A 144,179-nucleotide genomic window follows, 5' to 3' on the forward strand; every position below is an offset into this window, starting at 1 on the left:
TTAAGGATATGATACTTGTGCTGATGCATCCTGAGATTTGGCAGCCGAAGTCATGCTGACTCATATTGAGCTTTCAATCAATTAAAATACTTAGAGTTTTTTTCAAGTCTCCATATTGTGGGGATGAGAGAATCCAGGGGCAACCCCAAATAGACAGTTGTCATCCCAAAGAACCAAGCCCTTCGGTAAAGAGCCAGAACACACATGACCTAAACTCCCAAAGATCAGGAGGACTCCTAGGTTTGTCTCCGTTACTTTTAAATTCATATTAAGATTATGTTCTACTTGAACTAAACTAGTTGATAAGTTGATATTCAGATGGCTTTAAGATGGCCCATGTTAAAATCAGTAGCCTAAGGAGACTGATAATTTTTGAAGTGTTGTACTATTAAATAAGACATTCTGCTCTTACATGAAACTGCTATGGGGTAGTGAGTTCCCCTTCCCTGAATGTCTTTGAACAAAGGCTGGATAACTACTTGCCAATTATATTATGGAGAGAATTCTTGTTTGGGTGTAAGATGCACAAGTTGAACTAGATGGCCTCTGAGATCCCTTCTAATCCTAAAATTCTGTGTTTTAAATAATAATTTGAATATAATCTCTTCCAAAATAATATTATGTAAATGGTATTCTTAAAAATGTTTTAATATGACATTTTACATACTGAGTTTTAAATATGAAATGAAAATAGCTGTCAAGGACTTATAATCTCTTCCTCTGATATCATAACAGTTATGAACCTGAACTATTTCCTGGCCTTATTTATAGAATGGTTAAGCCAAGGATTGTATTGCTTATCTTTGTATCCGGAAAAGTGGTATTAACAGGTAAGTTCTGGAAATATCTACTGTCTTCTACCCAAATGCAAATATTTATTTGTCCTTCCAGCTATTTGTAAAAAAAAAAAAAAAAAAAAAAAAAAAGCCAAAAACATTGGGATGGGGTAGCTCTCCATAGATGGAGAGGAAGGTCTAAAGTTGGAAGGGCCTGTGTTCAAATCTTACCTCAGACAAGTCCTAGTCATGTGACCCTGGGCAAGTCACTTAACCCCAATTGCCTAGCCTTCACCACTCTTCTGCCTTGGAACCAATACTTAGTTTCAATTCCAAGACAGAAGGTAAGGGTTAAAAAATATATATATTTGGTGATTTCAGTACTTTTATAGTAAAACTTCATATTAACCTTATGATTTTAGAATTTGTGACTAAGGTATAACCTGAAGTTGACTTTTGATTATCTTTTAATCCTAGTATTAATTGCTGAATTTATATATCATATATGTTACATATGTAATATATATACATATATATATAATATACAGACACACACATAGAGTATTACTATCCATTTTAAAAATGAATAAACAATTGCTCAGAGAACTGACTTACTACTGGTGGACATCTACCCAGTAAATACCAAAAGGGAGATTATAACCTTGATATCTCTTGGACAGCTAGGTGGCACAGTGGATAGAGTGCCAGAGCCTGAAGACAGGAAGACTCATCTTCCTAAGTTCAAATCTGGCCCCCAAAACATACTAGCTCTGTGACCCTGGGCAAGTCACTTGACTCTGTTTGCCTTCATTTCCTTATCTGTATGAGGAATGAACTAGAGAAGGAAAAGGCAAACAGCTCTAATATTTCTGCCAAGAAAACCCAACTGGGGTCACAAAGAATTAGACTTGACTAAAAAACAAAACATACCCACTATCTCCCCAAATAGCCAATTCTATTTTGGGGTAGTTCTTAATCATTAGAAAGTTTTTTTTTCCATAGTCCAAGCCTAAATCTGCCCCTCTCATTCTGATATTTGAGTCCAGTCAGAGTAAATCTATTAAATGTGATCAAATTCCAAATAATTGAATTCTCCCCCTGCCTCACAACTCATCTTTTTTCCAGACTAACCACCCCCAATTCCTTCCACCAAAAAGTTCTTAACTTTTTTTGTGTCCTGAGACCTCTTTGGCATATTGGTGAAATTTATAGATCCCTTCTTGGTATAATATTTATATATATGAACCTTAAACAAATTTTTTGATAACTGCATTTTGATATAATTATTTTCCTTTATAATCTAATTATGTAATTAGATAATATATAAATATATAATCTATATTATATTAATTCTGTAATTTGTATAATTTATTTGTTTTTATATAATTTATTTTTATATAATTTATATTATTGATAATTCGATTATAAAGGAAAACAATTATATCAAAATGCAGTTATCAAAAAAATTTGTTTAAGGTTCATGGAGCATAGTTTAAAAATCTCTGCTTATAGGGATCACCATATGGCATAATCAAGAAGCCTCCTTGTCAGTGTCCTTCCTAAAATTGAAATGAACACAGTATTCAAGATCTGACCAAGACAGGGTATAGTCGAACTCTCACCTGAATGCTATCCTTTTTTTAAAAGACCTTCTAACATAGAATTTGTGTTTTTGGTCACCTTATCATACTGATAAGCCATGTTGAGCTTATAGTTCCCTAAAATCTTTGGATTTTTTTTTTCCAGAAAACCTTTCCAGTGACAGTTCTCTCATCTTGAACTTACCCCAAGTTAAATGTAATATGTTTCAGGTACAGAATTCCTGCCACTAGATTATAGCTCTGCTTCTTCATTGGAGAAAGCCTTTACTAAGACTATTTCCACAGCCCTGTCTTTGAAAACTGCAGATACAGTTAAGTCATCTGACCCAGGGATAACAGTTTTCTCCCTTTTTCATTGTTATGACCATCTACTGTTGTTTCTCAATACTACTGAGTTGTTTCTCTACTACTACTAAACAGAGAAGATCTGGCTTGTGGAAACTCCATCTTTCCCAAGACCACCACATAACTCACTATAGAAAGCAGTGACTTGGTCAGCTATTTCAGTTGTATCTGACTCTTCATGACCCCATTTGGGGCTTTCCTGGCAGAGATGTTTGAATGGTTTGCCATTTCCTTCTCTAGCTCATTTTATAAATGAGGAAACTGAGGCAAACAGGGTTAAGTGACTTGTTCAGGGTCACACAGCTAATGTCTGAAACCAGATTTGGATTCATGAAGATGAGTCTTTCTGACTTCATACTCAGCTCTGCATCCACTGTACCTCCTGGTCGTCACTAAGACAACACAAATAAGATGCATGGGATTTTTTTTTTATTTAATGTTTTTCAGTTAGCAAAAATCTATTTTCTTTCTTTCCCACCTCCTCACTTCCCTTTGAAAAAAGAAATCAAACTCTTATAAGAAATATGCATAGTGAAAGAAAACAGATTCTATCATTGGTTCTTGTATCCTAAACTGCAATACAACGAATAACATTCCAGAGTTCTTTTGCATTAATGCCTAATAAAAATAACAGTAATAATAATAGCTAATATGTAGCACTAACTATGTGCCTCAGCACTTTATAATTACTATTTCCTTTGATCTTCATAACAACCTTAAGAGGTTGGTGTTTTGTTATCAGATTTAACAAGTGAGGAAACTGAGGCAAATGGGAGTTAAATGACTTACCCAGAGTCACACTACTAGTGTCTGAGGCCAAATTTGAATTCAAGTCTTCCTGACTCCAATCTTAGTGCTTTAGCCACTGAGTTGCCCTACACTTAACATATCCTGTAAAGGATGTAGACTACCAATTATGTCTACAAAAGGTTAACATATGGGACTGTCCATATGGGATTTGTGCCATGCTTTGACATCTTTTACCTAGAGGAAGCATGGCAGCTCCATAATTTCATGTAAATTTAATTTAGAAAAATGAGTTGAGATGATCTCCCAAAAGTCCTTCTTGGCAATTTTCTTTAATCACAAGTCTGTTTTTGTTCTCTAAAAAGAAGCAGTAATTATACTGTGAAGCTTCATTCTGCTATTAGAATTGTCCATTGGAAGAGGTTATAGTAAAATATTTCACATTTAGCCTTATTTCTCTCCAAAATTATATAGGAAACTCTAGGGTATGGTGAGTTATTTTGGGGAAAGATAGGCCCCCTGAGAGCAGTTCTTGTGAAAAATTATCACAGAATAGTGCCCACAAATTTAGGTGTGCTGGTAAATGACTGTCCAGGAAAAAAAAAGTTTAATCTGCATTAACATTTTCTCCATGCTTTCTTAAGTTTAAATAATCAACAAAATAATAAAATCAAGTCAGAATGTGGCAGTTGCCAGTTTCCAAGGTGTATATGTTCATACTGAAATTAACAGCCAGAGTGGGGGGCAGCTAGGTGACTCAATGGATGGAGAGTCAGAACTAGAGACAGGGAGTCCTGAGTTCAAATCTGACCTCTGACACTTCCTAGCTATATGACACTGGGCAAGTCACTTAACCCCAATTGCCTAGCTCTTATTAATCTTCTACCTTAGAAACAATTGTTTCTAAGACAGAGGGCAAGGCTTTTTTACAAAAAGAAAGAAATTACAACCAGGTCCCAAAGCTAGCTCCATCATACCCTTGGGGGTAAAAAAAGTTAGGAATTGAAAATTAGTACTTGAAATATAAGCTTTATTCAGTGATATGAGCTCTCTAACACATTAACACACCAATAGGATTAGGTCAACCTCAATCTCTAATTCATAATAACAATTTGATATGTGAAGTAAATATGTCATTTTAGAAAGAAGGGTTTTTTTAGTCTACTATTTTTATTGGTTACTCTTTGGCCTTTCAATTTTTGTCTGTAGTAAAATTAATAGAAAAATTGAGACTTAGAAAAGTATAATAGATGCTGAATAAATATTGCTGGAATATGTTACCCAAAATTCTACCCTTACTTAGGAATTACATTTGTGTCATAAATCCCAGGGGGCCTTAAAAAGGGATGCCAGTTTTTTACAGACTGAAGTTCAATCCTGGAAGATAATGTGAACCCAAAATGGGGTGAAAGGTAGGGAGTCAGGTTTTCTCTTGCCCTACCTTAAAATATGTCTAAGAAAATCTCAAAAATAAAGCTTAGGTATGACTCCTTTTGATAGTCTTCTCAAAATATGGGTAACAGATCCTTTCTAGAAAAGGCACTCAGTGTACAAAACAAGGTAAGTATCAGATATCAGATATAGGACAACTTTTCATATTCCCTACCATAGAAACTCTATAAGGTACAAAAGAATCATAGATATTTACATTAACAAATGTGTAAAATAATTCAAATGTCCCTATTATGGTCATTATTCTCTTACTGGATGATAAAGACAACTTTCTGGGGCTACTGAACAGAATGCTGAACACATTCACTTTAAACACTCTCTAACACTAACTCTAATACTAAACTCTCTAAAAAAATCACAAGAGCCAAATCTCCTGGCCCAGCAAGGATATAGCCTCCTTTAATCCTTCAACCAAAGGACAGCCCTACCATTGGTAATCTCTTCCAAGAAGCTTAAACATAAATCTGCTAGGCAGCCAGCACCTGAGTCATGTAAGGATTAAATTTTAATGGTTTGTCTAAAATATATGAAGATTATAAATAATAGTGGTAGTTGCCGATTCAAATTATTATTGATCAAAGTCAAAATGACTTTAATAGCTTTTATTTACAAAGAGGTGGAAGGAATGAAAGCAGAGAAATACAAAAGGGTAGGGAAGACATTAGCCTATCTAACTAAATATTGCTCTGGTGCTCGACTTAGCCAGGACTTGTTGACCTTCAATAGGAATTAAACTCTCTCCAGAAGACAGGAAGGGAAAGCCAGCTATCCACTCACCCAAGTTCTCTCCAAGAGGCAGAACAAGACAATGACTCAAGCTGAAGTTGATTCTTGAGGCCAACTTTCTTCCTTGAGCCAACCTTCTTCTTGAAGCTGACTTCCTTCTTGGAATCAACTTCCTTCTCTAGCCCCAGAAATTCAGGATCTTTTATAGTGGGTTCCTGTCTCTTCCCCTTTTCACAGGGGCCAAATCACAGCTTCCAAATTGTCTAGCACTGCCCAAGGGGCAGTGTATGTGGGAACCAGTTCTCACCTTCTGGAGGGGCAAGTGCTCATCAAAAGGGTTCACAGATTCCTGACTGATTGAGTTTCCAGAGTGTGAATTCTCTAGGTGGTTTTCAGCTCCTCCACCTAGTTCAAGCTTTTGTTGATTTAATCAAAAGGTATACAAAGGAGGGTTAATCCTGTCTTCACAATCTAGTGAAGTACTAAGTAGAGGTACTTAAGTTATTGTTAACCAAAGTGTTAGCTCCAACTAGGCAAAGAGAATAAAGAATTCCCTTTCACAAATGTAAATTAAAAGAGAATAAAGAATTCCCTTTTACAATGAGGTTCTCTTGAACTCCTGGAGATGAACAAACACCAAGACTGGAAGCATCCATTTCTTAGAATCATTTGTTGCTAACTTGGGCTCATAAAAGTAAATAGAAACCAGAAGAAGAAAGCCAAGGGCTCAAGATCCAGTCTCTGACCTACCTGGACCAATACATGTGACTGTGCTGTAAGCTCCCATTGCTGCTGGGAGAAGAGGGAAGAAAGATCCCCTTTCTGGAAGCACCAAAGATACACAGTTCTATGAAAAAAGGGAGGTCCAAAGGAGAGGAAGAGAGTGGTTTCCATAGCTCTCATAGTCCACAGGAGGAAGTTCTCAAGAATCTATCCCATTGACAGTCATCAGTCATCTTCGTGATACATTCCAAACAGAAGAGTTTCTCAAGCAAAGGGACGGACTTATCTAGAATATCAATTTGGCATCTTTGTGAAAAGGGAAGATCCTGGAGGCAGAGAAAACAATTGGGAGAATATTGTAATAGACCAGGCAAGGGAGTGGTGATAAGGGACTGAACTAGGGCATTGGCTGTGTGAGTGGTCAGAAGGAGATGGAGGCAAAAGATTTTATGGACATAAATTTGACAAAACTTGTCAACTGACTGACTATGAAAGGTTGATGACAGTGAGGAATCACAGAGGACTCCAAAGATATAAACATGCGTACTAAAAAAAAAAAGTTGTTGCCTTTGATAAAATTTTGGAAGCAGTATATGACTTGAGGTAATAATTATGAATTCTATTTGGACACGTTAAATTTAAGATAGCTCTGGGATTCTCTGGTAGTTAAAATTCAAACTGGAGTTCTCTGACCACAATATCTAGTCCCCGCTCTTCCAGTCTTAATTTCTTCTCCATGACACGTTTTTTCTCATCTGTGAAATACTGTCTGAACTAGACTATATCAATGTTCCCTCCTAGCTCTAAAATTCTATATTAATGATATCAACTTGTGATTTTCTTCTTCTAGTGGTTGGTAATTGTGGCCCTCTAGGAGGCGCCAAAACATAGGATTATCTGGTATCCTTATTTGTGACTATAAGTGAATATCCTTATTTAAATCTGCTTTAGTTTTAATATAAAGAAACTTTTTAAATAGAAGGTAGGGTGGAAGAGAGGTTTTTATTTCTAATGAGAAGCAAAAACAAATATAAATTGATGTGTTACCAAACTCCCAGAAGAGAGTACCAAAATAGAATCCCTCTGAAAAATTAAAAAGATATGAAATCTTTTTATTTACCATATATCTTACTATTCGTATAGGGTATCCCTGAGGTGAATGCATGCCCTTGTGTCCAGAAGCCTGAATAGGGTAGAAGAAATCTATGTCAAGTTTTTCTTTATTTCTCTGATGTAAGAGAAGTAAAAAATATGTGTAATGGGCAGCTAAAGGGCTCAATGAATAGAGAGCCAGACATGGAGATGGAAGGTTCTGTGTTCAAATCTGGCCTCAGACACTTCATAACTATGTGACCCTGGGCTAGTCAAACCCAATTGCCTAGCCCTTACTACTCTTCTGCCTTGGAACTAATACTTAGTATTGATTCCAAGATTGAAGGTAAAGGAGATATGTGTGTGTGTATGTGAGATGAAATGATATGAGAGAAGTTATTCTTTGTAACCCCTAAACTTGGAACCCACTTTTAGGCTATAATGTCCTTAGAGATGTAATTGCAGCCCTCCAATCCTCCCCTGCCTACCTAACGTGTAGATTCTCTCCTTACTGCCTCCCAGAACATGTATACTAAAGCCTACTTTACAAAATTCTTTTTCCCCCTACACTTCAATAGACCTGTAAGTTCATAGTTGTGCTGAACAAAACCCATTAACAACCTGTGATGACTTTTCAGTCTGTTGATAAATGAAGCATTTATTAAGTGCTTAGTATGTATAAAGCACTATGCTAAACCCTGAGAATACAAATAAAAAAGCAAAATTCCCTGCTCTCAAATTGTTTATATTCTAATGAGGGAGACAATACACATAGAAAGTTTCAGCTGTAAATCAGATGGAAAAAAATCCCTTGATCCTTAGGGTAAAGCAGCAAAGCAAATGGTAATGCTTCTTCTTTAATATAATTTCTACTGATAAAATTGTATCAGTTTCTGATGTTGAACCATTTGACAATGCTCTGAGGGCTGAGGTAGAAACAGGGATGGTAGTTTGGGGGGTATTGCTACTGCAAAGGCTTCTGTGTATTCCTGTTGGTCAAAACTGGTCAGCATTTGTTGCTAAGGGTGATGAGGAAGGTGGGTCATCTTCATGATGATTTCTTCCCTCAATAATAGCTGTAGAGGATAGCCTGGAAGCAGGTTTGCTGGTCTGTGCAGGACACTGTTATACCCAAGGCTCGGGTTCAGAGATGTTTCCATCAGGGTTGGAAGGGAAATGGTGGTCAAGGTGGTGGTAGAAGTTTGACTTGTACAGCACATGTTGCCGCCTCTCTCACTTTCAAGATGCCCTGCTCCTTCAGCGAGGCTGGCTTCCCTTCCCTAGTGTGGCAGCTGGTTGGCAGAGATGTCTGGCTAGAGATCTAAGCACCATACTTACAGTTCTTCCTCTGGTTCTAGTATTGCTTTATGAATATCAGTGCAATGCTTTGGCTATTCCTATCATATTTCTAGTTCTCTCTGCAAGTTCCACAATCTTTTCCTGTCATACATATGTTGGCTGATGCCTTTTATGCTACTTCTTGTGCCCAAGTCATGATTGGTAAAGCTAAAGTCTACTTATATCCAACATACATCTTAACATTGTCCTTCAGGTCACCACAATTTTTATTTCCTCGAAGACCATGGCTTTGCATGATCTACATGCCATATGGAATGATCAAGAAAATGTTGTTAAAAATGATGAGAGCCATTTGGTATCATTGAAAGTGCTGTCCAAGATGGCTGCATGAATGGAAAAGGAACACCCAGCTCCCACCTACCTCCTTAAGCAAAGTCTTAAAATTTGTACCAGACCAAATAATCAAGAAGTCCATTGAGAAACTACAGAAAGTGACTTCTTGTACTCCAGAACTGCAGCCAAATACCCATAAGTGATAGGAAAAAAGAGCCAGGCAAGTTCCCCAGCATGATTATAAATAAGCTAGCAATACTTGTAGCCTTTAGATATTCAGAGATACCAAGAGGAATGGACTTTCCTAAGAAAGTCCTAGGAAGATTAGAGACCAGGGGACCCTGGTGTTTTTTGTTTTTTTTCCCCATGTTTACATGATTCATTTTCTTTCCCTTCTCTTTTCCCTCCCCACTCCTGGAGCCAGAAAGCATTTCCATGTTCATTTTTGCAATAGAGCATTCTTTTAAAACCAAAACCCCAAATCATATAAACAAATGATGTCATGTGTTTTTCTTCTGCATTTCTACTCCCACAGTTCTTTCTCTCAATGTGGATAGCATTCTTTTTCATAAGTCCCTTAGGATTGTCTCCTAGAAGCAAAATCCACTACATTGGATTGTTCCATGATGTTTCACTTTCTGTGTACAATGTTCTCTTGGTTCTGCTCATTTCACTCTGCATCAATTCCTGTGGACCTTGATGTTCTTAAGGTGTTCTTAGCTCTCTAACCTGAAATACTATAAAAATGACCTAAAGATACAGCACTCTAAACCTCAAAGAAAAAAAACAGGGGGACCCAACTCTGGGGAAGAAATCAATTAAATATTCCAGAGACCCAAGATAAGATCAAGCAGCATGGACCTCCCCATCCAAAACCCAGGTGGGGCAGTTTGGCTCTGGCACAAAGCCCTTAATGCAAGAAGTAAACCTCCTTAGAGATTAGTAAACCAAAGAAATTACTGATTGGTATAATAGAAGTTTGACTGACTCATTCCATGTACAGATTCCATTAGTTTGCTCAGCTGATGCAACCTCTCCGCATGGAGGATGCTATAGGGACCTTGTTTCCAAGAGAACTATGATGATGTCTAAGAGAAATGCCTTGGAGAAACTGTGGAGCATATATAACCATTCCATAACTGCTTCTTGTCAGCTAACCAATTGGTGAAGGGAACATGCTTTGGTACTGGAAGCATTCACAGAAAGGTCTGTTAGCATCAACTATCTTTCCTTTTACCTCAATGGCCCTTTAGTATATCTTGGTGACAATTTCACAGTATCTTGTAAAAGACCATGCTGTAAGTAAAGAAGTCTTTTAGCCTTCACTTTTCAAAAGCCAGTGCTCCTGAAGAAGAGACCTTGTTTGTGTGGCCTTTTTGTTCTTTTCTGTTCTAGGTAAAGAAAGTGGAATTTTTGGCCTTGAGTGTTTCAAAAGTTCAGGAGAGCTTGCAAGCCACAAGAATCTAGGAGCTGGAATCCAGAATGGATTATGAAACCAGGAAAACATCAGTGCCCAAAGGAGCAAGGGATGATCTTTGAAAATGGTGTTAAAGACCCAAGTCCAAAACTTGATGGGACAAGAACTTATCTGGCTGAAATACAGTGTTTGTAGGAAAGTTGGTGAGATCAATATTGGATAAGAACTGAGCTGTTTTGAGTCCATGACCCTGAAGATCAGGGTGGTATAGTGGAGTATATGCTTTGAATATATTTAGTGAAATATCTGTACTTTCATTCTTGGTATATCTTCAGAGTAAATATCCCTGTGTAAAATTGATGCTAAGTGGTTAAATGGAGGTGGAGTGCTAATCAAATTGATGCTAAGTGGTTAAATGGAGGTGGGGTGCTAGTCAAAGGCCCCTAATAATAGGAGGGAACATTGATGGGGACTCAAAATGATGGTATTAGAAAGAAGAGATACCTTAATCCATTAGGGTAGCTTTAAAAATTGTAGAGAGAAAGATCATCAGCCTGGCCTTGGGATAGGAACTAGAATATACATGTTATACCTATATTTTTAAAAAAGAGTATATGCTCAAACCCAGACTAGAAGAAGAAAGGAACTGTGTAACAATTACAAGCAACGACTCAAATTAAAAATGGACTTTCCACAAGAATGTCTAGAAGAAATGAAGCAAGAGATTAAAAAGGTTTTTTTTAAATCTCTGTAAGAAGAACTGGAAGGTGAACAAACAGTTTGGAAGAGAAAGTAGTAAATATTACTAAAATAACTCTCTGAAAACTTGAATAGCCTAACAGAAATTATTGACTCCATGAGACAGCAAAAAATATTAGAATAAATTCTAATAACAATAATAATAAATTCTAATAATAATAATTCTAATAATAAAAATATTAGGAAAATATCAATAAAATTGATAGAGAAATGAAGAAAATATGATATCTAATATAAAAAACAACCACATGGACAATAGATTGAGAGATATTTTAAGAATTGTTGGTCTCCCTGAAAATCATTGTTTAAAAAAAAAAAGGCCTGGAATCTATATTTTGACAAAACAAAAATGAAAACTGACTATTAAAATCAGAGAGCAAATAAATTATGAGCCTTTACAATAAGACCAAGGGAAAAGCAAAGTTGTCCATTATCACCATTACTGAGTGAGAAAATGTTTAAAATGCTAGCTACATCAAAAAGACAAGAAAAGGAAATTGAGTATAAGCCTAGGTAAAGTGGAAACAAAATCTTCACATTTTGCAGATGACATGTTTTCTTAGAGAAGAATCCTGGAGAAACAAATATATATTAATTGAAATAACTTTGGCAAAGTTATGAGATATAAAGCAAATTCACAAAAATCATTAGCATTTGTGTATATTACCAATAAAATTCATATAAAGAGAAATTGTATTTAAAATAACTATGGAACATATAAAATAAGTGAGAGTCTACATCTGCCAAAGCATATTGAAAAATATATGAATACAACAACAAAACACTTTGTAGAGATAGGCCTAAATAAGCAGGGATACTAATTGTTTATGCAGTAAAAATGGCATTAACTGCAATAACTTATTCAGTACCATACCATACTAACAAAGAATTACTTCAGAGAAATAAAATAATAATAAAATTCATCTTAAAGGAAAAAAGTCAAGAATTTAAAAGGAAATAATTCACCAATAAACATCTATTAAGCACCTACTATGTGCTGTACACTGTACCCTGGGTATCCAAAGAGAAACAAAAGATAGTGCCTGCCTTCAAAAAACTTACAATCTAATAGAGAAATAGAAAGGAATGGGGCCTAGCAGTAACAGATCTCAAACCCTGTTACAATAAAGTGATTATCAAAACAGTTTGATACTGGTTTAAAAAATAGATCAGTGAATAGATTAGATATACAACATACAAAAACAAACGAACCTCATAGTCTAATATTAAACCCTAAAACCCCAACTACTAGGGTAAGGATTCATTCAGCAGAAAATGTGAGGAAACTGGCTGGTAATCTGATAGAAATTAGATATTGTACAACATGTCACAAAATGTACCAAGAAAACTCTGAATGGAACCATGACCTAAATATGAAAGTTCCAATCATGAACAAAATGAAGGAACAAAGAAGAAATTACTTTGAAGATCTACATATAGGAAATGTGTTCATGACCAAATAAAGAATAGAGAAGATTGTAGAAGATAAAATGGACATTTTTTTTATTATGTATCATTTTAAACGTTTTTATACAAACAAAATCAATACAGCTAAAATTAGGAGAGAAATAGTTCATTGGTGGTGGGGAAATCTTTAAAGCAGACACCTTTGATAAAGGTTTCATTTCTAAGATATAAAATGAAATAATTAAAATTTCTAAGAATGAGAAATTGTTATTCAATATATGGTCTAACGACATGAGCAGGCAGTTTTCGAAGGAAGAAATCCAAAATAATGCTCCACATCTCTAATATTAAAGTAGGAAGTCTTAGCATTTTTTGCATTACGAGCTGTTCTGGCTGTATGGTAAACTCTATGAACTCTAAACAGAATTATGAGGTGTTTTTTGCAATTAATAATTAAGGAAATTCTAAACAGATATTAATGAAAATAAAAATGTAATTTTTTTCACATCTAAATTCATAGACTTAAGGTCAAGAATATCAAGGGAATCAATGAAAAAAATGTGGAGGAAGGTGGCCTAGTAGTACCAGGTCTCAAATTGTATTACAAAATGGCAACCATCAAAATACTCTACTACTGGCTAAGAAATATAGGGGCAGATAAATGGAATAGATTAGGTACATAGTGCATGGCAGTAAATGACCATAGTAATCTAGTGTTTGATAAATCCAAAGATCCAAGTTTTGGGTACAAGAACTTGCCATTCGACAAAAATTGCTGGAGAAACACAGAATTAGTTTGGAAGAAACTAGGTATAGACCAACATCTAATACTATGTGCCAAGATAAGGTCAAAATGGATACATGATTTAAATATAAAGGGTAATATAAACAAATTAGAGGAGCATAGAAGAGTTTATTAGATCTATGGACAAGGGAAGAATTTGGGATCAAACATGAGAGCATGTAAAATGTATAATTTTAAATACAAAATGGATCATTTTGATTATTTTAAATTTAAAAGGTTTTGCTCAAAGAAAACCAGGGCAACCCAAAATAGGAAACTGGGGGGGGGGGGGGAGGGAATTTAACAGCAAGTTTCTCTGACAAAAGCTCATTTCTTAAACATATAGAGAACTGAGACAAACTTATAAAACTACTAGTCAATTCCCCAATTGATAAATAGTCAAAGTATAAGAACAGTTTTCAGAAAAAGAAATCAAATTGATCTATAGTTACATGAAAAAAAAATGTTATAAATTACTATCAATTAGAGAAAATGCAAACTAAAACATTGAGGTACCACTTCACATCTAGCAGATTGGTTAACATAACAGAAAAGGAAAATGACAAATATTGGAAGGGATGTGAGAAAATTGGAACACTAATGTACTGGTGGTAGAATTATGAACAGATCCAAACATTCTGGAGAGCAATTTGGAACAGTCCCAAAGGGTTATAAAACTGCCTATCTTTAACCAAGCAATACCACTATTAGATATATATCCCAAAAAAGACTAAAGGAAAAGAAAAAGAACCTATATGTACAAAAATATTTATAGCAACTCTTTATGTGGTGGGAAAGAATTGGAATCGAGGGGGTGCCCATCAGTTGAGGAATGGCTGAACATGTTTTAGTATATGATTGTATTGGAATACTATTGTGGTAATAAGCATGGATAATTGAAAAGTGATGAGCAAGATGTTTCTAGAAAACTAGAAAGTATATAAACTGATACAAAATGAAGTGAGCAAAACCTGGAGAACAGTATACAAAGAAACAGCAATCTTATAAGATGATCAACAATAAATAACTTAGTTATTCTGGGCAGTGCAATGATCCAAGATAATTCTGAAGAACTTATGATGAAAAATGCTGTCTACCTCCAAAGAAATGATAGAGTGCTAGAGTATGAATGCTGAGCAAAGCAAGTTTTTTTTTTACTTTATTTTTCTTAGGGTCTTTTTTTTGTTGTTTACAACATGTCTAATATGGAAATATGCTTTTGCATGACTGCACATGTATAATCTATATCAAATGACTTCTCAAATAGGGAGGAGGGGAGAGAGAATGAAAATTTGGAACTCAATTTTTTTTCTTATTGAAAAGTAAAAAAAATTTTAAATGTAATTGAGAAAAAATATAAGATAAAAAAAAACTTTATTGGCCTTCTGATATCTACCCATAGATAGATACCTAAGAAGCCTATGGTCCTTGGCTTCATAGCTACTTAATTAGAGGAACACAAATTAAATGAGGACTAGGACACTCATCAGATTGGCAAACTTAGCAAAAAAAAAATGACAGTTTGAGAAAGAGGTATGAAAAGACAGACACACTGATGGAGTTCTGATCTAATCTTTCTGGAAAGCAATTTGGAACTATGTCCCTAAAGTTATTAAACTGTGTATAGTCTTTGACCAATTGATACTACTATTAGCCTATACACTAAAGATATCAAAGAAAAGATAAAACTCCCTACATATAAAAATATTTCAGATGTTTTTGTAGCAGAAAAAAAATAGAAAGTAAGGAAGTCGTAGAATGACTGAACAAATTAGTATATAAATATACTGTTATTGTATATTCATATATAAATATGAATATTATGTTCCATAAGAAATGGCCAAAGTTCAAAGGATATGAACAAGCAATTTTCAGATGAAAAAACCAAAGCTATTGATAATCATATGAAAAAGTGTTCCAAATCACTCTTAATTAAAGAAGTGCAAAAGGAGAAAGGAACTACTTGTGCAAAAATATTTATATCAGTTTTTTTGTGGTGGCAAGAAATTGGAAATTGAGAGGTTGCCCATCAGTTGGGGGATGGTTGAGCAAATTGTGGTAATGTAATGGTGGTGTAATACTATTGTGCAATAAGAAATGATAAGCAAGAAGGTTTCAGAAAAAGCTGGAAAGATCAACATAAATTGATGCAGAGCAAAATAAGCAGAACCAGGAGAACATTGTACCCAGTAACAACAATATTGTACAATGATCAACTGTGAAAACTAGGCTATTCTCAGCAAAGCAATGATCTGGGCCAATTCTGAAGGACTAATGAGTGGGAATGCTGTCCTCCTCCAGAGAAAGAACTGTTGTAATCAGAAGGATGTATATCATATCGACATATTTATGGTTTTATTTTGGGGTTTGTATGAGTGTGCTCTTACAAGAGTGAACAATATGGAAATATGTTTTGCCTGATAATATATGTATAGTTCAAGAAAAATAATCCTTTATTTCAGATTTTTTTTAAATGACCAAAGGAATGGGTTCAGAGAAACCTAAAAAAACTTGAATGAACTAATACAATGTGAAGAGGACCAGAAAAACAACTTATACAATAATAACATTGTAAAAACAAACAATTTCAAAAGACTTGGGAACTCTAACCAATGAAATGGCCAAATTTGCTTTCAGGGAACACATTGATTCCAAAGGCCCAATGATAGAGAATGTTTACCCTATCCTAACAGAGAAGTGATGGACTCAAGATGCAGAATGAAATATATTTTCATATATGGAAAATATGGGAATTTAGTTTGCTTGGCTATGTATATTTTTTATAAAGGTTTTGTTTTTCTTTTTTTTCCAGCTAGGGGAAGGTAGGAAGGAGAGAAAATGTGAATACTTTTTAATTGGGTCATCATTAAAAGGAAAAAGAACCAGAAGGCAAAGATGCAAAGGACCTACCTCCCAACAGGATTCCCAAAAGGAACAGTATTCAGCAATGTTACAGTCCAGATCCAGAGCTTTTACATTAAATTTTAAAATACCATAGGCATCCACAAAGAAATAGTTCAAATTCCAAACAAGCTCTGTCAGGATCATGTAAGATCTTATAGCTTCTACTATAAATTTGAGGTGCTTGAATACAGTATTCCAAAAGGTTAAATATATGAGTTTAAAAACAAGAATGAATGAAAGTGTTGTACACAGTAACAGCAATATTGTAGAATGATCAACTGTGGTAGACTTAGCTAATTATTGGCAATATAATGATCCAGGACAATTCTGAGGGATGTATGACTGAGAATCCTATCCACCTCTAGAGAAAGAACTGTTGGAGTCAGAATGCAGATAAAAGCATATACTTTTGCAATTGTTAATTTGTGTTTATGTTTTGGGGTTTGGGTTTTATAAGATTACTCACAGAAATGAACAATATGGAAATATGTTTTACGTGCTAATGCCTGTATAACCCAGATTGAATTGCCTGCCAGTACCAGGAGGGGGAAGAGAAGGAAGGAATGGAGATAAGTTTAATCATATAACTTAGGAAAACTTGTGTGGAAATTTGTTATAATATATAATTGGTAATAAATATTTATAACCAAGAACAATATACCCGGCAAAACTGAGCATAGTACTATGGGGGGAGGGTGTGGTATCTTAATGGAATAGAGGATTTCCCTAGTATTTCTGATGAAAATACTAAAGCTGAGTAGGGACTTTGAGATGCAAATACAAGAATGGAGAGACACCTAGAAAGGTAAATTTAAGGTAGTAACTGGAAGGAGTTGTAAGATGATATAGTGCTAATATTTTAATAGGGAAGAAGAAACCTTAATTTCTCAAAGACTTGAAAAAAATCATTCAGAAAAACAGAAAACCTGGGGACTGATTGGTTCTGTTCTTAGAGTTTAAAGAAGGGAGAGGAATATATTGATGTATATAAGGAAGGAAGAAGGGGATAGAACTTACCCTTTCTTTTAATCAAGTTGCATGAGAAGAGTACCAAAGGAAGGCATGGACAATAGATGAATCTCACTCATCTGGAATGAGTAAAGGAAGATTGAATTTACACTCATACACAGAGAGAGAGTTTGGTGTCATTTTGGTGTCAAAATACATCAAACTTGTTAGGGAATCATGAAGTGAAACGAGGGAAGTGGTGAAGAGGGAGGATAATACTTGATAGAAAATACTCACAAGCAAAATAAGCTTTCTTGTCCTGAAGCAAAATTAAAAGGAGGGAAGAAGGAGAAGAAAAACAAAGAACCAGAATGGAAGTGTCCATGAGTTGGGAAGTGACTGAACAAACTAGTATATGAATATAATATAATTGCACTACAAGAAATGATGAAAAAGATTATTTCAGGAAACCCTGGATACTGTGAGCTGACAGAGGGAAGTTAGTAAAACCAAGAGAATAATTTACACAAGGACAACATTGTAAACAAAAATAACCCTGATGGACTTTAAAAACTCTGATAAATGTAGCGAACATTTTTTCAGAGAACCTATATTGAAATATGCAATCCATCTCCTGACAGATGATGGACACAAAGAGCGGAAATATACATTTTATGGACCTTGTTATTGTATCTATTTTTCCTGCAGTACACTTTCTTTAAAAAGTTTTTTTCTCTTTGTTTTTACCTGGGTGGGGGGTTGGAGAAAGTGGGGTTGGCAGTATATATCACATTTTATTGCACTTTGCTTTATTGTACTTCACAGATATTTTGTTTTTTACACATCAAATGTTTGTGGCAACCCTGCATCAAGCAAGCAAGTCTATTGGCACCAAGAGCAGGTGCTCACATTGTGTCTCTGTGTGACATGTTGGTAAATCCTACAGTATTTCAAATTTTTTTCATTATTATCATATCAATATGGCGATCAGCGATTAATGACCTTTGTTGTCACTTTTGCAGGGATTGCAAACTATGCCCATGTAAGACCATGAACTTAATAAATGTTGTGTTGACTACTCGAGCAACCAACAGTTCTCATCTCTCTCTAACTTGAGCCTCCTTATTCCCTGAGATACAACAATAATGAAATTAGGTCAAATAATAACCCTACAACAGGCTCTCAATATTCAAGAGAAAGGAAAACTCAATTGCTGTGGCAAACTTCATTGCTATGTTATTTTAAGAAATTGCCACAGCCAACCCTACCTTCAGCAATCACAGCCCTGATCAATCAGCAGCCATCAACATCAAGGCAAGGCCCTTCAACCAGGAAAGAATTACAACTTGCTGAAGGCTCAGATAATGATTCGCATTTTTTAGCAATAAAGCATTTTTAATTAAAGCAGACATAATTTTCATATGCACTAGGAAACCAAAAAATTCATGTGATTCACTTTATTGTGATATTTGCTTTATATTCCTGGTCTAGAATAGGAATCTGCGATATCTCCAAGGTATGACTGTACTAATTTCGATCAAAATCATCAAAACAGGGGGCAGCTGGGTAGCTCAGTGGATTGAGAGTCAGGCCTGGAGATGGGAGGTCCTAAGTTCATATCTGGCCTCAGACACTTCCCAGCTGTGTGACCCTGGGCAAGTCACTTGACCCCCATTGCCTACCCTTACCACTCTTCTGCCTTGGAGCCAATACACAGTATTGACTCCAAGACAGAAGGTAAGGGTTTAAAAAAAAAATCATCAAAACATTTTTAGCTATATAGAAGAGGACAATTTATGGACAACCAGGAAAGTAACATGGGATTTATTATATATACATCTTAAAGCAATCATTATGAAATAATTATCGTAGTTTCTTGTACAATTTTCTTTATCTTTTGCTGTGTATATGGAGATGCTTTTTTATGTTTAAGTTCAGAATTTTTAAAAAGTGTGAACAATTTTCTTTCTTTCTTTTTTTTACTGTGTATTGGCTCCAAGGCAGAAGAGTGGTAAGGGTAGGCAATAGGGGTCAAGTGACTTTGCTCAATGTCATACGGCTGGGAAGTATCTGAGGTCAGATTTGAACCTAGGACCTCCCATCTCTAGGCCTGGCTTTCAATCCACTGAGCTACCCAGCTGCCCCCAAAAACACCTTTATCTTTCAGCTAAACTTCTCTTTCTACCGGTTCTTCCATCCTTTAGGCACCAGAAAGTCACCAAATCAAATTTTTTTCTGAATTTATTCTTGAGTTGAAGAAATCAGTGCTTTGAGTACATTCTCTGCCACCCTCTGTATTTATCTTTGCATAGACCTTGGCACACGCTGCATGGTTAAAATGTTCATCTACTGAGTCCCAGCTTACTGCTTATAGTCTGCTATTAGCATCTCAAATATCCTGGGGTTGGTATCAGTGCTGTACAAAAGGTATCTAGTTTAGAGTCATCATGAACAACTTCTTTATCATATACCAGGCTCTCTTGTGTAACCCCAGTATGGACAGTCCTTGTCAATCAATATATGAAGCCCTAGCCCTTTTGTAGGCTGCAATTAGAATTGTCCTCAAATGGTTTTCATAGAGGAATTGGGACACTGTGGTCACCTTCATCCTTTCTTCTGTGAAGTAGGATATTTCATATTCTCACTCTTCATCACCACTTCTGAGGGATTCTGTGGGTCCAGATGAGATGGAATCATAAGTAAGTAAGAATGCGGTCGTGTTTATGATTTTTTAGGGTTTAGACTGGTCTCATTATCCAAATATAACGTTACCTCATCATTTTCATTGTTTTACTGCTTTTTTGGATCAGAGGATGCTTTGACTTCTGTTCCTGAGCCCTTTGCTCCTTCCAGGAAGAGTGGCTCTGCCCACTAGGTCATCTCCAAGGTGAACCACAGACTGTAGCAGTCTGACTGATTCATGGGCCTCAGTGTCCCATACCCAAGGATATTTTGGAATATCACAATATAGCTTTTTTATGTCCTCTGCATATTCCCAGATATCTCTTTCTGAAAGATAAATTTTTACTTATACAGAATGCTGGGAATGGGGTTGGCAATATTTCTTTAAAGTTCTTGCATTTGACAGTGCAGTGAATAGAGTGAGCCTGGAAACAGGAAAATTTGAGTTCAAATCTGGTCTCAAATACTTCCTAGCTGTGTGGCACTGGGTAAACTACTTTACCTTTGCCTCAGTTTCCTCACTTATAAAAAGGAGGTAATAATAGCACTTACCTTTCAATATTGTCATGAAGATCAAATGAGATAATATTTGTAAAAAACACTTAGCACGGTGCATGGCACATAGTAAGTACTATAAAAATGCTTATTCCCTTTCCTGGTTTCTTGCAATTAGGCAACTGTAGTTATATCAACAGCAAGACATCCTATACAGTCCCTTCGAGAATTCAAGCCAGTTTTTCATGGTCTATGGACTCCAAAGGAACCATACCTTTGATCATAGCCCTCAATAGTAGCTTCTTTTGTCTTAAAATTAGATACCTCCTGCTGAAAGGAACCTCACACAGATATCATTAGCACTTTCTCTGTCCCCAGACTGGGCTAACATTTGCAAATTATAGTCTCAGAGTATTATATTTTGAGTGTGCCACATCATAAGTTGGTTCCCTGAGGTTTTCTAGCAATTGCCCACTCTTCCCCATTTCATACCTTTGCCACCCTTATATCTCATCAGAAGCAACACCATGTTCCACCCAGGACTCAAAGGGTTCCTTCTTCAGAGATCAGGGTTTCTCTCTGGAAACAGACCAGAGTTTTGTATTTTGAGTCCTTTATATTTCTAGAACTAGTCAATTCTGCTGTGGAAATATCAAACACTAGGAAGTATGGAAGCCCATCAGCCTACTTTGGCAGTGAAGTGACGTGGTTAGATTTTTACTTTCAGAAGGCCACTTTGGCCTTGTATGTATGGAAGTATGGAAGATGAACTGGGATGGAGAGAGACTTGAAACAGGGAGAACAACCAAAAGCTGATTGCAGTAGTTCAGACATAAGCTGAAGAGACTCCCAATTAGGGTAGTGTCTGTCTGAGAAGAAGCAAGGGAATACATTAGAGAAATATTATAAAGGTAGAAACTACAAGACATAGCAAGAGACTGGATATGTGGAATGAGACTGAGTGAAGAGTCAAGAATAACACCTACTGTAAGGCTAAATGATGGGAGGTTGGAGTGCCGTCAACAGTAATAGGAAAGTACCAAAGAGAGTAGTCTGGGGTAAGAAATGAAAGAAAATGAGTCTTGTTTTGGTTATACTGAATTTTAGATATCTAATAAGTAGTGATACAGACCTGGAGGTCAGAAGAGAGATTAGGGTTAGATAAATAGGTCTGAGAATCATCTGCATAGAGATGATAATTGAACTAACAAGAGCTGATGAAATTGGCATGGAGACTATATAAAAGGAAAAGTACAGAAAATCAAAGACAGACCTCTTGGTTAATAGGCATGACCTAGAAGAAGATACACCAAGAGTTTGAGAGAAACATCTGGGGACAGGAGGATAACTGGGAGAGAATAGTGTCAGGAAGGCCAAAAAAGAGTGAGTAGACAGGGTAGGGGAATGGGGAAGATGACTGACATTGTCAAAGGCTATAGAGACCTCAAGGAAAATGGGGATTGAGAAAAGGCTATTATATGGGTAATAATGCGTATTATTTTGGTAAAATTGAAGTGAACAGCTTCAGTGGAATTTTGAGGACAGAATTTTGAATTATGAAGGTTTAGAAGAAAATGAGAGGAAAGTATCAATTGTAGACAACCTTCTTAAGGAATTTAGTTACAAAAGAGAGGAGAGATGTAGGATGATAACTAGCAGGGATGGAAGGATCAAGTAAGATCTTTTAAGGATGAGGGGAAAATGGCCATGTTTATAAGCAGCAAGGAAGTAACCAATAGATTTTGAGAACTGGAAGATTGGTGAGAGAAAGGAAATGACAGAAGTAGCAATGTGCTGGAGAAGATGGGATGGGATAAGATCAAGGGTGCATATTGATGGATTTGCCTTGGCAAGGAGAAAGATCTCTTCTTCATATGAGTCAAGAGAAGAAAAGAGAGTGGGAGAAGACATCCACTCTGCTATCTTCTGCCAAGAAAACCCCATAATGGGATTACAGTCAGACCCAACTGAACAACAAATTATTATTGTTGTTTTTAGATCTTTTCATATGCAGAGTTGCTTCAAATTTTTATATCCTTTGCCAGTTGGGAATTTATTCAATCCAAAGAAGCTTTACCCCACAATGCTACATAGAGGGAAAATCAACAGGCCTTGGAAGTTAATTGGATTGGGATGGGGGAGGATAAAAAGAAGTAGAGTAGAATGTGATTTGGTACCAGAAGTTTTGCAGGGCCAATCATAGTTGTTTGCATGTTTTCCCCCCCATTAAACTGTGAGACTTGAGAGTAGGGACTGTGTTTTCTTTTCTTCAAATTCTCAGTATTTAGCACAATAAGCACTTAAAAGAGAATCTATTGATTGTCTACCTGATTGTCAATGGAGAAAAGAAAGTTAAGAATCAAAAGCAAGTGTTAGAGGAAAGATGATTTCTGTTTTTTGCTGAATTTGAGGAATCTGTGATATTTTTTCCTTTATCAGAAATTTTTCTCTATCAGAAAAATCTGTGATTTTTTTTTCATCTTTAACCCTCCTCCCAGAGATATTCATCTCCCCAATACCTTGCAAAAAAAAAAAAAAAAGTCATTACCAATGCTCATTTCTTGATTTTACTGACTTTTCTGTACTAACATTAGCAATTCTACTTCAGCCCCAAGATGCTTATAATAGCCTGGCTACAGAACTTTAGCTCCACCCCATTTTTTGGTAAGGCTCCAAATAGTTTTATAGGCGGGGAGAATTCTAATTAGGACTTCCTGATCCTAAGGAGTGGGGAAACAAATAACCTCTATTGTGTTCTTCCCATACACACCCTTTCCTACAAAAGAAACTAGAGAACTTCTTGTGATGTGTACTGGTGCTGGTCTTTCCCTCCCTCTAACAACCTCTTGTAGATTAGAGTTTAAGATGAAAATCAATCTGCTTTGTGATCATCAGTTCAGCCCATTAATAAATAGGAGAAATGATAGATGAGGTGAAGTAATGATAAAGAATGAAATAAGAGAAAGGCATGTTAGCTGGTAAATAGGTACTAGAAAGTGCTGAGGAAATAAAAGGAATATATATCCATATGGTACCACATAAAGAAATAAATCCTATTATCTTCAGTTCAGCAATTTGCCACAAAGAGTCATGAGTTGGAAGTTGGTGGTCACTATACTAAAGAGTTTAGCTCTAGAGTTACATTTGGGCTTTGTAGGACAGAAACTCTCCCTATGGAATCATACATTGTATAAAATATTCTGTGACTGGCTCAATATTTCTGTACTGTTCTCTGGAATATGGAGAAAGCTTTGTTATATGAAACCTTCCTTTTTAATGAGATTTGTTGTAATTGAATTTCATCTGAATGTGTTCCCCAAGGTAGAATGGAGGAGGCTGGGTCAATCAGTAAACATTTATTAAATGTCTACTATGTGTCAAGCAATATATTAAGCACTGGGCATGTGAAAAAAGGCAAAAGCCAGGGTGAAAAAGACAGACTTTGGGATTTCCTTTATATTTTCTTCATAGAAAAGGAAATTAGGAAGAATGGTAGTCTAAAATATCCTCCATTAACTTCAGAGGCACTGTTCTTGTGCTAAGTTGGTTAAGTCTTAATACACTGAAAAGTTCCTATATCTCTAATCATCCTATAGGCATTTAATTTGGTAGTGGAACAGACAATGACTCTAAAATAAATTGTGTTTCATAGAATTCCAGAGTCCTTTAAATATGGCTATTAATTTAATCATGCATAGCATTTGTTAACCAGAAATATTATAGATTGGGTAGAACCTGCTGTTTTATATTCAGCAAAGATTTCAAGCCTATGTCATGCCAGACTAACCTTGACCTCTCTCTCTCTTCCCCACCTTCCTTCCCTCTTTCCCTCTTCCTCTTTCTATTTCCCCCCTCTCCCTTTTGTAATGAATAAAGTAGGACAACAAGGGGCCTTAAGCTGGTAACAAGGCTAGCAGGAGGATAGTGCTGGTTGTTAGGGTGGAGTAAGCAACCTCAGTTGAGCTTGAAGCTTGTTTATGGAAGTACAAGGATCCAAACCCTGAGAACTGAGTGCCCAGTGAAACCTCACTGCTACCCACCAGGCTCCTTTAAGATATGTCAGGCAGCTGGCCCCTCCCTACTGAGGAAACAGCCTACTATTGGGTAATAGCAGACTGGCAGAAAGTGGATGTAGAGCTTCCTGCCCCTCAGCAATGGGGCTTGTTCCAGCCCCAACTGCTCAGAATCCCTACCTGTTGCCTACCCTCCTAGCCTTTGATGGTAAGGAAATAATCACAGGATTCACTGGTTAAGGCTATGAGGTTTATTGGTAATTGGGGAACAAACTAAGGAGGGCTTGGTAATACTAAAAATCTGTTGTTATGGATTATCTGGCTAAGCTGGTAGAAGGTCCTTGGAAGGTCTAAGCTGATCAAGGACAGGCAGCCCTCAGCCAGAGTGAAGCGATCTCTGGGTAGGAAATTGTGTTGATCTAATAGCTAATTTGTAGATGATGATAAATAATAATATTGAGGAGCTCTTGAAGATTTGGTCCTAAAATCCTAGCTACCCATATTCTCACTCCCAAACACCACTCTTTCCTCCCACCTCCCGGGCCCAGGAGAAGGGGTAGATGAGTGGTCAGGAGGAAGTCAGGTCAGGGAAGAACCCAGCTATGGGTTTCCAGGCCTTTTTATACTCCCAGCTCAACTGCCAGTTGGTATCTGCCCAGTGGCTCATGCCCTCCTCGACATTCCATCCAGTGCAACTGACAGGTTTGCCCTAAGCCAACATGGTAATATTAAAATCCTATATTACACTTTCCCCTTCTCCCTATCTCTTTCTCCCTCAACTTAAGATGTCTTTACCAGATATGAATTGGGATTTAGGCTTTAAAAGATTGCTCTATAGCAAAAATGAATAATATGGAAATAGGTATCAAGTGATAACATTTGTACAACCCAGTGGAATTATTTGTCGCTCTGGGAGGGGGCTGGGAAGAGAGGAGGGAAAGAAAATGAATCATATTAACATGGAAAAAACATTTTAAAAATAAATAAAAATTATTTTTAAAAGATTTCTTTACCAGTACATCAGAGAGGCATATAGACATAGATAGCCTAACAAAACATTTGGCAAGATATAAGCCTACTCTTTCTGTTTTTTGTTTGTTTGTTTGTTTAAGATATTTTATTTTTATTTTAGAATATTTTTCCATGGTTTTTCCAAGATTCATGTTCTTTCCCTCTCCCCCAAACTCTTCCCATAGCCGATGCACAATTCCACTGGGTTTTACATGTATCATTGATCAAGACCTATTTCCATATTATTGATATTTGCACTAGGGTGATCATTTAGCATCTACATTTCCAATAATATCTCCATCAACCCATGTGTTCAAGCAGTTGTTTTTCTTCTGTGTTTCTACTCCCACAGTTCTTCCTCTGAATGTGGATAGCATTCCTTCTCATAAGTCCCTCAGGATTGTTCTGGATCATTGCATTGCTACTAGTAGAGAAATCCATTATGTTCAATTGTACTATAGTGTATCAGTCTCTGTGTATAATGTTCTTCTGGTTCTGCTTCTTTCATTCTGTATCAATTCCTGGAGGTCATTCCAGTTCACATGGAATCCCTCCAGTTCATTATTTCTTTGAGCACAATAGTATTCCATCACCAGCAGATACCACAATTTGTTCAGCCATTCCCCAATTGAAGGACGTTCCCTCATTTTCCAATTTTTTGCCACCACATGGCTATAAATATTTTTGTACAAGTTTTTTTCCCTATGATCTCTTTGGGGTATACACCCAACAGTGGTATGGCTGGATCAAAAAGTAGACAGTCTTTTATAGCCCTTTGGGCATAGTTCCAAGTTGCCATCCAGAATGGTTAGATCAATTCACAACTCCACCAGCAATACATCAATGTCCCTATTTTGCCATATCCCCTCCAACATTTATTACTTTCCTTTGCTGTCATTTTAGCTAATATGCTAGGTGTGAGGTGGTGCCTCAGAGTCGTTTTGATTTACATTTCTCTAATTATAAGAGACTTAGAACACTTTTTCATGTGTTTGTTGATAGTTTTTATTTCTTTATCTGAAAATTGCCTATTCATGTCCCATGCCCATTTATCAATTGGGGAATGGCTTCATTTTTTGTACAATTGATTTAGCTCCTTATATATTTGAGTAATTAGACCTTTGTCAGAGTTTTTTGTTATAAAGATTTTTTCCACCAGTTTGTTGCTTCCCTTATAATTTTGGTTGCATTAGTTTTGTTTGTATAAAACATTTTAAATTTAATGTAATCAAAATTATTTATTTTACATTTTGTAATTTCTTCTAACTCTTGCTTGGTTTTAAAATCTTTCCTTTCCCAAAGATCTGACAAGTATACTATTCTGGGCTCACCTAATTTACTTATAGTTTCCTTCTTTATATTCAAGTCATTTACCCATTCTGAGTTAATCTTAAGCCTACTCTTCTTGTGAACAAAATAGAGATATGTAGGCAAGGATGCTGGTAAATGCTTAACAACCAGACTTCTACCTGACACGCTTAAGTTTAAGCTCATTATTAATACTTTTCTCCGTCACTTTCTTATGTCTAGATAGTCAACAGTTACAAATCAAACTCCAAGTTGTAGTGTTTGCCAATGTCTAAAGTAAATGCTCACAATGAAAATTTTAAGAATCAACTCTCTTGAGTCAAAGGGAGCTAACTCCAACTCACCCCCAAATGTAAGGGCTAAATGACACTTTAGTAAGATGGATTTGAAACTTATTAGTCTGAAACCTTAGATAAGTTTGAAATGGATTAGACTGAAATCTTGATAGTCATTAATGGGAGAGATGAAGCTTTTTAGTAGATCTCTTGGGCATATGAGTCCTTTGTCATTCAGCTTTTTAATGAATTCTTTGAATCAGCATAGATGACATGTTTGTCAAATTTGCAGATGACTCAAAACTGCAAGTGATAACTAACACCTTGGTTTGAAAAGGATCCAAAAAGATCTCAGTGGACTAGAATGAAATGAATCAAATATGATGGAATTTAATAGAGCTAAGTGTTGTTTTTAATTAGCTCCTCAAGTACAAGACAGAAAAAAGTACTGTCTAAAGTAAATTTCTCCTTTTTCCTTGTGTTGTTAACATGAAGTCATCTGGAGGCCAAATAACAGCTAGTGGATTGAGATAAACAAGCTACCAGTAAAAGGGAAATTAAGAACCAATGAGACAGGAAGCAAGGAGAGTCAAAAAATACCTCGACAGGTACTACCCCCCTGGGCAGCCCAGGCAAATTAAGAAACTATGGTTGGTTTCTCAGATGTGACATGGGAGAGTTAGTGGGTGGAGAAAAAAGTTTATATGCCAACCCAAGGAGGAAGTGGAGGGTCTTTGGAGTGCTTGTGGAGGAGTAGATTGAGCATGTGGCTGAGTGTAGTAAGGAAACCCATTATGGCGACCACTGATTAGAAAGCTAATTACCTCTCTAACTCTCTCCTATTTTTCCCTCTCTTTCCTACTACCACTACTTTGATTTAATAAAGTTATTAAACTACAACCAGCCTAACAATTTTTAATTATTACAGTATAGCTTGAAGAAAGTTTTCTGAAGAATAACTTAGAGGTTTTGGCAGCATGTAAGCTCACTACAAACCAAAAGTGTAACTTGGCAATCAAAAAAGCTAGAGGTAATGCAATAATGAAGAATAAGATTAGTTCTGCTTAGCCTTAATTAGTAGAAGTTGTAGAAAGGCAAATTTAGATATAATGGGAAGCTGGAGGGAATGGGTTAGGGGACAACTGAATGAATTCCCTCCCACTTCACAAAAGTATAGAATATAAGGGGCAGTAACAGAGACAACAAGTTGTTAATACGGTGGTATTTGCATAGTGTAAAAGATGTTAGACCTTGGCTTATTTCCTAAGTGATCTATTCTAAGGAATACAAAATTGAGTGATCCATTCAGGGTAGTTATACTATATATATATATATATATATATATATATATGTATATATATATATATATATATATATATATATATATGAAGTATAAAGAAATGCTTGCATGTTGCTTCAGGAGACATGAAATGACTCCAAAAATTTGATAGAATTAGAGGGTGCCTAGCTGTTGGTTTGCTGAAGGATCAACCATGCTCTTGGTAGCCTTTAAAAAACCTAATGATCTCCGCAGAGACTTTATAAAGAGTCAATAAAGATTTCTAGCAGAGATAGCCAGGTGACAGGGAATTCCTTTCATCATCCTTGCCCCCATGGCAGCTTCCTATGGAGCAAAGTCCATTTGTGAGAGCTGTGAGTTGAGTGAATCAGTAGAAGCAATCAAACCATGGAGAAAGCACCCAGCTATTGAGTAAAATTCAATCTTTGCCTTTTCCCTTGAAATTTTTCCAGAATGCAGTGAGGTAGGGTAAAGTATTACTCTCCCCACCTCCATTCCCATCAGCAATGGTATTTTGTAGCAGGGCAACTAGCCCAGTATGAAACACTCTATACCTAACAGTGAGGATGTCTAAAGAATCCAGTGGTGGTGTTGATTGGAACTATAAAGATAACCAGGCTCAAGGAATATAGCTGAATGATTTGCCCTTCAGAAACATTGTGCTTAGGGGAGGGAAGCATGAGAATGTCAAAAGAAGGAAAAAGATATCAAGAGTCCTACAGTGCTGGACATGTAAGTTGCCTTGGCTATTTGTGTTTCTTACATACAAGGTTATGCTAGTAAATGTTTTAACCACTGACTCTCTGGGGTGGTGGGAAATGTAAACAAGATACATTTTAAGTTTCATCTACATTATTAACATTTTCTGGGGAATGCACACAAGATACACTTTTTTTGTTGTTGTTGTTTTTTTAAACCCTTGTACTTTGGTGTATTGTCTCATAGGTGGAAGAGTGGTAAGGGTGGGCAATGGGGGTCAAGTGACTTGCCCAGGGTCACACAGCTGGGAAGAGTCTGAGGCCGGATTTGAACCTAGGATCTCCCGTCTCTAGGCCTGGCTCTCAATCCACTGAGCTACCCAGCTGCCCCCACAAGATACACTTTTCAGTTAAATCTGCATTATTAATATTTTCTTCATCTTCTTAATTTTTAACATTTTCTTCATCTTCTTAATTGCAGACAATGAACAATATAATAAATCAGGCTCTGATTTATCAGCATTTGCTGATTCCTGAGGTGTAAATGCTCACACTGAAATTTTAACAATTGCTTCTTTTGATTCAATATGGACCGACTTCAATACACCACTATGTGTGTGTCTCCCTCTAATAGTGTTTTCTATGTATATATTAGCTCTTCCCATTGTTGCTGAATTTATGGGAGAATACAACCATGGTTTGTGGAGGGACTATTTTCTTAATGATTTAAACAATGTGTTATTTTAGTAACTGCCTTTGCTTTGAGCAAATTGTGTCAAAGAATTATAAGTGAATGTACTGGAGGGAATTTGTGAACTACAGTTTGGGGAATGTAGAGGGGCCTCGGACCCCAAATGGTCATCTCCTATAGGACCTAATCTACGTGTGCATGTTGTGGGAATAACACAGGGAAGGCAACATATAGCTTTGATTTTAGGAAGTTTTCTTACAAATAAAGATGCCCCAAAGAAGAATGATTTGCCTAAAGAAGTAGTAGGTTCATCACTAGAAATTCTTAAGCAAAAACTGTGTAACCAATTGCTGGCATGTTTTAAATGCACTTCCTTTGCAGTATAGGTTGGACTCCATGATCATTGATGTCTCTTCAAACCCTGATATTCTGTAACCTAAAGTTCATATCCTCTTGACTTTCAGTGCACATATACCCACATTATCTTCCTAGAAATGGACAGCTAAAGAGATGATAGTCATAGCATTTGTTCTATTTAATTGGCATTAACTTCATTAAATTTGAGTTAAACATAAGAACTATGACTTTTTTAAAAAAAACCTTACCTTCCATCTTGGAATTGTATCAGTTCTAAGGCAGAAGAGAAGTAAGCCTAAGCAACTTGGGTTAAGTGACTTGTCTCACACATATAGAAAGTGTCTGAGGACAGATATGACCTCAGGACCTCCCATCTCCAGGCCTGACTCTCTCTATTGAGCCACCTAACTGCTCCATGACTTTGGTTTTTAAAATAGAATCCATTCTGCCTTAAAGACCCCACATGAGTAAACTGAATAAACATTGTATTTTTTTTTATAGGTGCCAAAGAACGTTCTGAAATCTATGAAGCATTTGAAAACATCTATCCCATTTTAAAGGGTTTAAAAAAAGCCTAAATATCATTTTTAAAGCCCTTAGAATGAGTTTGTATGTGCATAAAAGTAATCCACTACAGTCAGAATTTTCTATTGTTAAAACCAGTATTACACTGAACCAGTCTACAAATGTATGATTATTCAATATGTACTTTCATGGTTACATTAAAATATGCTGCTATCTCAATAACTACTTTTCTGAAACTCAAACTTTTCTATCTTTTTCTAAGTTTGCTTAAAGTGCCTAAATAATGAAAAAATAACTTTTTGATAGCATCAAAATATTGTTTTTGTATCTTATTTTTTGAACTTAGAAATACAAATTTACTTTTAAAATAAAATTTGTTAGGGATAGCAGATTTTTGAGAAGTTCAGGAATAATGTTTTCTAATATGAAAAACAATTTCAATGTGCTTGTCCTTTTGTTGAATATGTAATAAATATACTATAAAAATAAACATGCTACAAAGATGAGATTTGTAGTGATGTGTATAAAGTGCGTAAGGGTGCTTTATTTTGTTTTGCCCATGTAGGTCACATGTATCCACATAAGTCTGTCTAGATGTGACTCACAGGAAGGCAAAATGATATATCTCCCATCTCCAAAAGAGACTTTGATTCCTGCCAGGAGGAGAAGCAAGAAGAGTCAAAGACTGGACACACTGCTCTCCTCAGAGAGAGGAAGTACTGAGCTAAAATTGTATCTACCTACTCCCTTAAATATTACTAGTCTAGAAAAAATAATTTTTAGGTTCAAGGTACACTGTTGTCTGGAAAGGTGTGCCCCAAAGCTATATATCCAAGTCTTGATTCCCTTTCCACCAGATGTCCCACAATAAACACACATAGCAAATAACAAGTAAACTCATTCATCCAATTTAGCAGCAAAACAAATCAAAGTATACACAGGAGAATTTGTACCAGACGATACAAGGAGTAAATGAGCTCACCTGTTGGGAGCAAAAGAAACTCAATTCAAGAGAGAGTCTCAGGTCTCAAGGGAAAATTGCTCAAAGTCTCAAATATAGTAAGTTGGGCAGAGTGACATGATTGAAGTACCAGGTCCACTACAAGTCAACTTTTCAAGAGTCTTTCTCCCTCCCAGGACCTGAAGAGAGTCTGAAATAGTACGTCTTCTCTGTAGAAGCTTGAAGCCAGAATAAATTCCCCTCTCCAGCTCTCAGCTACTCTGCCCTGCCCCTTATGTAGGCATGAAACATTGATTAATCAATCTCTACCAGCGAGGAGAGAATCCCATCCAACTGGCCCTTTGAGGCTCAGGTTACATGTATAAACTTCAAATCAATGTCTGTACAAAACTAAAATCTATTCACATAATATATTTCGATAGACATTCAAAGGACTTGTATTTTTAGTCTGTGGTAATATCTAATTAAGGCCTAAATTTTTTAGGAACTAGAGCCAGAATCCTGTTGAGCAATTATGAATCACAAAGATCTAAACTAGAAAACTGAATGTCTGTCTTGCCTTATAAAAATTCTAATAAACAAAAGTTGTATAAGTGTGAAAAAAAACTTTTGATAAAAGATATATTAATATTGGTATTGCTAAACCATATACAGTTACCATCATCTTAAATTAATTTGATAAAAAAAAAAAGTTTCCTTCACAATTCAGTAAGAAACTTTAGAACAGTCTTGAGTTTTAAATACCTAAGTAGAGGAAACACACATTACAATGATTTGTCAAAGACAGTGATATGGAAACCAACAAAATAAGCCAAGTCAGCTGAGTTGCAGTACACTTACAATGCATTTTTGAGAAGTAAATTGGCAATCAAACATGGCATGAATCTAGATGCCAAGATAAATTAAGTTGATTTGGTAATTCACAATCAACTAAAATCCAACAATATTTATAGCATGATTTTGGGTTTCCATGTAGAAATAGCATAGTTCAGTTTTTAGTCCCTAGAATTTTTATTCATTAAGGTCTACCCAGATTAGCCAGTGCTTTGATATTCCTTAACAAATGGTCATATAGGTGTAACAAAATTACACAAAACCAATTACTCTGTCTTGTAAATCACCCTACATTGCTACTTGATTCCTTAGCATGTTCATTCTCATCATCATGAGTTCTAGTAATACAGAGAAACATTTGTCTATTTCTTATTTACTAAATTCATTAGCTACTAAATTAAAATATTTATCAATCAAACTCTGGACCCCTCTGTCCCAGCTTATTAAATATTATCATTGATAAAATGAAGGAAGTTTCCTTTTTCACAAACACATCTCTCTGTATATCAAAACCTTTACTCTTCCAAGATTAAATAAATATTAATTTTTGGATGTACCATTTATTAACATTCTAATTATTAATAATATAGACAGATGAGTATTTTTATGTTATTTTAGTTGTGACAAAGACTATAGCCAAAAGTTACCTCAAGCTCTCCCTTTAACTGCAGATAACTTATGAAAATATATTCAATTCACTCAGGATAGCAATTAATTTCTCGAAAATTCTCTTCATCCTCTTCATAAAATAAAGGTTAAAACAGTTCCTTTAGGAAAGAAGTTCTCATAATTTTCTTTTTTTCTTGATAGTTTCCTTTTAGACTCCCTCCTCATAAAATTACAGTTAAGTTTTCCAGTCTCCTCAAGAAATTCTCTTTATAATGTTTTTTCTACCATCTGAGTTAGTTCTCTTTTAAAAAAGGCATTTTTTTCCAATCCTCAATCTGTCTTCTCCTAGGTCTCTAAAAATCACCATCAAACTCCCTTATCAGTCTTAAAACTGCCAATCCAATCTTCCCTTTCTTCAACATTCCATTTGGCTCTTAGAGTTAAAATAACAATAACTATACTTTCTGTAGAAGTTACTAATGCTGGTGTTTCAGGTGCAATTCAAGTGTCAACTAATCCAAGTGTCCACTTGTCTTTAAACTTGAAGACATCAATATGTTGCTCTCTTGCTTAAACTGCTTCAGTAGCTCTCTTTTCTAGAATAAAATACTAACTCCTCAGGCACTTTAAAATTTCCAACAATCTGGCTCTCACCTACCTTTCCAGGATTATTTCATATTCACCTTTATGTCCCTTCTACAAAATGATCTATTAGTTGCTTTTCAAATTAACATGCCATCTCTGGCCTCTGTGCTTTAGATTTCTACCTTTTCCTTCCTTTTTATCTTTCCCTTCAAACCTCAGTTTAAATGTTACCCCTTATTCAGGTACTCTTAATCTTATTTTGTGTCATGAGCACCTTTGGCAGGCTAGTGAAGCCTGTGGACTTTTTCTGAGAGCAACATTTTAAAATGTATAATATAAAATGCATTGAATTATAATGGAAGCCAAACATAATGAAATATAATTATTAAAATGTGTTTATATTTTTAATTTTAATGTTAATTTTGTAAAATTTTGAATTCTTAATTTACTCCTTTCCTCACTCCTCTCATTGAGAAGGGAAACAACTTAATATAGGTTATACATGTCCAGTCATGCAAAAAATATTTCCATTTTGTAAAAGAAAACAGATTTTTTAAATGAAAAAAAAATTAAGTTAAAGAAGTATGCTTTGCATTCAGACTCCATAGGTTCTTTCTCTGGAAGTAGATAACATTTTTTCATCATATGTCCTTTGGAATTATCTCGGATCATTGTATTACTGAAAATAGCTAAATTGTTCACAATTATTGTACAATATTGTTATTGTGTACACTGTTCTCCAGGTTCTGTTCATTTCACTTTGCATCAGTTCATATAAATCTTTCCAGGTTTTTCTGAAAACATCCTGTTCATCATTTCTTATAGCACAGTAGTATTCCATCATAATCATATACCACAACTTGTTCAGTCATTTCTGAATTGATGAACATCCCCTCCATTTCCAGTTCCTTGCCACCACAAAAAGAGCTGCTATAAATATTTTTGTACAAATAAGTCACTTTTCTTTAAAAAAATATTTGTGATACATTCCTAGAAATGGAATTGCTGGGTCAAAGATTTTGCATGGTTTTATAGCCCTTTAGACATAGTTCCAAATTGCTCTCTACAATGGTTGGATTGGTTCACAACTCCACCATCAATGCATTAGTTTCTCAATTTTCCCACATCCTCTCCAACATTATAATTTTCCTTTTCTGTCATATTAGTCAATCTGATCTGTGTGAGGTAGTATCTCAGATTTGTTTTATTTTGAAGTTCTCTAATCAATAGTGATTTAGAGCATTTTTTTTCATTTAACTATAGACAGCTTTGATTTCATTTAAAAACTGCCTTCTCATATCCTTCTACCATTTATCAGTTGGAGAATGACTTGTATTCATATAATTTTGATTCAGTTCTCTATACTTTTGAGAAACGAGACCTTTATCAGAGAAACTTGCTATAAAAATATTTTCACGGTTATGATTACTGTGTATTTCCCTCCATCCATTTTTCCCTCTCTCCTTTCATTGTGTCCCTCCTCAAAAGTGTTTTATTTCTAACCACCAACTTCCCCTTATCTGCATTTCATTCCATCAACCACCTCCTACACACACACACACACACACACACACACACACACACACACACACTTCTCTTGTCCCGTTCCCCTCCTACTTCCATGTAGGGCAAGATAGATTTCTATACCCAACTGAATGTGTGTATTATTCCTTGTTGAACCAATGCTAATGGCAGTAAGTTTCAAGCATCCATCACATACCCTTATCTTCCCCTCCACTGTAAAAGCTTATCCTTTAATGACTCTTTTATGTGAGATAATTTATCTCATTCTACCTTTCCCTTCCCCCTTGTCCTAGTGTATTCCTCTTTTTAACCCCTCAATTTTTTTTAGATATCATCTAATCATAGTCAACTCACATCTGTGCCATTTGTCTATATATATGCCTTCTAAGTGCTCTAATAACAATTAAGTTCTTGGGAGTTACAAGTATTATCTTTCCATGTAGGAATGTAAATAGCTTAACCTTATTGAATCCCTTATGACTTTTCTTTCTGTTTACCTTTTTATGCTTGAGTCTTGCATTTGAAAATCATATTTTCTCTTCAGGTATGATCTTTTCATCAAGGTTTGAAAATCCTCTGTTTCAATAAATACTTATTTTTTGCCCATGAAGGATTATGCTCAGTTTCATTGAGTAGGTGATTCATAGTTGCATTCCTAGCTCCTCTGCTTTCCAGAATATCATATTCTAAGCCCTCTGATCTTTAATGTAGAAGCTGCTAAATATTGTGTTATCCTGACTGTAACTCCACAATATCTGAATTATTTCCTTCTTGATCCTTGTAATATTTTATCCTTTACCTGGGTGCTCTGGGATTTGGCTATAATATTCCTGGAAGCTTTTGTTTTAAGATCTCTTTCAGGAGTTTATTAGTGGATTCTTTCAATTTCTATTTTACCCTCTGTTTGCAAGATAGGGTAAATTTCCTTGGTATTTTCTTGAAATACGATGTCTAGACTTTTTTTTTTTGATGATGGCTTTCAAGGTAGTCCAATATTTCTTAAATTATTCCCCTTTTATCTATTTCCCAGATTAATTGTTTTTCCAATGAGTTAACGTTTTCTTCTATTTTTCATTCTTTTGATTTTGATTTATTGTTTCTTAATGTCTTGTAAAGTCATTAGCTTCCATTTGCCCAATTCTAATTTTTAAGGAATTATATTCTTCAATGAACTTTTGTATGTCTTTTTCCTTTTGACCTGTTCTACTTTTTAAGAGATTCTCTTCAGTGGATTTTTATGCCTCTTTTGCCATTTGATCAATTATGTTTTTCAAGGTATTATTTTCTTTAGTGTTTTGTTTGTATGTGGGTGTATGTGTACAAGTATGTGTGTGCCTGTGTGTGCATGTGCTTCCTTTACCAAGCTGTTGACTCTTTGGTCATTATTTTCTTGCATCACTCTCATTTCTTTTCCCAATTTTTCCTCTACTCCTCTTATTTGATTTTTTAAAATCTATTTTAAGTACTTCCAATAATTCTTTGAGGCCCTGAGACTAATGCACTTTTTTTCTTCAAGGCTTTGAATGTAGCACATTTGACTTTATCTTCTTCTGAGCTTGTGTTTTGATTTTCCCTGTCACTGCAGTAACTTTCTATAATCAGGTTCTTTTTTTGTTGTTTGCTCATTTTTGTAAGACTTTTTCTTGTCTTTTAACTTTATATTAAAGCTGGGATTTGCTCCCAAAGTAAAGGGGACACTGTCCTAAGTTCTGGGAGATCTGTAAGTTTTTAGTTCTTCCAAAGTGGTATGATCTAAGGAGAGGTATGTTTACTACTCTCCTAGCCTGTGTTCTGATCTGTGAGTGACTTACAAGCACTCTTTTCCACCCTGGAAATGTAACTAGAGTCCCTGCTCCTCTATGTCTGCTATTTCTAGTGTGCTAATAATATTCTTCCTGACCCTAAGACTATAATCCAGAACCCATGTATTGGGAATGCAGCAGATTCCTGCACCCAATGTCATCAAAAGGTCCCTTGTAATCTCCTTCTGCCCATTTGTCTGACCCCCTTACCATCTGAGGTCTCAGAAAGTCACCTCTGCTGATTCAGCCACCCCCCAAGGTCTATGGCTAGTTTGCAGCTATAGGAGTGGCCTGTGATGGACTGTGCTCCACTCACACTTCAGTGAGAGACCATTTCTGCCAACCTTCTAAATTGTCTTGACCTGGAAAATTGTTTTACCCTGAATTTTTGTTGGTTCTGCCACTCCAGAATTCATCTTGAGACATTAATTTAAAGTTCTTTAAAGATGAATTTGGGAAAGCTTAAGTAAGTCCCTGCCTTTACTCTACCATTTTGGTTCTTCCCACCCTCGAAACATTTTTTAAAATAGGGGCAGCTGGGTGACTCAGTGGATTGAGAGCCAGGTTAGAGACAGGAGGTCCTAGGTTCAAATCTGGCCTGAGACACTTCCTAACTGTGTGAACCTGGACAAGTCACTTAACCCCTATTGCCTAGCCCTTACCACTCTTCTGCCTTGGAACCAATACACAGTATGGATTCTAAGACAGAAGGTGAGGGTTTAAAAATACATACATATATATGTATGTATATATATATATATATTTTTTTTTTTTAAAACAAGGCCATGAACTCCAAATTAAACTTTTCTGCTATTTATATAAAGCATTCCCTATTTCCTCCTTCTACCTCAGACTATCCATCTACCACTAACATTCAAAAACCAAGATGTGTTATAAAGCAGCAGTTGCTATTATTTTTTCTATGAACCCCTTTTACCCAAAAATTGCATTGTGAACCCCCAGTGCTTCATATACTAATAATATTATTTTATATTTTTCACTAAATGCTTACAATATAATAATTTTTGTGCAAAAAAACTTTGAAATTGCTGCAGAAACAAAATTTTAATACTTCAAACATAAATGTGCTTGTTATGCAGGAAAAATATGTTTATAACATAATTGGTCAATTAAAGACCTCAATTAACTCTATCAGAGATAGGTTATAAGGGACAGAATTTTCTAGAGAAATGATAATCTGATGAGATAAAGCCATGCTTTTAGACTAAAGAGAGCTGCCACTCACAAAAGAATCAGACTAAATAAACAGAGAAAACCAAATCAGAGTCAGAAAAAAACATGACCATCACCCCTAAGTGCCTTTTTATATTGGTTGCCACACATAATAGCTAGGGATAAATTAAAGCACCAACAAAGAATTTTTAACATGAATCCCTTGGACTATCATAAACTCCCAAAGGGTTCTCAAATCCTTAAATGGGAACCAATGCTATAGAGCAGTGAGGAGCAAACTTTTTAAAGAGGGGGCCAAAGCAACTCTTTCAAAGTTTCTGTATTGTATCCTACTCATTATATTTGTCAGATTAGGAATAATGTAGCACCCCGAAAGAACATTTCAGGCCCCCTCCCCAATCTTCCCCACAGGCTGTAGTTTGCCCATCACTGCTATAGAGCAATGCCTAGAACTATTCAATCATTAGCCTAACAATAAAAAAAAATTTGTCCCTAGCTGTTATGTGTATCAACCAACATAAAACAGTACTTTAGAAGTGATAGTCATGTTTCTTCTTACTCTGATTTGGTTTTCTCTCTCCTTTATTTAGTCTGCCTCTTTTGTGAGTGGCAAGTCTCCATAGTCTAAAAGCATGGCTTTATGTTATCAGATTATTATTGCTCTAGGAAATTCTGCCCTTCATAACTTATCCCAAATAGTTTATTGAGGTCATTAATCAAGGCAAGTTTAGTTATGTGGTTCTTTTTCCAAAATATTAGAAAAGAATATAATCAAATACACCAAAGCAACCAATATAAGCATCTTTTCTGAGTCTTTGAATCATTCCCAAATGAGAAAGCCTGTCAGCTGCCAAGCTAAAACTTGAGATCTTATTTTTTCCTTCTGGCCCAGAAAGTCACATACTTTGCTTCTGACAAGCAAGCCAAAACACAGAATCTCAGAGTAATATGATTCAGGTGCTCAAATTCAAAATTTCCTTCTCTGTTGTGCCTTGGAGAGGAAGGAGTCAATCATTCACAAAATCACATGGTTAGGATGGATTCTGGACATCAAGCCCCCTTCCCCCTGCTATTGCCCTTTCTTATTCACCTCTGTTCAGATCCTTGATGGAGAGTATGCCACTGCATACTCTTCTCCAAGGATGTCTCTCAGTTCTTGAGAAGCATTCACTATGTTCCTTTATTCACCACATCCTCCTGAATGTTGCTTATGCCCAAAGGTATGCAGTCTTGCTCTTCAAGTCTCATCACAGGAAAAGAGCTAAAGGACAATGAGTAGCAGGCTCACATCATTTACCCCAGCCACTTCTCTGCCTAAATGAGTATCCCATGAGATTGCTCTCTCCTCTTCCCCAGCTTCCTCTCACATATATGGCCACAGCCGAATGCTAGATTATATCCATCCTACTGAGGCACAGCAAAGAGGAGGAAGACAGAGTGAGGAGTGTTATATTCAAGTCTTTATCTTATATGTATTTGTCTCTTTCCAGAGAAAGTATATGGGATGGAAAGCTATGGGAAACTAGATAAACTCTCTTAGCTAGTCCTAACTGAAGAAATAGGATCCTAATTAAAGGACTAATGTGGATAGATGATGTTATCCATACTAGGGAACTGTCTAGATACCCAGTTGTTGTCTGTGGGTATCTCAGCTCCCCTTTGTGAAAGGAAGCCAAAGTGCACTTTCTCTGAATGGGCCAGTACGCACAAAAAGTCTTTGAGACAGTTTTATAGGGAAAACAGTATCTCTATTTATTATAGATCAAGGTTAGGATATGAGGATTAAACAAAAGGTTTCCCTAACTCTAATTTCTTAACTCAAACCCAACCACATACATTCATCTCACAATGAATTCTTCTGTTCTTCCAAGCTACACTACCAGTTCCCTGTTTCTAGCTAGATGTCCCCCAAAAGCTGACTAAACCACCTGCTACAATCCTGGGACTTTGGTTCGGTTATTTCTCCTAGAAGTTGTCCCCAAAATCTGCTAATAGTGTATCCAAGATGCCTGAATCTACCCCAGCTGGGTCTGACCTTGAGGAAAACCCTCAGAGCCAACCAACAGGATAGATCTCAAGGTAAAACCTTCAGGCAAGTTGTTGTACACAGCAGGGATAATCCAATCTTCTTCAAATTGTTCTCCATTTGAACAGGAAACCCAAAGATGGTTTGAAGGTTTCCCTTCTTCCACAAAACAGATTGAGATAGTTAAGCCTCTAGAAGGAGCTCCTTCCTTCCTAGCTCAGGACAGGAAGAGGCAGTTGTTCCTTCAAACTCCTTTCTCCTCAGCTCACTGCATTCCAGAACATACTCCAGGGTTCCTTAAGCCAAAGCTTAAGCTCAGCACTTTGGGAGACAATTTCCAATTTTCTTAAATTTACTCCTACTAAAATTTAACTCTATAATCTCATTCCTACATAACCCTTATGTGAGTTGTACCTTTTTTCCTCAGATCTTGCTTTAGGCTATGACATTCTTTTTAGTGAAAGCCTTCAATCTTTCTCTTCCTTTCTTAAGAATAGTATATTAAACTTGTGAAGGATAGGTCAGTGGAAAAGGGAAAAATTGTCTGAGTTGCCACTTCATACACAGCTCTACCAAGTTTCTAAGCTTATTCTATGTCCACAAGAGTCCAGATTAAATTGTTCTCTATGTTGGGGAAGTTATAAAAATATGTGTCAATAACATTTCTTTTCTTATTCTAAGCATCAGATGGAGAAACTCCTAACAATTAGAAAAAGAATCTGTCACAGAGGAATAGAGAGTCAAAGAGACAAAGACAGGTTAGGACTGGACAAATAGATGGGAGAGTGATCTGCATGGAGATTAGAAGTGAAGTCATTAGGAACTGATGAGCTTACCGAGTTAAAAGGTATAGAAAGAGAAGAGGACCCAGGGCAGAGCCTTGAGGCCTCCTTGTTGTTAACAGATAAGATGATGAAGATCCACTAAAAAAGAAGAAATGGTCAGATGGATAGGAGGAAAACCAAGAGGTAATGAAAGAAAATGGTGATTGTCAGTGTGAAAGGCTACAGAGGGCAAGAAGGATAAGTATTGAGAAAAAACTATTCGATTTAGAAACTGTCAGTAACTTTGGAGAGGGTAGTTTCAGTTCAATGATGAATTCAGAAGCTAGCTAGCAAAGAGTTAAGAAAATAGGAGGAGAGGAAAGGGAAGCACTTACTATATCTGGCTTTTGCCAGGAGTTTCAATAAAGGAAGGAGAGACTGTCAGGATGGTAGGAAAAAGTGACTGTTTTCAGAGGATGAGGGAGATACAGGCATATTTTTAGACAATAGTAAAGCTGCAAGTAGATAGGGAGCATCTGAATATTAATGAGAGAGTATGGATGATAGAAGATATGATGTTCTGGAGGAGATGGGATGGAATGGGATCACTTAGGCATATAGAAGGGTTTTTCTTGGCAAGGAGAAAGATTTACCTCTTCATGTGAAATAGGGATAAAGGAAGAGATAGGTGCAGAAGGTATCTGAATGATATGAGATCAAATCAGAAAAAGAAAGAACTCTCAGAAAATGGGCTCATTTTTTTCAGCGAAATAAGGCAAGATTTTCAGCTGAGAGCATAGTGAGGAGGAGTTATAGGAAGCGGGATAAGAAATTAAAAGATGTAGAAAAGCTGCTGTGCTAAATAGCATATTCAATTAGGGAGGCATAAAAGGACTGTGTTGCCTTAGTAAGGGCCTAGTTGAGATTATGTAACAAATTTATAATGATTTTATAGTCAACGTGGTTCTTTGATTTTCTCCAGTTTCTTTCTGTAAGAGTGATAATAGTAATAGTAGGAATAATCCAAGACTGGGGCTTAGAAAGGGAAGATCTTCTATAGAATAAAAGGAGAAAGGATTAGAAAGAAGATAATGTTGAACTGGTTTGCTAAAGGATCAAGATGGGAGGAGAAAAGAGAGTGTAGCCAGTGTAGGAGTGATAGTCTGGGAAAGAACTGAAGGGTCAAGGGGTTAGAAGTCATAGTAAAAGATAAAAAACGAGGTTTGAAATTTTAAGGCAGAAACAGAAGTAGAATAAAAATAGATTATGATTTTAAAAAAAGGAATTTCAACCCAATGAAATTGTGTGTTGGCTATGGGAAGGGGGTGGGGGGAATGGGAGGGAAAGAACATGAATCTTGTAACCATGGAAAAATATCCTAAATTTATTAATTAAATAAAATTTTCAAATATTAAAAAAAGGAATTTCAGAGTTTATTAATGTGATATGGAACATTTATGGATGATGCCATATGTATCAGTATGTATGAGTACAGTTGGAGGAGTAGGTCATAGAAAATGAATAAACTGAGAAATTGAGAGTATTTGAGGGCATATCAATATGGAGTTGGAGAGGAAAGAAAGATTGCAAAGTATTGAATTCATTGAGGAAAGAAGGAGGAGAGTCTTAGAAGTCAGTACACAAAAGCTCCCAGAATCTTGTTTGGAAGATAAATACATATTGAATGAAATTCAAAAAAGGAGAGTTTACTGAGTAATGGTTGAAGGAGAACCCGAAAGTGGCAATGGGGAGCAAGGAATAATCTAACTACTCCACTATGACCAGTGATTCTGGGTGAATGAGTGAAAGTATAGTCAGTGCTAGAAAAGGTAGCTGGTCATGTGTGATCAAAAGTGAGCCATGTCCCAGTGGATATAAGAAGATGGACTGCACAAGAAAGTAAAAGGTTTAAGATGAAATCTAGTGTTATTTATGGAGCAGGCATTCCAGAGCACCTAATAGAAGGATTGGGTGGCATATAGTGGGATATTTGAAGGAATTGAGTTAAGGGGATGGGAATAAAGGGGCAGTCAGTGGAGGATAGAGAATTGTCAGAGAGCTATGCTTGGCTAGAAAGGAGGGAAGGTTTGAGGAGGGTGCCCAGATTAGGCCAAAGCACTCCCTGAGGAAGTGTTAGGTACCTGCCTTGAGTTTAATGGAAGTTTAAGGTAAGCCCAAAGATTGCATGAACAGAAATGTGAAATAAACTTTTAAATGAATCATGCTTTTCTAGGGAGTGAGATATTAGAAACAGAGTGGAATAGATCTTAGATCTGCCTTTCTGGCAAGTTCAGCAAAACTAGGATCTACCCAGACACTCATCTTAGTCTCAAAGTCCAGCACTGGCTATATCTGTGAAGCTTTGTTCCTGCTTCCATGGCAACTATTTTCCTTATGTGGTGAGGCTGTCATTGTGTGACTCAAAAGAAGGCAAAATAGGCATCTCAAACCACTTCTTCACAATATCTTGACCTTCTCCAAGGGAGACTTTTATTCCTGCCAGGAGGAACAAGAAATTGAAGCTAGAGGCCACAATGCTCACTTAAGAAGGGTACAATTTGAACTATCTGTTCATTTAAATGTTGCTATTTTAGGGGATATGATCAGATTCAATCTAACTTCTAATCCCTGTTTCAGATTATGGGGGGCAGGAGAGATGAATATCATGCCTTAGATCCAAGGCTTTAATCTTTTCCCACCTAATAGCAGTTCCACAATCAACACACATAGAGAGTTGCAAAGAAATACATTTATCCAAATCATTGCAAAACAAATCAGAGAATGTATGTGAAGAAGAATATATTCCAGTTAATACAGAATGATGGAGTGAACTGCTCCAAAGTCTCTGCGGACAAGGATATGAGAAATACCACCAGTTCCTTTCATGTCTTCCCAGAATCTTTTTCTTCAAAAAGAAGATAATTTTCTCTCTCAAAGCTAGAGACCAATAGGTCCTGAAATAATTTGAAACTCTACAGAGTCCAAAAGTAAACTCGAAAAGTCTAAAGCTCTTTCATTCTCACCAACTCCACCCTGCTCACAACAAAGGGCAGGGCAGTCATCTCCACCAATAAGGAAAGAGGTCTATACTAATGGACTTTGAAACAATGGTTATACTTGGATTTTGCTAGTCTCTGTCTCTTATTTTCTTGCTCAGTCTCCAATTCCAGTGTTTCCAGGGTCTTAGGATGCACTTTTGGAGCAGGTACCTTTTGTGTCTCCACTTTCACTCCTGATGATGGTGGCCCAAGATGTAGCAAACAGTGGCATCGACATGCAGATAAACTTGGCCTCTCTTGCCTCTTTTAGAACCTACATCATCAATTCTCATGACATTTTTCCTCCTTTTGATCCTTTCTTAGGAAAGGAAAGAACTAAGTCCTAGGACTGGTCACCAATCTCCAGTGAACTGTGCGTGTGTATCTCTGTCTCTACATATATAGATATAGATACAAATATATCTATGTATGTGTATATATATTTGTATATGTATGTATACATATGTAATGTAAAAATAGCTCACCAGAGATTACATATTATATCCTCCTATAGAATTTGTGCTGGGACTTTAATGCATTGCTGGTGGAGTTGTGAATTGATCCAACCATTTTGGATGGCAATTTGGAACTATGCTCAAAGGGCTTTAAAAGACTGTCTACCTTTTGATCCAGCCATACCATTGCTGGGTTTGTACCCCAAAGAGATAATAAGGGAAAAAAACTTGTACAAAAATATTTATAGCCATGCTCTTTGTGTGGCAAAAAATTGGAAAATGAAGGGATGCCCTTCAATTGGGGAATGGCAGAAGAAATTGTGGTATCTGTTGGTGATGGAATACTACTGTGCTCAAAGGAATAATGAACTGGAGGAATTCCATGTGAACTGGAATGACCTCCAGGAATTGATGCAGAGTGAAAGGAGCAGAACCAGGAGAACATTGTACAGAGACTGATACACTGTGGTACAATCCAATGCAATGGACTTCTCTACTAGCAGCAATGCAATGATCCAGAACAATTCTGAGGAACTTATGAAAAAGAACACTATCCACATTCAGAGAAACAACTGTGGGAGTAGAAACACAGAAGAAAAACAATTGCTTAATCACATGGGTTGATGGGGAAATGATTGGAGATATTGACTTTAAATGATTACCCTAGAGTAAATATCAATAGTAGGGAAATAGGTCTTGATCAATGACACATGTAAAACCCAGTGGAATTGTGCATAGGCTACAGGAGGGAGATGGGGAGAGGGGAGGGAAAGAACATGAATCTTGTAACCACAAAAAAAATATCCTAAATTAATTAAATAAATAAAATTTCAAAGATGAAAAAAGAAATAAAAATAAAAAATAAGGAAAATGAAAAAATGGAAAAATGGAAAATAAAAAAAAGAATTGGAGCTGCTTGATGTTGGTCTCTTAGACTTTACCCTACATTTTGTGTGTGTGTGTGTGTGTGTGTGTGTGTGTGTGTGTAAGAAATGATGAACAGGATGATCTCAGAAAGAGCTGGAAAGACCTACATGAATTGATAACAGAGTGAAATAAGCAGAACCAGGAGAACATTGTGTACTCTTTAAAATTATTTGAATTAAAGGATTTCTTGCCACAATTCAGAAAGAGGGAGTATTATACCTAGAAGTTAACACATCTTTAGGGAAGACCAATTATCAAAATAGAGAAACAAACTACAAAAGGCAATCAGGGATAGGAAGAAATGAAATTCACATACTCACACACACACACACACACACACACACACACACACACAGTAACAGCAATATCGTGAAATGATCAACTGTAAAAGACTTAGCTTCTCTCAACAATATAATGATCCAGGACAATTTTGAAGGACTAATGACAAAGAATGCCATCCACCTCCAGAGAAAGAAATGTTAGAGCAGAAATGCAGAACAAGGCATATGATTTCTCACTTTACTTTATTTAGGGGTTTTGGTTTTATATAATTATTCTCTTACAAAAATGGATAATATAGAAATGTTTTGCATGACAATACATGTATAACCCAGATCAAATTGCTTACCATCTCCAGGAAGAGGGAGGGAAAGGAGGGAGACAATTTGGATCATATAACTTCAGAAAACTTATGTGAAAAATTTTTGTTACATATAATTGGTAAAACAAAATATCTTTACAAAGGAAAAAAAGTAGTTATCAGGGGTGCAGCCTGAATCTACAAATTATTTCCCCTGGACTAAAATATTTGAGGGAGAAAATAGATATAGTTCTAGCCCAGTATCCCCTATCTTTGAGGAGAACAGAAAGGCTACATCTAGAGAAACCCATGTGGACACATACATAACCTCCATGGGCACATTCCATCATACATGCCCCTCACACTAGCATAATTCATTATTGATTGAGAACAGAGGATTGAGAACAGAGGTTTGAAATGATAAGGGGTGAGCAATAGTCATATATGATTATCTTGGACAACTACTTTTTTTCCTTCACTCATATCTAGTTTTCTCATCAACTCTACTCAAGTTTTCTATCTCATTTTCTGTATGTTCGCCGTTATTTGATTTCCTACTCTTCCAGGCAAATTTCAAACAATCTGCCTGCAACCTTTGAGGTCATTTACATGAGGCTGAAAGACAAAACAGATAAAACCCCATGTTGGGAGCACTGGATAAATAGCCTTGGCCTTATTTTTCATTTCTATGGCAACCTCCTTTATCTCAGTACTTTTCCACCTAGTCATTTACTTCTTACCATCCTCTCCCATGCCCATCTGGGCATTAACATCAAGTATTAAATTAAATGCTTATTTTATTTGGAGGATCTTGCCACACTCTTTATTGGATTCCTCTACTTCATCTTCTGCAACAGATATTAGTATGCTGGCTACAGTGTTCTCCAAGGTGTTTGTTTCAGTTATATTTATCATGAACAATGCAAAACTAGATGACCAAATGTTTCATGAAATGTTTTTTTATTTGCCTTTGGGCATACAATGAAATCATTTTCATCATCACTTCCTTTGTTTTTCTCTCCAAAGAAAATCTGTTAGCCCTCCTTCCATCTAGCTCTTAATTTCCTTTTATCTTGTTTTATCACATGCCTACCAATATTGATATAGTTCCGTTTTCCTAATAGCACATGAAATTGCTGGTCTTCTACTCCCCTCTACTCTATTTCTGCCAACATTATTATGGAACTGAAAGATGGTTGCACATTACTGAAGGACATTTTCATTTTCTTTTGCTCAATATCATACAGCAAATAATGTAGTAAAGTTGATATCAGATCTCAAAATTCCTTATTCTATCTCTAGCAAAAGGCCTTTGTCATGTATTCCAGATAATGCCAATAGTTGAGTATATGTCAAGAAGATATGTAATTCTTCTGAAAACCTTAAAAACGAGAAATGTTAACATCTATGGCAGGGGTCAGCAACCTTTTTGGCCATGAAAGCCATAAATGCCACAGTTTTTAAAATGTAACTTCGTGAGAGCTGTACAGTGCTCACAGTGCGCACTCCTATAACAGCGCCTGAAAAAAATTGACTTTATGGCTCCTGCAGAAAGAGCCATATCTGGCCCTCAAAAGAGCCAGATATGGCTCGAGAGCCATATGTTTCCGACCCCTGATCTATGGTTTGGTTTTGTGTCCTTCTTTCTGGTAGAAAGGAGAGTGATAGATAAAAGGTTATTCATTGGGTTAAGAATCTTTTTTTAAAAGTTCCCTTTTTAGCCTATTTCTTCTTCTGTCTATGCTCTACTTATCTGGCAAAAATCTAACTAAAACACTAAAAATTAATTTTTTTTATTTTAGTAATTTATTTGCAAAATATAAGAGAGCATGGAAATAGAGAGATGAGAAGAGGGTAGAGTAAGAGATCTAACTTAACAAACTAGATTTGTATTCAGGTCTGAGCTTTACTCCAGCAGGGCTCCAGAGGCCCAGCTGCAGAGCCTAAAAGTCAATTAACAAGGGGTTTAGTCATGAGGACTTCTCCCAGTCAAGGGCCCCTCTGGAGGCTAAGGTAGTCAGCCTTCTTCACTCACCATGTGTAGTTCTAAGGAAAAGATTTAAGAACAGTCTCACCAGGGTCCCAGGTCCAGAACAAGAAGAGCTCCTTCAGATCCAAGACAGGAAGCAGAAGAGATAAAAAAGGCTGAGCCCTGGAAGTTCTCTTAATTTATCCAGGCCATTTCTTTCGTTACTTCCTGTGCCTTCCTCTTAGTTTACGTGTCCAATCACAACAGACGTTTTTCTTAGGACTGCCCAGGAGACAGTAAATTTTGATTCCTCACTTACTCTAGCACACATGGGTCACAGACCTCCTAACTTGGGAATTAAGTGGAGTTATTTACACTTTTGGTGATTAGATTTGAGAATAGGCAAGGTAGATTTAATCTAATTATCACATTAGGTGGGATAATTAAAGTGGGCATTAGGAAGCTAGGTGGTTCAGTGGATAGAGTACCAGGCCTAGAATCAGGAAGATCTGAATTCAAATCCAGCCTCAGATACTTGCTAGTTATTCCACCCTGGGCAAGTCATTTCTCCCTCTTTGCTTCACTTTTCTCATCTATAAAATGATGTGGAAAAGAAAATAGTAAACCATTCTAGTATGTCTGCCAAGAAAATCCCAAATGGGGTCACAAAGAGTTGGGGGCAGAGGGTGGCAGAGTTAGGTGACTCAGTGGATAGAGAGCCATGCCCAGAGACAGGAGGTCTGTCCTGGGTTCAAATCTGGCCTCAGATACTTTCTAGCTGTGTTACCCTGGGCAGGTCACTTAACCTCCAATGCCTGGCCCTTACCACCCTTCTGCTTGGAACCAATACACTGTATGGATTCTAAGATGGAAGGTAGGGGTTTGTTTTTTTAAGCCAGACGTGACCAAACTACAACAATTAGAATGGATGCTGGGGTAGGGGCTGTGTTGGAGCTAGTACGGTTGCCAAGGATAGATAGATGGATGCAGTGCTGGGAGAGTCCACTACTAACTGGTTCTTCCTAGAGCATTGTAAGAGAAGAGATGTATCCTGAGTGTTTTCATTCTGTGCTATTTCTTGTGAAAAAAAAAACTCTCATCTCCTTCAAGAGTTCTATTTTGGGGCCTTCATTTCTCTCCAATTCAAATGTATCCCTCAGACACAGATGCATAGTTAGATTTGAAAAATTGTTAAGCATGGAGCCCTTGGATTCCAGATCTGGAAGGAACTTCAAGTACCATCTAATTTCAGGTTTATACTTTAAGTCTGTCAGTGAGTTAGTCGACAATCATTAGGCTCTTACTGTGTTCCACACCCTTTTCATCTTTCTCTTGATATTTGTGGTTGAGTGTCAAACTTTCCATTTAGTCCCGGTCTCTTTTGTGCAAAAACTTGGAATTCTTCAATTTTGTTGAATGCCCATACTTTCCCCTGAAAGTATATGGTTAGTTTCGCTGGGTAGTTGATTTGTGGCTGAAGGCCCAGCTAAAAATTAATTTTGACAAGTTAGCAAATGTGAAAAAATAGCCGAAGGAAAATTGGAACAATCTCTCATGATCTGTATTCTCTCCTTAAGAAGCAGTCTTTTAACCCTGGAGAAAGGACTCAGAACTTGGGAAACTTAAAATTTATTTAAATAATAATAATAATAGCTAGCATCAATATAGCACTTTAAGGTTTGCAAAGCACTTTACATGTATTATCTCATTTATTCCTCCTAATAATGCTGTGAAATGGATGCTGTTATTATTCCCATTTTACAGATAGGGAAACTGAAGCCAAGTAGCTAAATGATTGGCCAAGAGTTACAGAAGCATGTACCACTTAAGGTAGGATCAAACTCAGGTCTTTCCATCAAAATCCAGTGTTCTAGCCACTGTGTCCTATTTTATTTAAAGCATTGGCTTCAGGTTTTCTTGTCACTTTTACTCAGATATTTCTTACTTGTCTTTATGTTTTCCAAATGTTGACTCCCTACTGTTCCAGTCAAATATCAATCAATAATCAAGTAAGAATTATCTTTATGTGGCTAAAGAACCACAATAATGAAATAAAAAGAACCTTTATAAGACCCCTTGGAAGGGGCATCCCTTTACTACTTTGTGCAAGAAGTAATAATAGCTAACTTTTATAAAGAGCCAAGTACTGTGCATTGCACTTTTTTACAGTTATGATCTCATATGATCCTAACAACAACCTTGGGAGGTTGTTAATTATTTTGACAACCACCCCGGGTGGGTGCTATTATTATCCCCATTTTACAGGGAAGCAAAGTGACCTCCTCAGCGTCACACTGTAAGTGTCTGAAACCAAATTTGAATCCAGGTTTTCCTGACTCAAAGCCCAGCATTCTAGCTACTGAGCTACCAGGCTTGTCCAGCGCCAAAAAACCCTTGTCATTTGATCCAGAATTGTTTTTGAATTTAAGGTTATTTTTCTGGGTGACCTAAAAATAACTATCTTCTGGTCATTCCACAAGCAGCAACCACAAATCCAGAAAGCACGTGGGAGCGGAAACTACTGGGCGGCTGGAAACTACCTCCCCGCCCCTTCCCCGCACCCCCCCCCTCCCCCGCCGCCCTTTTCCGCCCATCCTGTTCCAGGCCCCTCCTTTACCCAGGATGCACCTGGTTGAAAACAAAGTCCCACGTGACTGACTGTGCTCTGAGGCCATCATGGCGTCTCCCAGTGGGAAAGTATCCCGGGCGTTGGAGGCTCCCGGCTGTGGCTGCCGGCCGGCGTCCCGGGACCTTGTGGATTCGGTGGAGGACGCGGAGGGCTTGTACGTGGCGGTTGAGCGGTGCCCCCTGTGCAACACCACTCGCAGGCGGCTGACCTGCGCGAAGTGCGTCCAGACCGGCGACTTCGTTTTCTTCGACGGCCGGGACGGTGAAAGGTAGCGATCACCGCTTTGGCGGCCTCTGGGTTGCCTATTGTTTTCGACCCGAGTTTTCTCTATATCCATGCCTTATCCCGAGCTAGTTATAATCCTGACCTGTGCCCCCTCGGAGCCCCTCCCCCATTCCTACCAAATTCCAAAATACAGAAGAGATGATGTGTGTACATGTGTAGATATGTTGGATGTGTTATAGGTCCGTGCCCGGGCTGGTTGTCTAGGGTTGTATTCTTCGCCTCGCGCACCCGTCCTGCTAGGCTAAGTTAAAGGCCAGGCGTTTTATGCCTTCCACTCGCTCTTTTCGCAAGAACTCGTATTCGGCCCGGACTTCTTTAAGTACTCAGAGGGCAGGGTTAGAGGTTCACTTGGGAAAGGCTCACTCCTCTCGTAACCTCATTGAATTGGATTCCCTGGGTATTCCAAGTGCTCCTATTCCAATGCTTCAGTTCCCTTCCCCACCTTTGTCCTCAAAAGCTTGTTCAGGATGTCTCACTAGTGCGAGACTAATGTTGGTGTCAGAACTTCTGAGATGAGTTGGGGACGACTGGCCCATATGGGGCAACCTACGTAAACAAGAATTCCAAATCTGGGTGTGAACTGATTTTGTTTGTTTTGTTTTCTCTCTTTCTCATTCTTGTCCTTTAACTGTATAAATTGCTCTGGACATATAGGAGTACACTTTTTAGCCTCACTAGGGCAGTGATCTCCAAATTTTGATCCTGCTTTTTTTTTTTTTTTTTTAACCCTTGTACTTCGGTGTATTGTCTCATAGGTGGAAGAGTGGTAAGGGTGGGCAATGGGGGTCAAGTGACTTGCCCAGGGTCACACAGCTGGGAAGTGGCTGAAGTCGGGTTTGAACCTAGGACCTCCTGTCTCTAGGCCTGACTCTCACTCCACTGAGCTACCCAGCTGCCCCTTGATCCTGCATTTTGATGAATTTTTTAAAAAGTTACTCCTGCACCCCCATAAGTGGCACAGCGTAGGATGTTGGACTGTGACCTGAAATTTGGATGCTGCCTTAGGCTCTTATTAGTTGTGTGATTCTTAGCAAGTCACAATCCTCCATCAGCATCAGTTTTCTTATTTGTAAAATGGGTTTAAAAATAGCACCTATATCACTGCGTTGTTAGAGCAGAGGAGATAACATGTAAAGTGCTTTGCAAACATCTTAGCATTATATAATGCCAGCTATTAATTTTTTCTTTAAATTCTATTCATGTGCTGCTGTACTAAAAATATATGTGATAAGGCATTTTGTAAAAAATTTTTTAAAATATGGAATGAATATCAACTAAACAAGATTTTAAATGTTTTTTTGTTATATAATAGAAAATTTTCTTAAATGTATAGGTGACGTACACATAGTTTTTGGCTATGAAGGCTTACTTTTAAATCTCTTACAAACTGTAATGGCCTCATGTTATCATGAAATACTATTTCAAATCACACATGATAAACACTTAAAGTGTGGTTTGTCATTAATGATATGGATTTAAATCCGTATTTTGAATCTTCATGCTAATTTAAAATTTTTTGGATGACCTCTTACGAGACCTAATTACATAATAATTTTTAACCTTATAATATGACTGAGAGATCTTATCAAAGGAATAGAAATGTCTGCTCTTTGCTTTTTCACAATGTTTATGCTTTTATTATTATTATGTTCCAGTGTTCTTTTGGAATATTTTTAAGCCATTTGTCCATTTTATGAGGCTTTAGTTTAAAACTAGGTGATACAGACTATAGATCACTTAACCAAGCACACACAAACTGAATCCATTGCAGTACACTGAAAGGAAATGAACAAGTTAAGATACCAATGTTAACCTTTCTGGGTCATAGAATTCCTACTCTACACTCATACCTATTGATATTAAGTCCTAGTAAAACTTAAGTTTACTTGTTTTACTAAATATAAATAGAAGTTCTAATGGTTTTCTCTACACATTCATTAATTTTCTCTATTCCATTGAGTTTATGCAGAACTCTGTATTAGGGAACAACAAAGTAGAAGAAATTTGGCCACAACAATAGGTTCCCTAAATAAAGTGACTTTTATTTAGTGACTATAATCAAATGGAAGCTTTTCAGATTCCTTACATTCCTCTGATCTTGACTTAATTCCAGTCATTCCATCAGTTAACCAGCATTAAGATCCAACTGTACACCAAGCAGTGTACTAGATCCAGGAATCAAGGAGCTTTATTCTGTAGAAGGTGCCATGTATATTAAACTTTATGAAAAGTTAATTAAAAAGCCATTCATAGTACTTAGGGAGAGATGGCACTAGCAAGTTGGAGGCATAAAAAAAGATAAATAGATAAGGTGTGCAGTTAGATGGCATAGTGGATAGAGTGCTGGGCCTAGAGCCAGGAAGAGGAGTTCAAATCTAGCCTCAGATACTTAATACCAGTGTGACTTGGGGCAAGCCACTTAACACTGTTTGCCTCAGTTTCCTTCTATATAAAATGAGCTGGTGAAGGAAATGGTAAACCACTCTAGTATTTTTGCCCCAACAAACTCCAAATGAGGTCATAAAGAGTCAGACACAACTGAAAAACAACAATGTATGTAAGTGAGGATGAAGTTAATTCAGAGTTTGGGAGGTACAGTACAGTGCAAAGGCACAGGGAAAAAAAGAGTATTTATCTGTGAGGAAGAGCAAGAAAGCCAGTCTTTTTTTTTTTTTAAATATTTTTTTTTAAACCCTTGTACTTCGGTGTATTGTCTCATAGGTGGAAGATTGGTAAAGGTGGGCAATGGGGGTCAAGTGACTTGCCCAGGGTCACACAGCTGGGAAGTGGCTGAGGCCGGGTTTGAACCTAGGACCTCCTGTCTCTAGGCCTGACTCTCACTCCACTGAGCTACCCAGCTGCCCTAAGAAAGCCAGTCTTGCTGAACCATTGAAATGGGGAGGGGAGTAATTTTTGATGAGGCTAAAAAAAATAGGTTGGGACCAGCTAGTGATGGACTTTAAAAGCCAATTTATACTTTATCCTTGAATTAGGAGACCATTGCAATCATCTAGGCAAGAAGTTACAAGGCTCTTAACTAAGGCAGTGGTTATATGAGTAAATAGAAAGGATTAGCTTCAAAAGATATTGTTGAGGTAGAAATGGCAAGATTTGTCAACTGATAGGGATGTGTGCAGTGAAGGACCTTGAGGAATCAAAGATGACACCAAGTTAGTTGCAAGCCTGGAAGACAGAATGAATTGGTAGTGCCTTTGAAAAAAATAGAGAAGTTTGAAAGAGAAGAGCTTTAGGGCAAAGTTAATAAGTTCAATTTTGGATAGTTGGAGAATATTTTCATAAATATTTTCATAAAAAATATAGTAGGCAAAGCATGATATGACTATTTTATTGACTTGTAATCCACTTATTTTATAGCAACCTCCTGCTGGAGTAATTCAGATTCTTTATACCAACAGCTTTAAAGAACAATTTATATTTAAAAGAATAAACTAATTATTTCATCAAAATATAACAATGGTTATGAAATAGTTGTGAGTAATAGATAGTATAACAGTATTAAACATTTTAAAGTTTTAAACTTGCTTTGTTTATCTGCTTAAATTAGCAAGCACAGAACATAGGGATTTCCCTGGCACATAAAGTATGACTGTAAGGTAATATCAGTGACTTTATAAGTGACCTACTGATCTAGTCATATTTTGTTAAAGAAACAAAATCTTAAAACAGATGACAATTCCTTGCTTTCAACCTCAGGAATTGAATTTTTAAAAAATTCTGTTCAATTTACATTGAGCACTACTTTGTGCAAAATACTGGGCTAAGTACTGGAAACATAAAGATAGCAATAATAATAACAACAACAATAGCAAGTTTTACATAATGCTTTAAGTTTACAATATACTTTATATTTTATAAAAGATGACACAATTCCATTGTGTCCTCCAGGAGTTGACCATATAATATACTAGAATAATTTTTTTAACCTGTTTATGTATATTTTATAAGGGAGAAACTACATTTATTGAGTTATGTTCTAAAAAGTACAAGATATAAGTGTAGAAAAGTTCTCAATTTAGATATCAGTGCCAAGTTAAGTACAGTCCATAGTGTTTAAAAGAAAGATGGAAACCCACTAGACACTCTCCCATGTGAAAGTTTGTGAGAAGTTAATGGCATTTTACTGTATTTTAAGAAACTAATGCAGCCTAGTAAATACCAAGATTTTCTTACTATAATAAAAACTTCCACATCAAGGATTCCAGGATTTAAAATTTTTTAGATTCTTATTTATTTTGGTATTTCCTGTTAGAGTATAACAATAATACCTTATATTTGTATGGTGCTTTCTACCCTGGCTCTTTCTTATCTTTTCCTGAAATGAAATAATCAGGAAACAGAAGAGCATGCTATGATGAGGAGCTGGCTTTACTATCCTAGAAACTTGCGTTTTGAAGAGAAGTGTATGATAGACCTTATTCCTTATGAGCTAAAAATGTTGGAGTAAATATGTTAGTTAACTAGGATTATATGTTTTTAAATTGTTTTATTTTGTAAATTGTATAATTCACAAGCAACTAGGTTGCTCTAGTATTCTCTTTTAAAACAAATTTTTATATATATATATATTTAAGTTGGCAAAAATCTGCTTTGTTTCCTATTCACTCCACCCCTCTTTGAGAATGAAAAAGGGGAAAAAAAAAACCCTGTTACAAACATGTATATTCAAGCAAAACAAATTTCCACATTGGACTGTGTTCCCCAAAAAATGCGTCATTCGTACTCTCTAGTAAGAGGTGAGTAGCATGTTTAGTTGGGATTATGTTTGGTTGTTAATTCCAAATTCTTTCAGAGTTGTTTGTCTTTACCTTTTTATTTCTCTAAAACCATTCTCTTCATCATTTCTTATAGCACAACTGTTATCCATCACATTCCTATACCATCACTTCTTCAGCCATTTCCCTATTGATGGACATCCCTTCAGTTCTTTGCCACCACAAAATGGACTGCTATTAATATTTTAGAAGATAATAGTTTCTTTTCCTTTTTCCTTGTTCACCTTAGGAAATAAACCTAATAGTGGTATTACTGGGTTAAAAAGTAATATACCATTTTATAACTCTTTGAGTGTAACTCTAGATTGCTTTCCAAAATGGTTGAATCAGTTCATAGTTCCACAAACAGTTTATTAATGTCCCTGTTTTTCCACACCCTCCCCAATGTGTCATTTTTCCCTTTTTCATTTTAGCCAATCTCATATGGGGGAGCTTGTTTTACTTCTGCTCCCTCATTTTGGTTCTGACCTTGTCTTTTCAGTTATGTTTACTTTGATCTCCTAAAATAGTGGATTTTAAGTGTAAATTCTATTCAGTCTATCAGTAACTTTATAATGATTTATTTTTATCTTTTCTTTTTTAATTTTGAATACAAATTCTTTCTCACACACCCACTAAGAAAGCAATATATCAATTGCAGTGATTCCTCACCTATCCTGGGAGTTACATTCTAAATCCTTCCCCACAGGTAAAAATCTGTGAAGTAGCAGGAGAACAAACAGACTGAACCAATCAGCTCCCAGGATACAGAACACAACACTGTGATTGGTTGCCTTTCATCAGCCAATTGTGTGCCCTGTACAGTCTCACCTTGACAAACTTGCATGAGGGGTAGTGACGTTCTGCTTTTACATTGTGTACACTATGGTATTCATTGAGGTATTCATCCTCAAAATCCCACCATATTGTGAAAACTCCCCAATACAGAATTAGATTTTTTTTTTAAACATGTGATACGGTAAATTTGATAAGTGAATTGGGATATAGCAAGGGATGACTGTATATGTGTAAAATCATGCAAAGCATATTTCCATAGTAGCCATATTTTTTTTTTAAAAGGCAAGAAAAATAGAGAAAGTGAGAAATTGCACTGAGTTTATCAATTCTGGAGGTAAGTACTTTGGAATTATCTGGGGTTGTTGTGTTGCTCAGAGTAACCAAGTCTTTTCACAGTCGTTCATCATTTCAGCGATGCTATTGCTATGCACAATGATCTCCTGGTTCTTCTCACTTCACTTTGCATCAGTTCATATAGATCTTGCCATGTTTTTTTCTGAAAAGCACTCCCCTCATTATTTCTTAGAGCACAATAGTATTTCATCACAATCGTACCACATCATGTTCCCAATTGATGAACATCCCCTTAATTTCCAAGTCTTTGCCACAAGATGTCAGTAACTTAAGGGAAAAAAATTTTAATGATGCTTTTCCTAAAAAAATGTCACTGATATTTACTGGTAATATTCTTCTTTCCTATAAAAGAACCTCTAGTAAAAAATACAATTAAATAAAATACACCAACACATTGATTGTTATCTAACAGAATATGCCTCATTCTGCACCTGTATTTCATTGTCTTCCATACAACCGTCTTAAGTTTAGAATCTGAGAAGAGGAAGGTATGTCTCGTCGTTCATACTAATTAAAGTCAAGATTAGTCAGTGCTTTAGTCTGAGTTTTTAGGTCTTTTAGTGTAGTTTTCCATTTCATTATTTTGTTTATCTAATTATATAATTCTTCCCTCCTTTTTCCCTTTTAGTTAGTCAAATAGATTCTTCCTTCTCCTTTTCAGCAGTCCCATTCATTAGTTTTTGTGTATATATGTGTGGTTTTTGTACCCCTTTCCAGAGAGGCATTTTCTCATTTCTCTTCTTTACCCATCATCTCTTTTTTCTACATTTAGACCCTTATCCTGTGATTCATGATCCCTATAATTACTTAGTCTCTCTCTAGTTTCTATAATCCTTGTAAAGTCAAAACTTCCAAAGTATCCGTTCTAGGCTCTTCCTTTCAGTGGTTTCAGCCCCTATCTTGCACATCTTGTCCTAAGGATTCCCCTTTTCTATTGTGCCTTATTCCCAGAAAAAAGTCAAAGAAGACAATACCCCGGATGGTAGGGTCCTCCTTCCATCAGGTCCATAATTATCAATCCCCAACTGATCTATACCCTCACCTGGTTACCTTTTTTACACAATAAATCTTCTCCTTTAGTCTATACTCTCTCCCTCTCCTCCAGGTCCCTTTTGCCCCCAGGAGTTCCAACTCTCCCAATTCAACACTCCAAGGTAGTGCAAGTGGATTATCAAACACCAAGCTTCCCAGACCACACTCAGTGCCTGGTTTCCATCTCCCTTCATAGATCATCTCTCTTCACCCATAGGAGCATTTATCAGTGCTTCTGATGTTTTTCAGGCTTTCCCTACTTCTCATCAACCACTTTATATGTAGGTTCTTCTCACTTTGAAACCACAGAGATCACCTTCTCTGCATTGCTAGTCCTTCATTTGACCCCAGCACATCACATGTTCCTCTACATCCCTCTGTATATCCTCTTTCCTCCCATTTCTTGTACTATCTCATGTTTGTAAAAGAGAATTCTTTGTTCTCTTTGAATTTGCACTTGTGAAAGGGAATCCTTTATTCTCTTTGCCTAGTTGGAGTTAAAACTTTGGTTAACAATAACATTGAATTAATACAAGCTTGAACTAGGTGGACAAGCTCCCAAACCATTTAGTGAATTCATGTCCTACCTAGTGAGAAGTCAGCAAAATACTTGGAGAGTTCCACCCTTTTTTCTAACTAAGTCAGAAATTCGTTCACACTCTCAGAAAGCATGAACCCCTTTAAGGTGTAAACTAGCTCCCACAAACACTGCCCCCTGGACAATGCTAGACAATTTGGAAGCTGTGATTGACCCCTGTGAAGAGGGGGGAGTAGACAAAAAGTCACCATAAAAGCAAGCCCTGAACTCAGTCTTAGGAAGTTGAGTCTAGTGGAGAGTGAACTCCAAGAAGAGAGTCACTTCAAGAAGAAGGTAGGCTCAGAGAAGGTCAGCCTCAGGAGTCACCTTCAGCTCCATTCATTGTCTTGGCCTGTCTCTTGGGTGAGTGGATAACTGGTTTTCCCTTCCTGTCTTCTGGAGACAGTTTAATTCTGATTGAAGTCCTGGCTGAGCCAAGCACTGGAACAATATTAGTTAGATAGGTTAATGTCTTTACCCTTTTGTATTTCTCTACTTCCACTCTTTCCACCTCTTTTATAAATAAAAGATTTATAATTTTCATATATTTAGCCAAACCGTTAATTTTAACACATGTTGTAATATAACCTCACCAAAAAAAAAAAAAAAATTGATTCATCTGTTGCCAGGTTCTGTACGAGGCCCAACTTTTCACTATTAACTTCCACTGGGTTTTTTCCTTCACTGTTTCCTTGAGGAAGAAAGAGTCTCTTAACTGGTCTTGTCTATCAGCCTGTTGCTGTTAGCTCTCCTCATCTGCTACATTTATTCACCTGAATTTCTGTTGTTTATCAAGAATCAATTTCTTCAGTTCTCTTTTTTAAAAATGTGCCAAATGTTTCTTGACTATTAAACAGCTTCCTGCTCCCCTCCCCCCTTTAATGTTAAGCTCATTTTCAGAATAGGCTATCCTGGGCTGCATGCTAAGCTCCATTACTTTTCATAAAACACTATACTATTCTATTGTGTTGTCTGGTGGGTTCAGAATAATCTGATGTTTAAATTTCCTTTCTTTAGTATATGAAGGTCTTTCTCCTGGTCATTTGTAGAACTTGTTGGGTTTTTTTTGTTGTTGTTGTTTTTAAGATACTTTGTTTTTTAAACCCTTAACGTCTGTGTATTGGCTCTTAGGTGGAAGAGTGGTAAGGGTGGGCAATGGGGGTCAAGTAACTTGCCCAAGGTCACACAGCTGGGAAGTGTCTGAGGCCGGATTTGATAGAACTTGTTTTTTAATTGAATTGTTAAATTTAATCACTCTGTGTCTTGAATTTTCTATCCTTGGTTTTCTGTTTGTTTTTTTGGAGGTGACCTGTGAATTCTTCCAATTGGAATTTTTATTTTCTATGTTCAGAAGTTCTGGATAATTCTCTTCTATTATTTCCTTCCTTATAATGTTAAAGTTTTTTTGTCCTGTTATGTTCTTCTGGGAGACCTCTGATCCTTAAATTGTCTCTACACATCCTGTTTTTAGGATCAGTGTATTTTCTTGCAAAGTGAACAGTTTTTTTTAATATTACTGTTTTTTGCTTCTCTATTTCTAGATCACCCTTCATTTTTCTATTTTTGCACTGAATCTATTGTTTTCTTTTACATCATTGGTGAGATTTGTCAGATTCCAGTTTTTCTGTTCTATTATCCATTGTTGCTATACAAATCATAAATTCTTCTCTCATAATTCTCATTTCTCCTTTGAACTATTCAGAAGCATCACATTATGGTTCCATATTCTCCTCACATTCCATATTCCTTTATCTCATCAAGTATTAGATAATTTTCCTCAGTTTTGCAAGAATAGATTCCTGAACTCATTTAGTAGATGTGGAGCCCACATTTCCTTCTGTTAACATTTTTCCTGTTGATTTATTTGTTTATGTTCAAAGTCTTTGAGTTTGCTTCTTCCTGAGATCCTTGGTAATTTCACTTTTTTCCTTTTTTTCCTAGTTTACCCCCATTTCTCACTTTTTGACCCTGTCACCCTTCATGATTTTCCTGGGGGCTGGATCTCAAAGAATCTCAGCCTCTTACCACAGTAAGCAAACCGTAGTTTACCAGTCTAGTTTTTTGCATGGGGGTATGATTAAGAAGTCCAGAGGTGTAGCTCAGAAGGCGTCAGCCCACAGAGATAGCTGGCCATAGAGTCCTCCTTAAATGGAGGTTTGAGGAGGAGTCCTCCAATCAGATACTGTTGAAGTGTGAATGTCAAGACTGATGTGATCTTGCAAGATGTGGAGGTTCTTGGGGGCAGGATGGAGAAGTCTGAAGGAGTGCAGCCTGGTGGGAAATGTTAATAGTTTTCACAGTGTTACAGACCCAATCATGCTTACATGGCAGTCATTTATAACCTTTTTTTTTTTTAACCCTTCCATCTTGGAGTCAATACTGTGTGTATTGGTCCTTGTCAAGTGACTTGCCCAGGGTCACACAGCTGGGAAGTGTCTGAGGCCAGACTTGAAACTAGGACCTCCCATCTCTAGGCCTGACTCTCAATCCACTGAGCTACCCAGCTGGCCCCTATAACCTTTTAAATATGTTTTTATAGACTGCTAATATTTATTTAGTATTTTTACACCAGCTTTCCTAGTAATATTACTTTGTGATTAACATTCTCTGCTTTATCTTTGGTGTAGGCAGTGGTATCACTTATTTCTCACGCCTTTCTCTTTTTGGCTGATTTTTTTATATTGAGTTAATTGTTCTTTGAATGTTTGAACTATAAATTCATAAGGTCCTAGGATTTTTTCTTTAAGCATTCCTTTATGGCTTATTCAGTTTCTTTTTTCTGAGATTGACTAATATCAATTCTCTTATTTCTTGTACTTTTAATTTAGTTTTATTTTTGTAAATATTATTTTTCTATATGATACTATGCAAATTACTTTGGGACACCCAGTGGCCAGCCACATTTGTTTCTACAGACTCTAGGCTGACATGGAATAACTTACCTTGACCAGATGAAAACAGATTGAACTGGTTTCTTTATTTTTAGTTGAGATGCAGGGTGGAACAGCGAACATATAGCTGTTGGAAGTCAGGGGCCCTGCTGTCTGTCACTACTTAAGTGATCTTGGGCAAATTGCTCTTGGGCTTAAGTTTCATCATTAAAATGTGGGAGTTGAACTAATGGCCTTTTAAAGGTTCCTTCAAAGTGGGCAGCTGGGTGGCTCAGTGGATTGAGAGTCAGTACCAGAGATGAAAGGTCCTGAGTCCAAATATGACCTCAGACACTTCCTAGCTGTGTGACCCTGGGCAAGTCATTTAACCCCCATTGCCTAGTCCTCCCCACTCTTCTGCCTTAGAACCAATAAGATGGAAGGTAAGGGTTTTAAAAAAAAAAGTTCCTTCAAGCCCTATAGCTATGAGAGTCCTTTGTTAGTTTAAAAGTAATTTTTTTTTTTTTTTTTGCCATACACATGCATTCATTGCTCTCTTCTGGGGGACTTCTAATTCTGTAATTTTTAAGAATGGCTATTACTCCCAGAAAACAAGAATTCTGGCATTTAGAGTACTGTCCAGTGGCTGAGAGACTATGGTACTACTGATGTTGGGGAGTCAAGCCTTTCGAGAATAATTCACACCTACCACAAAACAGGATCAGAGCAAAGAAAGTATAACTTAAAATTTACTCCCAAGAAATGATAAATTCTTACTATAAAACAGCCCAGTTAATCTCAGAAAACAAGCAACAATCTTCAGAAGGACCTAACAGCTAGAAGGGTTGTTACTGCTTCATTTATAATTTGGCTTAGATATTGTGAATTTTATCTCAATGGTTCCCAAACTTTTTTGGCCTACCGCCCTCTTTCCAGAAAAAATATTACTTAGCCCCCTGGAAATTAATTTTTTTTTAATTTTAATAGCAATTAATAGGAAAGAGAAATGCACCTGTGGCCATCACCGCTCTGCCCTCCCCCTTCCAATCGCTGTAGCACCCACTAGGGGGCGGTAGTGCCCACTTTGGGAATCACTGCTCTATCTAGACCATTGTCAAAAGACTAAATGGATCAGTGAGAATTGGGTATCTTTATTAGACTGTAAAATTTCCACTCATCCCCAAAAAAGCTTTGGTGATTTTTCTTTTTACTTCTAGACTCAAAAGTTTTGGTAATGAAATCTGCTAAATATGTTGAGAAACAAAATTGTTCTGGAATTACAGAAATTTCTAAATGAAGATAATATATACTACAATATTATTATGTTATGAAAAGCTAAGAAACTTATAAGAGGTGGATATAAACATGCTTCAGCTCCAATAGAACTCAATAGATTTAAACCCCATTAAAAACCTGCCAGTTACATAAGCAGAGCTTGGTTTTTATTTAGAAAATTGATTTATTCAAAGATAAGCTGAGAAAATGTGATAATGTGCTTTTATGATGAATTAAATAAAGAATATGTGTCAAAATCTTGTGAACTCAATGCCGAAGTCAATGTCCAGTTAGTTGGCAAAGTTCTGGCCAAGATAGTACAAATACTTAAAAGTCTCTAGGATCCCAGAAGTAAAGTCTATTTTCCAAAAGGAGTAAGATGCTGGAGTAGAGGTAGCATAGTTTGGAAATGTAGTAAGAGAGAAGGCATATGAATAAAAGTAACCTATAAATGGTGAATTTTGTTCCTTCTTTTCTATTTGCCTTCTCTTGAAATAGCCCAGGCTCCAATTACTAGTTCTTCCCCTTTTCATTCTTTCCTTTTAAATCTGCCCTCCCCACTCACCTCAACCCACCCCCCAATTTAAAGTTTCTGCTTTTCAAGTTGAAATTTGTTTTGTTTGTGACTATTCCCTTTCATAACTACCAGTCCCTGCAGAGGGGAAGTGTTTCCCAGTTGAATTTAATATATTTCTATAACAGGCTTTCTCTGATGTATTAAGCTCTCTCCTTTGTTCTAGTTCAAGTAATAGTCAAGTTTATGAGCTTTCCTTTATATAATCACCTTCTTGGGTAATCTAATTATGAGAAATTGATTGTTCCTCATTTCTTCCCCAATAAATTATTTTTTCTTCCCTTTCTTAAAACCAACCAAATGAAATTTTCCCCATCTCACCTCCAGTGCCCTTTTGTTTGTCTTTTTTAACTACACTCATTGAAGAAAATGGGATTCTGAAGGGTCCCTAGTCTCTATGAATCTAAGCACTTTATCATCTTACTAGTTCCAGTTGCTCAAATGTATTTATCTTTTTCTTGCTTTTTATGTTTCTGTTTTCAAGATTAGACTCTCTCAGGTCTTCTCATCAGGATGCTAGAAAGTCCTCTTCCATTAAAGATACTTTTTTTTCTCCTTGTAGTATTGTATTCCATTTTACCAGATGAATTATTCTTTGTTGTAAGCTATTATCTTTTGCCTTTCAGAAAATCATATTCCAAGATGTTCTCTCATTGCTTAATGGCTTGCAAGATGTTTTATTTTATTAGAAACTCTGGGTTTTGACTACGATTTCCTTGGAAGTTTTCTTTATTATTCTTTTTTAATTTAACGAATGTACAATAAAGTGAGTATTTCCATAAACATTGTAGAAAAGGAGGGTATGATACCTGAAGATGTGAATATCTTATTGTGTAGATCTTACTTTTCTTTTAAAATGTACAATAAATTCAACATGTAACTTTCACAATTTTCCTGTTTGTGATTCCTTCTGTTCTTCCTTCTGTTCCCTTCTCTCTCTTTTTATAAAACTTAACCATAGTCCCAGATTTCTTTGCCTGACTCCATTTGAAAAGAAAAGCTTGTTACAAGTATGCATAGTCAACCTAAACAAATTCCTACATTATGCACATCTGAGAATATTTGTCTCATTCTGCATCTTATGTCCATCCCCTCTTTGTCAGGAGGTAAGTAGCATCCTTCAACAGTACTCTGAAATCTTTTACATTGATCAGTTTTTAAGACTTTTGGAATTGGTTTTCTTTATGATATTGTTATTTTTTAAATTGTTGCCCAGCTTCTAGTTCACTTTACTCTACATCAGTTCATAAGTCTTCTCAGGTTTTTCTAAATCTGCATATTGTACAATTATAATTATCATGATCACAATATAACTATCATAATTTACTCATCCATTTCTCATTTGATGCTCAGTCCCTTAGTTTTCAATTCTTTGCTATAACAAAAAAAGCTAATATAAATATTTTTGTACACTTAGGTCCTTTTTCTTTGGTTTCTTTGGTCTAGTTACAGTTTAGTGACTTTTAGGATATTTTTTAATGCTCATAGATATTGTAAGCCATATACCTCATGGTTTCAAAAGTTAGCTTGGTTTTAGTAGAAGGGCAAAAACCTTGAGAATTAAGTTCTCTGAAAACATGACTATCAACTCAATGGGAGAGAAAAACATTAACTTCTTCAGAAATATGAATGGGAACAAGAGTCTGAATCTTTAATCTAAAAAAATGGGAGTCTGATTAGGAAATTTTTCTTTCTTTCTTTCTCTCTCTCTTTCTCTCTCTCTCTCTCACCTCTCTCTCTCTATCTCTCTCCCTTCCTCCCTCCCTTCTTTCCTTCCTTCCTTCCTCCCTCCCTCCCTTCTTTCCTTCCTTCCTCCCTCCTTAACTTCTGTGTATTGGCTCCTAGGTGGAAGAGTGGTAAGGGTGGGCAATGGGGGTCAAGTGACTTGCCCAGGGTCACACAGCTGGAGAGTGAGGCTGGATTTGAACCTAGGACCTCCTGTCTCTGGGCCTGACTCTCAATCCACTGAGCTACCCAGCTGCCCCCTTGACTTTATTTTTTAAAGCTTCAGACTGAGGATTTATATTAAGGGAGGCTACAAAGATTTTTGTAAGTTGGTTTAATTAAATATTAGCCTGCTGAACAATCTCCTTTCTTCCTGAAACCCCACTGTGATACTGGCATGCATTGTACCCCCAAAATTTAGGCAAACTGCCAGCAGAGAAATTCCTTTGCTCCCTTATACCCTGGTAACTCCCTACCCAAAACATCTGACCTTGAAGATTAACCTCCTTTGATTGCCCCATTGAATTGAGATGGATAAAGAGACACCCCTCCTAATCGCCAGAGCCATCTCTTGCCCTCAGGCAAATCTTAACCCTTCCCCTAAACCCCTTACTCCAGAGTCCTGTCCTCATCTTTGTAAAGAATATAAAAACCCCAAAACTGAGGCATTCTGGGAGCAACCCCACAGGATTGTTCCACTCATGCAGTCTTGCTGGCCAAAAATTCTAAGTTACTAGTAAATCTCTTTTTACTTTTAAACTAAGTTTCAGAGTTCTTGCATTCTTGCAAAAGGTATCCTTCCCAAACCCAGGGGTTCACCATTACGCCCCACAACATTACCAAGGCTCTCCTCTGCCTGCCATAGGAGAGGATAACATAGCAGTTAATAAGTTTGACTCAATAGCAGGATATCTTACAAGGCAAATATACCTTTGTCGACATGGAATCTAGAAGCCCTCAAACTTGTGGCCTAGAAATATTGGATGAACCCCTGTTTAGTTAGCTCCGAGGTGAAAGTCCCGGGTTTGACCTCTTGGGTAATGGTTCTTCCTTGAGGGAGAGCCCAACTTCATTAATCTCAAACTAACAATAACCCTTACTTGAGCTTGAGTGGGGATGATCATTCCCATCAGAGGCAAGCCCAAACCGACTGACTCTTGTCTCCAAAAGCCTTTCCCTGTATATCACACCCTTCTTCTGAGGATTGAATTTGGGACTTTTAGCTTAGGAGACTGACAGAGCTGCCTACTGTGCCAAAGTGCAACTCAGCTTGGGTTTGGCTTCTTTTTTAATGATTATTAATTTCAACCATTGATGTTTGCAACTTAGAGTGTGTTAAATTGGGGAGAAAGAAAAAGAGCACATTTTTCAGAAAAGATCTTGTGAATATAAACTGAATGAGTACAAAAAAGATATTTTCAGTAATTGCCATATATTATGCTACAACTAAGAATTTGCTGGCATTAATGTTAACTTAAAAAACAATTGTACACTGGTGTTAAGCAGTGAAACTTCCTGTGTGAGATGGAATCTTTGGGAACTATAATTTTGATTTGATCTCAGTTTTAATTCAGGTAAATTATTTATGCCGATGAGTCCATAACCTTTTAAGAGAAGTGAAGAAGAGTTTTCTTTAGGAAGCACTACCTGCATCTCCAAATATTACAGGAAAATGTGTAGATTCCCGGAAAATTTGGGAACAGTGATCCTACAAAAGCAAATTATAATACTTTCCCCACTCCGTTCCCCTTATCAGACCACGAAAGTTTCACACCTATTAAACTATGAATCTAAGTATAATATTCCTCGAATTTGTGAAATTTGTATATATGAATTGACTATTTGAAAAAGTATGGCACTTAACTAGAATCAAATAGAGCTGAGGAGAATCTTTTTCCCATTGTACCTGTGGTTTGGTCATTCTGTGACTTTTGAGACTCAGACTCAATAGAACAATTTTTATGTTTATACATCTATATCCCTAGTCTAACTTTCACAGTAGGTTTCTCCAACCATGTTAGGAGTGCAAATATCTTATTTTACTGGTGTTATTTTTTTTTTTAAGTAACATTTTACCGTTATTATCACCAGATATTCTTTGGTGCTCAGTGGAACACTAAATTTAAAATGAGGATATACTCTCTCTCTCTCTCTCTCTCTCTCTCTCTCTCTCTCTCTCTCTCTCTCTCTCTCTCTCTCTCTCTCTCTCTCTCGTATTTCTACTCCTTTCAATTTATAGATGCTTAGACATTATTTTTGGAACCCTGCTGCACTATTCCAAGTACCTGAAACCTATTAGAGCTTGCAGGACCCAACTTGAAACATACACAGCTGACTTAAAGAAAGACAGAATCACAAAGATCCTCGAATGGCTGCCTCTAGAATGCTGGTGGAGGCTGGAGAGAATAGTTCATGGGCATAGTTCTTAATAAAGAATCCTATCTCTTTGGTGAATATAATTGGGAGCCATGGGACTGAATCTGGCAGGCAATACCTTTGGCAGGAGGTGACACCCTGAATTTTTCAGGAGATACCACTCAATTTTCAAAGTTTCTGTCCTAGTTGCATGGTCAAAAGCAGGTCTAATTTAGTTTATAGGCCCAGGGTGGTTGTGGAAGGGATACCATTGCACCTGATTACATTTAGGAGATAATTTTGAGGGGGTACTATTGAGCCTGATTACATTTATTGATTTGAGTAACCCAGGAAGAGAAGGTGATTCTAAACAAAATCTTACTAGTACTAAGTTTATTATCTGAGATCATGAGAAAGATGGAAGAAATCTGGCAAGAAAATAACAGTTTAAAAGGCAGAATTTCACAATTGGAAAGTGAGGCAAGTAAATCAAAGACCAGAAACGACCAGATTGAAAAGGAAAACCAAAAGATTGTAGCCAAAAACCAGTCTCTAAAGGCTAGAATTGGGCAATTAGAAAAAGATGCCCCCAAATCAAAAGAATTAATAAGCAAATTGGAGACCAAAATCAAACAGCTGGAAAACAGGTCAGACCAAACTGAAAAGGAAAATCAAAAGCTTATAGCAGAAAACCAGTCTCTAAAGACAAGAATTGGGCAAGTAGAAGCCAATGATCTATCAAGACAGCAAGATCAAATAAAACAAAGTCAAAAGACTGATAAAATAGAAGGAAACATGAAATATCTCAATGAGAAACTGACAGACCAAGAAAACAGTTCTAGAAGAGACAATCTGAAAATCATTGGTCTACCTGAAAAAGCAGAAATTACTAGAAATTTGGACTCCATACTAAAAGAAATTATTCAGCAAAATTGCCCTGAAGTTCTACAACAAGAGGGCAATATAGACATTGAAAGGATCCATAGATCACCCTCTACACTTAACCCCGAAAAGACAACCCCCAGGAATATAATAGCCAAGTTCAAGAGCTTCCAAGTAAAAGAAAAAATTTTACAAGAAGCCAGAAAGAGACAATTCAGATATCAAGGAGCACCAATCACGATCACACAGGATCTGGCAGCCTCCACGCTAAAAGACCGCAAGGCTTGGAATATGATATTCAGAAAGGCAAGAGAACTGGGTTTACAATCAAGGATCACGTACCCATCAAAACTGATTATATTCTTCCAGAGGAAAGTTTGGGCATTCAACAAGATAGAAAATTTCCAAGCATTTGCACAGAAAAGACCAGGACTAAATGGAAAGTTTGATATCCAACCACAAAAATCAAGAGAAACATGAAAAGGTAAATAAGAAACAGAAGGGAAAGTAAGAAAACTCATATTTTTTAAAATTTGCCTCTTTAAGGGCTTCAATAAGATCTAATTATTGGAACTCCTATGTGGAGAAATGTTATGTATAATTCTCTATAGTGAACTCTGTTCACCATTATAGCATTCACTATTATAATCATTAGAAGAATTATTCATAGGGAGAGGTTGAAATACTAAATGGTCTAAGATGATATGGGCGGGAGGGAAAGAGGGGAGTGAATAGTGGAGGACACCAAAAGAATCTTGAAGTAATAAAAAAAATAGGATATTCTATTACACACAAAGAGGGCATGGGAAGGGGAAGGGATGAATACTGTTATAAGAAGGAGAAGAAGAGAGCATTAAGAGGTAATATTTAAACCTTACTCTCAGTGTAATTAACCCTGCGAGGGTAGAGTAGGTATATCCATTGGGATATAAAACTCTATCTAACCCTACTGAGAAAGTCAGAAGGGATAAAACCAAGGGGAGCAGGGGAGTGGGGAGGTCAAAAAAGGGAGGGGAGAAGAAGGGGGAGGGAATTCATCAGGCCTTAAAAATAAAAAGAGGGGAATAATAAGGGAGGGGGTAAAAAGGGAAGTAAATCAAGGGAGGGGACAAGGGTTACTGGCTTAAAGCAAACCACTGGTTTAAAAGGAAATAGTGTAAGAAGAAGGGATAGAATTAGGGGAGGACACCAAAATGTTGGGGAATACACAACTGAGAATTATAACTGAATGTGAATGGGATGATCTTACCCATTAAACAGAAGCAAATAGCAGAGTGGATTAGAAACCAAAATCCTACCATATGTTGTCTACAAGAAACACATATGAGGCGGGTGGACATACACAAGTTTAAGGTTCAGGGCTTCAACAAAATCTTTTGGGCTTCAAATGAGAAAAAAAAAGGCAGGAGTGGCAATCATGATTTCTGATAAAGCCAAAGTAAAAATAGATATGATTTAAAAAGACAGGGAAGGTAATTACATCCTGATAAAAGGCAGTATAGACAATGAGGAAATAATGTTGCTCAATATGTATGCACCAAATGGAATAGCATCCAAATTTGTAAAGGAGAAACTGGCAGAGCTCAAGAAGGAAATAGATAGTAAAACCATAATAGTGGGAGATCTAAATATTCCTCTTTCAGATCTAGATAAATCAAACCAAAAAATAAATAAGAAAGAGGTAAGAGGTGAATGAAGCCCTAGAAAAATTAGATTTCATAGATATGTGGAGAAAAATAAATAGGGACAAAAAGAAATACACCTTCTTTTCAGCTGCACATGGTGCATTCACAAAGATTGACCATGTAATAGGGCATAGAAACATTGCAAATAAATGCAAAAGAGCAGAAATAATAAATGTAACATTCTCAGATCATAATGCAATGAAAATAATAATTAGTAGTAAGGGCACCTGGACAGGCAAATCAAAAACTAATTGGAAATTAAATGATTCTCCAAAACCAGCTAGTCAAAGAAGAAATCATAGAAAAAATCAACAATTTCATTGAAGAGAATGACAATGATGAGACATCCTACCAAACTCTGTGGGATGCAGCCAAGGCAGTACTCAGGGGGAAATGTATATCCTTGAGTGCATATATTAACAAATTAGGGAGGGCATAGATTAATGAATTGGGCATGCAACTTAAAAAATTAGAAAGCGAGCAAATTAAAAATCCCCAGATGGAAACTAAATTAGAAATACTAAAAATCAAGGGAGAAATTAGTAAAATCAAATGTAAAAGAACTATTGAATTAATAAATAAGACTAGAAGCAGGTATTTTGAAAAAAACAGATAAAATAGACAAAGTACTGGTCAATCTAATAAAAAAAAAGGAAAGAAAACCAAATTGACCGTATCAAAGATGAAAAGGGAGATCTCACCTCTAATGAAGGGGAAGTTAAGGCAATCATTAAAAACTATTTCGCCCAATTATATGGCAATAAATATAGCAATCTAAGAGATATGGATGAATATTTACAAAAATATAAATTGCCAAGATTAACAGCAGAAGAAATAGAATACCTAAATAATCCCATATCAGAAAAAGATATGAAATTGAACAAGCCATCAAAGAACTCCCTAAGAAAAAATCGCCAGGGCCTGATGGATTTACAAGTGAATTCTTTCAGACATTCAAAGAACAACTAATCCCAATACTACACAAATTATTTGATATAATAAGCAAAGACGGAGTCCTACCAAATTCTTTTTATTACACAAATATGGTACTAATTCCAAAGCCAGGTAGACCAAAAACAGAGAAAGAAAACTACAGACCAATCTCCCTAATGAACATAGATGCAAAAATCTTAAATAGAATACTAGCAAAGAGACTCCAGCAAGTAACTAAGAAGATCATCCACCATGATCAGGTGGGATTTATACCAGGAATGCAAGGATGGTTCAACATTAGGAAAACCATCCACATTATTGACGATATCAACAATCTAACAAACAAAAATCACATGATTATCTCAATAGATGCTGAAAAAGCCTTTGACAAGATACAGCACCCATTCCTATTGAAAACACTAGAAAGTATAGGAATAGAAGGACCTTTCCTAAAAACAATAAACAGTATATACCTAAAACCATCAACAAGCATCATATGCAATGGGGATAAATTAGAAGCCTTTCCAATAAGATCAGGAGTGAAACAAGGATGCCCATTATCTCCTCTATTATTTAACATTGTACTAGAAACATTAGCAGTAGCAATTAGAGAAGAAAAAGAAATTGAGGGTATTAAAATAGGCAACGAGAAGACTAAGCTATCACTCTTTGCAGATGATATGATGGTCTACTTAAAAAATCCTAGAGAATCAACTAGGAAGCTTGTAGAAATAATCAATAACTTTAGCAAGGTTGCAGGATACAAAATAAATGCACATAAATCATCAGCATTTCTATATATTTCCAACACATCACATCAGCAAGAGGTAGAAAGAGAAACACCATTTAAAATCACCCTAGATAACATAAAATACTTAGGAATCTATTTACCAAAACAAACACAGGAATTATATGAAAACAACTACAAAACATTTTCCAAACAATTAAAACTAAATTTAAACAATTGGAAAAACATTGATTGCTCATGGGTAGGACGAGCTAACATAATAAAAATGACCATTCTACCCAAATTAATTTACCTATCTAGCGCCATACCTATCAAATTACCAAAAAACTTTTTCACTGAATTAGGAAAAACTATAACAAATTTCATTTGGAATAACAAAAGATCAAGAATATCAAGGGAAATAATGAAAAAAAATGTGAAGGAAGGGGCCTAGCAGTACCAGATATTAAACTATACTATAAAGCAGCAGTCGTCAAAACAATATGGTACTGGCTAAGAGACAGAAGGGAGGATCAGTGGAATATAGACTTGGGGTAAATGACGTCAGCAAGACAGTATATGATAAACCCAAAGAGCCCAATTTTTGGGACAAAAATCCACTATTTGACAAAAACTGTTGGGAAATTTGGAAAACAATATGGGAGAGATTAGGTTTAGATCAACATCTCACACCCTACACTAAGATAAATTCAGAATGGGTGAATGACTTGAATATAAAACGGGAAACTATAAATAACTTGTCAGATCTCTGGGAAAGAAAAGATTTTAAAACCAAGCAAGAGTTAAAGAAAATTACAAAAGGTAAAATAAATTATTTTGATTATATAAAACTAAAAAGCTTTTGTACAAACCAAAACAATGTAGCCAAGATCAGAAGGGAAACAACAAATTGGGAAAAAAATCTTTATAACAAAAAACTCTGACTAGGGTCTAATTACTCAAATATACAAGGAGTTAAATCAATTGTATAAAAAATTAAGCCATTCCCCAATTGATAAATGGGCAAGAGACATGAATAGGCAATTTTCAGATAAAGAAATCAAAACTATTAATAAGCACATGAGAAAGTGTTCTAAATCTCTAATAATTAGAGAAATGCAAATCAAAACAACTCTGAGGTATCACCTCACACCAAGTAGAATGGCTAAAATGAAAGAAGGGGAGAGTAATGAATGTTGGAGGGGATGTGGCCAAATTGGAACATTAATGCATTGCTGGTGGAGTTGTGAACTGATCCAACCATTCTGGCTGGCCATTTGGAACTATGCTCAAAGGGCTATAAAAGAATGCCTGCTCTTTGATCCAGCCATACCATTGTTGGGTTTGTACCCCAAAGAGATCATAGATAAACAGACTTGCACGAAAATATTTATAGCTGCGCTTTTCGTGGTGGCAAAAAACTAGAAAATGAGGTCATGCCCTTCAATTGGGGAATGGCTGAACAAATTGTGGTATATGCTGGTGATGGAATACTATTGTGCTAAAAGGAATAATAAACTGGAGGAATTCCATGTGAATTGGAAAGACCTCCAGGAACTGATGCAGAGCGAAAGGAGCAGATCCAGAAGAACACTGTACACAGAGACTGATACACTGTGGTAAAATAGAATGTAATGGACTTCTGTACTAGGAGCAATGCAATGACCCAGGACTATTCTGAGGGATGTATGGTAAATAAAGCTACCCACATTCAGAGGAAGAACTGCAGGAGAGGAAACACAGAAGAAAATCAACTGCTTGAATACTTGGGTTGATGAGGACATGATTGGGGATCGAAAGTACCATACTAATGCAATCAACAATTTGGAAATAGGTCTTGAGTAATGACACATGTTAAAACCAGTGGAAATGCATATCGGCCAGGGGAGGGGGGAGGTTGGTTGGTGAAGGGGAAAGTAAGAGCATAATCATGTAACCATATTAACTTTTCTAAAATATAAATATTAATAAATGTTTAAAAAAAAGAGTAGAAGTCCAGTTTTGCATGTTACCAAAAATGATTAGGATTATAGGATGGCCACTCATGACCCAAATTATTAGGTGAAATATAATTAGCTGTGGCAAGAACATCAAACCATATAGAGACTAGTCTTAGACCACAGGCTCTGAAATGTCAGCAGCTAGAGGAAAAAGGTTTCCTTTTTCCTTTTTTCCTTCAAGCACAATAAAAGTTTTGCATTGATGTTGTAACATCTGCTACTCACATAGGCATATGAAAGAATCAGCACAGAAGGCTTGATGGCTTTTCACACTTGACAGGTTCCTCAAGGTATCAACATCACATCTTTGTAGAGACATAAGTTGGGTAGGAAAGCGAAACATGGCTGGGAGTGGGATTGTATGACCCTGAAGCACAACTGTGAGTATGTATCTTTGGCTTGTGTTTGACAACTGTATCTTTGCAAGCTAAGCAATCCTACTTTCTAATCTTTAGTTCATCAATCATTTGTACCACTAATACTCTTGAATTTAAGACAGCTCCTTGGTAAACTCCTATCCAAAATCCAAAATTGTTGGACCAATTCAGAGTTCTACCAACAGTATATTAAAATAAAGTGCCTTTCTTTGAATAATTCTTCTAATGTTGCCTTCCCATCTTTTGTAATTTTTGCCTATTTTTAGTTTTTAAATTCAGTTTGCCTTATTAGTTACTTGGAGCAGTCTTTTTTTTTTTTTTTTTTTTTTTTTTTTTTACATTTTTAAACCCTTAACTTCTGTGTATTGGCTCCTAGGTGGAAGAGTGGTAAGGGTGGGCAATGGGGATCAAGTGACTTGCCCAGGGTCACACAGCTGGGAAGTGTCTCTAGGCCTGACTCTCAATCCACTGAGCTACCCAGCTGCCCCGTAGGAGCAGTCTTTTATATAATAGTTTACAATTCTTATGAGAGCTGGTCATATAAAAAGCCCTTCTTTTTAATAAAATTAGATATTTTCTCAGTTAGCATTCTTTCCCTCCCACAAACCCATTTGGAAACTTTTATTTATTAGCTTTTTAAGTTTTAAGTTCCAAATTTTCTCCCGATAGCCTTTCCCCCACCTAATGAGAAGGCAAAGAATTGATAGGCCTTGGTAACAGGTTGGATATTAGGGATGAGAGATAGTGAAGAACCCAGGATGACTCCATGTCTCTCTATTAGGGAGGTCGGGCTGGCAGCAGGATATGGAATTTTCTTTGTGCTGGTATAGACTTGGTACAGGTTGCGTTAGGGTAGATGGAAGATGTGCAGTCCAGCAGCCTTCCACTGGGAGACACATTGCACCTTTAATGAAATGGATGACTCAAGGCTCTCATGCATCCATGTTCTAAGGTCCTCACTCTGCTTCAGTTCATACAGATCTTCCAACTTTCTCTGAAACCATCCCCTTCATCATTTCTTACATCACAGTGGCATTCCCTCACATTTATGTACTGTAACTTGTTCAGTCCTTCTCTTAAAGTTAAAGGACACTCCTTCAGATTACCATTTTTTGCCATCTCAAAAAAAGCCATAACTATTTATGTACATTCTTAAAATATATTTTGCTTAGGACCAATAATTCCCCTAATTTATCCTCCTTTGAATACTCCCTCTCCCTTCTATTTCCCTTTTGAGTAAAATGTATTTCTATAACCAGCTTTGTATTCCCTCCATCACTAGTTTGGATGAAAATGAGATTGAAGTGTTAGCCATTTTCTCGCTCTTCCCCTCACCCCCATTTGTATTGATGTCTTTTTGAGCCACCCCCCCCCCCAATTGTGTAAGATAATTTTTCTTCCTTTTTTTCCCTCACACCCACCATATTTCTCTTTCTATTCTTCTCTTAGTTTTATCAAAATTAAATAGAACCATTTCCAATTCTTTTCTAGACTCCGTCTGTGACCCCTGCTAGCAATAAGGTTGAGAGAGAAACATGTATCATCTCTTCATATTTTAATATAGGCATTTAATCCTTCTTTAGTCCCTTAGATTGTTTATTCATGTTTACCTTTTTATGTTTCTCTCAAATTCTGTGTTTGAACTTCAGAGTTTCTATATAGCACTTGTTTTTGTGTCAGGAATGGTAAGGAGTCCTCTGTTTCATTAAAAATCCATTTTTACTCTACAGGATCATACCCCCCACCTTTTTTTTTTTAACCCTTGCCTTCCATCTTAGAATCAATACTGTGTGTTAGTTCTAAGGCAGAAAAGTGGTCATACCCACTATGTTGGGTAAGTTTTTCCTGTCAAGAAAGCTATGCCCTTTGCCTTCTGGAATATGATATTCCAAGCTTTCCACTACAAACAGGAGGGGCTGCTAAATCATGTGTGGTCCTGACAGCATCTCCTCAGTACTTGAATCCTTTGTGACTGATCATGGTATTTTTTCTTTGCCCTGGAAGTTCTGGATTTTCAGACTGATATTCCTGGGAGTTTCTATTTTGGAGTTTCTTTAAGGAAGTGACCAGCGGATTCTTTCTATTAATACTTTTCCCTGTGGTTTTAAAAGATCTGCCCCGTTTTTGGTTTTTTTTTTTTTTTTTTTGTATTATTTTTTAAGATTTCTTGAAGAATAATATGTAGGCTCTTTTTTTTTTTTTTTGGTTATGGAAGATAGCCTAATTGATTTTTTTTTTAAGCCCTTGCCTTCCATCTTGGAATCAATACTGGGTATTGGTTCCAAGGCAGAAGAGTGGGAAGGGCTAGGCAATGGGGGGTCAAGTGACTTGCCCAGGGTCACACAGCTGGGAAGTGTCTAAGGCCAGATTTGAACCTAGGACCTCCAGTCTCTAGGCCTGGCTCTCAATCTATTGAGACACTCAGCTGGCCCCAGCCTAAATAATTTTTAACTATTTTTTTCTCAATATCTTTTCTAGGTCAGTTGTTTTTCCTATGAGATACTTAGAATTTTCTTCTGTTATCTCTTTTGACTTAATATTTTTTTTGTCTGATGGTGTCATTGGCTTCTGTTTGGTTAATTTTGAGAGAATTTGTTGCTTAGATGGATGAGGTTTTGAATCTCTTATGTCAAGCTTTTAATTACTTTTCCATGTTTTCCCATAGTTCTCATTTTTTCCTAACTCTTGCTTCATCTCTTTCCTGAATTTTAGTAGAATTTATGCCAAAGCTGGTTTTTCCCCCGCTTTGAGGCTTTGTTTGTACATATTTGGAGGGCATTCTCATTTGAGTTTGTGTCTTAAGTATTGTAAGAGGGGAAACTAGATATTTAAGGTATTGTCACCAGGAATCAGATCAACACGATTCCATATTAATAGACCCAAGTCAGGATAGCTTTTATGGAAGTTTATTTACAATTAGGAAGGTTGAAGGTAAGGAATTAGAGAGAGAGAAACTCTGGCCCAGACCAAAGGTCTAGATGGGATAAGGATTTAGAGACCCCAGCAGAGGAGCTAGTATCAAACAAGGCTATTAGCCACAAGGCCTTTTACAATTTGAGAGGCAAGAGAGGCCTCCTTGAGGGTAGAGCCTCCAGAAACACCAAGGGAGGAGAAAGGAAGTCAGCCTAACTTACCCACGTGACAATTCAGAGGGAAGCAGTCTGAGGTCTCACCAGAGATCCTTCCACACCAAGTTCAAAGCGCCAACTGCCTCCACAGGAAGTTACCATCATATTTAAAAGATAGCATCTTTCATCACTCCCTGCATCCACCTCTAATTTCAAGTGGACAAAGGGCAGTCCCTTGTTCTTGATTTGTTACTTGTTGTCACATATGGGTAACTAATCTCCCCTCCCCACTAAGTTGGGTGAGGTGACATTATTTCTGATGGCTAGAGTCTAACCATGAATGAGGGTGAGCTAATTCTATTTACACAGTATTCGTATTTTCATAATAGCTTTTATGGTTAGATTCTTTTTTTGTTGTTGTTTTGCTTATTCTTCTAGCCTACTCCCTGACTTCATAGTTATGTTAGGACCAATCTCTGCACATTTAAGGAGGGAAGATCTGGAGTGATCATCGTGCTGCTGCTTTCTTGGGGTACTGAATGTTATGTTTTTCCAGGATCTTAGTTTAGATTGGGAACCTGCAAGTGTTCAGTATTCCTAGTGTGGTCTAATCCAGGGCAAAAGTCTGTTGCTGCCCCCCTGGTCTGAGCACTGCAAGTTAATGACCTGGTTTGGGGTCTAGGAAACAGCAGACTACTGTTGGACTTAGCCTCTATCAACCAGTTGTGAAGCTCTGCTAGTTCAGAGTGATAGAACTGCAACTCCCCTTTAGTCTGGGACTCCTGCTCTAGTTTTTCCCTCAGCAGGCTTCAGACTGGACTAGAAGCTAGAACTGAGTCTCCACTCTGCTCTTGGAGCCTGACCCATACTATCACTGCTTGCTTCTGACTTTGACCTAGCTCAGTAGCCCAGGACTTTCTACAGTTCCCTCTCCAGGAATGCCACTCCTGGGTACAGGTTTCGTCAGTATACCCTGGATCTGTGTCCCAGAAGAGGGTAGTGGGTCAGAAAACTACCATTTGTCACCCTTCCTGGGCTATATGCCCAGGTATGGTTTTGGGTTCCCCACTTAGCCTGATGCATAGCCTCTGCCTGTGCATGTTCCTGGCCAGAACCTATCCCTAATGGCCAAATATCTTTCTTTATTCCATCCTGAGCTAGAAAAATGACTCACTGTATGTTTTCTTGGCTTTTTCTTCCTTCTATTTTGCCATCTTGGCTCTGCCTTTCTTATCTTGTATTATAGTAATATTCTATTGTTTGCATTATATAGCTGCAAGTCATGTAATACTACATTCCTAGAAGAATCAAAGTTGCAGATGGTGACTCAGAAAGCAATGCATAAGAACATGGCAGTTTTAATTAGATTATAGTATCAGTCAAAGTTGAATTCCAGAGAATTAGTGTAAAAGATCATTAAATATGGAGCAGCCAGGAGTTTTTGACCAGTGCTATTACCCCAGAGTTAGCAAGTTCTGAGATAGATAGCATTCACTCTTTTATCACAGCAAGGAAACAAAGCACTCACTTATTTAAGCACCTACTTTGTGCCTGGTGTTTGCTTGGCCCTGGGTACACTGACAAGTGAAACATCCTTGCCTTTAATAAGCTTAGAATGTAGCTGGTGGAGACAACTCTCTATGATATAGCTCTATACAAAAAGATATAAGGTGATTTTAGGGAGAAGGCTAGAAAGGGATCAGAAAAGACTTCATGGAGAAGGTGGCATATAAGGCTTGAAAGGTGCGAAAAGAAACTGGGTATTAAAAGGCAACACTGGGGAGGAAGTGTATTCTAGGCATGTGAGACAGCCAGCAACAAAACACAAAGATGGGAAAGATACTGTCATGTAGGAGGAATAGTAAGAGGCCAGTTAGGCTAAAATCAAATGTACCTAAGAGGGAGTGGTATTAATAAAGTCAGACAGGTAAATTGGGAACTTCTGTAACTCAGATGCCTTCTGTCTCTATTTCCCTCATCATCTCTATCTCATATGATAAAGTGGCCTTGCTCTTACCAAAGCTTAACCTTCTCTTCTTGTTCAGATGATCCCATTCTTTAGCATCTCTAGCAGACTGCTCATTTCCTACTGCCTACAAACATACTCATGTCTTGTCTGGGGGTAAAAACAATCTAGTTGATCCTTCTGTCTATCTCCTTTCTCCTCTGCCCTTTGTAGCTAAACTTGGAAAGGCTAGCTACAATAGGTACCTCCACTTTCTCTCCTCACTCTCTTCTTAACACCTTACATTCTGTCTTCCAACCCTATCATTCCACCAAAATTGTTCTCTCCAAAGTTATTAATTTTTTTTTAGTTACCAAATCCAATGGCCTTTCCCCAATCCTTATTTCCCTTCAACTTTCTGCAACATTTGGTACTGTTAATCATTCTCTCCATGATCATTTCTTCTCTTTAGGTTTTCAGGACACTACTTTCTCCTGGTTTTCCTCCTTCCCTAGACCGCTCCTCTGTCTCTCTTGCTGGATCCTCTTCCAGATTGTACCTTCTAAATTTATATGTCCCTTAGGGTTATATCCTGAGCTCTCTTCTCTCCTTCTTCTGTACTACTCACTTCCATGAATTGAATTGCTGTCTCCATGCTGATAATTCTCAGATATACCTTTCTTGCTCCAGCCTCTCTACTGACCTCCAAGCTCACACAGGAGCCTTTGGAGATATCTCAAACTGCATCTTAAACACTGGAAACAACTTAAACTCATCATGTCCAAGCAAGAATTCCTCTTTCCCTTTAAATCTTCCTCTATTGCCACCTTCCATATTAATATTACTGTCCTCCCAACTCCTTAAGTGAGAAATCTGTAATTCATCTTGGACTCCTCAGTAACTCTCATACCCATATCCAAGGTATTTCCAAGGTCTATGGATTTCACCTTTGCAACATCTCTTGAGTAAGCCCCCTTCTCTACTCTGATACTGCCTACCTCAAATCTCTTCCTCATTCCAGTTCATTCTCTATTCAGTCACCAAAGTGATTTTCCTAAAGTGATGGTACAATCATGGCACCCCCTCTCAGCTTAGTAAACTCCATTGGCTTCTTGTCGGCTCCAGGAACAAATACCAGATGTTCTGTTTGGCATTCACAGCCCTTCATAATCACTCCTACCTTTCCAATCTCCTTACACCTTACTCCTCCAACAAGTACTCTTTGATCCAGTGACACTGGCCTCCTGACTGTTACTTAAAACAAGGCACTCCATGTCTCAGCAGTGGGCATTCTTTTTAGCTGCCCCTGTGCCTGGAACACTCACCCTTCTCTGCTCTGACTATTGACCTCTCTGACTTCATTTAAGTCCCAACTAAAACCCTACCTTCTACAGGAAGTCTTCCTCAACCTCTCTTAATTTCACTGCCCTCCCTTTTGTTAATTATTTTCTATTTATCCTCTATATAACTTATTTGTTGTCTCCCAGTTATATTGACAGTTCTTTGAGAGCAGGGGCTGGCTTTTGCCCTTTTTTGTAACCCCATAATTCAGTAGGCAATTGGGTGATGTGGGACTGGCATTCAGGAGACAGCAGTTGGTGGTGAAGTAGATAGAACACCGAACCTGGAGTCAGGAAGACCTGAGTCCAAATCCTAGCTCAGATGCTTCTACCCTGGGCAAGCCACTTAACTTCTTAGCCTGTTATCCCATCTGTAAAATGGAAATAATAGCAGCACCTATTTTATAGGGTCCTTTTGTGACTCAAATGAGATAATATGTAAATTACTTTTTAAACCTTAAAAGGTGCTATATAAATGTTCAACATTTAGCACAATGTCTGGCACAGAATGCTTATTAATAAATGCTTGTTGATTAAGACTAGGGCTGCATTAGCCAACAGGAATAATTGCCAGAACAGCTAGTTTAGGGCTGACTGTTCTGTCTGAGATGTTTCAAAGTGGTGACTGTAGGTGCAGTCATTTTATATAATGTGGAACAAGATGAGTCAACAAATATCCCAACTCCTACAAAAATCAGCTCATGGCATTAAGGAATGAACCCATGGTTCATTGAATATTGTTTTGTTGACTAATCTAGGGTAAGTATTAAAGTGCTGGTTATGCCAGAGGGTTGGTCTCTGTTGATTCATTTTCAATGGTGAGGACACCTGAGATGTACAAGCACAGAAAAAACAAATAGAGGAAAGCAAGGTGCAGTAGGATATATCACAGCACAAGAATAATTTTGAATCACTAAAGGAATATTATCAGGAATTTAACAAACATTTATTAGATGCTTGCTTTGCATAAAGTACCAGGGAAACAAAGGCAAAGACAAAAAGGAAATCCCTGAGCAAGGTAGAGATACTTGTACACAAGATCATTTGAGAAAAGTAAGAATACAAGAGGATTAGGAAATGTAGCTAAATTGAGCCTTGAAAGAAGGGAAGGCTTCTAAGAGGTGGAGGGGAGGAAGAAATTCCATCTCTGTTGACTTTGGGGAATAGAAGATAGGTCACTATGACTGAAATGTAGAGTACATAATTGGAAAAAGTGCAAAAAAACTCTTGAGAAGTAGGTTAGAGCCAGATTATGTCTACCATAGAAACCAATCCAATTAAAAATTATTTTGAACTTAAGGAATCTTTTTTGAACAGAAAATATTGAACTTATATGTTAGTAGTACTTTGTGGATCAGATCGTAACAAGTTTAGTTACTTTTAATAAAATTGAAATTTTCTAAGATGTAAACAGCTGAGATTATCAGCTCTTAAAAACTAATATTTCCTTATTCAACTTTGAAAATATAAATATAAACTAGAACAATTGTGTTTTTTTTTTATTTTTCATAGGTTTATAGACAAGAAGGAAAGGTTAAACCATCTTAAAAGCAAGCAGGATGAATTCCGAAAAGAGTAAGTTGTTTATTTGCAGAGTAATCATGTGCTATTTGGCCCAATACCATGCTTTTATCTATTTGTGTTACATAATATACAGGCACACCTTTTGTAGGTGGTGGTGGTGGTTGTCCTAGAAAATATATGTGGAGAGCTTTTCTCTCTACCTTTTCCCAAAGTGTGTGTGTGTGTTGGAAAATGGAAGGAAAATATGGGGCTCTAAAGATTCAAATTTGGAAGGAGAGCTAGGAAATTTGGGAATCATATTTGTGGTAGCGTACTAGTATAAAGAATGGTAAATATGTGCAATAGAGCTCTGAATGATTTTGGGGTAAAGTAAAAGCCATTAGCTGCATCATTTATGGAAAGTTAATCATCACTACCATTTTTTCCAGTCTTATCTTGCACTAATTCCATATGTGTATCCTTGTCTTCAGTTAAATTAGTTTACAAAGAGTTCTTAATTTGCAGTGCTAATATTATTTTTATTACTTTCATAACTGTATTTCAAAATAAATAGTTTCCTTTGCAATCCTTTATATTTTATGAATTTAAAAGCATTGTTCTGAGAAGGGATCCATAGGCTTCATCAGTTTGCTATGCCACAGAAAATCATTAAGAATCCCTGAGTCTTCAAATGCCTTTTCAGTTTGGTCTTCATGCCTCTGTGCCTATTTTTTCCCATACTTGGAATATTCTTCTTTACCCATCCTCTCCCTGCCTGTCCAAATCATATCCATCTTTCAAGGACCAACTTGAAGTGTGTTTTCATTCATGGATAATTCCCGGACTATTCCTTGGAACTCTCTGTTTGATAAATTCAGAAAACTATGCCACTCTCTACCATTATTTTCAAGAAACTACAGATCATTTATTCCTTCAAGAGGAAGTGCCAACTTTATATCCACACCTTGTTTTGATCCCATATTATATTTTCACTTGCCCTCTTCATTAGCTATGGCTTAGAATGACTTTTGGCACCAAAAACAAATCCATCCTCAGATATTAGTGAGCCATCATTCTACATATTCCAGAGATTGTGTTTCCTTAAGGCTTACTCAAGGGAAATCCAAAAAAGGAGTTCCTGAAATGTTTTAAATAATAATACCATTTCTAGAATATGAATATAGCCTTCCAAAGTAACTGCTTTGAAGACAACATCTGTTTTTTGATCTCTTATGCCAGTTTAAAAATTAGCCAACTTATTCTAGCAGCACTTTATATTGTTATTTAACACTTGTTAATTGGTTAGCTTTTCATTTGTTTAAGCCTTTTGTCCCAACTAGATTATGATCTTCTTGAAGACAAGGATCTCCTCTCATAGCTATTTATACCTCTCCCTGAGACCCTAACTCAGTGCCTTACACACAGAAGCTGCTCAGTATATTAATGAGAAGAAGGTTACATAGTGGGTCAAAGAGTATTACTGGTTCAGAGGATACAGTAGTGTAACAGAATAAATGTGGGATGGAATGGGGAGATAAGTAAAGGAAATTAGTGCTAGAGATTAAAGGATCACTAGAGGGTAGTGAGCCTGAAGAAGAAGGACGTGTGTGTGTGTATATATATAAAATGTTCTAGGCTTTACTAGGGGTAGGAGGGAGAGTAGCCATATGCACAAAAAAAAAGGTTATTCTTTGAAAAAATCTCTTCCTGCTGGTGAAAAAATATTGTTTCATGATTGACTTTAATATATGTTTTTCTACCTTATAGTGTGCTAAAGGCCATTATGGAAGGAAAATGGATAACAGATCAGTTGGTGAGTTGTGAAAAATTTGTAACAAAAATTTTATTTTAATAAAATATTTTAAAATGTTTATTTTATAATTTTCAAAGTTCTTTAATTTGAGTTAAGGCTTCTTTCTTTCCTAAAAAAAAAAAAATCAGTTTAGACCTACATACTCAGTTAATTTTTCTACAATTTTTTCTACCTGTTTTTATCTCTGAATTTTTTCTTGTCTATTTGAATATTTAGTAAATAAGGAAAACAAAACCAAAAACTTCACATTATTTCTTGAATACAGTTTATCACAAAATTTTCCTCCTAGGACTATATTTTAAGCTTCCTTTCAAATGTTATTCTACCATCAGTAAAGAACATGACTTGGAGGATTTAGTGTTACATTCCTCAACTTTTTTTGCTATTTAACTCCATATATATATTGTTTTTTAAAATTGCATCATGCATAAAGTTGACGTTTTTGCTATTACTCATTGTTACCAGAAGATTACATTTTAAAGTGTAAAATCCTTTTTTTATAATTGTTTCTGGTGCAGAACTGTCTTTTAAGACTATTTTAATGGGGGGCAGCTGGGTAGCTCAGTGGATTGAGAGCCAGGCCTAGAGATGGGAGGTCCTAGGTTCAAATCTGACCTCAGACACTTCCCAGCTGTGTGACCCTGGGCAAGTCATTTGACCCCCATTGCCTACCCTTAGCACTCTTCTGCCTTGGAGCCAATACACAGTATTGACTCCAAGATGGATGGTAAGGGTTTTAAAAAAAAAACTATTTTAATGACTCTCTAATTGTCCATGTCTATAAGTAGATAGAGCTTTTTGATTAAGAGGATAACAGTTCAGCTGCAGTAAAACTTATTTGCTTTAGAAGCGCTGGGAGAGTTGTACATTTCACAGAAATACTACAACCAGCTGGAATTTGTTCCATTTTGAGGGCTTGTTCCGTTTTGGGAAATGTACCTTCATTTTGGGAACGTTATCTAAGAAATCTCATTATTTAAAGAAGAAGCATTTCCAAATTTAAAAGAATTTGGGGTTTTCTCTTGAGATTTTTAGTCACATGACATTTATTAATCATAAACCTTGAACTTCTCAAATATTTATCATGTATTATTTTTCAGAGATGGAAAATAATGTCCTGTAAATTGAGAATTGAACAGCTGAAACAAACAATATGTAAAGGAAATGAAGAAATGACAAGAAGTAAGGATTTTGACCCTGATAATTACATCAAAATTGACTTGATACTAAGAAACAAAATCATGTGTATATTCTCCTTCCTTTTTTGGTAAAGTGTTTTGCTTATTGGGATATTGTGATCAAAGTGATTGTAATAACAATGAGTTGGGGTTGCAAAGGACCTTAAAGTTCATCTTGCCCAACTCATACCTGATTCAAAGTCACCTCAATGATATCTCTCAGCAGTGGTGTATAAAGAAAATTAAGAAATAAGAAGAAGTACCATTTTGATTCCAGTAATTACATCATTCAAATACACACACACACACTATTCCCTTCACTTTTTTGTTGGGGGGGAAGGTAAAGTGTCAGATTGGAAATTTTAATGGAAGTGGTCAGAATGACAATATTACAACATAAAAATAAATACAGAGGATTTTCTAATGAGATGTTGCTTTTTGAGATTTAAAAATGGTTTTACAGTTACGCTCCTTCTTCTGTTGGCATAAAGGACAACATTTGATTTGGTAGCAAATCTGGTTGAGTGGCAAAAAGGCATTGCCTCTGCTTATAATAGATGATTATGTATTTTGTGACAGTTTTTTGCCATAATTTGTTTGTCCTTGCAAACAAACTCCATGGATTTTTATCACTTAGATTTTTTAAATTATTATTTAAAGGTCAGTATTTGATTCCACAGAACATGGGAGAAAATTTAAAGATTGTCTACTCAGGTCAAGCTTGGGTAACCACTTATCAGGGATATTGTAGACAAGACTTCTTTCAGGTAGAAATTGAATTAGATAATCTCTCAAGTACTTCCCAACTGTGAAATCCCATAATTCTATAAAAAGTTTTTTATAAAGTAGGATTGTTCTTCATAATGAAGGGTTTAGAAGAAAATTTCAAGGGTCTTTAAAGAGTACCATATGTGGTAATCCTATCACCACCGTGTGGTCCATTTCATTTTTATTTCTATACCTCAAGGGTACAACTTTGTTGAACACTTTTCCTCTTTTGTTGTTTGATATTTGCTAATGATTTATAAAATATATAGGTCTGTAGAATGTAAATACGATTAAGTCTTGATCCCTTAAAGGCTTACAAGTTAACTGTACATATAAGAGAAGGAGCTAAAAGATCTAAAAATGACAATTATTATGAGGCTAGTGGGTTAGGGAAATTGTTTCAACTTGAAGTTTTCATTGGTGTAGAGAACTTCCAGTGAGGAAACACCCTCCACCATGCAAAATGACATTCTGCAACTTAGTCTTAGAAAGTTGCCTACGACACGAAGATAAAGTAACTTGTCTAATGTCCCCTGGGCACTTTGACATCATGTATCAAAGTATGATTTGAACCCAAGTCTTTATAACCAAGACTATCTTTTTTTTCCACTTCTGAGCATTGGATAGATTAAAGGTATTTATCAGTTGATATTGTGAAGAAAAGACAAGACTAGCATTAAGATTGGGTAACTATTAGCACACAGAAAAATAAAAATATAGTAACTCTTAAGACTGCATATCAGAATCATAAAGGTAGTTCCTTTGATATTAGGATGACCACTGTATTAAACTTCAAGTTATGACAAGAAATCAAAATGCAATTATCAGAAGATATCAGAAGGCAATCAAAAATCTGACTTCAACTGAAAATGAGAGTTCAGTGATCTCTAATAGGAGAGGTGATTTTCATTCAGTATATATTTTTTTTAATGTTGCTTTCCAATTCAAGGAATTTTACTAGGCAGTTTGGTGGAAAGTCTTGCCTCCAATTCCTATGACCATTCATTTTTCTTTAACCCAGTGTATAACATTATGTGAATTCTGATTCTCTTGTCTAATTTTTAACAATCCATTCTAGTTTGATAATCTGAAAATTTGGTCAGCAGGATATTCAGTTTAAAGTCTGTAATTAAAATGGCAAAAAATAGGGCCATGACAACTCCAGGTCTTCTATCTAAGACTTCCCTCCAAGTTGATTCCTTATTATTGACTTCTTTTTGGGCCTGGTCAAATCTGTCCAATTGTATATCTACTTAATTGTACTATAATCTAGCTTCCACCTTGTCCACAAGGGATATAGCATGGGAGACTTTGTTAAATCACTTGGCTGATATCTAGGAAAACTGTCAGTGGCATTCACTTAACAAAAAAGTTTATTATCCTTGTGTAAAAAAAATGAAAAAATAAAGTCAGACTTTTTCCTAATGAACCTATGCTGTTTATATTATTGCCACTTCCCTTGGAAATGTTCACAAACTGGCCCTTCAATAATGCCTTTTCAAATTTGAAGTTCCTCTTCCCTTTTTGAAAAACCAAGACATTTGCCCATCTCTAGACTTGTGGTTTTTCTTTCATATTTTCTTTTCTTTCAGATATCCCTCACGGTAAACTCATCAATATATAATACGTGTCATTTTTTTTTTACTACCTTTGGATGTAGTTTGTCTGGACTTAGTGACTTGAGTTTATGAAAGTCATCTAAATTCTCTTGTTTTCTCCTCTTTATTTTGGTTTTTACTACTTATGTTCTGTCTTTTGCAGACTAAATATAATTCCACGTAATAGAGTAAACAAACAGAAGCAAAATAAAGAGTTAAATGGTCCTTCCTTCTGATTATCTTCCATTGCTTCCCCACTCCCCAATAGAAAGAATCCTTTTTCTTGTCTTTAAAAGTCATCATTTACCTTCTATCTGTACTCAAGATGCTTTTCCAGAGTCGTGCCACACATTTATTTACATTGTCTTCTTATTACGTTAGTGTTTCCATTTTCAGTGCATATCTTTTAAAAATCTAAGTTGTTTCAGCTTTTTTTTTAAATTGTTTCTGTTTTGTTTACACATGAGTCTCTTTAGATGACTCCCCCTTTTCTTCCTCATCAGGATTAGTTTCTATTTACATTTACGCAATTGTGAGCTTTCCATCTCCTTTGGCTGACCTTGCTTCCTGGCATTTTGCATCCTGGGCTACTATTGCTGCTTTCTCCTAGTTTCTTTGAAATATGTTTTCCTCAGATCTAGGATATACAGCAGACCTTTCCCATCTTTTCTCTTCTCTATGACAAATTCTAAGATAGAGGAATAATGTCTGTCCAAGATTTCTATGATTTCTGCTTCAGCAACCTATGCTATCTTATTAGTCAGAAGCAAGTGTAGTGGCCCTCATTGGTTCTTCCATCTTTTGAAGTTAAATGCAAGCAAGAATTAATCAGCTTCTCTGTTTTTGGTAGAGAAAGGTCCAGCACATGTTCTAATAATTTAAATGCTCTACTTGTCCTCCATTCCAAGTCTGATCTGTTTCCTAAAATTAATAGTTGTTTCCTTCTTCACTTCAAGCAGTATCATATACTTCCACAATAATGACTAGTCCTATTGTTCCTCTGTTGATCCTCATTCAGACGTTCTCTACCATACTTCTTTCTAGTTCCTAAACCCCCTAATTTGAGAATACCTTTTGAATATATAGAATTACTTCTTATTCCCTCCCCATTCCCACCCTCTTAGCTATTCTTTTCCTCTTAAGACATAACCTAAAACTTTATTCCAGTCATGGGGACCCAATTCTAAGTGATAACCTGTGAAGTCAAATGTACCTCAAGCTAAGATTTCTTATTAATAACCTTGTTTATTAAATTTTGTTATAATAATTATTATTTTGTTCATTTGTGTATAGACATCTAAGGCCATGGACATTTTTTCTGTCTCTTGCCTTGAACTTTGACTTCTTTAAATTACTGAGACTCTATTGCTAGACTTCATCCTTAGTTATAGCTTCTACTTTTATGAGATCCAACATAATAGATGTTTTTCATTCCTTCTGTATTTTCATAATTAAAATCTTGCCCTAGTTACCAAATCTCCAGACAAATCGTGTCCAAAAGTCTTAGTACAATTTTCAGCTTTAATAACTTTAGAAGTATAACTAGTATAACTGCTAAAACTTACCCCCAAAATACACTTTTTAAAAGTTTATTTAAATTTATTTAGTTTTGTGAAATTTGAATGATAATTTTTTTAAACCCTTACCTTCCTCCTTAGAATCAGTACTGTGCATACAAGGCAAAAGAGTGGTAAGGGCTAGGCAATGGGGGTTTAAGTGACTTGCCCAGGGTCACACAGCTAGGAAGTGTCCAAGGTCAAATTTGAACCTAGGACCTCCCGCCTCTAGGCCTAGCACTCAATCCACTGAGCTACCCAGCTGGCCCTGATAAAATTTTAATTTACCAAGATAGGGCACCCTCTAACTGTGCAACAGTGTCTAGTTATCATTTTCTCAGACCAGTGGATTGGTAGAGAAGGCCCTCTTAATTGACCTGATTTATCCATTATTCTTTTTCTTTCAGGATGATGTAAAAATAGTTGTGCATGCATCAAATCTCTTTCTTTTCTTTTTTTTAAGATTCTATGATGTAAATATATATTCAATGTTTGAAAATTAACTGGAATGATTTATAGCATAGAACAATGGATACATTGAAACACCAATACTTTGAAATTATAAATAATTAATACTTTATATGTTGTTTTTGTAACTTTATTGCACTTATACTTCTAATTTTCATTAATATTTATTTATTCTAAAAATAATAATGATTTATTCTGGAAAGACTTGCATGAGTTGATCTAAAGTGAGGTGAGCAGAACCAGAAGTGACAACATTTTTTGACAAACAACTGAATGAGATAATTATTTTTAGCAATGCAGTGATCCAAAAAACCCCATAGACTTATGATGAAAAAATGCTATCTGCCCTCCAAGAAAGAACTGATGAAATCTAAAAGCAGTTTGTAAAAGACTGTATTTCACTTGCTTCCTACTTCTTTTGTTTGTTTGAGATCTCTTCTGCAAAACGACTGCTATAGAAAAATATTTTACATGATTGCACATACAAAATTTATATCAGATTATTTATCATCTCAGGGATGGGGAAGGGGTGTAAATGAGAGAGAATTTAGAACTCAAAACTTTTAACAAATAAATGTTAAAATTTTTTTTTTTACAAATAATTAGAGAAAAAATTATTCTTTTTAAGATTTCTATTTCCCTAAGACTTTTGGCATACCCTGTATATTTTTTAACCATTTTAGAGTTTGTCGTTGATATTCTTTGATCTCTTGGCAGTCTATGGGATTCTCTATTTCATGAGGCATTGACACACTTTTCTTTGTCTTAACTATTGAAGTAATTTGTGTATTGTCTTTAAGGATTTCCTACTCACCTTTCTTTAGTTTGGAAATTGATTAATTTATCTGCTTGTGTTCAGAGCTTTTACTGAAAAATTTCCTCTTGAAATTTTTGATGTTTAAGCCTTTCATTCATGTTCCCCCATCTGTCACTTTCTGGCCATCTCTTATCCTTTTTGTTTTTGGTATGCAAGGTTGTCTCAGACTCTTAGCATTCATCAGCCTATCAAACTTTCCTGAACACCTTCTGAAAGGAAGGAATTGACCTCAGATTGGTTTCAGGCCCTTTAGAAGTATGTGTTACAAATTTACACAAAGAGCTCATTTGAAAATTTACTTAAATTTTGGGGTTTCAACCCCTTTTTCTTCAGGTCCAGTATATCCACCCATTCTAGTATCGCACCCCAATTCTTCCCTTAACTCCCTTCTTTACTCTTCCTAATTGGGCTAAATTAGCATCCGCCTCTTTTTGCATGGTTAGAAAGGGGAAAGGATGTTCTGGGCAGAATCTCTGCAACCTTGGGCTGGTTTTTATCAAAAGGTATCATGTTTTAAGCACCCTTCTTCCACTACTAAGTGTGGTGAGGTAGAATCAGCATCTGCCACTCTTAGGCTGAATATAGTGCTGTTTCTGAAAGACTCTATGTAGCAGAAAGGAAAATTGTGACAAATTTCAGGATATTTGCTTATACTTCCTGAATACATGACCTGAGAGAATAGCAGACCTCTCCACTGACAATAGCAGATTGACAAATAGCTGCCTCATTACTCACAGCAGAGTAGTTGCAAACTAATTGTCCCTGTGTGTCTTTTCTTCCTATGACCCTTCCTAGATGACACCTGGTATTACCTGTGAATCTGCATCAGTCAACAAGCATTTATTAATTAAATACCTAACTGTGTTCAAGGCACTGTGCTAAGTTCTGAGAATACAAAGACTAAAGTAAAACAGTCCTTGCTCTCAAGGAACTTAAATTCTAGAAAGCACAAGTTTTAACTTGTCAAGAGGGTTCAAATTTTCTCTCCTTTCCTCTACTTCCTTTACCCCCAGCCTAGTGATTCCCAAAGTGGGCACTACTGCCCCCTTGTGGGTGCTGCAGCGATCCAGGGGAGCGGTGATGGATCTTTCCTATTAATTGCTATTAAAAGTTTTTAAAAATTAATTTCCAGGGGGCTAAGTAATGTTTTTTCTGGAAAGGGGGTGGTAGGCCAAAAAAGTTTGGGAACCACTGCCCTAACCTCATATCTATTAGCTCCAAGAGGTCTTTAGTCTTTTCCCTTTTCCTCATCATTGTATTCTTCCAAACTTCAGCTTTTGTGAACCAAGTAGGATTACTCTCTGCTTCATCAGATATTTTTTCTTTGTTTTTCTAGTCTTTTTATCTTTATTTTTTATACTTCTAATCTTAATAAACAATTGCTCTCCCTAATAACCTGGAGAATTTAGAGGTATTCTTATGTCCCTTTCCCTTTTATCTTTAGAAGGGAATATTTGCAACATTTTGTATATATTCAGTCAGCAAACTTATTAAACTCTCACCCTGTGTGACACAATGTGTTAGACCAGTGGTTCCCAAACTTTTTTGGCCTACTGCCCCCTTTCCAGAAAAAATATTACTTAGCCCCCTGGAAACTATTTTTTTTTAATTTTAATAGCAATTAATAGGAAAGATAAATGTACCTGTGGCCATCACTGCCCCCCTGGATCACTGCAGCACCCACCAGGGGGAAGTGGTGCCCACTTTGGGAATCACTGTGTAGATTTAGCATACCAAGACAAAAAAACAAAAATCATCCTATTTGGGAACCCAATAGTTTTCGCTACATTTCAGAGTTGTGTGGTATTATGGTTGTTGTTTTCTTTTAAATACTGAAGCTAATGTCTTTCTTACTACATGCCTTGAACAAATATTTTCCCACCCCCAAACCCTCCATGTGTGGAATACATTTATCACTTCCATAATTCATTGCCACCTCCTTCCTACATGAGATTTTTCCTGATCCTCCTAGGTTATTTTTTTTTCTGGTAATATTTCATTGCATTATTTTCCCCAAATAAATATAGACATAATTTTTAACAATTGTATTCTGACATTTTTCAATCTAGGTTCCCTCCCCTCTCCCTGAGATGGTAAGTAATCTGACATAGGTTATATATGTGCTGTCATGTAATACGTATTTCCATATTCATCATATTATAAAAGAATATATATATCAACTAGTCAAGAAGAATTGCATTCAAGAGTTGACTTCTGATTGCCATGATGGCAGAATAAGAAGAAATACTCAGAGCCAGACAATCACCCTCCAAATGACCACAGGAGAACAAACACTCCTCAAAACAAATCCTAGAGCAGCAGACCCTGCAGAAGAAGGAGTGAAGTAATAGAGAGACAACAAGGAAGACTCATCTTACTGGAATACGGAGAAAGAACAAGCCTCAATAGAACTTGGAAAATGCTATAGCACAATCAGCAGGGGGGAAATCAGTCAGCTCAGTCCAGTATCAATAAGGGAAGAGTAGAAACCAACTCAATACAGAAAAGGCAAGAGTGAGAGGACAATGGCCCCTCAGAGTCCAACAAGATCAGAGGCAGGGTGCAATCCAGCACACAGGAAGATTTTAACCCAATAGATCTAACCTCGATATTATTGGGCAAAACCCAAGTCAACTCAACTGAACTGAATAGCTGTAAACCTCCACACAGCAGGCCTATCAGGTCACCCCTGCAGAGTGTTCAGTATGGGACCAAGACAGCTGAGCCAACCCCAGGCTAACCATACTCCCTCCACCCCAGGAATGGAGGTAAGCTTCAGCAGATAGAGAAAATCAAGGGAAAACATAACCCCAAAATGAGCAACAGAGAAAAAAATGCAACACTAGAAAAATATTTCAACAAGAGGAAATAACCAAAATATAAGCTCAGATGAGAACAACAATACAAAAATGAAAGCATGAAGTCTCAAAGAAAAATGTGACATGGTGTCCAGCTAAAAATGAACTTCTGGAAGAGTTCCAGAAAAGGGTAGAAAAATAAGAAATTTAGGGAAAAAATCAGAAAAGGAAATGATAGAAAAGCTCAACAGTCTAGAATAAGAACTTACTGAAGAAAATAGTTTCCTAAAAAAAAAGGAAATACAAAGCCTCAAAGAAGATGACTCCCTAAAAATTAGAATTGGACAAATGGAAGTTAAGACAACAAGAAATAAATTGAAAAGAATGAAAAAAAAAAAAAACAAGAAAATCTGAAATATCTTTTTGGAAAAAGAACAACTGACCTGGAAGATAGACCCAAGAGAGATAATCTAAGAATCATTGGATTGTCTGAAAGCCATGACCAAAAAAAGAACTTTGGCACCATATTGCAAGAAATTATCAGGGAAAACTGCCTTGATGTTCTTGAACAAGAGTGGGAAAGAGAAATTGAAAGAATCCACTGATCACTTCCTGTGAGAAATCTCAAATTTAAAAAAATCCCAGTACTGTTATAGTTAAATTCCAGAAATCCCAAGCCAAGGAGAATTTTCTTCAAGTAGCCGGGGGGGTGGGGGGGAGATTCAAATATTGTGGAACCACAATTAAAATTACACAAGACCTAGTAGCTTCTATATTAAAGGATTGGAAGGCGTGGAATATATATTTTATAAGGCCAAGATCTAAGCCTATAACCAAAAATCACATACCCAGCAATACCAAGCATAATTTCCAGGGGGAAAAGTGAATATTTAGTGAAATTGAAGACTTCCAGTCATTCCCGCTCTGAAATGACGAGAGCTAAAAAGAGAATTTATAATCATCTTCAACACTCAAGATAATAAGCATAAAAAAGTAAACAGGGAAAAACTCAAGGGAATCAGTAGGGTTAAACTAATCACATACCTGAGTGGGAAAGTGATCAGTAAGATACTGAAGATTTATGGAACAAGAGATACCCAAAATACATAATATATTTAAAATAAAGGGAAATAATGGTGTTCAACTGATTCAATTCTTGCATGGGAAAGTGATCCTAGAATACTTGAGATACTTAAAGTACACAAAGGTATTTAAGATACTTTAATCAAGGGAAACAATGGAGTTAAATTGATTATGTTACTAGTAAGAAGGTGGTAACTAAAATGCTATATATATTTGTGTGTGTGTATATAAAAATAAAATATTTGAAGTACCTTAGATATCTAAAGTACTTAGGGTACTGAAGATACTTAAGAACTTTATCTCTACTAGAGCAATGAATAGGTGCATATATGGACAGAAAGCAAAAAGTAAGTTGAATATGATGGGATGATATTTCTCCTCCATAAAGAATACCCCGCCATACCCCAAAAAAATCAAGGAATAAAAGAGAAAAATACTGGGAAAAGAGAAAGGGAGAGAAAGTTGGGAATAAATTGTCTCACATGAGGAGGCAGGAAAGAATCAGTAGGGTGGAAGAGAAGATGAAGGAGTGGTGGGCAATGCTTGAACCCCAGCACATTTGGTACAAAGTGGGAATAGCATCCATGCTCAGGAATAGAAACCTATCTTACGCAATAGGCAAGTAAGAAGGGGAAGGGAACAAAAAAGGAACTGGCAGGAGGGACAGACAAAAGAGGAGGAATTTAGGGAGGCAGGTAAACAGAAGCAAAAATATTTGTGAATAGAAAAAGGCAGAAAAGAGAAAAAGAGAAGAATAAATGGGAAATGAGATGGAAGGAAACCATAATCATCACTGTGAATGGGGTGAATTCACCTATAAAATGGAAGAAGACAGTAGAGTGGATTAAAAGCAAGAATCCTACAATATGCTATCTACAAGAAGACATATTACACATGCAAGAAAAAACTCATGAAGGAAATGAAGTGGAAAATGGCATGTTTCAATCAGTATTCAGATTCTGTCAGCTTCTTCTTTGATAATATATGGTATTTTTCATGAGTCCCTTGGAATTATCTTTGATCCTTGCATTGTTGTTCACAGTTGACCTTTCTACAATATTGCTGTTACTGTGCACATTCTCCTAGTTATGCTCACTTTTTGCATCACTTCATTTTAAGTTTTTCTGAACTTATTCATTAGTTCTTGTGGCACAGTAATATTCCATTACAACCATATACCACAACTTGTTCAGTCATTCCCCAATTGATGGACACCCTGTTTCCAGTTCTTTGACACCATGAAAAGAACTGCTATGTTTTTGTATAAATAGGTCTGTTTCTCCATTTTTTGTTTAATAACCTAATAGTAGGTTAGGTTAAAGAGTATGCACAGTTTTAGAGCTTTTTGGGCATAGTTCTAAATTGCACTCCAAAATGGTTATATTGGTTAACAGCACTACCAACAGTGTTTTAGTGTCCCAATCTTCCCACATCCCCTCCAACAACTTGTTATTTTCCCTTTTTTGTCATTTTAGCCAATCTGATGGGTGAGGGGGTACCTCGAAGTTGTTTTCATTTGCTTTTCTCGAATCAGTCAATAGTGATTTGGAACATTTTTTCATATGACTAAGTATAATTTTAACTTATTCAGAGAACCGCCTATTGACATCCTTTGACCATTTATCAATTGAGGAATCACTTGTATTCTTACAAATATCAGTTCTCTATAAATTTGAGAAATGAGGCCTTTGTCAGAGACATTTTCTATAAAAAAATTTTTCCCAGTTTCTCTTCTAATTTGGTTGCATTTATTTTGTTTGTACAAAAACTGCATGATGTAATGTAATCTAAATGATTTATTTTATATCTCGTTGGCTTATAAATTCTTCCCTTATCCATAGGTGTGACAGGTTCTGCATTCCCCTAATTTGCTTATGGTATTCCCCCTTTATTTCTAAATAATGTATCCATTGACTCGATATATGATGTGAGGTATTAGTCTATGTCTATTTTCTGCTGAATTGTTTTCCAATTTTCCCAGCAGTTTTTGTCAGGTACACCAGTAAAAAACTCCAAGCTAAATAGGTTTATTGAGAGGGGGCCAGTCTCACAATAAAGCTGGACAGAGGTCAATGCAAAGACCAAAGACCCTGAGCCTTAGGAGATAGCCATTTTTATATAGAGAGAAATCTTATGGCATAGTGACAAAGTGATAGTCAAAAATTAAAATAGAATAGGTGTACATAGCTTTCACATAGGCAGGTCCTAACCAATGATGTAATAAGCTAGAAAGTACAAAAATAATCTATGTTGCTAGCCCAGTTCTGATGTTGTGGTTGACCTTTTCAAGGCCTCTGCAATAAGAGGTTGGGGGCTAATTGTTTTTCTGCTGACAACTATTATGAAATACTAGGAGTCAGCTGTTGAATGACTGATATTTGAACCCCAAAGCAGGCCTCCACCTCCTTCCTGTTTTAAGCTTGCACCCAAAGCAGACCTCTACCTCCCTACTAACTGTCCTGAACTTACACCCAGCAGGGTGTGGTGGGCTTGGTAGAAACTTTTGGGTTATAAGCTTACAGTCAAAGTGCCTGTCAGCAAGATTTAATACCACCCTAAGCTATATATTTTCTTAGCAAACTATATTATTTGACTATTAACTCAAAAACTAATGATCGGGAGTGGGATGGGTAGCTGGGTGGCTCAGTGGATTGAGAGCCAGGTCAGAGACAGGAGGTCCTAGGTTCAATTCTGGCGCCTCAGACACTTCCTAGCTATGTGACCCTGGGCAAGTCACTTGACCCCCATTGCCTAGCCCTTACCACTCTTCTGCCTTGAAACCAATACAGAGTATTGATTCTAAGACAGAAGGTAAGAGTTTAAAAAATACAAACTAATGATCATGTTATAAAAACAATCATAAAGGCTAATACTATTATGATCATGAAAGGGGTTGGGGGTTTCACACTTATGGTAGTAAGTTCTTCCAAAAGCTTTGTGCTTTGGGTTTATCAAGCATTAAGTAACTATGGTCATTTACTACTGTGAATTGACTAATTTATTGATGATTATTGCATTATAATACATTTTAAGATCTGGTATGGCTATGCCATCTTCCTTCATAGTTTTTTTCCATTAATTTACTTGATATTCTTGACCTTTTTTTATTTTTCCAAAGGAATTTTGTTGTTATTTTTTCTAGCTCTATGAAAGAATTTTTTGGTAGTTTGATTGGTATGGCACTGAATAGGTAAATTAATTTAGGTATAATTGTTATTTTTATTGTATTGGCTCAGCCTGCCCTTGAATAATTGATATTTTTCCAGTTTTTTAGATCTGACTTTGTATGAAAAGTTATTTTTTAATTGTGCTCAAATAGTTCCTTCGTTTTTTCTTGACAAATCTCCAGGTATTTTATATTGTCCACAGTTATTTTATTTTATTTTTTTAAAACCCTTAACTTCTGTGTATTGGCTCCTAGGTGGAAGAGTGGTAAGGGTGGGCAATGGGGGTCAAGTGACTTGCCCAGGGTCACACAGCTGAGGCACAGTTATTTTAAATTGGATTTCTCTTTCCTTCATTGGGCTTTGTTGGTAGTGTATATAAATGCTAATGATTTATGTGGGTTTGTTTTATATCCTGCTGTGTTTCTAGAGTTGTTCATTGTTTTGATTATTTTGGTTGGTTCTTCTAGATTTCCTTAAGTATATCATCAGCAAAAAGTGTTAGCTTTGTTTTCTTATTGCCAATTCTAATTCCTTCAGTTTCTTTTTCTTCTTTTATTGCTGTGCATTCTTGCTTCACTCCTGATAGTATTGGGTAGACTTCTGACTTATCCCCATTACAGTTGATGCTTGCTGATGGTTTTAAATAGATGTTCCTCCTAGGTTGTTAATGCCATCTTCCTCATGAAGTTACATTGTATATATGAGGTTGGGATTGGGAGTTACTTAATTAGGTATATATGTGGTTGGGGTTAGGGATTATTTAACTGTGTAAGTGTTATAACAATCTCCTAAATAGCATGTTAAGCTCCTTAGGGACTTTTTTTTCCCGCTGAAGTTCAGTTGTTGTTCCGTTTTTATTCTGTAACTCTACCTTCACCATGATGACCTTTACATAGTAGACAATAAAATGTTTTATTGAATTGGTTTGAGTTCTACTGCATGCAAGATATGCACAGATAAATAGAGAGTGATTTGAGAGTGAGAATGCATTAACAACATGGAGGATCAGAAAGGCTTTCTATAGGAGGTGGCATTTGAGGAAAATATGAAACGTGAGCTACCCTTTGAAGGAAGGTCAGAATCTCCAGAAATGGGAGCAAGGAAGGGGTTGATTTTCAGTGGCATGTTGGTACAATGTGTGTGAAAGCAGCGAGATAAAATGTAAAATTTGAGGGAAAGTTGTTAGCCTAGACTAGATGGACTAGAGAATATGTAATGGAAATATGAAGTTAGAAAGGAAAGGACGAATGACTCCAAGATTATAGACCCAAATGACTAGAAGGATTCTGATGCCCTCAAACAGGGAACTGTGGAATAGAAGCAAGTTTATAGGACAAGATGATCCATTTTGGTCTTGTTAAGATTGAAATACCTGGGGGGACAGCTGGGTAGCTCAGTGGATTGAGAGCCAGGTCTAGAGACGGGAGGTCCTAGGTTCAAATTCAGCCTCAGACACTTCCCAGCTGTGTGACCCTGGGCAAGTCACTTGACCCCCATTGCCCACCCTTACTACTCTTCCACCTAGGAGCCAATACACAGAAGTCAAGGGTTTAAAAATGTTTAAAAAAAAAAAAAAGATTGAAATACCTGTAGATAGCCAGGTGGTCATTTTGTCATTTTTATTTAACTGTTTCACAAGGGAGGGTTCAGTGGTGGTGAATATACTTGAAAAGCACTTGTGTTAAAAAAAAAATTTTTTTTTAATCTCTCAAAAAGGGGGCAGAGGGGAGGAAAGAAAAACTTTTAAAAAAGAAAATGGGAAGAGTTTAAGAAGAAATCTAGAATAAAAGGGAATTTAAATACATAGTAGTTGCTTTGTACTGGCAAAAGTATAGATGTCAGTTCTGCAAATGTTGTTGAGAGCTCCTCTTGCCTTTCATTCCTGGTCAGAACAGTATCCTCTGTTCTCAAAAGAATTGACCAAGAGACCTAACTCCTTTGTCCAACTTCCTAGTGGTCACACCCTGCTGGAGTCTCTTGAACAAGATTTGGGAGGGGTGAGGCAGGCAAAGAGGGAGGAAAATCATTTCAGCTGAGGTAACATAGGGATGCTTCTTGAAGGAGGCATTTGAATTACTCCTTGAAACATAGGTAGCATTTCACTATGCCTCAGATGGTTGAGAATATACTTCAAGGTAGAATAAATGGTATAAGCAGAAACTCACTCAGAAATGAAGAAAAATGGGGCAGCTGGGTGGCTCAGTAGATTGAGAGCCAGCCAAGCCTAGAGACAGGAGGTCCTAGGTTCAAATTTGGCCTCAGACACTTCCTAGCTGTGTGACCCTGGGCAAGTCACTCAACCCCCGTTGCCTAGCTCTTCTGCCTTGGAACCAATACACGGTATTGACTCCAAGATGGAAGGTAAGGGTTTAAACTAAAAAAAAAAAAAAAGTGAAGGAAAGTATAGTTCTCAAATCCGTTCAACAACTGTTAAACCCTAACCTTAGTTATTTGTTTTTTTTTTCTAATAACCCTTATCTTCTGTCTTGAAATCAATTCTAAGCATGGGTTCCAAGGCAGAAATATGGTAAAAGCTGTCAGTTGGAGTTAAGTGATTTGCCCAGAGTCACATAAGCTACAAAGTGTCTGAGGTCAGATTTGAACTCTGGACCTCCCATCTCCATGCCTGACTCTCTATCCCCTGAACCACCCAGCTGCCCCCAAACCCTGACCTTATGCAAGGAACTGTGCTAGATACTGGAAATGCAAAAAAGAAAAACAACTTAGAAATTAATTAGATTTTACATAGTTTTTCACACATACATGTACATATTCTACCAGGTAAAACTTGTTTAAGACAAAGGAAAAATTCAGAAGACATGCTCAAAGAAAATTAGTTTCAGGAAACACTTTATGGAAGGGGGTTATCTGAACTTAACAGTAAGAAAATCTCCTTTGTAGGTACTACTCAGATTCCAACGCTGTCACTGAACTCAAGATCTTTCTCTCTTAACCATTCCTTTTCAAGATTCTCTTTCTCTGTTGAAGGAACCAGCATTTTCCCAGTCCCACATACTCAAAGCTAAGGTGTCATTCTTTCAGGCCTGTCGATTTTACTCCTTGAATATTCTCTCTTCTCTCTTCTGATATCGCCACCACCCTAGTGCGTGCCTTCATTTCCTCTTTCCTGAATTACTGCACGAGTCTACTGGTGGGCCTGCCAGCCACAAGCCTCCCCACCTCCCTTTTCACTAAATTCTAGTGGCTTCCTATCTCCTTTAGAGTCAAATACAAAAATCTTCTGGCATTCAGGGCCCTTCATAACCAGCCTCTCTCCTTTCTTCTCTGCTGGTCCTGGTCCCCACCTTCCCAGCATTCTCATTCTTTATTCCTCACCACATATTTTTCAGCCCAGTAATAACAAACAAGGCCCTGCATTTCTCCACTCTTGCCATTTTCTCTGCTCTCCTTCATTCCTGGAGTGCTCTTCCTCCTCATCTCTACCTCCAGCTTCCTTGGCTTTCTTCATGTCTCAGCTAAAATCCCATTTTCTACAAGAAGCCTTTCCCAACCCCTCTTAAATCTAATGCTTCCTTCCCATTTTTTTTTAAACCCTTACCTTCTGTAGAGTCAATACTGTGTATTGGCTCCAAGGCAGAAGAGAGTGGTAAGGGTAGGCAATGGGGGTCAAGTGACTTGTCCAGGGTCACACAGCTGGGAAGTATCTGAGGTCAGATTTGAACGTAGGACCTCCTGTCTCTAGGCCTGGCTCTCAATCCACTGAGCTACCCAGCTGCCCCCCCCCTCCCCCCCCCCCCCGCTGCCTTCCCATTTTTGTGCATATTAGTTTACATGTTGTCTTCCCCATTAGTCTATGAGCTCCAGGGGCAGAGACTGTCTTTTTAACCCACTTTTCATAGCACAATGTCTGGCACATAGTAAGCACATAAATACTTTTTGACTGACTGCTCCCAGGCAAAACTGACCCTTTGGTTCTGTTCCAGATCCATGCCTTCTACTTGGCAGAATGTCCTCCCTCTCTTCACCTGGGAAAGCCCAGTTCAGATAATCACCTCCTTTATGAAGTCTTCCTTAATTCTCTGATCAGTAATTATTATCTTGGACTTCAGCTGGCACTTGTAATTCTAATGCTCTTATGATGCCTGTTAAGATTTTTTTTGTGTTAAGATTTTGTCTTCTCAGAAAAACAGGGAGAATATTTTTCTAAATTTTGCCAGCAACTGAAGTCAAGCTTACAGATCTGTAGTTTGAATCATCTACCTTGCTTCCTTTTACAAATATTGGGATCGCCTTTGTTTTTGTTGTGTCAGGTAGCAGCATCTCTCCTCTTCCTCATGAAAATTTATCATTCACCAACCATGAGTCACATCTTCAATTTGCTCAATATCCTGAGATGTAGTTCTTCTGAGTCTGGTGACTTGAATGTCCTGACAGTGAATATTCTAGCATCTCCTCACTTATCTTGGCTACCCATTCCCTGTTAAACTGTATTTGTTGTATCTTTTCCTCTCTGAAAGTTATTCTCCTTGTTTGAAAAAAGGGAAGGAAAATAAAAGTTGAGTATTTGTCTTTTCTCTGTCATCACGTATCTTCCTTAACATACTAGATGGAAGTATTTTCCTTTGTTTCATTTTACTCTTGAACCTAATATGGTTCCCCCCTCCTCCTTTTTTACTCTGAACTTAATAAACATCGTATTAACTGGGCATTTTAATATACGTAGCAGAACAGGAAAAGTATTGTACATGAAGGTTGCAGATTTATTTTATACAGTGTTGCTTTTTTTTTCTTTTTTTTTTTAAGCCCTTATCTCCATCTTAGAATCAATATTAAGGCAAAAGAGTATTAAGGGCAAGGCAATGGGGATTAAATGACTTGCCCAAGGTCACATAGCTAGGAAATGTCTGAGGCCAGATTTGAACCCAGGACCTCCTGTCTCTAGGCCTGAGTCTCAATCCACTGAGCCACTTAACTGCCCTCTACTTATCTTTTTTTTAATGAATTTTTACTGATGTCTTTTTTAACATCACTAAAATTTTTCCCCGGTAACCCTTCCCCTTCTTTCCCTATCCATCTTAGAGAGCCATCTCATGGAACAGAATGTACAATGTACCACATTCATGGACTTCCCATTTAATAATAATAAACAAACACATATATAGCTCTTACTATATGCCAGGTACTGTGCTAAAGGCTTTACAATTATCTCATCTGATTCTCACAACAACCCTGAGAGGTAGATGCTATTATTTTCTCCTTTTTACATAAGAAGAAATTAAAGCAAACAGGTTCAATCACTTACCCAGGGTCACAGCTAGTAAGTGTCTGAGGTTGAATTTGAACTCAGATCTTCTAACTCCAAGTCTCTGGTACTTTGTTCACTGTACCACTACCTTCTGTAAAAGGTTGGGCTAGGTATTTCTTCTAATGTCTCTTCCACATTAGCTTTGCATTATTTGATTTTAGTGTGTATAGGAACTTTCTTACTATCCATGACTTCTTTGGGATAAAAGCCTAGTAGTGGAATATCAAAGGATATTACATTTTAGTCACTTTATTTGCATAATTCTAAATTGGTTTCCCAAATGATTATACTAATTCATGGCTCCATTGACAATGCACCTATGTTCCAATTTTCTTATAGCCCATCCAACATTGACTGTTCCCATCTTTTGTCATCTTTGCCAGTTCCAGAAGTATGAAGTCAATCCTCACAATTATTTTGGTTTGCATTTTTTTTCATTATTAACAGTTTGAAGCATCTTTTCTTTTTCTTATTAATAGCTTTCAGTTCTTTTAAGAACTGTCTTTTTACATCTGCTTGATCACATGGTTCAATGGGGATATGATCAGGGATGTAGACTCTAAATGACCACCCTAGTGCAAATATTAATAATATGGAAATAGGTCTGGATCACTGACACACACAAAACCCAGTGGAATTGCTCCTTGGCTACAGGAGGAGGGTGGAAGTAAGGGAGGGAAATAACATGAATCATGTAATCATGGGGAAATATCCTAAATTAATTAAATAAATAAACTTAATAGAAATGACCAAAAAAAAGAACTGTCTTTTGACCACTTATCTATTGGGAAATAGCTTTTGGTCTTATATTTTTCTATGAATTTTCTTTTTACGTAACAGTTCAACCTGTAGCTTTTTAATAGCCTTTCCTTTCCTCTGTCCTTCTTAGCATGCCCTGTATGACCCTGGGCAAGTTGCTTAAAACCCCCATTGCCTCTGTATTTTTTTTCCTAAAAAAGAGAATTCAATAATCTTTTCTTCCTCCCTCCCTTTTTTCTCTTCCTATCCCCCTCATATTGCTATCTGTCCTCGTTCAGAAGCAAAAAAGAAAGCCCTTGAAACAGATATGCATAGTCAAGACCAATAGCAACTCTGTAATAGCAAAGAACTAGAATCTAAAAAGGTACCCCTCTACCAAAGAACAGCAAACAAATTAGGATATATGAACATGCTAGATTAAATTGCCTCTTAAGAAATAACAAAACGGATGGTTTCAGAGAAAACTTTGCAGACCTGCATGAACTGACTGCAGAATGAAGTGAGCAGAGTGAGAATGATTATTTGTACAATGAGTTATATTATATGTGTATATATAATATATATGTAAATATATATATAATAAAGAAAAACAACTTGGAAAAACTTGAAAACTCTCATCATTACAATGACCAACTGTAGTCCAGAGGTCTGACAATGAAGCACACTACTTCTCTACCAACAGAACGGTGATAGACTCATTTTGTAGAATAAGATATGTTTTTGGACGTAGTCAATGTAGGAATTTGTTTTTCTTGATCATGCATATTTGTTACAGGAACTTTGCTTTTCTCCCTTCCTCCTTCCTCATCTTTCCACTATATAATTTTGAAAGTCTTTTTTGGCTGCCCTTCACTTACTTTGCAAGCCTCACTCTTTCTTCTAACACTTGGTGCTCAACATTATCTTTATAGAAAGCTGTCATACTTTTGTGTCCATTCTCAGTAACTGGCTTTTCTTCCATCATCTGTTTTCTGTTTTATAAATCTATAAAACACAGGGCAAGTTGCTTAAAACCCCCCATTGCCTAGCCCTTATTGCTCTTCTACCTTGGAACCAACACAGCATTGATTCTAAGATGGAAGGTAGAGGTTTTTGCTTTTTAAGAAAAGAAAAAAAATTGTGTCAGTAGATGAATTTCTTATGTATCCGTATCCATCTCTTTTGACAGCACTCCCCTTTCTTCTTCAGAATTATTCATTTCATTCTTGAGAGCTTCCCATCCTTTTAGGGCTAAACTTCCCTATAATAAATTTAGGCAAAGAGATTCTATTTATCCTTTATCTCTGAACTCATTGCAGTCTGCTCTCCTAGAATTGAGATGTGTATCAAATTGTACCTGGAATCTCTTTCTTTATCTATCAAAAAGTCTGAATTATAGAGTAGGTTACCTCTTATTTTTACAACCAGTTCTTCCTTTTTGGTCACAATTAGGTTTAAATTTACCATGTTACTTCTGTCCCTCTTTGATGAATAAAAATATCAGCAAGTCAAGAATTTATCATTTGCTCAGCTTTTGAGAGAGAGGTCAAACAATTATCTAGATAGTTTGAGCCTCTTCCCTTCCCCAGTCATTACTCCTGCCTCCATATCAAGTCTTTAAAAATATATTTCCTGGAAAATTCTCAAGAACAACAACATAATACTTGGGCTATCCTTATGCTATCTCTCATCCTTGCTATAATTTGTTGAAATGAAGATTTATGCCAATAATATTGATGATTCTTTCAAGGTTCAGCCTTGAGCTATTTAGGAACTCAAAGATTTATTATATTAGAATGTTTCATACACAGTACTTAACTTATACCAGTTTATATTCTAGTAGTTCTTTCCAAAGTCACTTATCTAGAACATAAGCAGGAACACATTTTCTTATGGAAACAAGAGTCAGTAAATGTTTGTCAGATAAATAAATGACCAAATAAAACATGAATTCCCAGATGAGGTCATTACAACCTTTTCAAACTGTGTTGTTTCTAAAACAGAGTGTAGCATTATAAAACCTAATCACAATGTTTTCAGAGAACATGTGTCCTGAATTTGAACTTGGTCAGAATTCAAGACTTAGAATCTTGAAGTCCTGGATTTTGAATCATGTTTCAAATCCTTACTAGCTGTGTGACCCTGGACAAATCACTAACTTCCTGTGCCTCAGTTTCTCCATCTGTAAATTCGGAGGGTTGAGCTTGAGAATCTTTAAGATTCTTTCTAGTTCTAAATCCATGATCCTATGATCTTCCCCCTGAATTCTTCATGGCAGGAGCTGAAGGGTTGGAGGTACAAGATAATGGGGGGAACAAAAAAGATGGAAGTGGAGGTTACTCATGCAACTCTTGACTGGGACAATAATTAAGAATAAAAATAGAAAGTAAGAGATATTATGGAGCTGCAAATCCCCCTTCCAATCTCCCATTTCTCATTTTTTCTGAAGCCTAGTAGTCTAGGCTGTCCGCCAGAGATGTCATTCATGTAGGCAAAGTCCTCAAGTGTATGGGGACCAGACTAAAATGTGACTGGGAAATATTTAGCAAAATAAAATATATTACAACATAGATAATGTTAACTTGTGGTTTTCTAAGTCAGTATGCAGCCTGGAGGTGTCAGTTTTCTATTTTGAGTTTGACACCACTGCTGTAGACCTTGTTCTGTTGCTTTTTGAGGATAGGAGGATAGGGAAGAGAAGAGACTTTTACAACCATCCCAGCTGGAATAGATATTTACCTAAAAGAAGAGACAGATATCAAATCTTATTTGATTAATGGGTTTAATATTAGGATACAATTACTTTTAGTTCCACTACTTTATATAATATCCAATTCAGCAAAACCTTATAAACTCAGAAATCACCCATTTGCTTGAAGTTATCTTGTTTAAGTTACCTACCCATGGGCCTCTGTTCTGCACGGAAAAGGCATTGGAGAGCAATGAGAATCACAACAGAGGAAATAGACTCTTGCCAATTGCTTCTCCTTTTTTCTCCTTCCTAGAATGCATCATTTAACCAAGTAGACCCTGTATTCTTCGAAAGGGCCTGGGTAGGATGGAGATGAGGAGTAAGGTGACAAGCCCCAGGAAACATCTGAAACCCTTTTGGAGGCTTATCTTATCCTTGACTTACTTTTTAGAGAATAATTGCTGGGTATCGTTGCTCTGTCAGATTCCGAGGGCCTTCTCAAAACTAAAGAAAAGAATCAGAAGCTGTTCTGTCGAGCTCAGCGGCACCAAGAGAAGAAGGAAAAAATCCAGAGGCACAACCGCAGACTTGGAGATCTCGTAGAAAAGAAGCATGATGACTTAAGAAGTCAGTACGACCGTCTGGCACACTTTCGACGCTCTCATATTTTAGAACTCACCTCGATCATTTTTCCCATTGAAGAAGTGAAGACTGGCATAAGGTAGAGGAATCTTATTTTTTTCACCTTCCTTTCCCTTTCTTGCTCCATGTTGCATGTTTCTGCTTATGTTCATAGGATTACAAGTTCAGAGCTGGAAGGGACCTTCAAGCTTAGAGATCTAGTCTTAACATCCTTCATTTTACTGATGACAGAATTGAGTTCTAGAGAGATCAGATGATTTGTCCAAGGTCATACAGTAAGTGACAGTCAGGAATTAAGCTCAAGCCCTGTGATTCCAGAGATAGAATTGTTTCTATTACTGATACATTTTTTAACTGAAATTTTGCTTCACAGGCATTATTTATAATTGGGGTGACTCTTGATAAATAGATTTTTCAGATAAGTTTTATGTAACCCTTGTATGTATAAATATTAAATTATACTGAGTATTTAACTTTTTCTTGAAGACTTCAGAGAGAACATGGGTTGAGGCGGACATGATTGGGGATGTAGACTTGAAACCACCATGCCAATGCAACTATCAACAATTTGGAAATAGGTCTTGATCAATGACACACTTTAAAACCAGTGGAAATGCGCATTGGCTATTATATAGTATTAATTACTATATTAGATGATCTCTAAGGTTCCTTCCAGCATATGATCTGAACATTCTCTTATCAGTGCACTTGCTAACATTTCTAGAACTTTGAGATGGGTGATAGGGCAAGATTGAACAGCCTTACTTTATTCTTGTATTTATTTACAAAACTTCTTTTATTCCTCATTGGAAATCATACTAGCTTTGTGTTAATTTTCATAGAGGAAATAAATGAATTATTGCGTTAATGACTTGTGAAACTGAATTAAACAAATTAAAATGTCTTAGTGAAGAGCATGTGTTTTTCTAGAGTACTGTTTCTGATGTTTTGATATTAAAATGCTATTGTTTTCATATTTGTAGTCATTTAAGTGGCATATCACATCTGCATTGTCATTGTCACTTATTATACTAGCCTTTTCTTATGGAAAAGTGACCTATGGATTGGGGGAAGTAAGTGATAGTAGTAGCAAGAGTATTGGCTTGAATAGAAAGAAAGAAGCATCCTGCTTTGAACTGTTAGAAGCACTGTGACTTTGAGACCAGTTCCTTATCTGTAAATGGAGAGGATTACATTAGATAATCTTTATTTCCATGAAAGTGTCTAGTTATAAACTCTTGTCTAACTCTTGAATGTTAAGACATGGAAACAAAGTTAAAGATTTTGTTTAGGAATATCCTCAAAGCAGTAACCTGGTTCTGCCCTTATTTCTTTGGAATTTTCATCTGATTACACTGTATATGTTCTGGTTTTAGGAGTATCCTAGCCTTACATGATGTTTTGGATTTTGTTTTGTTTCTTACTGTAATCTATCCTGTGCCCCTGTGATTATGGCCTCAGAAGAGCAGGGTAACCTGCTTTAGGGTTTAAGAATTTGATAGAACTTTAACCTGTTAGGTGGGAGTTAGGGAAGGAGACAGTCTGGGACCAGGAGTGCTCCAAGGCCTACTCATTTCTGCTCATTCTTACCTAAATATTCTTTCCAATCAAGTATTACCCCCTCAGGCCAAGTCTCACTCCCTCTGCCCCAATAGATCCACTATGACCTCTTGCTGCAAATGCCATTAATGAGTGCATTCTACCTAGAGGCATAGAAATCAGATTCCCTTTGCTGATAAATTCTTTTCATTTTCTAGGCCTACCCATTTTTCTTGCCTTCCCTTTCTCTTTTATGTTGACCTGTTCGGGATGATGCAGTAGAAGGAGTAGAGTCAGAGGACTTGAGTTCAAAACCCAGTTCTGCCAACTTAACTACAAATCACTTATCTCTCTGGCTTCATGTTCCACATCTGCAAAATGAGGAGGTTGAGCCCAGTTCACTATTTTTAAAACCCTAAAGCCCTCTGTCCTCACAACAACAGACAGAAAGACAAGGGCCAGTCAGTGGGTGTTAAGTGACTTCCCCAGGGTCACACAGCCTAGGAGATGTCTCAGGCCAGATTTGGATCAGTGTCCTCTCAACTCTAGGCCTCGCATACCTACCTGCCTGCCCACTCCTAAGTTGCCTTCTAAGGCCCTTTTCCCAGCTCTGTGATAGTCATACCTAGTTCCCTATACTGGGATCATCCTAAAGTTCACCTATTTTCTGTGTGATGTCTTTTTGTTTTGTTTTGTTTTATATTTTTTAAACCCTTAACTTCTGTGTATTAGTTCCTTGGTGGAAGAGTGGTAAGGGTAGGCAATGGGGGTCAAGTGACTTGCCCAAGGTCACACAGCTGGGAAGCCTCTGAGGCCAGATTTGAACCTAGGACCTCCTATCTCTAGGCGTGGCTCTCAATCCACTGAGCTACCCAGCTGCCCTCAATGTGTGATGTCTTTTTGAATAATCTTGAGATTCAACATCTATTATAAAAGCAGTTCTTACAAACTGCTTTTCTTGTAAGTGTCCTTCGCCTTGAAGATTCCTCCTACCTAAACTTTAGCTCCTACTTCTTAAAGCCTTCTTCCTCCTAATCCTGATGAGGAAATCTTGTTACTAAAATTCTGATTGTGAACACCTCTTTAAATTTATACATCAAATTGCTGGTATAAAAACTTGGGATTTCTAACATTTTTGATGCTTTGCTTTTTTATTTATTATTAATAAAACTCAACAGAAAAGGTTTATGTCCAAGAAGGAGCCTCCTGAGGGACTTTACCTTAATATAAAAGCCACCCCCTAGAATATTAGTATGGGTAAATCCAATAGCTATCTGTTCAATAGAATTATAAATTCTCTCTTCTTAAAAGGTTTATGTGTATTTCCAGTTTGACAGCATATCTAGAAATTGAGAAAGCAGTAACCAAAATACTGGAATTTGCTATAACTCAGATCAAAAAGTGGGTTATTCTTAAAAATGCTTTTTCAGATTTTTTTTGTAAATGTTTAAATGTTCCAATATTTATCTTCAAAGAGAAAAAAACCTTCAAGTTTCCCTAATATTGTTTGAATTTCTTAATTTTCAGGGACCCTGCAGATACAACCTCAGAGAGTGACACTGCCATGACCTCCAGCACTGTGAGCAAGCTTGCAGAAGCCAGGAGGACTACTTATCTTTCTGGGAGATGGGTTTGTGATGACCACAATGGAGATACAAGCATTAGCATTGCAGGACCCTGGATTAGTCTTCCTAACAATGGAGACTATTCTGCTTACTACAACTGGGTAGAAGAGAAAAAAACAACACAGGGGCCTGGTAAGAAGAAAGCTTTTTTTTTTTAATCTTTAAAAGCTTACAAACTGTTTTAGTCTGAAGAAAATGGGTATTACTGTTTTACTATGTAGCTTTTGTTTTGTTAATTTGGCAAAATTATGAAGCAGGCCAAAATGGAGCTAAGCTTTTTTTTTTTAAAGTTCTGCAATCTTCTTGGTAGGTAAAAAAAAAAACAAACATTCTAATTCTTTAGTAAAAAAAACACCCATGGGTAGTTCACATTAAGAAGGTTTGTTTTGTTGGGGGGGGGGGTCCTTAAAGAAAGCATTTGAGATTCAGTGTGGTGTTATCTTTTGTTTCCTATTCTCACTTAAAAGAATAGGAGAAGGCCATTAGGTCCTCCCACCTCCCCAGGGATATTTCTTAGGTTTCTTCTGGAGAAAAGTACTGGATTTGGAGCCAGAACAATCTGAGTTCTAATTCTGCCCCTCAGACACTTACTAAGTTGTGAGACCCCAAAGTAAGATAGTTTGGCAGGTTAAAAATGTTAGTCAAGGAAAGAAAGTAGCCAAGAAGAAGGCAGTAAGGGGGCATGGGCTAAAAGCAAGGCCAAGCATTTAGACCAGTCATCACCCGAGCCCTTCCATACTGATACTTTTACCTTGTGGCTTCATGGGGCTCCTGTAACCACCTCCTATGCCAACAAGAATGAGAATCACTTACATTTAGGAGGAGTTTTAAGGCTTACAAAATGCCTTTTTATATTTATGTGTTCTCTGTGGCCTTTGAGCATCATCGCCTTGGGTTAGAGGTGCTCTTATTAGCCCCATTTGATAGATGGGGAAGCCAGCTGCGAGGATTTCAGTGACTTTCTCAGAGTCACATGACTGGGGCAGGCTTCAAACTCGGGACTTTCTGACTCCGATCTGACCCTTCCTCCATGCTGTCACCTTAGAAATAGGCTGGGGTGGGCAGGGGAGACACGGAGCTTTTTTCAGTACTCTCTTTAGTGCTAACCCAAAATGATAGTCAACAGACTATCATAAATTTCTCTTTCAAACTGATAACTTTTGAGTAAAGGCTCAGTGGATAGAGTACTGGGCCTAGAGCCAGGAAGACCTGAATTCACATCCAGCCCTGGACACTTCCTGGCTGTGTGACACCAGGCAAGTCACTTCAACTTCTGTTTGCCTCCATTTCCTCATCTGTAAAATAGGGATAATAATAGTGCCTACCTCCAAGGGTTATTGTGAAGATCAGGTGGAATAATAATTGTAAAGCACTCAGTGCAGTGCCTGGCCCATAGTAAGCTCTGTATACATGTTAGCTATTATTAACTATCAAAAAGGAATAAAAATTATCATTCTGTGCCTGAATCATTTTTAAATTAGGTCAATTGAAATACCTTCTAATGAACTTTCTCATTATATCAGGGGCACTTAAGAGTCCTGATCATGGGATCCTTGTATACTAATAGTTTAATTCTATAAAATGAGGTTCAAAGTGGCACCTACCTTGTAAGATTATTGTGAATAAAACATAATAAAACGTTTTGCAAACCTTAAAATAATTACCTTCTGTGTGAGCTTTTACTGATGCCCTTTTTGGTTAATGCCCTTCTTCTCAGGCTACCTTCTTTTAAATTCCTTTGTATTCATTTGAATTTATTGTTTCAATATTGGGTGTCCCAAAGGTTTAGTGTCATTCTTAGATGACATTCTTAGATGGCCCTTAGAGCCAATTCTGTTTATGTTTATTTATGTCCTTAGTATTTCCCTTTTAGAAAACAAGTTTCTTGAGAATGGGGATTGTTTCATTCATTTTATTTGTGTCTCCAGAACCTCCTAGAATATAGCAAGTACTTAATAACTGTTTTACATCAGTCATTCAATAAGTATTTATTAACTAACAATCAATAATCAGTCCTTGAGGCAGCATGATGTTGACAATTGTAAGACCCCATTTGGGATTTTCTTGGCAAAGACACTGGAGTGGTTTGCCATTTCCTTTTCCAGCTCATTTTACAGATGAAGAACCTGAGGCAAACAGTGTTAAGTGACTTGTCCAGGGTCACACAGCTAGTAGTATCTAAGGCTGGATTTGAATTCAGGGCTTCCTGACTCCAGGTCTGGCACCCTTTCCACTGTGCCACCTCCCTGCCTGTTCAAGTCCTAATACATGTGACCCTGGCCTGATCACTAAACCTCTCAGCATACCCAGGCAACTCTCTAAGACTCTTAAGTGGTGGAGTACCTACTGGCCCTGGTAGGAAAGGGTCCCCAGCCTGCAGGCAAACCCCAGGTCTGCACCAAAGGAAATTACCCTGGCTCAATAGAACTTCCCTACCCCCCCTCCCGCCCGACACAAGATTGTTATTGGGCTAGGCAGTAAAGCATGACCACCAGTATTCTAACTGATAAGTCAGAAAGAATGAATACCAGATTTAATCAACATATGCTTTTCCCCCCTTCATGTCTTCTTTACACTTTAGATATGGAACATAATAACCCTGCCTACACCATCAGTGCTGCCCTGTGCTATGCAACTCAGCTTGTCAACATTTTGTCTCATATACTTGATGTAAATCTTCCCAAAAAATTATGTAACAGGCAAGTAATTTGAGTTTGGATGATGGCTGACACACTTGTTATGGATCACATTTCAGTGTTCTAACCTCTTGTAGTTAATCTATGCAAGTAAGATGATATAAATATTCATTTCACTCATCTTTAATATGGTCTAAGAAATTATATGGTTTCCTTCTAGAATAATGAAACTAGTCGTGTGTAAGAATCAGTGTCTACCCTAATTCACATAAATGTTTTAAAGGGAATACAAATAGTCCTCGACTTAAAAAAATAATGTAGATCCAAAATACAAAAATTGTATAACAGAAATATTGTGATGTTAAGAAATACTTTCAGTCAGAGCAAGGAAAATTTCAAAAATAAGAAGTCAGAAAAAATTTTTAAATATTCAAGAACCAGAAAGTATAATTCTCAGGAAAGGAGATGGGTATGTGCTGCTATATTGAAATTTTGAGAACCTTAATACACTTCTGATTTTACCAAAATAGTCTCTGTTTTAAGAAAGGTCCTAAGCCTGTAGAGCTCATCCTCTCTATTTTATAGTGAGTTTTGTGGAGAGAATCTAAGCCGGCGGAAATTTACTCGTGCTGTCAAGAAGTTGAATGCCAACATTCTTTACCTCTGCTTTTCTCAGGTACAGAAAGTGTGTTTGTTGGGTGACCTCTGATATTGGGGTGGCAGAGTCCACAGATACTCATTCTTCTTCTTTATATTGCTTTTTCTAGCACGTAAATTTAGACCTATTGCACCCACTACATACACTCAGGAATCTAATGTACCTGGTCAGTCCAGACACGGAACATTTGGGCAGGTAAGAAGTGATCTTCCTTTTCATCCATATGTCAGTCAAAATCTGTCCTTGTTTTGCAATGATTTTTAGCTTCCATTTTGCCAAATTGAAAAGACTAACTAAATGGAAATCTCTGCTGCTCTAGGATTTTCAAGGATAACATTCATGTGGGTCATTCACCTTTGGGCCATGAAGTGTTCACATTCAGTCCCTAGCAGTTTCTTCTTAGCAGTTTGTCCCCTGCTGCTGTTATGGGCACTTTCTTGGGTATGCCTCCCCTGCAGCCTCTCCCCCACGTTATGTAGGCCATAACCCAATTGAAGTCTCTTCATTTCTGAAGGGACAGAAACTATTAAAAAGAGATCTAATTCTATTTATTTTTCCCTTCTGAACATTGGATGGATATGGAAATCTATAACATAGTACATGTTATAGAAAAGATTTTCATATTTGCAGAATTTAGGAAAAGATAACTAATAATGGTCTGTAAAAAAGAGCAAAGAAGATCTCAGAAAAGTAGAACATGCAGTGAACCTTATTAAGGTGAAATTTAATAGTCATACATTTGAGTTTTGAAAAAAGTAAACCTTACTAGTATGATATAGTACAAGAACTTAGGCAGTAATTCTCCTTAAAAATTCACTACACTCCAAATTCACCAATGTGACTTGCAGCCAGAAAAGGTAATGTGGTCTTTGGGGACATTAAGAGAGGCATAGGACACTCTAATTTTGAGGATGGACTCAGGGTTTGCCATCTTTCATTCTCTGGACTTCACTACCATGCTTCAACTGCCTTCTCCCTCTGCACCTGTGATCCCTTTTTTCAGCTGGTAAGTTCTTCCAGGAACCCCTGTCTTAAGGAAGGGCTCGAGTAGCCTTTTTTCATTCCAGATTTCTCTACTGTGCCTCCATTCACATACCTTCCATTGCCTTTAGCTTCCTTTTATGTATTGTCTTCCCATTATTAGTTTCCTGTAAGGTCTCTGAAGACAGAGACTGTCTTTTTGATTATTCTTTATCTATTTGTTTGTTACATTAAAATTCCCAGGTATCTTTCTCCTCCCCTCTCCTCTCTACACTTGAGAAGGTGTCATTTGACCAAAAAAAAATGCACGTGCTTATTTCTATTTATCAGTTCTTTCTCTGGAAGTGGTTGTACATGAGTCATTCGTCAAAGTGTTTCTGTTGTTAATGTTTTCTTGGTTTTGCTTGTTTCACTCTTTATAATTTCATGTAGAACTTCACATGTTTTTTCAAAATTAACCTTCTCGTCATTTCTTGTGGCACAGTAGTTTCCATCCCAGTCATATATTATTTAGCCATTCCCCAGCTGATGGGCATCCCTTCAATTTCCAGTTCTTTGCCACCACCAAGAGAGCTGCTATAAATATTTTAGAGCATATAGGTTCTTTTCCTTTTTCCTTGATCACCTCCTATTGTCTCTGCAGCACTTAGCACAGTGTCTGGCCCATAGTAAGCACTTAGTAAATAATTATTGACTTTTTTGACTCTCTTGGTCAGATCAGGTATGGGTGCCTATTTCTGGCACCACATTTTAGAAAAGATGTCAACAAGTTAGAACACTTTAGAGGAGGTCAGCCAGATGTTTAAAAGCATTGAGGCCATACCATATAAGAATGGATGGAAGGAACTAGAGATATTTAGACAGGGGAGATGTGAGGGATACCTCCAAGCATTTAAAAGGTGGTCATATGGAAAAGGAATTATTAGGCTTTTATTCTACTTGGCCCCAGGAAGTAGAACTTAAATAATGGGTAATAAATAGGGATGAAAAGTAGAACTTTTGAGTAAGTAAAGTTGCTAAAAGGCAGATTAAGGCTTAGAATTAGGAAAAAGTTCTTCATAATCAGAGCTATCTAAAAATAGGATTGGCCTACCTGAGGAAATCTCTTCTTCCATTTTTCATATGAGGATTCAAAAACTAAACATTACAGTAATAGAAGAAAAATTGCTTTTAGTTCAGAAGAGACCTAAACCATGAGGCACAAAAAGAGTGAGAATCTGAAACTAAACAATTTCTGCTTGGAAGTTACCTTGTCTCATGATGCTCTAATGTCCCTATCCATAAAGAAATGCATCACTTTTTTTTTTTAAGTCATTAGATGTTAGTAATGACCAACAAAATAGCACAATATTTGGTATATATGTGGAATATTTGGTGGTAATTTCTTTTAATAGGATCTTTAGGGGTCACTTAAGTGGAATTATTAAAATGGTACCCCCAAAACAACGATCTGAAAATTTTCCTGGTCTTTTTTTTTTTTTTTCATAGTTGGACTATATGGAAATATTGAAAAGTACGACAATCTCTTAAAAAGATTTGGAATTTGGTTCAATGTATCACTGGAACTTTATATCCATCTCCCACCCACCCACCCACCCACCCAAATTTTTTTTTTCTTCTGTTCATGAACTAAGGCAGAAAATACCCTCAGAAATAATGACTTTCAGTCTTTCTTTATTTCTTTATTGACTCTAAAATCCTACAGAGAAAAACTGCCTGAATTTTTGTGCCTGAATTAAATAAGGAATTGAAATAAAATTAATGAAATGTTTGAGTACTAACATAAGTCTTAACATTTTACTTCATGGCAAATGGTGCATAAAGAAATGAGAACAGTGTGACGGAGTATGGAAAGTTTGTCAGATGTCTTTATCTACTCATCTAGCATCCACATTTATTACTCTGGTCCTGATGAAAGGTGACCGTCCCCATCCCATCCCCTGACCCCCGCCAGACCAGCTCCTCTCCATGTACCCTTTGTTGCGTCCCTTCCCCACAACCTTTCTTTCTCTCTCCCCCAGCTACTGGCTCCCTCCCCTGCCTGCAGCTTGTCCTAGGAAAAACACACCAGATCCTAATGTCACTCTGTCATTCTCAATTGGTTTCAGTTTTCGCAACCAAACTTTAAAAACAAACAAACCTCCATCTCCATTGCCCCCACTTCACATCCCTCATAGGCAATACTACTGAGGCATGTGGTACCCAGCGCAGAGAAGGTGATACAAGATGGCATTGGGGAAGTACAGCAAACTCTTCCTGAACCAAAGTATTTATTATAAAATAGAGGAGTCAGTGTGACTCCATAAAGATAAAGCCCAGAGGCAAGAAGACCTGAGTTCAGGTCCTGCCCTGGGCAACTGTCTGCAAGTCACTTGGGTTCCAGGGCTGCCCACTCAGTGAGCCTGAGCCACGGGCAGGCCTGTCCCTCCTTGCCTTCCCCTTTAAAAGTTGTTGGGGGTGTCGCAAGGTGGTTCAGCAGCTAAAGAATCAGGCCTAGAGTCCAGAGGTCCTGGGTTCAAACCTGGCCTCAGACACTTTCTAGCTGTGTGACCCTGAGTAAGTCACTTAACCCCCCATTGCCTAGCCCTTACTGCTCTTCTGCCTTAACCATTGATTCTAAGACAGAAAGTCAAAGTTTTATTTGTTTTTAAATGTGTTGAGTAGAATTGGATCCGATTTTTGCTTGTTACTTGGGTAGACCCTGTTTATTTGTTGGAAACCTGTTACAAAATGGAGAAACAAGTCCAAGGTACAAACTGTATTCCACAATGATTCCTAATTCGCCACCTCCTAAGTAAAGTATGCTACAAAGGCGCCTCTGGGAGCCCTGCTCACGGGCCTGTGTCCCTCTGCTCCCGCAGGTCTGGGCCCTTTGAAGTCAGTGCTGATCTTGAAGATTCCATGGAATTTTTGGATCCTGCTGCTGCTGGAGAAACAGATGAAAGCGGGGATGAGCGGATCAGTGACGAAGAGACGGACCTCGGCACAGACTGGGAGAATCTGCCCAGCCCCCGCTTCTGTGACATTCCTTCCCAGCCCGTGGAGGTGCTGCAGAGCCACAGCACCCAGGTGTCCCAGCCTGTGGCCAGCAGTAGCGCCGGGGGCATGATCTCCTCCGCCGCGGCCTCCGTGACGTCCTGGTTCAAGGCTTACACGGGGCATCGCTAGGGAGCAGCCAAGAGACAATGACAGATCCACAGAGTGAACATTTCTCTCCCACAATGTGTAGTTTTACCTATTCAGTTAAGTAGTGCCTGGAACAAAAAAATAAATAAACTAATTTTTTAAAAGCAGAGTTCAATTCAACAGACATTTATTAAAGTTAAACCTTTTTATTTACAAAGATTGACTGCTGATAACATTTTGTAAATTAGGTAAATCCACCCTTAGGACCTACTTCACCACCTGCATATCCTTGGGTAAGCATTGGGGAGGAGGAACCTTGCACAAGTGGCCAGTTCTTCTGTTCGGGGAATAATTTGGGGCTCTTATCACAGGAGAAAAGGAATTTTGGAAACTTGAAAACACTGTTTCTGTTTTATTCACAGTGCTGAGGAAAGTAGTTCTCAGAACTCTCGTTTTTAAAAGGAATTACAGAAAGTTCTGTTATCTTCTCATTATTAATATGTAGAGAAGTGACTATATTCGCACACATTTTAAAGTAATTCTTTATTGATGAAAACTCACGACTTAAACATTTTTAACATAATTGCTAGGTTTTTGTGTCCACAACATTTTGTACAAAGAGCCAATGTGTAAATTTAGAATATTGATTGCTTTTAGAGTTCGGTTATCATGGGTTACTTTTTTTTTTTTATTGATATGAGTTAACTTGTGCTGCTTTCTCAGATTATCAAAAATTTTATGTAACAGAGAGCACTTGGTTGCCGTCTTACTACCCACACACCAAAGAAACACTGGATTTATTTTCTTTAGGACCCATAGCCACAGACAGAAAAAAATAGTAGACACTTGCAATAATGTTCTAGATTTTTTAAAAAATCTATTTTCTTTTATATGTAGTTGTCTAAGATCAGTTGGCTAGCCAAGAATTGAATTTGTGCTGGCCTTACTACTGTGTATTTTGAAATCCAAGTTCATTTTCTGTTAGTAGTGGATCTGCCTTGTTTGTGCACTGGCTAAAAGACCCCTTAATTAGGTGGTCACTGTTGGTTTCTTCCCTTGCAAGATTCATTTTTCAGTGATGTAATTTGATGGCAAGTGCTCCCAAGGAGAGCCATCGTCCTTGTCAGTTCCTTAGAAATCTTTATTGCTTTGAAGATGCTCTTTGTACTAATAAGTGAGACTTCAGAAATTCAAAGTTTGTCCTTCGGTACACAGGAATTTTTTTCCCCAATGAGATTGTCTCGTCATTCTCTCCATGACAGTCTGTCAAGGGGACTGGTGAAGAAAAGCCTTTATTGACAAATGTGTGTTGTTTTTAGGTTTTTAATACACAAGGGAAAAAATCCCCACAAAAATACCTAACTGACATCATTGTCTTTTTTGTTTTTCTGGTGTGGTTAGGCCAAGATGCTTCAGAGAATTTGTTTTGAGGTTTGCTCTTCCCATTTCTGTTCTTTTTGTGGGGGGATGGGAGGGTATATATATATGGTGGTATTTTGCCTCCAAACAAGAAGATGAGATGCATGATTTTTTCCCTAATGTTGATGTAATTGCCACTCAGTAGGAAAACCCAGGGTGTGCTCTAATTCACTTCTATGTAGGAGATTAGGCTCAGTGCCCCCTTTGAGATTGTTCATCCTAGGGAGTTCTGGGTGTTTCTTTATAGCAGATTTATCCACCTTTGGCCTTTTGTCTGAGCTCCATGATTTTGGATCTGCTTCCTATTTCTTAATAGAAAATGGCCATTTAAAAATTACTTAAAAAAAAAAAGAATAAAAAAACCAAAGACATTTAAATCTTGTTAGATGGGAGCCCAAAAGCTTTCAGACAAAAGGAACGGTTAATTGTGACTAGACCAATTGGTGAGGTTTGGAAAGGGACTTGACTCTAGTTGAGCACATTGTTTAACCAATAGTCAGTAATCATGGTACTCTCAATTGAACCTACAATGAGACCCGGAATGAGATGAGACTAGCAAAACTGATATCTCTTGTACCCTTACTCAGAGCAATCGGTAAAACTTTACAACTAAAGAGGAGTTTTTTGTTGTTACCGTTAACTACAAGCACTTTACTTAATTATAGATGATCTGATGCTTTGGTGTTTGTTGAGTACTGCTTGTTAGGCTCTCACTTCTGAGATTTTTTTTTTCTCATTATTTTGCATTGAACCTACCATGTAAACCTTCTCTTCCATACACATTTTTAACCACTGGGTTTTTTCCCCCACCCTTCTTCCTGCTTCTCTAAATCTTGTCTTATGAGGTGCAAAAAAAAATTTGTAAACAGTTTATTAAAAATTGAAGCTGGTATTTTTTAAAATGAAAAGCCATAGAACTTGGTATGTGTCATGTTTTCCATTTTAAAATCATTTATTGAAACAATGTAATAGTAAAATCCATAGACACCAAAAAGGTGGTTTGAAATGGGCTATGTTTGAGAAATTTTTTTGTAATAGAAGATATAATTTTTAAAATGTTTTGCACATGTGTAAGTTAACAGGGAAATAAAATGGAGTGTCAATATTGAGTGTGATAGACTGATTCATTTAGAAATAATTATGAGAAAAGAACACTAGACTTTGCTGAAAAACTCAGTAAGTCTGAAAACTCTGCAATGTCATAATAGAGCAATTACCATTTACTTTGCAACTTCCAAACTAATTACAACTAAGCACAAATGTTTTCTAAACTTCTATTGTATTACTGCAATAAATCTAAATAGAATTCTACCTAGATATTTGTCCTTTTTCAAGTCCTGGCTGTTCTTTTTCTTTCTACTGAGATATGATGGGCAACAAGGATAAGAATGAAACTTGATCCTTTATAGTAATTTGTTTCAAGTTACCTTTATATATAATTAGCTAAGAAAAATACAGCTCCAAAGCCCTTTATGGGAAGGAGTTGTCAGAGCAACTGTGGAAGACATACACTATTTCCCTAAGATGTATAGAGCCCTCTGAGAGTGCATGGGCCATGGAACCTGGGCTGTTCCAAGGGCTAAAATTAGGAAGGATCGGAAAAGGATTAACCAGAAATTTGACCGTACCTATTTTAAATCTTCCTGAAACCAAATACAAGAAACTTCCTGGGTTGGTGCCGATTCACACACAGACACAGCTTGTGGGAGGTTGGACACCCAACTCCAGTAGAGACATGATGGCAAAGCTGATGTTGGCCAGGAACAGGAGATGAGAGAAGTGACCTAGTCAAAGGCAGGGGAGAGAACCACACAAAATACAGGTGAATGTTGCATTTGGCCCACAAAACCATTGGGTAGAATTAGCTGTTAGTGAGATCATAGTCTCCTACCCAAGGCATCATAGCCCCCACATCCAGCTTGGCAACCGCTGTCATTCAGCCATCCAGCTGGTTGTTCATGAGTGCAAACCCGCCTCACGTTTTTCTGCATAAGGAGGCATGAGCAACGTTCCTCCATTGTTCCAGACTCCAAAGGGGAATGCTCTTTCATTATGTAGGTCCAAGTGCCATGACCACTGCCCAAGAATCAGTAGAGATGAAGATCTTGTCTGCTACAGCCTTCAAGGCTCTCATGCCAACCAACAATGCAGCCATTACTCAGCCCACTAGGAGGTCTTGCCTTTCACATCGGCCTGGACTTGAATCACAAAACAAATTGGGTCCTGATAAACAGGGCCCTTTCCATCCAGCAGAGGAGGCAGGACTTTGGAGCCAGAACTGGAAGCAATCATGTCTAACAGAGTCCTCCCTATTCATAAACAGTGCCGGCAGGGCTCTGTGGCCCATTCGGGAACAGAACTGGGTCAGAAGTTGCTCCTGGCACCCATCTCTACTACCTGCAGTGCCAGAAAATCAGATCAGATTTTCTTGGTGTGTCAGAACCATCTCATTTCTTCCCTTCCACTGTATGCCCGAGAATTGGATTAATCAAAGCTGGACCATGTATTTTCTTTGATATCTTCCATCTCTTGCCCTTCAGTTCCACATAGGAGCCTCTGGTGATAGGGCTTTATCAGATCTGATGAGCATCTGCAGGTTGGTGGCTGATGTTCATTGCCCTCAGGAAGCAAAGCTCTATTAAGGTCTGAATAGTCAGCCCCAGGGAAAGATGGGAAGATAAAATGGACTCCATTCTCAAGTGAAGATGAACTACCTAGGCCCAACTGCAGGAAGAGAAAAATTATTAACAATCACACCACCACCAAAAGCTGGTGACTTGGTTTACCACATTGAGGAAGGTAAGAATAATTATAAGGATTTGCAAAACAACTTTGTTATGTGGAATTACCTCTCCGTCATTAGGAAAGGTATAACTCACCCCTCTTGGGACCTGGTATTCTTTGGTATCAACTTGGATAACTTATCTTGGGCAATTCCCAAGGGCTTCCATTTGGATCCTCCCATAAGAACTAGTATATGTAATAACTCCCCAAGAGCTCTTCCCTCAACTGACTGCTCCCCAAAACACATAAAAACTGATTTGCTGACTTTCAATTAAAATGGCAATGTAAAAGGTGGAAGGGGAGCCCAGGTCTCCCACTTATAATCCAGCAAACATCTAAAAAGGGCACTGGGTTGAATAATGATCAGGAAATCCAGAAAAGTACCAATAAGTGCTTTTATCTAGGCCGAGGCAATGATTTAACAAAGAGGCAATGCGGAAACAGCGTTAGACAGATCTTACCATAAAAGAAGACAGGAGGAAGAAAGGAAGCACTTATTAAACACTTGCTATATGTCAGGCACTATGCTAAGCACTTTACAAATATCTCACTTAATACAACTAGGTAGGTACTGTTATGATAGAGGCAGAGAGAGATGAATAGATGGAGAGATGAAGGGATGGATGAAAGACAAAGTAATATAACAACTGACTAGAAGGTAGGTGCTATTATAATTACTTTTTCCACTTGAAGAAAATGAGTCAGACACAGAGAGAGAGATGGAGAGATGGTTCAATAGACTGGATGGATGGATGGATGGATGGATGGATAGATAGAAAAATGGATGGATAGATAGATAAATGATAGATGAATAGATAGATTGATAGATGGAAAGGTAGGTAGATGTTTAAGATAGGCATAAAGTAATATAACAACCAACAAGGAGGTAAGTGTTATTATAATCCTGTTTTCCAGTTGAAAAAAATGAGTCAGACAAAGGTTAAGTGACTTGCCCAGAGTCACAAAGATGACAAATATCTGAGACTGGATTTGAACTCATATCTTCTTGACTCCAGGTGCCTCCTAACTGCCTATAAGAAAATGGAAGCCAAGGAGCTCTGATTCCAGGAGCACCAGAAGCCTATAATACTTCTTGCTCTCCAGGGTAGAAACCCCCAACTATTTGATGGGAATCCTCCTAGGAGACCTTAAACCTGAAAGCGCCCTGAGACCAATTGCACAGATAGAAACCAAAGCAAACCAAGAAACTGAGGTTGGGACAAACAGGGCCTAGGTTAAGAGACACATGAGGGGCAAGCCCAGAAGAAGAGTAACTCCATAACTACAACCAGAGCCCCATCAAAAAAGATAGTTTGGTCTCAAGGATTATAAGACACAAAGCAAAAGATATGTGTAAAGGGAATTTCATCCCTTCCCCCTCCCGGATTGTTGACCCGGTTTATCCCATTTTGCATGCCAGTGCAGGGTCCATGGACATGAATGCACAGGGGGGACCTGCGAGGATCAGAGGATAAGAGGAATGGGAGGAGACTGGCCTCTCACTACTTCGCTGAACACTGCACAAGAGGTGGATGGAGAATCAATCATGCAGGAGGATCAACACGTGGTCAGACTTAGGTTAGAAAATAGGCTTTAAACTTCTATCTATTTACTTTCTTTATTTCAATGATTATTAATAAAGTCTATAGAAAATAAGAACCTGGAGTTGTTAATTTAAATTTAACAGATAAAAATGCATGAGCTCTTGAGGGGAAAAAGTAGGAAGGAAGAATAGCTTCAAACCAAAGGTGCTAACCTTTACTCAACCAGTAGAATATCTAAGAAGAGAATGAAAAGAACAGAATTCAGTGGCTTCAGTAGACAAGGAGAAATAACAGAAGCTGAGGGTAAGGCTGAAACAGCAGAGTAACAGGAAAAGAATGCCAAGATGAAGAAAATGCAACAGACCAAAACTAACTGGGGAAATACGAGAAAAAGTCAGTCATTTTTCCAGCTCATGCTCAAGTCAGCATAGGGAGACAGAAAAGTCTGTGGGCCCTGTGATGGGAGCCTCGCCAGGGTTACTGCAAGAACATGCCAGCACAGGGAGAGTCTGCTTCTAGGCAAGACAAGGTCTTGTCCTGGATGCGTACCAGGCCACCACAGGGTGTGGGAACACCTGGCAGCTGGCAGCTTTGTCTCTCACTGCCCAGCCCGGGCTCACAGATACAGGATAGTCTAAGGTAGGACTCTGAACCCAGGGCTGACATTCTGGAATAAGTAGTTTGGGATCCTGGACTGTGAGCAAGAAAGAAAGTTCAGAAACAAATAATACAAGTGCGGCTTGGACCCCAAGGGCAAAGCAGGGTCTCAGTTCCAGGTTCTAGCCCAGTCTGAAACCTGAAGAGGAATAACCAGGGCAGAAATCCTATTCTAAGGGAAGTTTGCAAAGCTTTCCAGCTGCCTGATAGGGGCTGAGGCCACCAGCAGCAGCAGTGTAGTGTTTCACAGACTCAAATCCAGGTCAGGAACTTGAAGAGCTCAGACCAGGGAGCAGCAATTGGATTTTGCCCTGAATCAGCCCTGAAAGCTTGCAGGTTCCCAATCTGAGCCTGAAATACACAACATCCAATACTCCCAAGAAAGCAGAGGACCAGCTCAGATTTTCCCACTGAGAGTGCATGAGTGCCAGGCCCAAACATAAATTCTGAAATTAGAAAGTAGGCTGGAAGAATGAGTAAACAAACAAACAAACAAAAAATCTATTAGGGAGACAGGAATATCTCACATAAGGACATTAAGGGAATTGAGGGGGATTAGGATAGCAAGTGATTAATTGTGGGAAATGGGTGAACCATACTGACTCTTATCTTGTGACTCAATTATAAAACTAACTTTGTTTTATTCAGTTATGGCTTTCATCTAATTTCTGTCTTGTGAGAAAATTTTACTCAATTGTGGGAATGGGGATAAAACCTTATTGTATTGTCTGAACCTAGCCCTGCATGGCTGGGAAACTGGGTCACCTCTCTCTCCTGCTTAGAGATCTGTTTTTTTTGTTTTTTAATTTAAATTTTCCCCCTAAATTACTTGTAAAAAACAATTTTTAACATTTAAAAAAAATTTTGAATCCTGAATTCTCTTTCTCCCTTCTTACCCCTTCTTCCCTGAAACAATAAGCATTCTGATAGAGATTTTGCACGTGCAATCATGTAAAATATTTTTCCATATTAGTTCTTTTATAAAAGAAAACTCAACCAAAAAATGAAGAGTGGTCTGGATTAAGACTCCATCACTTCTTTCTCTGGAGGCAAATGGTATATTTCATGATGAATCCTTTGAGATTGACTTGGATCATTGTATTGTCAAGAATAGTTAAGTCGTTCACAGTTATTCATTGTACAATATTGCTGTTACTGTGTACAAGGTTCTCCTAGTTCTGTTCACTTCACTCTGCATCAGTTTGTCTTTCCAGGTTTTTTCTGAAGTAATTCTAATCTTCATTTCTTATAGCATAATAATTTTCCATTACAATCATATGCCACACTTCTTCATCCATTCTCCAATTGATGGACATTCCCTCACTTTCCATTTCTTTGCCACCACAAAAAAGAACTGCTATAAATATTTTTCTATATATAGGTCCTTTTCCTTTGTGTGTGTGGGTGTGTTTTATATCTCTTTGGGATACATACCAAGTAATGGAATTGCCTTTCTTTCTTCCTTTCTTTCTTCCTTCCTTCCTCCCTCCCCTTCCTTTTCTTTCTCTTTCTTTCTTTCTTCCCTCCTTTGTTCCTTTCTTTCTCTCTTTCCTTCCTTCTTTCTATCCCTCTTTCTCTTTCTCTCTCTCTTTCTTTCCTTCATTTTTCTGAGCTCCTCTTATAGCATAACAGTATTCCATTACAATCATATACTGTAACTTACTCAGCTATTCCCCTCACAAAAAGAACTGTTTTAAATATTTTTGTACATAAGGGTCCTTCCCCACCTATTTCAAAATCTCTTTGGCATATAAATCTAATAATGATATTGCTGGGTAAGAGGACATGTACTCTTTTATAGTCCTGTGAGCATAGCTCCAAATTGGGTGAATCAGTTCACAACTCTACCAACAGTGCATTTGTGTCTCATGTTTCCCACATCCCCTTCCAACTTTTGTTATTTTCCTTTTCTGTCATAAAAGCCAGTCTGATAGGTGTGAGATGGTACCTCAGAGTTGTTTTAATTTGCATTTCTCTAATTAATAGTGACTTGGAGCATTTTGTACATAATTGTGTACATAGATAACTGTGATTACTTTATCTGAAAACTGCCTGTGCATATTCTTTGACCATTTATTAATTGGCAAATGACTTGTATTATACATGTGACTCATTTCTCTAACTAACTGAGAAATGAAGTCTTTACTAGAGAAACTCATAGTTTTTTTTTTATTGTTATGGTTACTATGCATCACCCTCCATACTGTTTTTCCTATTCTTCATCCTACTCTTTCTCCCTTTTCATCCAGTCCATCCTGAGAAGTGTTTTACCATAACCTCCCCCCAATTTCCCCTCCCTTTTATAGCCTTTCCCTCTCTTATCTCCTTCCCCTCCTACTTTCCTTTAGGGTAGGATATATATATATATATATATATTTTTTTTTTTCAACTGAGTGTATATGTTCTTCTCTCTTTAAGCCAGTTCCAATGAGAATATGTTTAGAGATTCATAACCAAGGATCTAGATTATGTTGATCAGAAATGCAGTCAGATTATAAGACAATACAAGGAATATTCTCATAATTATACATCAAGGGGCAGCTCGTTAGCACAGTGGTTAGAGTGCCAGGCCTGGAGTTGGGAGGTTGTGAGTTCAAATCTAGATTCAGAAACTTCCTAGCTATATGATCCTGGGGAGTCACTTAACCCCAATTATCTAGCCATTACCACTTTTCTGCCTTGGTACCATTACTTTGTGTCGGTTCTAGGATAGAAAATAAGGGTTTAAAAAACATTTTTAATTAAAAAAAATTTTAATAGTACATCTCAAGTAGCCCATATATCTTTTTTGAAATGGCCCCATACTATTCAAGCAATTTTAATTTCTATGTTCCTTTGGTTGTTTATAGACATTTGAGGGGAGTGGAACCCCTCTTTTTCTGAATTCCAGGAATTGAACCTGTTCACTTTCTCCTTCCCAATTTGAAAGTTCCTACTCTTTCCTCCAATTAGAAATCAAATTGCCTAATGTTGTAGTTTCCTTTTAATTAATTAGTCTTATTTAAGTAATTGCTTTTGATGTATAAAAATTTGTCTCCCCCTGTATTCTAGGTACAGACCTAAGCTGAGTAAGGAGCCTGGTCCTGATTTGTTGGGCAATTGGCACTCATTGCTTAATAAATCTAAAAGGACGGAAGTTCAAACCTTTATTTCCTTAATCATTTCATCTTTCATCCACCGTAGTTTTTGGCAGAGCCAGCTAGGTTCAGTTACATAGTCAACAACCTTCCAGAAAAACTCCCTAGAGAACTCCAGTTAGTCTTTCATCAGGTGACTTTTTCTTGGAAGACTGCCTCCAAAGGTCAGACTCCTACTCTCAATCCCTGTTTCTTCTGAGCTAAAGTAAATTTTAGGTTTAGGTTGAGATTAAATTTGTCCTGGGGGGGGGGGCAGCTGGGTAGCTCAGTGGAATGAGAGTCAAGCCTAGAGACGGGAAGTCCTAGGTTCAAATCCAGCCTCAGACACTTTCCAGCTGTGTGACCCTGGGCAAGTCATTTGACCCCCATTGCCCACCCTTGCCACTCTTCCACCTAGGAGCCAATACACAGAAGTTAAGGGTTTAAAAAAAAAAAAAAGACAATTGCTATAAATTTGTCCTAGGGCATAGAGTGGTTTACATTTAGAGTAAATTGGCCCCAAGGATTGGGAAAGTTTAAATTCGTTAAATTTAGGCTCACCCTAAGGAATGGAGAAGCTTAATTTTGGATTAAGTTTTCCCAGGAAGTTTAGGTTTTCCTAAAGTTTTGGGGAAATTTGGGTTTGCTCCAAGGATTAGAGAAATTTAGGAAGTTTAGGGTGAAGTGGGGCTGGTATAGGTTAAGTTTTTTCAAATTTTTTTTTTTTTTTTTTTTTTTTTTGGCCAGGAGTTGTGAAGGAAGATGGGTTCCAGCAATGGTAAGAGATTTTTGTTAACTTGGGACCAGAAGATGCTCCCAGTAGTTACAGGAATGATTAAATAGCATGCTATTCAATTATGTGATATCTGACAGAAATCAGCAAGACATTCAGCTGATAATTTGTTTTAGTTAATTCTGCTCTTTTCATTATTGCAAACTGAAAAACTTAAGACTACCAAGTATGTGTTTGTTTTATTGTTTTGTCTGTGTGTTTGTTTCTTTGTAAAATGTAGGAAAATCTCTATCTTATGTTATGTTCAGTGTGATTTGTAGATTTTATTTCCTTGAAAGATTTCTAAAAGGAAAAAGGCAGAAAGGCAGAAAGACTGCCAAAGCGGGCAGCTGGGTAGCTCAGTGGATTGAGAGTCAGGCCTAGAGAAGGGAGGTCCTAGGTTCAAATCTAGGCTCAGACACTTCCCAGCTGTGTGACCCTGGGCAAGTCACTTGACCCCCATTGCCCACCCCTACCACTCTTCCACCTATGAGACAATACACCGAAGTTAAGGGTTTAAAAAAAAAGACTGCCAAAAACTATAGTCAAAGAGTTTAGAATGCTGGGGAAGATTAGCTTGAAGCAATTGTACCAATAAGCAGAACTAATTCCCACTTTAAGCTTTCTATAGGAGATTGGATTAAAAAGAAAAAAGAAAACCTGCAAGAATGTTTTTCTCCGTCATTTCAGCCTCAGCCATGTTGGAATTATATACGTAAAGTGATGTCTTAAGAAAAAAATAAGAATTAAATTCTGTAAAGTTTTAAGGGCAAATAACACTTAGATAATTTTTTTTTCCCTACAAATTGATAGGTCTATTTTTTTGGTGTAATGAAGGAAGGCAGCTAGTTTGAAGGTAATCCTAGAGTGAAGGTGGGGAAGAAGGTATTTAATTGCCTTTTATTAACTTTCCTTGACCATGAAAAGAGAAAAGATTGTTTAAAGCATGAATCCCCAGAGCCCTACCATCTCAGCTCAGAGATCTCTCTTCTGACTCCCATTCCAGATCCTCCCCTACTCCATCTCAGAGATCTTCTGTGATCATTTCCCCACTGAGCTTATTAACTCCTCTCATCTCAGATTCACAAATAAAGGTTTTAGACAACAAACAACAACAAAATAATGCTGGAAAATGCAGGGAAAAGTCAGTTTCGTTCTGGTCTCAGAAATTTATTAGTTGTATGATTTTAAGTTATCTTATCTTGCCTGTTTCTTGATCTGTAAAGATAAAAATAATGATACCAACCTCCCAGAATTGTTGTGAGGATCAAAATGACATAATGATTGTGAAATGCTTACCATAGTGAATACATATAAATGTTAATCATTGTCATTATTATTATTTCTTTAATTGAATGTAATTGCAAAAGGTCTTTATATGTGATTAATATAAAATACCAAAGTTATTAAGATTAATTATTTCTATGTAGAATAATTTGGAAATGTATTATACTGAATTGGCATCACCTGACTGGCAATAAGTCTTTGTTTCATGTTTTAAATACATTATATTGTATATGTTGTTATTGTATTTCTAAATTTCCCTATGTTGTGAAATTTTTAAGAGATCATTATATCAGAAATGCTGAAAAGTTAGAAAAACCACTTTTTTATCTAGATGCTGTTAGATTATGATTTGAGCTTTTTTAAAATAAGATTTTAAATAAAAATTTTTAAATGATGACATTAAAAAGTGTCTACTATTTATAAAAATTATGAAAATGAATAGGATAGGGGTAGCTAGGTGCTCAATGATAAAGAGTCAGACCTGGAGATACAAAGTCCTGGGTTCAAATCCTTCCTTGGACATTTCCTAGCTGTGTGACCCTGGGCAAGCCACATAACTCCAATTGCCTAGCCCTTGTCATTCTTCTGCCTTGGAACTGATACTTAGTATTGATTCTAAGACAGAAGGGAAGGGAATAGATATAAGTGTACAGGATGGTTTAAAGATATAACTTCAATACATTAATATGAGTCATCTAAACCCCAGAATATGGTTAGATTATAAAATTGATGAGGTACATGAAATTTAACTGTTAGGGAAATATGCAGAAGTTAATAGTATTTGAAACCTATGTAATGATTAGTAAAATTTTGCTATTTGAGGTAAATTCTTGGGACTATAATTTGGTACTGTTTTGAGATTTGATTATAGGGATGGTTGTCTGAATTGTCATGAAGTCAATAGTAGAATATAGAAAGTGCTGGGCTGAGTTTTTCTGACTCCAAACCTGGTCCTTAACGTTGTACCACCTAGCTACCCCAAAATCATTCTTCAGGAGATAATAACAGGAGTCTGAAAATCTCTTACCACTGGGGCAAGAGCCCAGATTTCATTATCATCCTACACCCATTCTCTTTTTATTTATCCCTGATCCTAATAGGATTCTCAACATATTTTCCAGCAAGAACTTTAGATCAAAGACCATACTTCTTGCCTGATGTTGGATCCAGTCCCTCAACTTTAAAAGTCACCCCTTTAATTGGAAATATTAGTAAAGCCATGAGTTGTCCCTTCTAAGGACATTGACCTTAAAACCAAGAACATATTCAAGTATTATTCCTAGTTGGTGAATGTCCAAGGACTGTTTACTTTCATTTTCCTTAGAGTAATTCAAGTTTTCTAGAAAGGCCGCTAGATGACAAAGGGTAGAAACCTGGACTTAGAATCAGGAAGACCCGATTTTAAATCAAGCCCCAATCACTTACTAAATGGACCTTGGGCAAGTCACAACCCCAAAGTCTCAGTTTCTTCATTTTCAAAATGGAGATCATCATGGTGCCTACCTCTCAAGTTGATTGTGAGGGGAAAAAAATCAGGTATTTCTAAAGTACTTTGCAGATCCAATAGCACTACAGAAATACTAGCTATTATCATTATTATTAGCAATAGAACCATTAGCAAAAACCATTGAATATAAATCCTAGGCCTTACCACCCTTTTGCCTTGGAACTTATACTTAATATGGATTCTAAGAAAGTAAAAGGTTTTTTTTAATTATATATTATTACATCTATTATATATACACTTTATATATATTTATATCACATATAATTATATAGCATTTTCTTTAAAATAATTGTCCTAATCTTAAATATATCATATAGAATTATAAATCAATCTTAAATATCTTATATATAATTATAAATCTTCACCTTAAATATATCATATATAATTATATATCTTAATCTTAAATATAATTATATATCTTAATCATAATATATAATATATGTAATAATTATATATATATATATAAATTACAGATATATATCCTTGCATAATTCTTTGCTTTTGCCTCCACCATGTCATCTTTATTCTCCACATCAACCTCTTTACCTATCAGGCTAATCATATTGGGTGTAGGGGGTTACCCTCTCCATTTGAGAGGACTCAGAGCATGCCACTGGCAGGCAGGCACAGAATGCCAGGCTCTTGCCACCTGCCATGGAGTCAACCCAGACTTCTTCACTTCAACCATGAGGTTACTCAGTTTCAATTCTGTTGGCTCTGCCAGTCCAAGCCTGACTCACAGCAGTCCCATTGTCTAGAGTGACTTAAGCCTGGAGTGAAAGAAGTTCAACTAAGTACAAGTAACAACTAATTTTTGACAAAAAGTTTACTTAGAATGAACACAGATGCAAACATCTTAAATAGAATACTAGCAAAGAGACTCCAGCAAGTAATTAAGAAGATCATCCACCATGATCAGGTGGGATTTATACCAGGAATGCAAGGTTGGTTCAACATTAGGAAAACCATCCACATAATTGACCATATCAACAGTCTAACAAACAAAAATCACATGATTATCTCAATAGATGCTGAAAAAGCCTTTGACAAAATACAGCATCCATTCCTATTGAAAACACTAGAAAGTATAGGAATAGAAGAACCTTTCCTAAAAATAATAAACAGTATATACCTAAAACCATCAACAAACATCATATGCAATGGGAATAAATTAGAAGCCTTCCCAATAATATCAGGAGTGATACAAGGATGCCCATTATCACCTCTATTATTCAACATTGTACTAGAAACACTAGCAGTAGCAATTAGAGAAGAAAAAGAAATTGAAGGTATCAAAATAGGCAATGAGGAGACTAAGCTATCACTCTTTGCAGATGATATGATGGTCTACTTAAAAAATCCTAGAGAATCAACTAAGAAGCTGGTAGAAATAATCAACAACTTTAGCAAAGTTGCAGGATACAAAATAAATGCACATAAATCATCAGCATTTCTATATATTTCCAACACATTAGAGCAGCAAGAGCTATCTCTTGAATAATAAATAAAGAGAAACACCATTTAAAATCACCCTAGACAATATAAAATACTTGGGAATCTATCTACCAAAACAAACACAGCAATTATATGAAAACAACTACAAAAGACTTTCCAAACAAATAAAACTGGATCTAAACAATTGGAAAGCCATTGATTGCTCATGGGTAGAACGAGCTAACATAGTAAAAATGACCATTCTACCCAAATTAATTTACCTATTTAGCGCCATACCTATCAAACTACCAAAAAACTTCTTTACTGAATTAGAAAAAACTATAACAAATTTCATTTGGAATAACAAAAGATCAAGAATATCAAGGGAAATAATGAAAAAAAAATGTGAAGGAAGGGGGCCTAGCAGTACCAGATATTAAACTATACTATAAAGCAGCAGTCATTAAATCAATATGGTACTGGCTAAGAGACAGAAAGGAGGATCAGTGGAATAGACTTGAGGTAAATGACATCAGCAAGACAGTGTATGATAAACCCAAAGAGCCCAACTTTTGGGACATGAATCCACTATTTGACAAAAACTGCTGGGAAATTTGGAAAACAATATGGGAGAGATTAGGTTTAGATCAACATCTCACACCCTACACCAAGATAAATTCAGAATGGGTGAATGACTTGAATATAAAGAGGGAAACTATAAACAAGTTAAGTGAACACAGAATAGTATACTTGTCAGATCTCTGGGAAATGAAAGATTTTAAAACCAAGCAAGAGTTAGAGAAAATTACAAAATGTAAATTAAATGGTTTTGATTATATTAAACTAAAAAGCTTTTGTACAAACAAACACAATGTAGTCAAAGTCAGAAGGGAAACAACAAATTGGGAAAAAATCTTTATAACGAAAAACTCTGACAGGGGTCTAATTACTCAAATATACAAGGAGTTAAATCAATTGTATAAAAATATCAAGCCATTCCCCAATTGATAAATGGGCAAGAGACATGAATAGGCAATTTTCAGGTAAAGAAATCAAAAATATCAATAAGCACATGAGAAAGTGTTCTAAATCTCTAATAATTAGAGAAATGCAAATCAAAACAACTCTGAGGTATCACCTCACACACCTAGTAGATTGGCTAAAATGAAAGAAGGGGAGAGTAATGAATGTTGGAGGGGATGTGGCAAAATTGGGACATTAATGCATTGCTGGTGGAGTTGTGAACTGATCCAACCATTCTGGCTGGCAATTTGGAACTATGCTTAAAGGGCTATAAAAGAATGCCTGCCCTTTGATCCAGCCATACCACTGTTGGGTTTGTACCCCAAAGAGATCATAGATAAACAGACTTGTATGAAAATATTTATAGCTGTGCTTTTTGTGGTGGCAAAAAACTGGAAAAGGAGGGTATGTCCTTCAATTGGGGAATGGCTGAACAAATTGTGGTATATGCTGGTGAGGGAATACTATTGTGCTAAAAGGAATAATAAACTGGAGGAGTTCCAGGTGAACTGGAGAGACCTCCAGGAATTGATGCAGAGCGAAAGGAGCAGAGCCAGAAGAACTCTATACACAGAGACTGATATACTATGGTAAAATCGAATGTAATGGACTTCTGTACCAGCAGCAATGCAATGACCCAGGACAGCTCTGAGGGATTTATGGTAAAGACGCTACCCACATTCAGAGGAAGGACTGCAGGAGAGGAAACATATTAAGAAAAACAACTGCTTGAACGCATGGGTTGGGGTGGACATGATTGGGGATGGAGACTCGAAACTACCACACCAGTGCAACTAACAATTTGGAAATAGGTCTTGATCAATGACATGATAAAACCAGTGGAAATGTGCGTAGGCCATGGGGGGGGGGGGGGTGCAGGTGGTGAAGGGGAAAGTAGGAGCATGAATCATGTAACCATGTTAAAAACGAATATTAATAAATGTTTTTAAAAAATTAAAAAAAAAGTTTACTTAGCAATAGCATGAAAAAAATATTGGCTAAGCACACAGCGCTTGCTGGTGGCACATCTAGTATGTCAATCACCGAATCCGAGAAATTCTAACAATTCAGATGTTATACTTTTTCTTTTTTTAAACCCTTCCCTTCCATCTTAGAATCAAGCAAACTCTTACCTTCCTAGAATCAATACTAAGTAGTATCAATTCCAAGGAGGAAGAGTAGTGAGGGGTGGACATTTGGGGTAAAGTAGCTTGCCCAGGGTAACCCAGCTGAGAAATACCATCTTTGAACCCAGGACCACCCCCACTCCTCACCCCGTCTCCAAGACGGATTCTATCCACTGAGCGCTGCCTCATGTGCTATACTTTTCTCGCCTTAGGGAACCAGAAAGGTTCAAACCTTAGAAGTGTTAACAATGATTACCAGCTTTGATTTAAGGAAGGAAAGGACTAAAGAAGAAAATAGAATGTCAAAGCTGCTGGGAAACCTGAGACACCATTTAGCCCCCTAGAATCCTAGCCTTGCCGTGTTTAGCTGAGTGACCTTTAAACATGTCAGTCCCTTATTCTGAAACTTCCCCATTTTGTAAAATGGGGATCATAACATTTGCACAATCTGCCTCAAAAGTTTAGAAATTATATTTTCTTACAAAAGTGAATAATATGGAAATGTTTTGCATGATAATACATGTTTCATTGTAGGAAATTTTATAAAAGCAAATTTGGAAGTTTAGACAGGAGCTGAGATTGCAACCTGGAACACAACAAGGGGCTGAACACAGTGGACTCTCTCTAAAGGCAGTTGGGGGTTTTGAAGGAGCTGGAAAACCACTGACCTGAGAGCCTGTGGGTTTTGGGTATCTCTGGGCAACATCTGGAACATCTCAACTAGTAGGATCAAGGAGAGCAGATGGAGAATACTGCCTTGTTTGGTGGACAAGCAAGATCAGTCTCCCTGACCTCTCTGAAGTTATTTGGCTGGAACCTGTGCTCTGGGAATATACTTGGACTGAAGCATTTTGACCTACTGATCAAGACCATCAGACCATTTAGGTGAGATCCCATTAGTCCCTTGTGTGCTGGCAGCCTGCACAGTGTAGAGTAGGGATTTCCCAGACCTTTAACCTTTAACCCTGAATTGATCCCATAGTGTTTTAGAGTAGTGTGACCTCTCCCACCTCTTTTAATCTTAAGTTAACTATTAAAAAGTGTTTTTTATTCCTATTGTGTTTTTCCCTGTAGACGGAAGGTATCCCTGGCTGTTTTAGTCTAAGTGGCAGTTGGACCCCAACTGTCATTCACTCTCATTGTCACAGCCCTTTTGTATTTGGTTAAGATAGTAATACATCTACATCCTTCATTCTTCCTTCCTCCCTTTCTCCCCAGAAGGACCACTGTGTGTGTGTATTTGTGTTTATTTACCCACTTCAATGTACAACCCAGTGGAATTGCTTGTCAACTCTGGGAAGGGGAAGGAAGACAACAAGAATCATGTAACTTTGGAAAAGTATGTGTATATTTGTTACTGGAATGAAATAAAGATAAAAATTTTTTTAAAAGTTTGGAAATTAGATGTTTATTTTTAGCAATAACTTACTATTTACAAATTTAAAAAAAAAAAAAAAGCACATAGGGTTCGAGTGTCAAAAGGCTAGAAAGGGAGGAAGGGGCTTGGTTGAGAAGAGCTTAGAAAGTCATTGGAATGTATTTAATGGGAGTGACGTGGTCAGCCCTAGGAGCCAGGTAGAAGATAAGATTAGAATGGACAGAACCTTGAGGTCAACCGCAGGCTATTGCAATCCAGAGGTGAGGTCATAAGAGGCTGCCCTACAAATTGTTGGCAGTGTAGATGTTGCAACAGAACAGATTGGACAGGGAGGAAAGAGTAGAGTTGGGGTGACTCGAGGCTGCCGTGGTACGTGACTGGGAGCACGGCGGTGACTGCAGCAGCAGAAAAGAAGCAGTGTTGAAGGGCTTTTATTTTCGAAGGGGACCAATAACGTTACGGAGCGATGGTTTGTGAAGCAAACTTGGACAAAGAGGTCAGCTTCACTCCATCTTCTAGTCACCCAAATCCAGTGGCGAGACAAAAGCCAGGACGACCGTGGGACCAAGCTCGAGGATCCCCACAGCGCCTGCCCTCTCCCTAGTGGTGGCTCCAAGCCGTAGCTTCTGCACCATAGCCAAGTGGGTAAAACCAACTGGGGAGATGGGCTAAACTAGGCTGCGGGGTTATGACAGTCCTCGACTGTCAGCTACACCAAGCATGTGGAGAGCGAGTGGATGAGAACAATTTGTTCCAAGAAAGTAAGTCCGAAGAGGGGAACATTCAGGAGGTGAGGAAATGAGTTCCATTTTGAAGATGCCGAGCTTAAAACATCTAAAACATTCCTCTTCATGAGATGCCAGCCTGAATTTAAACTATTCTGTGGGGCCACGTGCTCTCAAAATGATAGCTCCTGATACCCTGACCAATGGGTTTAAACTCTTATCAGCCAGCCATCAGACTAGCTGGGAGCTATGGGGCAGAGGAGTAACAGTGTGAGTGTTGGATTTGAGGTCATTAGATTGGGGGTTGAATCTTGCCAATTTACTAGAAGGGTGGCCTTAGGCAAATCATTTAATTTCTCAAGGTCTTCATTTCCTTCTCTTTAAATTGAAGGTTTTGCATGTAGAGAAAGAACTGTGGGAATAGAAATCGAGAAGAAAACGTGATTTATCACTTGTTTATGAGTTTGTGATTTAGGGGTTGTTTTTGAAGGATTGCTTTTATTTTGAATAATATATATTTTTGTGTGGCCTGTTTTGGTTGGGAAAGGTACCATATATACATATATATGGTTGACAAACAATTCCTATGGTGGCATATGCCAACTCCAGGATGGGGTAGAGGGGAGGGAGTAAACATGGATCATGGAACTATGAGGGGAAAATTTTTCTTTAATTTTAAGTTTTAAAAAATTAAATTTTAAAATTAAAAAAATTTAATTTAAAAAAGAAAAAAGGTGTTGGATTAGATAATTTGTCCGGTTATTTTCAAGCAATGAGATCTCTTTAGCCTTTAATGAAAGAGAGCAGAAATAATAAGGCTTGCACGGCATTCTCCCTCATAAACCTACTCCCACAATATGTAAGTTTGTACATATTTGTACATGCAGTGGGATTAAGAATAAGGGGCCCAGGGACAGATAGGTAGCTCAATGAATAAGAGAACCAGGCCAAATTTTATCTGACACTTCCTAATACATGTGAGCCTAGGCACAATTGCCTAAACCCCTACCACTTGGAACCAATAGTTAGTACTGATTCTAAGACAGAAGGTGAGGATTTGCAAAAAAAAAAAATGTACACACACAGAAATGGAGCCACTGAAAAATATGGTGGGGGCATCACATCTCAGACTTTGCAAAACTTTCATTTTCTGATATCATGTTTCTTACCCAGCAGAGATCTCTGCTTCTTGTTTTTACTTAACTGGGTTTTTCTTTGTAGGTCCAGCCAGGTCATCAGAGCCTGGACCTAAGAATAAAGGCTAGAAACTCTCCTAGAAAATAGCAGATTGATGGTCTTTAGTCATAGCCTCTACAAACAACAAACAAAATCCAGGCTTCAAGATTATATCTTTTCCTGCTTTAATATAAAAATTCCCAACTAGTTATTACCAGTGGGAGATTTGCTACTTAGTAATTATGTCACCATTGGAAAGTCAGACATGTCTATGGGTTTATTGACTAAAGTCCTTCAAACTTTTATTTCTGGGTATTAGTCTTCACTCTATGGTGTAGCTAGAAAGAATACTGAACTAAGCTGTGGAAAAAAATATTTTATGGCTTTAAATTTTGGCACAATTTATACAGTATTTTTTAGTGCTCCACGTGCAGAAATGAAAGATACCATGATCTAGGTCAGCCCAGAGAGAAAACCTCGTTAGCATTCATCTCCACCCAGCTCTGCCATCTATAAGGTTATATAGGTCTTGGGAAAGTCATTTAATCTTTTCTGGCCTGTTTCTTCATCTGCAAAATGAAGGTGTTTGCATTAGATGACTGCAAAGATCCCCATTAGCTACAAATCTATGATTCTATGACTAACAATTCACCAAAGAAGTTTTAAAGGGTTATAAACCGATTCTCCATGCACAAGCTAGCTTCTCAATTTAGTACCTTTCCCAACCAAAACACAACTAAAACAACTTCTTTTCAGCAGAAAACATAGCCAGTTTTCAACACAAGCACTTAAAGCGTTCATGGATAAAAGTATGTGTAAAAGTACTTGTGAATCCACTCCAAAAGTGCTAAAGTAACCTCTCAAGTGCATGATGAGGGAATTGAAAGAACTGAAAAAATGGGAAAATAGCTAAGTTTATGGGCAAGTTGGTCATCCGAACCTAACATATGCTTTTTCATTTTTCATTTTTCACCATTTCCCTTTTTACCTGAGTTCTTATGACATCGCCGCCCCTGTCAAGGCCAGAGTTGCCTTTCCTCTTACCTACATTTTATGGGTCATTTCATGATTAATGTGTTAGAGAAAGTACATATTATCAGAATTAATGTTTTGTTATAAAGTGTATGCAGAAAAGTATTTTCAGTGATACATAGTGAAAGATTACTTTTTGATTGCCATGGGAACCTAAAATCCTCTTTTCCCCTTAAGTTCGATGTATCAACATTGGCATATTTTATCTTTGCACCATTTTCTAGGACTGTTATCCCCCCAAAAGTTGAGGATCAACCCTGAAAATAAGATCAAATATTAGACCATAGTCTGAGTTTTTATGTAAACCAGATATGGGTAAAGAATGTTACCTATATTCAGACCCATACAGCATAAAAAAAAAATAGGTGAGGTCTTATTTTCTTAGAATCAACTACTAGATTTTTAAGGATACAAAATTTTACAGATGAGGAAACCAATTCTGAGTAGTGTTCTTTCCCCATAATATTGTGCTGCAAAATCTTTTTCCTCTTCTTGCCAGAGCTGCCTCCCATTCAGAATGCTGAAAAAAGGTCTCTGTAAAACTAAGTTCCTATTTAGAATTCATATTTTATTGAAATTTAAAAATTATAACCAGACAATATGGATAAAGTAAACAATTTTATAATTTGACTATACAGTACTCTTTTATTCACTGATTTTCACTAATATAACAGAGGGTTGTTCTTGTCTAAAGTTGTCCAGTTAAGCCATCATCTTGGGATTCTTTAACAAGTTGACCCCTTAGTATTTAGAGTTTCTTCCCAGAAACATTCATATATTATATTGGAAAAACATTCATATTTTATTCAGGAAACATTCGTGTTTTATACAGGATATACAAATCTGAGACAAGATACTTGGGCACACAACTATAGCTGCAACACTTTCCAAGCTGCATTGTAGTGATTAAGTTGTTCAGCCAGCTGTTTACTATACAACAGTTTTTAATAATGCTATTTACAAAGGAGCTAAAAGTGCTCATCTACCAAGTAAAGGCCACACTCAGGTTTCACAGCCAGTGAAAACAAAATAATTATGTACACTGTAAACAACACAGGGCATGACATTCATTTGCTAACCACAAATAAGAACCCAGAGAATCAAGCATACAGTGATGAGTGATTTCTTTAAAAACCATATACCAGAATTTATACATCTGAATGAGCAACATCCCCTTCAAAGTGGTCCCCTTGAGACACTATTATGCTTCTCCCACTGATTTGCATTAGAAGTTTTCTCCTGTCATCAGTGCCTGTCATTCAAACCATTTTCAATTCAGACACTCTCCATTTACTCTATCACTCCACTCTTACCCCACCCAACTGGGCTCTTTCTAAAACATGGGTGCCATCTAGAATGTACATTTCATTGAGGTTTAAAAAAATATGATTGTATAATTGTTTAAAAATAAAATCACTCATTGCTTTAGAGTTAAACTTGACACAGGTTCTTTCTGGTCCTCTTTAGCTTCTTGTCTTATAGACAGCACGGCTTTAACCACGCAGATCAGGGACCCAGTGATTGTCATGAAGACCCAGCTTACAGCCAGGAACACCCTTCTGGGATCGGTGACAGCACATCCAGTAGCCAGGGCCATAGGGTAAGGCTTGACAGTAGGGCTTCGGATGCCATCGGCAGAGTGACACATCCCCCTTTACATACTTTTTTTTGCACTTCTTACAGGGATCTTCTTTATAGCGTGGATCTCGAACCCAGCGAGAATCTGCTGGTCTGATGTTATAGTATTCAATGATGAATTTAAAATAGCAGCAAGTGCATTTAAGAGCTACCAAACTCTTTGTTGGAAGAAACCTAAAAATTTTCACCATTATATGATGGGGCAGGAAGGCCATATACTGTGGAGGTTCTAGCAGCTGTTGAATTTTAAACCTGGTCTCCAAAAAGTCATGAGACACCCGTTTCTTAAAAAAGGAACCCTCTAAAACCTGCAATGTATTTCCCATAGTGCTTTCCAGAGTAGAGTGAGGCAGTGCAAAGGACTCTACCACTGAAACACCTTTTCCTCCAAGTTCTGGTTCATCTTCTGAAGAATCTGCATTTGGGAGGGGTCTTGGGGAACCTCTTTTGCTTTCACTCGACTTGGAACAAGTTTTTTCAGGCTGATTAGGCTGTAGAAAGAACAACATCCCTGGGAGTGGATCTTCACAAAGGCTTATGCTAGAATCTTGTTCTTTCTCCACCCTGGACACAGAAATACTAATACATACAGATTCCCTCATTCTTTGATCAGGATTCTGGCTAGGAAATGGCACAATCTTCTTACTCATACAATCAATAGTTATGCCTTTGCTTTGCATAGTATCTGAGGGCAACTCAGAAGCTTTGGGACAGGTAAGAGAATGAAAAGATGACCCGAGCTCCTCAGTCATTTCCACATCACATCTACTTCTTGTTTTCATAGCAGTCTGTTGACTTGGCTCTAACCCCACATTGTCCATGTGGAAATCCATGCCTGGTGGCAATGAAGTTGTAGAGGCACATTCCCAAGACTGGGTTCCCTGCAGAGAAGAGTGGTGGTCAACTCTCTCAGAAGCACAATCTCTAGTTACAACAGCAGCAGGATTTGCCTGAGTGTCTGGGACCTCAGGTGATTCTTTCTCTGCTTCCTTCCCATCTGCCCGAGTTCCATTTGCCAGCAGCACCCTGCCCACGTGCCTCCGGAAACTATTATTTCTAGAAAGGCCTCCCCCCATTTCACGCTCTCTCTGATGTTTCAGGCACTCTGACTCCAGCCTAGCCACCATGTCGAGCACATGCACAGTTTCACCCTGTGGCTTGCTACCCTTGGAGTTTCCTCTTTGGGCAGACTCCTCATGGGCTTCCAAGACACAGAACAGATCAGATGGTGGGGGCGTCTCTTTAGATTGCCTAGCAAATCTCAGTGTGGCAGAAGAATTTAGGCAGTTTTTGGTACAGGTAGCAAGCAAAGCACTTGCTCGCTGCTCTAGAAAAGCAACCATTTCAATGACTGATGCAGGTCTCCCTGGATAGAATCCATTTCCACTGTCACTCATATAATGCAAGGAACAGTGCTCGATATCACAAGCAAAAGGCTCAGACTGGTAGGATCTAATATTGGTCTCTTTCATCCTTTCTAACTGTATCTTGACTTTTTTAAGATCCACTGATTTCTTCCTTCGCTTGGTAGCTCTTCCATCAATATCCCAAGTGCTTTTAATTTTCATTGAACCTGTCCTGTTGTTACACTGATGGGCTGCAAAAAAGGCAATTTTCTCCTTAGTATTTCCAGGTTTCACAACAGCCCAGATACACAGAGGCCCTTCTTCTTCTCCTTGATGGATTGCCATGGGTGGTATGTTAGTCTTGTCTTTAACACTCAAGTTTTCGGCAGGACCTTTTCCACTCATATTACACATAATATTCAGTGAAATAATCCCAAAAGGATCTATTCTATTCTTAAATGATTCGTGGAAAGTTTCATCACCAATTTCCAAAGGTCAGTGTTTCTTCCGTAATTTATAATTTGGGTTTACACATGCCAAATGCCCTATAAAAAAGAAATGTACAATTAGTAAAATAATTTCTTTCTAGAACGAAAAGTCAATAAAATTTAGAATAACATGCATTTTTTATTTGAATATATCATTGTTAAAATAAAACATGAAAAATCGAGAAGCATAGGAATAAAACCTTATATTAACTTATACAGGGTGAAGTTACCAGAATTAAATGACAAATGATACATAATGGCTGTGTAATTATAAAGTATAAGTTTTGTTCCTGAAAAGAGAAAACTAAGAGCAGGAAAAATGCAAATACCAGAATTACTTGATGTTTTAAGTTTTGTTGAACTCCTACCCTCCCACCCCTTTAAAAAAAACTTTTATTACAAGGGATGGGTCATTGGGTAGGGGAGAAAGTGTATATTCATGAAGATGCCAAAACAAAAATATATTAATAAATTTTGTTTTTATTAAAGCCCTATCTTCTGACTTAGAATCGATACTAAGTACTGGTCCCAAGGCAGAAGACTGGTAAAGGCTAGGCAGTTGGGGTTAAGTGACTTGTCTAGAGTCACACAGCTAGAAAGTGTTTGAGGCCAAATTTGAATCCAGGACCTCCCATCTCCAAGCTTGAGTCTCTATCCATTGAGCCACCTAGCTGCCCCTATCAATAAGTTTTAAAAAAACAACCTTTAACCAAAAGCCAGGGCCTCAGTAGTCATGTAACCCCTACCCCTTCCCTATACCTTTAACCAGGAGACCAGAAGCAGAAATAGTACAGAGAATCTACATGCAGCTTTGTTAATGCCAAATCCTTGTTAAATATCCTTTTCCTGCTGAGTATCCTTCACTTGCTAAGGAAATCTCTGTCAATTGTCTGATGTTCTATGAATACAGTATTTCATTTCAAGATCAAACACGAGGTACTTGGGCTAGCATGAGTCAGGTCTGATCTACTACATCAAGTTTCATATTAACCAGGATAAACAGCAAAGTTTCACCTAATGGCATGTCATGGGTGATACACTTTTCCTTGGTTTCAGCCTGTGGTTTTCTGCAGTACTCAAAATGGACACAATGAGTGGCATACCCAAACAACCGCCTTTCTGTGCTAACCACTTTTGGCTTCTGCATAAACTCTACTGCCCTGTCATTTCTAGGGCCACAAAACATAAAAAGGGGATTCGGAAATTTAGTAATAGTTTTGTTCCTGAAAGGCTGATCTTCTGTCTCTACACTATATATATATACACACACACATATATGTACACACACATAGTCTTTCATTTTTAGCAACCTTTGCATAATCTGTTCTTTTTGTCTTCCTCTTCCACATATTAGTTTAGGTGTTACTGATGGTAGGAAATTAATGCAATACCCATTAATGTATTCACAAAGGGTTTTGTTTGTTGATGAGTTATCAAACTATAAAATTAGTTCAACCGATGTGGATTGGAAAAGCATATATACAAAGGTGAAGGCAATACTAAAATCCTAACTACAATGACAAGTTCTTGGACAAAATGTCCAAAAAAAACATTGATGTGTACCCATGTACACCACAGATCTCAGACCACATGTTCCTGTGGGAGTCAGGCCCTACTGTACAATTTTACTTTTAAAAGTTTGCCACAGGGGGGCAGCTGGGTAGCTCAGTGGATTGAGAGTCAGGCCTAGAGACAGGAGGTCCTAGGTTCAAATCCGGCCTCCAACACTTCCCAGCTGTGTGACCTTGGGCAAGTCACTTGACCCCCATTGCCCACCCTTACCACTCCTTCCACCTAGGAGCCAATACACAGAAGTTATGGGTTTAAAAAAAAAAAAAAAAAAGCTTGCCACAACAAGTTCCAAAAATCCTAAATGGTTTCCAAGCAGCAACTGAACATTAGAAAAACCTATGAGTGCTTTAGAAGTCATTTGATCCAGCTTCTTTCTTTCAATATCTCCTGGCAATTGGTCATACAGATTTCTTCAGCATTAGGGCAACCAATTATATTAATGGACAACTATAACTGTTAAATAAGTTATTCTTATTATTGAACACAAGTCTGCTTTCCTGTCATCCGGGTTGTCCAGGCATAGCTCTCTGGACCAAAATGCAGTGAGTTTCATTTATAGAAGAGACCCTAAAATAACTGAAAACCCTATTCTGTCAGCTCCAGCAACCTAATGTAACAACCCTAGTTGAGGTTCTCACCACAAGTTGTCTAAAATGACCAAGTCTTATAATTGATCCTCCACCACCCAATTTCATCCTTCATGCTGACGACAGAATGAATGTTCTTAACATAGGTCTTTTTCTTATTCTCATGCTCAAATGCCTTCCATGGCTCTATATTTCCTTATACAAAATAAAAGGCTACTTAGCTTGGGATTCAAAGATCTTTCAGAATCTGGCTCCCATTTGCCTCTCCATATCATCTACTATCCTGCAAGCTAAACTGAATTACTCTCTACTTCTCTGTACCTTCACGGAGAAGATGCCTCATACTCAAGGTGCCACCTCCCCCACTACACTTTCCCTGGTCTTCTTAAAGGTCTTATACTTCTAGGCATCTTCTAGGTATTTACATGACATTTATTGGAGCTAAATGTCTGTCTTCCATCTCTCTTGCTAGACTTTAAGCTCCACAAGAACAGAAACTTCTTTTTTCATCTTTACATATGTGGACTAGTAGCAAAATGCCTTAATTCAATAGGTGTTTAATAAATGTTCGATGAATTGAATATAGTTATTTCATCCTTCCCATAGTCTTTTATTTCCCAGACTCTATTTTCTCCTTTGATTGTTTCATCCTCTGTCACTCCTGAAGACTTGGTTTCCCCCCCAAAGGACAATGAACATATCACTGGCCATCTTTTTTTCAGTACCTGCAGCTTCTCTTATCAGTCTGTGTGCCATAGATTCACCATCACTGTTCT

At 37.1% G+C, this 144,179-nt stretch overlaps 3 protein-coding genes across 3 annotated transcripts in view; 2 read left to right on the plus strand and 1 right to left on the minus strand.

The window, feature by feature from the left end:
• TBPL2 (TATA-box binding protein like 2) overlaps positions 1–30,721 on the plus strand; it is a 66,945-nt gene extending 36,224 nt beyond the window's left edge. Inside the window, exons 6-7 of the mRNA XM_044662050.1 lie at positions 736–830; positions 30,645–30,721. Of these exons, the coding sequence (XP_044517985.1) occupies positions 736–830; positions 30,645–30,721 (172 nt within the window). The remainder of the gene's footprint in view (positions 1–735; positions 831–30,644) is intronic.
• Positions 30,722–50,601: 19,880 nt separating this feature from the next.
• ATG14 (autophagy related 14) lies at positions 50,602–117,077 on the plus strand. The gene is made up of 10 exons (XM_044664904.1): positions 50,602–50,833; positions 81,652–81,714; positions 83,410–83,455; positions 84,556–84,637; positions 106,068–106,305; positions 109,293–109,522; positions 111,972–112,089; positions 112,612–112,702; positions 112,794–112,879; positions 116,527–117,077. The coding sequence occupies exons 1-10, from the start codon at positions 50,613–50,615 to the stop codon at positions 116,831–116,833; spliced, it is 1,482 nt and encodes a 493-aa protein (XP_044520839.1). The 5' UTR covers positions 50,602–50,612; the 3' UTR covers positions 116,834–117,077.
• Positions 117,078–138,376: 21,299 nt separating this feature from the next.
• FBXO34 (F-box protein 34) lies at positions 138,377–141,189 on the minus strand. Its single transcript, XM_044662051.1, is given in 2 exon segments — positions 138,377–139,441; positions 139,443–141,189. Coding segments are annotated over 2 exon segments (1,980 nt in total). The 5' UTR covers positions 141,171–141,189; the 3' UTR covers positions 138,377–139,189.
• Between the last annotated feature and the right edge of the window lie 2,990 nt (positions 141,190–144,179).

The sequence above is a fragment of the Gracilinanus agilis genome, chromosome 2 (genome assembly GCF_016433145.1).
Source record: "Gracilinanus agilis isolate LMUSP501 chromosome 2, AgileGrace, whole genome shotgun sequence".
Taxonomy (NCBI): domain Eukaryota; kingdom Metazoa; phylum Chordata; class Mammalia; order Didelphimorphia; family Didelphidae; genus Gracilinanus; species Gracilinanus agilis.

Excerpts from the sequence above, each read along its gene's own strand:
- ATG14 (XM_044664904.1), top strand. The coding sequence starts at position 50,613 with ATGGCGTCTCCCAGTGGGAAAGTATCCCGGGCGTTGGAGGCTCCCGGC. Across the intron at positions 109,523-111,971 it reads AAAAACAACACAGGGGCCTG|ATATGGAACATAATAACCCT; the intron begins GTAAGAAGAAAG and ends TTTACACTTTAG. Across the intron at positions 112,880-116,526 it reads GACACGGAACATTTGGGCAG|GTCTGGGCCCTTTGAAGTCA; the intron begins GTAAGAAGTGAT and ends CTGCTCCCGCAG.